The sequence below is a fragment of the Amblyraja radiata genome, chromosome 24 (assembly GCF_010909765.2).
Source record: "Amblyraja radiata isolate CabotCenter1 chromosome 24, sAmbRad1.1.pri, whole genome shotgun sequence".
Taxonomy (NCBI): Eukaryota; Metazoa; Chordata; class Chondrichthyes; order Rajiformes; family Rajidae; genus Amblyraja; species Amblyraja radiata.
Genome location: NC_045979.1, coordinates 20,322,645 through 20,466,823, shown reverse-complemented (window position 1 = coordinate 20,466,823; position 144,179 = coordinate 20,322,645). Strand labels below are relative to the sequence as shown.

The 144,179-nt window shown below is 43.4% G+C and overlaps 2 protein-coding genes across 4 annotated transcripts in view; both read right to left on the bottom strand.

The window, feature by feature from the left end:
- LOC116986828 (copine-8-like) overlaps positions 1-7,073 on the bottom strand; it is a 300,796-nt gene extending 293,723 nt beyond the window's left edge. Inside the window, exon 1 of the mRNA XM_033042550.1 lies at positions 6,796-7,073. Coding sequence (XP_032898441.1) covers positions 6,796-6,938 — 143 coding nt within the window. The 5' untranslated portion in view covers positions 6,939-7,073. The remainder of the gene's footprint in view (positions 1-6,795) is intronic.
- Positions 7,074-26,509: 19,436 nt separating this feature from the next.
- Positions 26,510-139,562, bottom strand: LOC116986827 (kinesin-like protein KIF21B). 3 transcript variants are annotated; one of them, XR_004415581.1, is made up of 36 exons: positions 139,311-139,562; positions 103,635-103,857; positions 102,170-102,352; positions 99,463-99,612; positions 93,499-93,633; positions 91,245-91,412; positions 83,639-83,754; positions 81,843-82,038; positions 80,590-80,779; positions 76,738-76,801; positions 75,914-76,126; positions 74,328-74,403; positions 73,361-73,460; positions 70,572-70,760; positions 67,030-67,229; positions 66,494-66,601; positions 65,583-65,651; positions 64,626-64,852; positions 62,522-62,672; positions 59,512-59,703; positions 58,557-58,658; positions 57,468-57,630; positions 56,234-56,294; positions 55,380-55,437; positions 54,587-54,768; positions 53,967-54,059; positions 50,110-50,238; positions 44,944-44,982; positions 42,476-42,612; positions 39,795-39,975; positions 37,577-37,741; positions 35,710-35,827; positions 34,272-34,442; positions 32,081-32,280; positions 29,145-29,295; positions 26,527-26,641 (listed from the first exon to the last, which is right to left on the bottom strand). XR_004415581.1 is itself a non-coding variant. In XM_033042549.1 (35 exons), exons 1-35 carry the CDS (start codon positions 139,352-139,354, stop codon positions 26,554-26,556), a joined length of 4,881 nt encoding a protein of 1,626 aa, XP_032898440.1. In that variant the 5' UTR covers positions 139,355-139,562; the 3' UTR covers positions 26,510-26,553. The 3 variants fall into 3 exon arrangements, 1 of the variants encoding a protein (XP_032898440.1); XM_033042549.1 differs by lacking the exon at positions 29,145-29,295 and having other exon boundaries at positions 26,510-26,641; XR_004415582.1 differs by lacking the exon at positions 44,944-44,982.
- Between the last annotated feature and the right edge of the window lie 4,617 nt (positions 139,563-144,179).

The window sequence follows — 144,179 nt, the reverse complement described above, 5'->3', positions numbered from 1 at the left end:
GGATTTCAGTGAAACCTATTGAATAATAAAAGGCCTAGATAGACTGATGCGAAGAGGATGTTTCCAGTAGTGGGAGAATCTAGGACCAGAGGGCACAGTCGCAGAATAAATGGATGTATATTTAGAATGGAGGCAGAGGAGGAATTTCTTTAGTCAGAGGATGGTGAATATGTGGAATTCGTTGTCACAGACAGCAGTGGGGGCCAGCCTAGATCTTTTTAAAGCAGGCGTTGAAAGCAGGAGAATGGGATTGAGAGGGAAATATAGATCAGCCATGATTGAATGGCAGTGGGCCAAATGGCCTACTTCTGCTCATGTACCTTACGGTCTTATAGTCTAACACTATGATGGACAGGCGCAACCTGACACAAACTAAATCTGGCAATTTTATCTTCCAGTGATCAGCCAGCTCAGTGAGTGAGCAACGCTTGGCTAAACATGAATCATCTCCAACAAGAAAGGATGAACTATTCTCCATCGCCACTGCATCACACGTCCCTAACACCCAGCTGGAATCTATTGGCCTGACGTTTGACTGGACCAGATATGATCACATCAGCCAGGAGCTTGCAGACTGCTACAGGAAGATGGTGGTGGTGGATGGAAGAGAGGATCGCTGTCGGTGAGCGGGCCGGTGTCTCACCTCCCACACCTTCAAAATCCCTCTGGAGGTTCAGAGGTCGGCTGTGCGAGGCACCCTGGGGCACGGAGGCCGAGCGGTGGCCATGTGGGGCGAGGGGATGGCTGGTTCAAGTTGTCGCTGGAGTGGAGTGGGCCGCTGGAGGCCCTGCAGCAGCCTGGGGCTCAAGTAGATTAGCCACCACTCCAAGAGGCCGGACGCATGGATCGGGCGCGTCCTGCAGCGGCGCAGGACATCAGCCAACATCGCCAGGCCAGGCTGACCCCTGCAACTCCGACCCAGTGCCATCGCCAGGACAACGGGCCTCTAAGGGCAAATTAAGACTCTACATTTTTAACAACTTTAGTCTGGAAGGGTGCAAGACGGTTCCAGAAACGTGGCCATTCTGTGTGCTGACTTGGTGAAATCTACTGTTCTTAGACTACACTTTGCTGCTAATTTATGATTCTGCATGTGATTTTGCAGAACTGCATGCAAAATAAAGAATTTCATTGCATCCAGGTACATGCAAGGATAAAGTACATGGAACCTTTGAACACCTCCAACTGCATATCAAAACTCACCTGGAGAAACTCAAAAACCTCAGAATAAAGTAGCATATAGACTTTCAGAAACAGGCCCTTTGGCCCACCGAGTCAGTGCTGACCAGTGATCACCCTTACACTAGCACGATCCTATACACTAGGGGGAGGGGTCATTTTACAATTTTACGGAAGCCACTTAGCCTACAAACCTGTACATCTTTGGAGTGTGGGAGAAAACCGGAGCTTAATGATTTTATACACGATCAGGTTTCCTCTCAGCCACCAATGCACCAGAGAAAACAATCCATGTCTATCCATCCTCTCCTTATAACTAATATATTCTAATCCAGACATCAGTACAATCATAAGAAAAATTAGTTATACAGTATATTAATTCCACCCAGGGAAAAGGCTTTGACAGTTGCCCATAATTTGGAATATCTCGATTTTACTGCTCCACTCCAAAGGAACGGGGCACAGATAACAAATGCTGCCTCGCCAACAGTATCCATGGCACATATTATCACATTTTTATGTGATCGTTATGTCTTCGCAGTTCAGTACTCATCATTCCATCATAAACCTCGCTGCTAAATTACTTGCCGATTTATACATTACTCTTTTTACTCAATTTACACACAAAAGCACTACAGAGTCATGTTAATTTTCCTGCAGCCACGAATCTAAGCTCTCAATTCAGCAGTATTTTCAGGAAGATTTAATTTACAATTTAAAGGGCAGTACAGTGGTGCAGCAGGTAGGGTTGCAGCCTCACAGTGCCAGAGACCCGGGTTTAATCCTGACCTCCGGTGCTGTCTGTGTGGAGTTTGCTCGTTCGCCCTGTAACTGGACGAGTTTCCTCCAGGTGGTCCAGTTTCCTCCCAGATTCCAAAGACACGTAATCCGCAAATTGCCCCTCGTTGGAAGGGAGTGGATGAGAAAGTGGGATGCATATAATTAGTGTGAATGGGTGAATGATGGCCGGCGTGGACTCAGTGGGCTGAAGGGCCTGTTTCCGTGCTGTATCAAAACTATCTCAAAATGCTCCACTTAAAAAGCCCTCTAGTGTTTAATATTTCTATCCTGGAAATATCAAACCCAATCTAATAATTTTACGTACTTCTATCAGGTCTCCTCTCAACATCTGACATACCAGAGAAAATCTTATTTTGCTGCACATCATTCATCCGTTAACTAATTGCAACTTGACCAAGTCAGGAGGTTGGACTTTGTAAAGACCTTATTTGGCATTTGTCGAACATGGGGTAAATCCAGTTAAGTCATAGACATTTCCAGTAAGGTGTAATTAGATTTACAGTATTCTTTGCGATCTTATGTAGCACAGTGGTGGAATTACTTTGACCATCATTGGATTGGCAAATTCAGCATCCTTCTGTGCACCTTGATTGATGTGTGTACACCAGGACACACGGTGACCTCGGCGCACAGAAGGTCGGTTTCAAGATGGCTTTACTTAAAATAAGAGAATTCAACGATCATACCACTGGGTTTCAAGCTGCCCAAGCGAAATACGAGGGCTGCTCCTGCAATTTGGATGTGGCCTTGACAGTGGAGGCAGCCCAGGATAGAACTACGTATGAAAATGGGAAGGAGAGTTAAAATGGTTGGCAACCAGGAGATCCTGTAGGCTAATAATCACCGAGTTAATGGTGAGCAAAGATCCTACAGCGGATCTTTGATGGTGAGTAACTAATCACTTCCAGAGATGCTGCCTGATCTGCTAAGTTACTCCTACACTTTATGTTCTATTGTGCTCCTTGTACAGTTCCATTTGTCCAGATAGCATGCAGAACAAGCACTTCACTGTCTCAGTGTATAAACTAATCTTCTATATCTTGGTGCAATGCCAATACAGTTTAAGATGCTATTAAAATGAAATAGCAAATTCAAAATCAAATAACATTAACTGCACCTCCACCTAATGGGGGAAACATGTGGAGTGCATTTTGTAGAGGAAGGGACTGCAGATACTGGTTTAAACCAAAGATAGACACAAAAAGCTGGAGTAACTCAGAGGGACAGGCAGCATCTCTGGAGAGAAGCTAATCTCCTCAGAAGGGTCTCGACTCGAAACGTCTCCCATTCCTTCTCTCCAGAGATGCAGCCTGTCCCGCTGAGTTACTCCAGCTTTTTGTGTCTACCTTAAGTGCATTTTGCACATTGATTACAGAGAGAGCAGGGAAAATCATTTCCTCAAGAACGAAGCATAAGCCTTTACACTGATTGAATGAATGTCAGAATGCCAAGTTGATCTGACTTCCTAAGTTGCAGAGAAAACATCTTTAAATTTTCCATACAGCATCCAGCCAGAAGCTTAAACATTACAGTGAAATTTAATACACAACCCCATTCACAGAAAAATCTTCCACCCCAAATAAAAACGCTGCACATGCTGGAAAACTGCAGTAAAGACAGAAGATGCTGAATGATTGTAAAAGTTAAGAGATAAATAGCCCAGAAGGTCAGGCAGCATCTTGGAACGAGAAACGCTTCATTTATTATCCAGTGTACCAAGGTACAGTGAAAAGCTTTTTGGTTGCGTGCCATCCAGTCATCAGAAAGACTATACATGGTTACAATCGAATCATCCAGTGTACTGATACAGGATAAAGGGATTAATGAGAATAAAGGGAATAAAGGGAATAACGCGAATAGTAGTTTTTTTCATTCCAGTGGATGTGTATGCAGTTAAGTATTTTAGGTCGATGCGCTGAGTCGAATGTACAATTGTTAAAGTGCACTTTAACAATGCTAATATTTTTGAAGAATGACGGTGACAAGTGGCAGAATAGAATGTGACTCAATTTGTAAACTATCAGGCAAACCTCTGACTACATCTCCATTCACTGCTCCAAGGCAGTGAAGAAAGCGAATGGCATGTTGGCCTTCATAACAAGAGGAGTTGAGTATAGGAGCAAAGAGGTCCTCCTGCAGTTGTACAGGGCCCTAGCGAGATCACGCCTGGAGTATTGTGTGCAGTTTTGGTGTCCAAACTTGAGGAAGGGCATTCTTGCTATTGAGGGAGTGCAGCGTAGGTTCACTAGGTTAATTCCCGGGATGGCGGGACTGTCATATGTTGATAGATTGGAGCAGCTGGGCTTATGTTGAAAAAACGTCACGAGTTTACCGGATTTCCCGAATACCTACCGTTACTCGTACGAGCCGCTACGAGACATCCACGAACTCCTACCGACCCGCTACAGACATTCTCCGAGTTCGAATCAGAGGAAAACTCGGAGAACTCTTGAATTACCTCGTACAGTGGGACTGGCCCTGTAGATAGAGCTCTTAGGGATAGCGGAGTTAAGGGATATGGGGAGAAGGCAGGAACGGGGTACTGATTGTGGATGGTTAGCCATGATCACATTGAATGGCGGTGCTGGATCGAAGGGCAGAATAGCCTACTCCTACACATATTGTCCAAAACAAGAGCACCAATGTCACCATTTGCACTTTTATATCCCTTCCCGTCAGATCGAGCAAACCTTCATCAACGCGCATTCATTCCCACTGCACAGCCGGCGTTGCAATGAAACAGAGTTCCAATTGTGTCTGGTACTTCTGATGGTCAAAACACAAAGTGCTGGAGGAACTCAGTAGGTCAGTCAGCATCTGGGAAGGGAATGGAGAGATGATGTTTCGGGTCGGGACCCTCCGAATAGTGCATTCCTTTCACGCAGTCCGAGCTGAAACGTCGCCTACCCCTGTTCCTGCAGAGACGCTGCCTGGTCCGCCGAGTTCCTCAGCCACTTCGTCTCCCTTTGTGTAAACCCGCTCCTGTAGTTCCTTGTTTCTACTCTCCACAGATACTGTCTGACCCGCTGAGTACCTCCAGTACTTTGTGTTTTGCTCAAAATTGTAGCGCCTACAATGTCTCCAATCAGACAAAGGAGGTGGTTGATGCAACGTGGAGTGCCAAAGAGGACGAACGGTCCATTGAAACCCCTCCATCCCTGTCCGAACGGCGGTGAGTGGCCACACATCCGCGAGTGGCGAGATGCAAGGCCAGGAAATTAATGGAAACTTACAAAGGAAGGGAATACAACGCTGATGGTTTCTCGTTGGAGGAACAATGATAGAAAAAAAAAACACATGAAGATGGGGTGATATTGTTCATTAACAAGGACAAGTTAATTACTGACCGAGTGGGTACAGATGTTTTCAATCAACGTCTTAAAGAGGCGTTACAAGGAACTGCAGGTGCTGGTTTACAACAAAAAGTGCTGGAGGAACCAGGCAGGTCAGGCAGCATCTGTGGAGAATATGAATGCGTTGGATGAATAGATAAGATCTGAAACGTCGCTTGACCCCGCTGAGTTACTCCAGCATTCTGTGTCTTTTTTTAAATATATGAAGAAGCACCTGCTGTTCCTTGCAACGCCTCTTTAGGACGATTGAAAAAATAAATCTGCTCCGATTCAGTCACCAATTAACTTCTTGTTAATTAACCATCTTATTTCGACATCTTAAGGTTTTGTTTCTATAACTGAATACATTGTTAATCTAATAAGGAACTCCGGTTAGTTTTGGTTACGTTTAGGTTGTCCACTACTGGACATTGAGGGGCACAGTCCGGCGGGGGGCACCCCTCAAACAAGGGAAGGGATATCACCCCAGGGGGCCACAAGAGTAGCAAGGGTGTCTGCAATATTCAAAGACAGGAGGGAACAGTGAGTGTGACACTATTGAATGTACAGAGAATATACGAAGAATTTTACACTTTTTTATTTGCACATTGTTTTATTTTGAATTAAGTTATTATTATTTTTTAATAATTAGAAGGGTTCATGCTCTTGTTGGTCGGGCAGCATCTCAGGAGAACATGCATAGGTGGCGATTCATGCCATATCTGGACATCCAACGCCACCCAGCAAATGTCTCCTATCTCCAGAGATGCTGCCTGACCCGCGAGTTACTCCAGCACTTTGTGTCTTTGGAGAATGGTCCCGACCCAAAACGTCACCTATGTTTGTTCTCCAGAGATGCTGCCCGACCCGCTTAGTTACTCCAGTGTCGGTGTAAACCGGCACCTGCGTTTTTCTTTTTATTCCAATCGCTTGTGTATGGTGTATTTCGATGCGAGGACACGAGTTGAAAGTTGGGAGAGCCGAGAGGCTTTGCAAACAGATTAAATACTGATTGAAGCCGCCCAAATAGCCGAATGGTGCAGAGTAAACACCGCTATACAAGAGCCACTTGGACTCCCAGCTTCACAACGCTGCCTGACATGCTAATGTTTCCTGATTCGAGATATCACCACCGCTGGCTGCAACTCAAGTTAACATCGAATTTCCAGCTTGGGTTATTACACAATTAGACATTAACCAAAGGTTCAGCTAGGAACATAATGAAAGGCACTGTGTTACAGTAATTTTTAAACTATCCCCACGATATATAACGTGGATTTGCATTGTTAAAACTGTACATCTTGTTTTTAAAGTCTGAAGAAGGGTCTCGACCAGAAACGTCACCCATTCCTTCTAACCGGAGATGCTGCCTGCCCCGCTGAGTGACTCCAGCATTTTGAGTCTATCTTTTTTTTTTGAAAGAAAAACAAATGAACTTGGAAGCAGTTGCTTCGCCGGGTCTGCCGCCGATCTGTCCGCTCACCTGCAAGACACGGTGATCTCCACTTTGGTGGCCGGGATGTTTCCTTGGATGGGGTCAAAATCGCTCACAGAAGCCATATCATCGAATTTGTCCATCGCGTCTTCCATCGGCATCCGATAATCCCAGGCTGGTTCTTCTAGCATGAAAGCTACGGGGATGGGCGACTCTAGGAGTCGGGGGAGGGAGAGAGAGTTAAGGGCTACAAACCCTGCGACTGCCGCTGCGGCTGAACGCTAGTGCATTCGAATTATTGCAACGCAACCCTTCCCTCAGTCTAATTGCACGGCTCCGAAGAAGCCTTAATTACAGGTTACGGGATGAACCCATACGCCCCGCCCTCGCTTCTAAAGATAACTTGCATTGCTTGGAGCAGTCGGCGCTCAGGAAGGCATGCGAAACCGACTAGTGAAGCATGATTAAACCCGAGGCGCACACACACACGTTATTCCACTCCCCAAACCATTTTTACACTAACAGGGTCTCGCATGCCCGATGTCTCAGATCGGGAATTTCATTCATTCATCAGCAAGTGTAGGGCGACGAGGCGACAGCCGCTTTATCTAAATAAGCTGGGAATGGATGCACTATTTATCATCACCTCTCGCCACAAGCTAGACAGCCCCACAGATTCCAGAACTAGTGTTGACATGGCAGTCATGGACACGTACAGCAGGGAAACAGACCGTTCGGCCCAACTTATCCATGCCGACCAACATGCCCCATCTACACTAGTCCCACTTGCCCGCGTTTGCCCCATATCCCTCTAAACATATCCAATCGGTGTACCTGTCCAAATGTCTCTTAAAAGTCGTAATAATGCTTGTCTCAACTATCCCCGCTGCCAGCGCGTTCCATCTACCCACCCAGTGTGAAAAAGTTGCCCCTCAGATTCCTACTAAATGTTCCCCTCTCTCACCTTAAACCTATGCGCTCTGGTTCATGATTCCCCTACCCTGGGTAAAAGACTATGTACATTCATCCTATCCATGATTTTATACACCCATCTTTTAGATCAGCCTCCAGCCTCAAAAGAATAAAGTCCTAGCCAGCCCAACGGCCAACAATGTTCTTCAATGTAATCCAATGTTATTTACTCCCGGTTCATAATTTTAAACCCTAAAGACAGGATGATTGTGGTGGCAAATACGAATGTTGCAATGTAACCAGGTCATATACCTGGATTAAGTGCATCGGATAGCCCCATTATGGCCTTGGCAGCATGTTCAGCGTAGACGGTGTGGGCCGACGAGCTTGTTCCTGTACTGCACTGTTCTGCAGATAGACACAAAAAGCTGGAGTGACTCAGCGGGACAAGCAGCATCCCCGGAGAGAATGTTTTGGGTCGAGACCCTTCTTCAGAGTGTTCTACATTCAAATACTGTGATACCAAACCACCATTTAAGATGAACCTGATTTATCTCAACTTAATCACCACTGTTTCTTAAACTGTTTTGGATGCTGCATGTAATTTCCAGCGACCCTCGTTCTTCACCAGCCCCTTCGGCCTTAAACATGGGCGGTGGGAGCATCAACTTTCAAAATATGGGAGCGCTACGAAATGCAAAGATTCCTTCGCTCCATAGATGCTGCTGCACCCGCTGAGTTTCCCCAGCAATTTTGTGTACCTGCAAAGATGACTTGTTGTTCTACAGTGCCCCCAGCAGGACAGAGTTTGAAGAGCACGTGTTTATCAAACAACCCACTGCTTCTGGACATCTTTGCACTCATTATTCCGAATGCATTGCAAGCAATTGAAGTTTGATGACATTGGATTATAACGGTGTGACTTAACAAACAGCGTGTAAACAGTCCTGCAAAAAAAGTCTGTACGAATGATACTAACCTCAATGTAAAGCAACCACCGATTTAGCCAGAGATTAGAAACAAAATGCTGGAGTAACTCAGCGGGTCAGGCAGCATCTGTGGGGATAACCAGCGTGAAATAATACAAACCAGTATCCGCAGTAGTGTATATAATGGTAACTGTAACTTTAAGTACTGGGATGGTACGATTTGTGGCATGTGATATATTCAATATTCTAGTACTCAGTATTAAAGTTACATACCTGTACACTACATTACCTAAGTTACATTACATACACTACATCTGCAGTAACCTTTTATTTCAGATTTAGCCATGCTTTGTCCTGCCCCCACCATTCTTCCAGTTCCCTGCCCTACTACAATCAGTCTAAAGAAGGGTCCCGACCCGAAATATTATCCATCCCTTCCCTCCACAGATGCTGCCTGACCCATTGAGATCCCCCAGCATGTTGTATTTTGCTCCAGATTCCAGCACCTGCAGTTCCTTGTCCCTCTAATTGTTTGAGACGTTATTTAAGGGATAAGCATCGGGTATGACGCCACTGAGAAGATAATTTTGCTTCCAGCTTAAGGGGAGAAGTTGGAATCCCCGGCCACTCCTCACTGCACCGACAGCCTAGATTTTGTGCACAAGACCCTCCTGTGCAATCTAAACCCACAGCTTTCAGGCGAAAGCCACTGGATCATGTGATAGGAGCAGAATTAGGCCATTCGGACCATCTAATCTACTCCGCCATTCAATCAGAGCTGATCTATCTCTCCGTCATAACCCCATTCTCCTGCCTTCTCTCCATAACCCCTGACACCCGTACCAATCAACAACAGGTGCCTGGTACCCAAGAATAATTGGAATGGAGCTAATCCTACTAAATAGCAATTAAGACACAAGGAACTGCTGTTGCTGGAATCTTGAGCAAAATGCAATGCTGGAAGAACTCAGCAGGTCAGGCAGCATCTGTGGAGGGAAAGAACTGAAGTAAGGTGGTGACCCCGAACGTCGCCCGTCCATTCCCCCCTCAGATGCTGCCTGACCCGCTGAGTTCCTCCAGCACTTTGTGTTCTGCTCAGGGTGACTGGGGCATTGTTCTTGTGGGAGCTGATGTAAACTCCACGACTAATCTCAGCGATGTGAAGGTGCACCTATCTCCTCCAAAAGCGTGGAGAAACCATGTTCCTCCGGAGGTTGCTTTGATGTATTCCTACTTTTGCATTTAGGAATCCAAACTTGTTGCACATCTGGTGAAGTGAAGATGGAGGTGACACGATGAAACGTTCGGTTGCACTGCCCTCTAGTGGTCCATGACAAAATATCTTCTCCACAAAACTTGTCTGAATTTCACCTTAAATCGCCAAATACATATCCAATTATAATAATACATACATATTGATTATAAAAGCAACTTGCTATTTGAAGCTTTTCAATGTATAGAGTCATTATCCCATCAGGCAGTAGGTTGGAAACAGGCTCATCAGCCCAACATGCCCACACGACCAACATGCCTCATTTAAACTAATCCCACCTGCCTGCATTTGGCCCAGATCCCTCTAAATCTATCCTATCCATGTACCTGTCTAAATGTATCTTAAACATCGTAATAGTACCTGCCTCAACTTCCTCCTCGAGCAGTTCGTTCCATACACCCACCACCCTTTATGTAAAATAAGTCACCCCGCAGGTTTCTGTTAAATCTGTTAAGTCCAAGTCTGCCCTACCTCTCCCTACAGCTCAGGCCCTCGAGTCCTGGCAACATCCTCGTAAATCTCCCCTGCACCCTGTATCTCAGCACACACAACAGCAATAAACCAGGACCACGTATCAAGAACCATCTGCATCGTAAGGGATCTTGGAAAACACTCCTTGCAGTTTGGTCACAGTATTCTCTAAAATATATATTTATTGCGTTCGTGCAATGTATGTCGGTGCACATGACAATAATGAACCAATACCAAAGACCAAGATCAATAAAACACAAGACACAGCTGGGTTAATATTAACCTGTGGGGATAAAGGTCGAGGTTGATTTCGAGAGATCTCGGGGAAGAGCGAGGTGGAAAATAACTCTTGCTGTTTCAGATTGCTCAAAGAAACACAGACTGCAATGTTGGATCAAGTGCTATGTGCAGCAGCCAATTTGATTTACTTTTACAAGGTTGCCATCAGCTGTAGGAAGAATGAGTTAATACTGGAATATTCAGCCTCCGTGAACGTGGCCTGCCTGTTTGTGTGTGTCCAACCTCTCTGTCTGTTGCTTGGAGGATATGCTGGAGTACTAGCTTACTTCATCTCCGCTACCTTATCCTACAACATTCTGCCAAGGAACACCACGATCTCTGGTGAAGGAGAAAGGCCAATACAGGAGCCAGACCGCCAAGACATGAAGAAAGTCAGCTAACATTCCTTAGATAAACCTTGGACCCAGGAGCTGAGATTATCTGTGGAACTCTGCGCTCTAACCTGCCTGGCTTTGCCCTGTCCCCACCTCTCTTCCAGCATTCTCCTCCCTACTACAATCAGTCTGAGGAAGGGTCCCGACCCTAAACATCACCAATCCATGTTCTCCAGGGATGCTGACTGACCCGCTGAGTTACTCCAGCACTTCGTGCCTTTTTGGTAAACCAACATCTGCAGTTCCTTGTGTCTACGAAGGTTCAATGATTGGATTCACTACTTGTTACATGAAACACTTGGATTGGATTCATTTTCATGGAATTTCAGGAAAAAAAGTTATATTTTAGATTTGAAGGCTAATTCATGATTATTTTTTGTATTTTGTGTTTTATAATTCTTAACTCACTAATTTACTGGATTATGTAGAATGATGACTGGAGCTATAAGTAGTAAAATATAATAGTCATACATAGAAACAGGCCCTTCGGCCCAACTCGTCCATGCTGACCTAGATGCCCCATCTCAGCGAGTCCCAACTGCCTGTCTGTGTTTGACCCCTTTCCCTCTAAACCTTTTCCATCCATGTGCTTGTCCAACTGCCTTTTAAATGTTGTTATAGTACCTGCCTCAACTACTTCCTCTGGCAGCTCGTTCCACATACACGGTGTCGTTTGTGTGGAAAAGTTGCCTCGGGTTCCGTTTAAATCTTTCCCCTCAATAATATTTCTCCATTTTGTTTTAAGTGAACCGGCCAGGGGAACTCTTTAAACCATAACTCTTACAAATTACTCCTGTGGGTTTTGCTTGTATTACCTATTTAGATACTTCACGAATTCAACAGCAAAATACTAAAGGCACAGGATACCTAAAATGAAACAGAGATGCTGGAAATATTCTGCAAGTCAGAAAGTGCTTGTGGCGAGGGAAACTGGGTAAAAAATCAAGGCCATTATTTACAAGTCTTAAATGTTAACTCTTTTTCTCTTACTGTCTAAGACATTTTAGACGGGTTATAACCACTGACCACTGTTACGTTCTTGGGAAACCAACTGTGGAATTTGGGAAAGTAATAATAATATTTAGGCTTACTGAAATGGAGGAATACGGAGGAACATGCATTTATGGTGTCGTAAGACCAGTCATCAGACTCCACAATGGCTGACACTGACACCTGTAAATAACTACCCTCTAATGGAAATTTTCTTTGTACAAAAATATAGCACCACTGGATCGAGCACAGCAGCAATCTGTCTCCAACTATTGGGTTGTGGAGTCAGATTGACAGGACGGAAGAATCTTTCCTGCCTCAGTGATTTATGTGTGTCAGAGCGAGGAGCTGAGACAAAGCTGCTCTCTGACTGAGATATCAATAAGTGTACTTCCTCCTCCTCCTCCTCCTCTAACTTTGGCTGCTCAGTGCACATCCATCTGCTCCATTGAAAACAAATAAAGTCTTGTTAAAAAATCAAACCGTGTTAATGATTTGTATTTGGTAAAGGAATGACCATAGAAAGCCATGAATAGGCACATCAACTCACCATTATTCTACCATCAGTCTGAAGAAGGGTCTCGACACGAAACGTCGCCTATTTCCTTCGCTCCATCGATGCTGCCTCACCCGTTGAGTTTCCCCAGCATTTTTGTCTATCTATTATTCTACCAAATACAAGTTAGTTTTGAATAACCCCTCACTCGGATATAGCGGGCAATGACAATAATGGGCACCATCCCCCACCTCCTTCCCCCTCCCTATGGCCCCTTTTCTCTCTTATTTTACTTTTGGAGCCCAAGTATTTCTAAATCCACAAAATACCTGTTCCAAATGTAAGACTGTAGTTCTCTCATAGTGAGTGGCACCCAGAACTGCCACCAGAAATCCAAGTGTCATCTAATTAGGTCTTTGCAGAGCAATACATGGCTTCAGTCTCTTATATTCAACTTCACTGGATACTGCAACGAGTACTGTAACAGCATTTAACAGGCATTGAGACAGGTACATGGATAGGAACGTTTTAGACGGTTCTGGGCCAAATGCAGGCAGGGAGGACAAGTGTACATGGGGCATCTTGGTTGGTGAGGGCAAGTTGGGCCAAATAGGCCGTTTCTGTGCTGTTTGACACTGTGACTTTATGATTCTGTAAAGACCAGGTTAAAAATATATTTTTGTTTTCCATATTTATCTATAATTCTGAAGAAGGGTCCCGACCTGAAAAGTTATAGGAGCAGAATTAGGCCATTCGGCCCATCACGTGTACTCCACCATTTAATTTTGTCTGTTCCAACTTTCCCTGTCAACTCCATTCACCTGCCTTCTCCGCATAACCCCCGACACCACAAGAATCTATCAACTCCACCTTAAAAATATCCCATCGCCTATCCACGTTCTCCAGAGATGCTGCCTGACCCGCCGAGTTACTCCAGCACTTTGTGTTTTTTTTTTTTTTGTAAAGCAGCACCTGCAGTTCCCCGTGTCTTGGTTTCTCGGACTGCGTAAAATCCGTATTTGAGTCATCAAGCTACATACGTTTTAGATATTCGTCACTCCCGCTCGCGACCACATGAGACCGGTGGCTGTCACCGACTCTCTCAGTCATCCCGTGAATGTGCTGTCCTCAACACTGTGGTATTTAGCGCACTTTCAGGATGAAGAACCAAGTAATAATCGTAATTACTGCACATTATGTCACGGCTTGCTGGATCCCGTCACAAGGAGGAAGACGAGAAATCAACATTGTTGGCCTTTTGACAGCACCTAATTGTGGAGAAGCAGGCTACAGTAATTGAAAGAATGGTGTTAACTTTCGCTTGGCCTCCACACATTGGGCTGGTGTTCAAATTGTCAGGCCCATCACAGTCACATTAGCTAATGAAACCCTACAAGACAGTTAAAAGTCAAGAGTTTAATTGTCATATGTACGGTAAACAGAACAATGAAATTCTTACTTGCAGCGGCACAAGATGTAAAACACCGTCCTCACAGAAAACATATTAAATAAAAAAAGTTCAATAAATTAAACAAAAAAAGTATCAGTGCAAACCTAAAGCCCAAAGTACCCAGTGAAACCAGAACAGTTCGTAGTTCAGAGTCCAGTTGGTGTTGGTGGTATTCAAGGGTCTGATGGTTCATAGAGTGATACAGTATGGAAACAGGCCCTTCGGCCCAACTTGCCCACACCAATCAACATATCCCAACTACACTTGTCCCACCTGCCCCCATTTGGTCCATATCCCACCAAACCTGTCTTGTCCATGTACCTGTCTAACTGTTTCTTAAATGTTGGGATAGTCTCTGCCTCAACTACCTCTTCTGGCAGATTGTTCCATACATCCACCAACCTTTGTGAGAAAAAGTTACCCCTCAGATTCCTATTAAATCCTTTCCCTTTCACCTAAATCCTATATCCTGGTTCTCGATTCACCTACTCTGGGCAAGAGACTCTTCGCATCTACCTGATCTATTCCTCTCATGATCTTATACACCTCCATAAGATCACCCCTCATCCTCCTGCGCACTAAGGAATAGAGTCCCAGCCTACTCAACCTTTGCCTTTCGCCCACACCCCCTAGTCCTTGACATCATCTTTCCTATAACACAGTGCTCACAACTGAACACAATACTCTAAATGCAGCCTCACCAACGTCTTCTACAACTGCACCATGACCTCCTAACTTCCATACTCAATACTCTGGCTGATGAAGGTCAAAGTGCCGAAAGCCTTTTTGACCACCCGATCTACCTGCGACTCAACCTTTAAGGAACCATGCACCTGCACTCCTAGATCCCTCTGCTCGACAACATTCCCCAGAACCCCACTGTTCACTGTGTAGGTCTGGCCCATGTTGGACTTCCCAAAATGCAACACCTCACGTTTCTCTGCATTAAATTCCATCAACCATTCCTCAGCCCACCTGGCCAATCGATCAAGATCCTGCTGCAATTTTTGACAACCATCTTCACTATCTGCAAAACCACCCACTTTTGTATCATCTGCAAACTTGCTAATCTTGGCGTGTACGTTCTCATCCAAATCATTGATTTCAATGACAAACAGTAATGGGCCCGGCACCGAACCCTGAGGCACACCACTCGCCACAGGCCTCCACTCGCCACAGGCCACCATCACCCTCTGCTTCCTTCCATAAAACCAAATTCCTACCCATTCAGCTACCTCCTTGGATCCAGTTGCTTGGTTCTTTTGCTGGGACGAAGCTGTTCCTGAACGTGGAGGTCACGGTTTTCAGACTCCTGTACCTTCTTCTCGATGGCAGGCGTGAAATGACATCGTGGCCAGGGTGGTGTGGGTCCCCGATGAAGCTGGCTACCTTTTTGAGGCATTGCATCCTGCAGATCCCTTCGCTGGTGGGGAGGTCAGTACTTGTGGTGGACCAGGCAGTGTTCACTACTTTGTGTTATCTCCTGAAACTGGCAAGTAGGTGGTTTATGGTCTGTAGTCAAAAGTCAATAGGCTAAAGGATCTGTTTCCGTGCTCTCTATCTCTCAGTAAGTGTATTTTGGCATTGAACTTATTTAACTACTCATTCAATTTTAAACTAAGGAGCAATCTTTAAATTTTCCAAATCAATTTCTCAGCTACTATTAAATATTGACAGAACCTCCTTTTCTTAATAGGAAAGCTGACAGCGGCCCATCTGGTAGAGCTGCTGCCTCACAGTGCCAGAGACGTGGATTTGATCCTGAAATCCTCGGGTGCTGCCTGTGTGGAGTTTGCACGTTCACCCTGTGACCACGTGGGTTTCCTCCAGGTGATCCGGTTTCCTCCCACATCCCAAAGATGTGCTGGTTCGTAGGCTAACTGGCCTCTGTAAATTTTCCTAGTATGTAGGGAGTGGATGAGAAAGTGGGATAACAAAGAACATGGTAAATGATAGGGAATTGAAGAATGCAGGTGAACAGAGGGATCTGGGAATAACTGTGCACAGTTCTCTGAAAGTGGAATCTCATGTAGATAGGGTGGTAAAGAAAGCTTTTGGTGTGCTGGCCTTTATAAATCAGAGCATTGAGTATAGAAGTTGGGATGTAATGTTAAAATTGTACAAGGCATTGGTGAGGCCAATTCTGGAGTATGGTGTACAATTTTGGTCGCCTAATTATAGGAAGGATGTCAACAAAATAGAGAGAGTACAGAGGAGATTTACTAGAATGTTGCCTGGGTTTCAGCAACTAAGTTACAGAGAAAGGTTGAACAAGTTAGGGCTTTATTCTTTGGAGCGCAGAAGGTTAAGGGGGGACTTGATAGAGGTCTTTAAAATGATGAGAGGGATAGACAGAGTTGACGTGGATAAGCTTTTCCCACTGAGGGTAGGGAAGATTCAAACAAGGGGACATGACTTGAGAATTAAGGGACAGAAGTTTAGGGGTAACATGAGGGGGAACTTCTTTACTCAGAGAGTGGTGGCTGTGTGGAATGAGCTTCCAGTGAAGGTGGTGGAGGCAGGTTCGTTTTTATCATTTAAAAATAAATTGGATAGTTATATGGACGGGAAAGGAATGGAGGGTTATGGTCTGAGCGCAGGTATATGGGACTAGGGGAAAATACGTGTTCGGCACGGACTAGAAGGGTCGAGATGGCCTGTTTCCGTGCTGTAATTGTTATTATATGGTTAACTAGTGTGAATGGGTGATCAATAGTCAACAGGGATGGTGGGCCGAAGAGCCTGTTGCCATGTTTCAATCTGAAGAGGTGTTCCAACCCGAACCGTTGCCTTTCAAAGTTCCCCAGAGATGCTGCCTGACCCATTGAGTTACTCCAGCACTTTGTGTCTTTTTTTGTAAACCAGCATCTGCAGTTCCTTGTGTCCCCTCTGGACTTGGAAAACTTAGTCAGAGTCATGCAGCACAGAATCAGGCCCTTTGGCCCAACTTGCCCATGCCGACCAAGATGTCCCATCTACACTAGTCCCACCTACCTGCGTTTGGCCCACATCCCTCTAAACCTTTCCTATCCATGTACCTGTCCAACTGTCTTTTAATTATTGTGATAGTACCTGCTTCAATTACCTCCTCTGGCAGCTTGTTCCATAGACCCATCACCCTGCGTGTGAAAAAGTTGCCGCTCAGGTTCCTACTAAATGTTTCCCCTCTCACCTTAAACCTCTGTCCTCTGATTATTGATTCACCTACTCTGGGTAAAAGACTCTGCGCATTCACCCTATCTATTCCCTTCATGGTTTTCTACACTTCTATAGGATCACCACTCATCCTCCAGCGCTCAAAGGAATACAGTCCAAACCTGCCCAACCTCTCCCCAAAGCCGAAGCCCTCGTGTACTGGCAATATCCTCATAAAATTTATCTGTCCCCTTTCCAGCTTGACAACATCTTTCCTCCAACCGGGTGAACCAAAAGTGAACACAATACTCCAAATGTGTCCTCACCAATGTTTTGTACAACTGCAACGTAACATCCCATTTCAACTTCCATACTCAATGCTCTGACTGATGAAGGCTTGTAAAAATAACAACTATATTTTGATACCACACACCAAATTTCGGCAGGGCATTTTGACTGCCAGCTTGAACATACTGTGGCACAAAAGTCAATCTATAAATTATTTCCAAATTTCACACTACTCTGACTTACAATTATAATATTGTCACTCAGTCAAAATCCTCCTACAATTTGTCTGTCTGAAGAAGGGTCCCGACCCGAAATGTCACCCATCCACGTACTCTGCTACCTGACCTGCTAAGGAGCTCTTCTAGTCTGTGCCGAACACTTATTCTCCCCTAGTCCCATCTACCTGCACTCAGACCATAACCAGGCCAGTGACTAGTGGGGTGCCACAGGGATCTGTGTTGGGTCCACTGTTGTTTGTCATGTACATCAATGATCTGGATGATGGTGTGGTAAATTTGATTAGTAAGTATGCAGATGATACTAAGATAGGTGGGGTTGTGGATAATGAAGTAGATTTTCAAAGTCTAAAGAGAGATTTATGCCAGTTGGAAGAGTGGGCTGAAAGATGGCAGATGGAGTTTAATGCTGATAAGTGTGAGGTGCTACATCTTGGCAGGACAAATCAAAATAGGACGTACATGGTAAATGGTAGGGAATTGAAGAATGCAGGTGAACAGAGGGATCTGGGAATAACTGTGCACAGTTCCCTGAAAGTGGAATCTCATGTAGATAGGGTGGTAAAGAAAGCTTTTGGTGTGCTGGCCTTTATAAATCAGAGTATTGAGTATAGAAGTTGGGATGTAATGTTAAAATTGTACAAGGCATTGGTGAGGCCAATTTTGGAGTATGGTGTACAATTTTGGTCGCCTAATTATAGGAAGGATGTCAACAAAATAGAGAGTACAGAGGAGATTTACTAGAATGTTGCCTGGGTTTCAGCAACTAAGTTACAGAGAAAGGTTGAACAAGTTAGGGCTTTATTCTTTGGAGCGCAGAAGGTTAAGGGGGGACTTGATAGAGGTCTTTAAATTGATGAGAGAGATAGACAGAGTTGACGTGGATAAGCTTTTCCCACTGAGAGTAGGGAAGATTCAAACAAGGGGACATGACTTGAGAATTAAGGGACAGAAGTTTAGGGGTAACATGAGGGGGAACTTCTTTACTCAGAGAGTGGTGGCCGTGTGGAATGAGCTTCCAGTGAAGGTGGTGGAGGCAGGTTCGTTTTTATCATTTAAAAATAAATTGGATAGTTATATGGACGGGAAAGGAATGGAGGGTTATGGTCTGAACGCAGGTGTATGGGACTAGGGGAGAATACGTGTTCGGCACGGACTAGAAGGGTCGAAATGGCCTGTTTCCGTGCTGTAATTGTTATATGGTTATATGGTTATAACCCTCCATTCCTTTCCCGTCCATATACCTATCCAATTTATTTTTAAATGATAAAGTCGAACCTGCCTCCACCACTTCCACTGGAAGCTCATTGCACACAGCCACCACTCTCTGGATAAAGAAGTTCCCCCTCATGTTACCCCTAAACTTCTGTCCCTTAATTCTCAAATCAGTATCTTTTTATAAACCACTACCTGTCACTCTTTGTGCCTAGTCTATCAACCCTATAAAAAAACCTTCAGAGAAAGTCTAGGTTTAGTTTAGATACAGCGCGGAAACAGGCCCTTCGGCCCACCGAGTACACACAACCATCGATCACCCGTTCACACTAGTTCTACGTTATCTCACCTTCTCAACCACTGCCTACGCACAAGGAGCAATTTACAGAAGCCAATCAACCAACAAACCGGCACGTATTTGAGATGTGGGAGGAAACCGGAGCAAACCCACGCGGTCATAGGGAGAACGTGCGAACTCCACACACAGGCAGCACCCGAGGTCAGGGTGGAACCCGAATCTCTGGTGCTGTCAGTCAGTAGGTCTGCCGCTGCGCCACCGTGCTGCCCTATCAGAAAGGAATGCATTGGTTTAAGAATCACGTTCTTGAGGTCAATTAGGGATGATTGTTCACATATATGGTGAACGCGCGAAAACAATCTGTTCATGAACGTTTGCTGTTAAGATTTTACCGTAGCTTTACAAACGAACAGCTGGTGTTGAAACAGATCGTTCATGCCACCGGCAGGAGTTAGTTAGTTAGTATTACAAGACTTGGGCATTCTTGAGGCAAGTTAGTGCAGATGCTCTGGACATTAAGATAGAGAAAAGCATAATTGGGGAGATGAGCCATTTGTGAAGCAGCTCAGTAACATACAGTTAAGATGATAGAATTATTGAAGCATTGCTGCTTAATGACTAGTGGCCCAGTGTTCATTTTGTTCACACTGGGGGTTCAGTAAATCTTCCCCCCATTTTTCCCGCACGCAGACTCAGATGGAGTAAATATAACAAATTTAAAGAGAATTGGTTATTTTTTAGAAGTTTGATATTTTGTGAATGACGTTTCCTGCCTTAAGGATATAACATTCAACGTGACTCACACTTCCATTTGTGTATCCATGTGGTGTCTGTGAACTTTACAATTTGTTTTTATCCACAAGACAATTAAATTTCACACATTAAGTCTGGTTTAAAATAAAAACCGCCAGCTGCACATTATTATCTGAATCATTTATTCAAAAAAGTTAATTATTTCTCCTGAGCGTTGTACAATGGGTGACGCATGTAGTGACGCGCGGTGTCTCCGTCGCCCCTGGATTTTGGAATGTTCAAAATCATCAGGCGACATCTGGGTGTCTTTAAATGTCGTGTGCCCTGTCACATGCTGACGTACGCTGTCCTGCGGGTGACGGCCGGTGACGCCCCACACCTGCACCTTTGCTGTTTTATTTCTTATGATATACACACACGAAACTCGGCACAAGGTGAGAATGACTCGCGAGGGTAGTCCTCATTGCCGTTGTAATCACAAAGATCGACACACTTGCAATGTATCACAATTTAAAGAGACCCCCCCACCCAATAACTAGCGAGGGGGTCTGAGCAGTCCACTAGGACGAACACAAGCTAGCTTGCTTGTTTAGATTGAAGTCGGAGGAGAATGCTTAGAAGCGGAGATCTCGGGGCTGGGACTGGGCGCCGATTGCTTAAAGATTATTGGCCTTGGTATGCCCAAGGGAAATGTTACTGAATGTAGAGGGAGAGGGACGGAATTTACGAACGGCGGGAATTGAAAGCAGAACGATATCTGCAGCAGAGATCCAAGTTGGCTGGGAGAACGGGAGCGGAGCGTGGCGAGCTAGAAACAGGAGACTGCTGGGTCGAAACAGAGACCTCGCAGAGAGCGACTCGTATTTAAACACCCCAGAGCGCTATCTGTTCTAGCAGCGGGCAAACTGACAAGGAAGCAGGTGTTCATTTCCAATGTGATTATTATACTTGTGTGGTGTGAAGGTGGGTGACGCAGTGTGTCGTACAACTTGACGGTTTTTAGGGCGTCAATCACTGACGTTCGCAGTCACTGAAGAAAATCGCAAAGTGGGTGTTGTCTGCACGTTCTCCCTGTGACCGCATGGGTTTTCCCCCTGGCTGTAAACACTCAGCAGGTCAGGCAGCGTAGGTGATGACTGACGCCCACATATCTCGCGCCTCTGAGCTAATGGGTTCAGGAGATATATCCAGTGCCTAGATAGTGCACTGCAGACATTAGACAAACATTCCCCTCAAGATAGATGTTGTTTGTTTAGATTTTAATAATTTGTGTATGTTTCTTTAACATTTATGGTTTCTGACAGCAGCCAAGACTAAAAAGCCATATATTCCCCACCCCCAAGATCATGCTAGCTTCTCCCATGGGTGGAGACAGAGATACTGGTAGAGAACATAGACCAGTAAACACAGGAACAGGCCTTTCAGCCCACAAAGTCCATGGCAAGTTAAATTACTCTGCCTGTTCGTGATCCATATCCTTCCATTCCCTGCATATCAATGTGTCTATCCAAAAACCTCTTAAACACCACCCTCATATCTGCCTCCACCACCACCCCTGGCAATGTGTTCCAGGCACCCACCACTCTCAGTGTAAAAAAAGTTGCCCCGCACATCTCCTTTAAACCTTGCCCCTCACACCTTAAAACTATGCCCTCTCGTCTTTGACATTTCCACCCTGGGAAAAAGGTTCTGACTGTCTACCTATCGATGCCTCTCGTAACTAAAGGTTCCCGGGATGCGCAGCAGAGCCGAACAAAGATGCGAATGAAGCTGGACCTGGCGGGCCGCTGTCTGCAGGGGAAGCTCGGTAGCCGCTGAGATCAACCCCAAAGATCGGAGAGTGGAGGAGGAGGGAGCCGTTGGTGACAACAGACACGAGGAGTGGGCCGGTAGGGGAGGGACAGTGGTATTGCCCACAGCGCCTTCAAGGTTGGCTGCAGGAGGTACCCCCGGGACACAAAGGCGTTTGGGTGAAGAGGGGTGGCGGTACGCGGGCCAAGCCAGTTAAGGGCGATGGAGGAAGGGCTTGCGGGGGCCTTGGGCTTACCTGGATCGGGAGCCGCTCCAGAACATCCAGCACTTTGGACTTTTTCTTTGTGTAAATGGTGGCAAATTATGGCGACTTGTGCATGTGTAAACCTATGCAAAAATAATTTCACTGTGCAGTGCATACGTGACAAAAAAGACCCAGAACCATTGAATTCTCCATATTTCTATCGGGTCACCCCTTAGCCTTTGATGCTCCAGAGAAACCAAACCAGTTGCCCCGCACATCTCCTTTAAACCTTGCCCCTCACACCTTAAAACTATGCCCGCTCGTCTTTGACATTTCCACCCTTATTGCAAATACCCTCTAATTCAGACACCAGTGCAATGATAATAAGAATTTGTTATATATTAATAAGCATTACCATTTAACACTTTTATTTGAATGGAACAATATTTACATCTAACATTTATGCAACATCTTAAATAAATCTTTTTACATTAGATACAGTTTTTACATATCGTATTTCTAAAAAGGTCTCACAGCTTAGTTTTTCTTTTACAGAAATATACAGGCGAAACAGTACACCTACAAAGGCACTTGGTATCTTCGCTGTGACCTTATGATTAACACTGCTTCCAATATGGGTTGAATATCCGTCAGTATTTCTGAAAATGCAATTAATCTTGTCAAAGCTGACAAGCCCTCTGCCTCTCAATCTGTTCCATGGGAATTTTTCTCAATTTTAAAGTAGACATTTCCAACGGTTTACTTGGAAATTTCAGAAAATAACTTAGCAAAATGCGAGGGGTGTTGCCCAATATTAAGGCTTGATGCACGTTAAAAAGGCAAGCTGCATTTCCCACAGAAATTAGATGTTTGAGGGCTGTAAAATGTGTTGATAAAGCAATTATTTCACCAACACATTCACATGCATGCTATTCTAAGTAACAAGTATCATATCCTGTACAATTCCTATACATTAAAACAATTATTTTCCTCACAACTTGAGAACAAAGGATTCTCAATGTCTTTGTTTTTACTGAATCCACTCATAGGATTTCTTTACGAGATAGTTTAAACTAGACACCAAATAATTTTCCCAGTATCCCAAACAAAAATAAGTTTGCAAAATTGCCAAACAAATTTCAATGAGTTTTAACAATAACAGCTGAAGTCAATTAAAGCCTAAAAAATACTGTCAAGACAAACATACAACATATATCCAAAATACAGCAGTTACATTCACAACATTAGTTTGCCTACTACTGATGTCTAAATCTAATTATTTAACCACCCTTTCCTTTCAAAATAGCATTGTTATCATTGGCTTGATGTCGTCAAGTAGTGTGATGGAACACTATTACAGCTTCATTCTTTAAAGACCACTGCAAGAATTGAAAGAGGAATTGTACTGATTCTAACCAATGTATCAAGGCTGCATGATACTTAACTGTGGGTATTATCAGTTTCAGTATTCCTTTATTCAGTATTATTCAGTATTCCTGCGGAGTCAGGTGATATGGGGAGAAGGCAGGAACGGGGTACCGATTGGGGATGATCAGCCATGATCACATTGAATGGCGGTGCTGGCTCGAAGGGCCGAATGGCCTACTCCTGCACCTATTGTCTATTGTCTTTCAGTTTCTTGAACATCAACTCTGTTGTATTACAGTAAGTTTTGCCAACTACCACAATGCAATAAAAAACTACATTTCTATTTATCAGCAATTCTGAATTCTAGGCTGCAATAAGCAACGGACAACAAATATTCAAGTCACAATTTAAATAGTCAACTCCTTTGAATGGCTCACTATTTTGCTTATGGCACAGTACAGCAGTCAAATTATATTGAAGATAGACACAAAATGCTGGAGTAACTTAGCGTGACAGACCGCATCTCAGGAGAGAAGGAATGGGTGACGTTTCGGGTCGAGACCCTTCTTCAGACTGATGTCAGGGGAGTGGGAGGTACATGGATAAGGAAGTGTATAGATAAGGAAGTGTAAGATGTGAAAACAGGAGAAAGGGAATGGCGATCAAGGAAAATGTAGAATAGATCATTGTTAGTTGGGAGAAGGTAACAACAAAGCAAACAGAGATAAAATGTAGTCGTGACAGTAAGACTGGTCGGAGAACTGGGAAGGGGGAGGGGAGAGAGAGGGAAAGCAAGGATTATTTGAAGTTAGAAAAGTCAATGTTCATACTACTGGGGTGTAAGCTGCCCAGTGTAAGTTAAATCAAAGGTGTAAGTCAAATTATATTACTATGTGTTCTAGAACAATAGGAACTGCAGATGCAGGTTTACCAAAAAGGACAAAAAGTGCCAGAGTACCCCAGCGTGTCAGGCAGCATCTCTGGAGAACATAGATAGGCAACGATTTGGGTCAATAACCTTCTTCAGGAAAAAGCTCACAACCCAAAATGTTCATGTTCTCCAGAGATGCTGCCTGACCCACTGGGGTACTCTGGCACTTTGTGTCCTTTTTGGTAAAGCAGCATCTGTAGTTCTTTGTTTAAGTCTGAAGAAGGGTCTCAGCCTGAAATGTCACCTATTCCTTCACTCCATAGATGCTGCCTCACCCGCTGAGTTTCTCCAGCACTTTTGTCTACCTTTTGTAGTTCATTGTATCTCTAAGGTTTCAACAAGGATTCTATTCACTGAAGGACATTACCTTGGTCTGTAGGGCAAAAAATGAGATACAGCTCTGAAAATACATAAATAAGCCTCAATGACACAGGTAACTTAATTTTGTGTAAAAGAGAAAAAAAAACATGGACCTTTCTGTTGTGTGGGGAAATAAATTACATCCATCTACTTACAAAACACTTTGTTTTGGAGAAGTTAGAGGTGGCCAAGCCAAGGAACCTGTCACACTGTGGAATTGGATTTCTAAATCACAACTAGTCTAGATTTATTTGTTGTAAGACCCTGAAGTTATCTAATAGATCTAATGTATCTAAATAACTGACCTATAACTTCCTGCTTTTAATCATTGTCTGCAAAATTTTGGATTGCAAAATGCCACAGGAAAAGATCCCTGAAAAGAATGGCCATTCTTTAAGTATGTATCATCATTAATTTTAGAACAGAATTACCTGGTTTTGGAGATTAGATTCAGGAAGCGATAAAGTCCAGAGACGTTTAAAATCTTTGGATGATTCACCAAACCGTTGACAATGGAATCCATCAAGAGCATTATAAGCAAATGAGTTTCGTTTGGATACCCGGTTCTATTTAGTTAGAAGTGAACGTGCATATTGTAGGGGAAGAAATATAGAATTAAAGGTAGAGATTGAAGATATGATATGGATGATTGGAATATCTTATAGTCACTGCATCTGCAATAACTGCTGAGATTACAATTTACATTATCCAAATCAATAAAATTGGATAATGTAAGTCACACCAAGCACAAGGTTTTAAGATTGTAGTTTTTTTTGCCTTAGAGATATGAATACATCTGTCAAATTCTTTGCCTTTAATGGTATTTCAAGACATCCCTCAAAATAAATATATATTTGAATACTCAGAACCACAATGTTTTTCACTGAAGATGAAGATAATTGTTGTCAAGTGTGCTGACATACCTTTATGAAAGTTAATTCCATCAGTTTAGCTCAGAGTGATCAGAGACAGTGATCGGAGACATCGAACTAGTCTAGATTTATTTGTAGTAAGACCCTGAAGTTGTGCATGTATCTAATAGTTTTAGCAGTGCTTGCAATAGCAAACACTAGTTTACTACTTATGATGATAGACGTCATATCCTGAAGGACAATGATTTTCATCCAAGCAACTGTCCTGTGAACCTGTCTCTGAAATGCTACAATGGGATGCATGGTACAGTAAAGCCAAATTAAGAACTCACACTTGCACACTTCATTGCAGAGAAGAAATGTTACTTAGTGAAGTATGGTCGATTATCCATCATTTGGATAAGAACAGCCAATCTGAGGTTCTGATTTTCCAGGAAGGATTCGTGTAATAATGGCAGTGGCAGAACACTGGCCCTATGAATATTTAGACATAATAGTTCTGCCCGCATGGGCTCACAGTACGAATGACAATATCTGATCCAAAGCAGCACTGTAAGACCATATCATTGTGCAGCCCCTGTTTTGTTTTCCTTTGGAAGAGTCATCAAACCATTGACAATGGAAGCCATCTAGAGCAACATTGTCCTTGTCCAGCTTTGGTGGTCCAGTTGACTAGAACTTGTTGGGTTTCCACATCCAAAGCCTGGTTCAACATCTCCGTTCTTCTTTGGTGGAAGTCATCACCTTCCAATTACACTGCTGTGGCAAAATTAAGATTAGTGAATGTGAATCTGGAGGACAAGATCACAGAAGGAATCTGCGGAATTATTAATAGTACATAGATTAATGTAGGAAATGAAACATAATTTTGTTCTTACATGTGCAAAAAAGGCACCAAGCTTTTGTCAGATTTACAAAGCTGCAGTGCGATTCAAAATGTTTGTTGCTATGACGATTTCACTGTTTGTGCTGTTGAGAATTATATTTGTGGCCCGATCCTTGCAAAGATTACTGCTCGCAGTCCCCATCTTGCTGCACAATAATTCCCAATGTTTTTCTTCTTCAGCTGAGAAATCCTTGGCTGGCTGGTTTCCAGTTCATTCTCTCACTGTTCTCCTCAAAGAATAGTTTATGGCATGAAGTGCACCCTTGGATGGTGTCAAGAGAGTTCCTGACCGCTGTCTCTAATGTCCATAACGTACCCATTTTTTAATCCTTTAGCAGTCCAAGTTTTTATTCTACAGTCACTGAAAGAAATGGTAAAGACACTTTAAGAAATCAAATAACAGCAGTCAGCTATCTCAGCTTCTTATCACACAAATAAACATAACAAACAATGCCATGCATAACAATTTCAGATCACTTGAAGACACTTTAAGTGTCTTTACTTTGATAGACACTTTGTGGGCAGTTAGCTTTTTGTTACAAAACTAAATCAGATCACTTCACATCAAAAAGTCTCATAAAATCAAAGCACCACAGGCATGAGCACCAACCATACCCAATTTCTAGATTCCACCTTGACATTTGTCAGCCGCTGAGCATTTTCAGCAGACTCGGCAGAACTTTGAAGAGACTTTGGCTTCTTCTGAATAGCTCTCAAGAGCATATACAGGGAAATGTCTTTCTCTTCACTCTTTCTTTTGTACTTGTGCTTGTCTTGATTCTATTCATGCAAAATACTATCCAATTTATTGGAATAAATGCAAACCAAAGCTTTTCACTCTTTTGTGGTACACGTGACAATAATAAACCTAAACCTAAACACAGACAGCCAACTCATCTCATTATTTTCCAGTCAATTTGGATTGGTGCTCTTTAAACTTCAGAGATTACGGCACGGAAAGAGGCCTTTCGGCCCACCGAGTTCGTGCCGATCAGCGATCACCCTGTACCTACACGATGTAGCACGATCCTACGCACTAGGGACAATTTTACAAAACCCAATCAACTTTTAAAACCTGCAAGTTTTTGGAGTGTAGGAGGAAACTGGAGCACCCGGAGAAAACTCACGCGGCCACAGGGACAATGTGCAAACTCCGTACAGACAGCACCTGTGGTCAGGACCGAATCCGGGTCTCTGGCGTTGTCAGGCAGCAACTCTCCCGCTGCACCACTGTGCCGCCCTACTCATTCCTATTTAAGGATAGGAAACTCTTAGAGGGAGTTGGACCAAATGCGGGCAAATGGCTTAGATGGGGCTTCTTGGAGGAATTAGACCAAAACGATGTTTCCGTGCTGGATGACTCCTGAACTCTAAAACACAACCAGATACGTGCCCAAGTTCTTGATGGCATATTCTACTCATCCTTCCAAACTTCTAGCATTAAGTTGGTGTAACATTATATAAATTTACCTCAAAACGTGCATAAAATCAGGCACAGTTGTAAGAGGAATACCATTCTTTTCTTATGAGTAAGAAAATAATCAAATATATATTTGATTATATTCTTACTACTTTCATATGATATTCTGGAAATTCAAGCTATAAATATAATCAAGAGGAAGTTTACAATGATAAACTTTAGTTTACAGAGGAATTTGAAATTATAACATTTTCCCCATTTATAAAGTAACGTGGATATAGATATGTGACTTTTACACAGTTTTAGTGTAAACAGGCTAAAAGCATAGGATACAAAATCATACAGATTTAGATATTTTTTAACAATTTTATCCTCTTCCAAGTCTTTCCATTATAATCTCCTCCTGCACTCGTGTTGCATCCGTCAGATTGATGGCTGGAGTTATCTGATGTTATACACACAATAAGGTGGAAATTAAAGGTGTGAAATTAGGTGGCCAGCATGTGTCCTTCTGCAGATTGAAGAACCCTCACCAGTGTTCCTCTCACTCACTCGGGATACCTCGGTTGTCAAGACACCCCACTTCACACAATTTAAGATGGTGCTGAACACCTTCGTCTTAGCATGCGCGATCTCCTGGTTGCCGAGCATTTTAACTCCCCTTCCCATTCCCATACTGATCTGGGTCTTCTTCACTGTCAGAGTGGGGCCACACGCAAATTGGAGGTCAGCACCTCATATTTCGTTAGGGCAGCTTAAAACTCAGCAGTGTGAATAGTGAATTGTCTAATTTCAAGAAACACTTGCATTCCCTCTCTCCATCCCTCCCCCACTCTAGTCGTTCTGCTAGTTTCACTGTTTGTATCACTTTATCACCTCGTCCACAGCCAACAATGGACTATTGTGGGGTCTACCTTTCTCGAGTCATCGGTGCTGGCTTTGATTTGTCCTGAACATTTACGTACATCTAGTTTCCCTCTCCCCTCTCAGTCTGAAGAAGGGACTCGACCCAAAATGTCACCTATTCCTTTTCTCCAGGGATGCTGCCCTGACCCGCTGAGTTACTCCAGCATTAAGTGTCTATCGTAAGATGATGCAGTGTCATTGCGGTAACATCTATGTCAATGCACTTTGCTTGCCTCTGTGTTTGAAGACTCTGAGAGGGCGTTCACTGTCCTAATGCCACAACTAGACCACCACCATCTGGTTGATTTCTTTACATGATCACCAATTCACATTGTTGACCATCAATGAAAGCACCGAAGAACGTAAGTGTCTGGAGAAGAGTTGACCAAGAGGTATTGGGTTTTCAGATTAAATTAAATCCCGTTGGTAAAACGTAATACCGATTTTGAAAACCCGCTGGGCTTAATGTTCAACATGGCGCACATGGTTTCACGACTTTTGCTTGAATTAGAAAGTTTTAGTAGACAAACCACTGTACCGATGAGCAGCGAAGATGAACTAAGTGCAGAGAAGAGCAGAAATCAGGGGTTTAAGGTATGCTACTGGCACGGCTCTTAATGGCAAGGACACGTCGAGGTAAACAAGGAGTAAGACCCGCCACATAATTCCATAGCTTTACCCGGCAATCACTGCAGCAGAAAGGAAAGAGAAAAAAGAGAGACAGAGATATAATGCAAGTCTGAAAGATGCAAGAGAGAAAAAGACGCAACCAGTAGATGTCTGACTCCCGTCCCCTTTCATCTATATCCCTTCTCTCCTCCCCTTCTCCTTTATTCCATGTTCATAAGTTATAGGACCAGAATTAGGCCATTCGGCCGATCAAGTCTACTTCACCATTCAAACATCTATCTTTCCCTCTCAACCCCATTCTCCTGTCTTCTCCCTATTACCCCTGACACCCTTACTAATCAAGAATATTCCAATCTGCGCCATTGGCATGGCCTCCACAGCCATCGGAGGCTGTTCCGTCCTCTGGCTTCCCATTTCACACTTCTTATCTCACAGGCTTTTGTCTCCTTTACATCTCTGGCCTTCAACCTTCAAATTGTTCTGTTTTAGGACATATGACAATAAAATACAATTGACCTATCTGCCAAACACCCCCCGCACCTGTATCCACCTATCACTTAGAAACAAGGAACTGCAGATGCTGGTTTCCATAAAAAGACAGAGAGTGCTGGAGTAACTCAGTGGGTCAGGTAGTTTCTCTGGAGAACATGGATGGCAACGATAGGACCCTTTTTCCTGAAACGTTACCTATCCATATTCTCCTGGGATGTTGCCTGACCTGCTGAGATACTCCAGCACAGTGATTTTTTTTCCACATCACTTGCCTGGCTTTGTCCTGCCCCCTCCTCTCTATCAGCTTCCCTCCCACTCTATTACAATCAGTCATAAGAACGGTCCCAACCCTTCCATGTCCTCCAGAGATGCTGCCTGACCCACTGAGTTACTCCAGCAGTTCCTTGTGTCTACCAGAATGATCTTCTTTTTAATTATCCAATTATTAAATGAATACCTATGCTCTTCAAGAAAACATTATTGTGATCAGAAATAAGCATGTCATTTTTTCCCATCCTGTCATCAAAAGCAGCTGATTGTGTTAAGCTGGGTAAGACACAAGTAAAGCAACAGAAGACACTTTGGATGTATTATGGATGGAGTCAACAGATGGATGATGCAAGGAAAATACTAAGATTTGTCAATTAATGCTAAACATTCACGAAAGAACCTAATGGGAGATACTTAAGTTTGTTCTTGTTTCGAATGATTATTGGAGAACGTGGTTTCACAAAGAATCCCCAATTTTGATGCTGGAGTAACTCAGTGTGTCAGGCAGCTGCTCTGGAAAACATGGAAAGGCGATTTTTCGGGTCGGGATTCTTCTTCAGACTCAGTCTGAAGTTCATAAGATACGAGCAGAATTTGGCCATTTGGGCCATCAGATCTACAACGGCCATTCAATCATGACTGATCTATCTTTCTATATGACAATAAATTGTATTGTATTGTATTGTATTTTCCTCTCAACCCCATTCTCCTGCTTTCCCCCCATAACACCTGTGCAAATGAAGAATCTGTCAATGTCTGTCTTAAAAATATCCATTGACTTGGCCTCCACATTCCACAGATTCACCAAAATCTGGCTAAAGAAATTCCTCCTCATAGATCTCAGAGCACATTTGAAGAAAGTTCTAAAGAAAGTCAGAAAAGTTCTTCAGTCTGAAAGGTCCCAACCAGAAACGTCATCTATCCATGTTCTCCAGAGATGCTGCCTGACCCGTAGAGTTACTTCAGCACTTTGTGTCTTTTGCTGACAATTCCGGCATCTGCAGCTCTTGGTGTCTACTCTGGTGACAAATGTATGTTGTGAGCAACATCTGGCCAATAAACATAAGGATGGTTGGGAAGTCTAACTGTCCCCGTGACACTGCCAGCTTTTACCCCATGTAACTGTACAGATGCTTATGACTCCCCATCGAAAGTGGAAGCCTCAAGCATCTGCAAAGTTGATGGTCTCATTCAGGGCAGCTGCACTTCACCGAAACCAGTATCTGGGTGGGAGATATCCCTGGTACAACTGTATTGTGACATTTAGCTGCTAATCCAGTGGACCAGTGCATGTGGAATCGAAGGAACGCCTGTAGCTGAAGGATACAAGCAAACATGATTATTCAAAATGTAATCCACTGGATAAAATGAATGGAGCCGATGCAGCATAACACCTCAAAGTTAAAATGAAACTTAAAAAATCAAAGATTTATTGCTCCAATCTCTTTAATTCAGGAATCCAAAAGCAATCTTGTTCATAAATGCATAAGTTCTAGGAGCACAATTAGGCCATTCGGCCCATCAAGTCTACTCCACCATTCAATCATGGCTGATCTATCTTTCCCTCCCAACCCCATTCTCCTGCCTTTGTCCCATCACCCCTGTCACCCATACTAATCAAGAATTTGTCAATCTCCGCCTTAAAAATATCCATTAATTTAGCCTCTACAGCCTTCTGTGACAATGTTTTCATTAAATCCAAGAGATTAAATTCATCGTAACAGTTTAAAAGTGTTAATTTCTAATAGCAGTTTTTAAAATGCATCACAAATTATAGGGAAAGAAACCAAGACTGTCCATATTCTGAAACTTCTCCTCTACTTTCCCCAGCATAAAACAAGTGTTCCCTTTCTTAGCAAAGATGCTTGTAAATAATTGAAGCATTAATGACACTCAACGTTATATTTTTGCACTAAAATGTTGTTCAACATTATATCTTTGCACTGAAATGTCCCCTTTATCCTTTTGTGCACACTGTAGGTGGCTTGATTGTACAGGCTTGTCTTGACTGGTTAGCTTGCAAACAGAAACATTTCACTGTACCTCAGCACATGTGACAATCATAAACTAAACTAAACCTACCTGGATGCAGTGAAAATCCTGCTGGAGTTTGTGCAGATGGCATTAATAGGACTGTCATGCCCTCTGATCTCTCCCAGCAGGGTGAAGTTGTCGATGTTCCAAACTTTAAGTATTCCCCCTCGGCAACCACTTAGCAACATGTCACGACCTGGGACAAATGCCAGCGCGCACACCCAATCTTTGTGAGCGTTTGGGATTTGCTAAATAAAATTAAAGTAACATGAATACTTACTTTTACATGGAAATATAACAATTCTCATCACAGTCTTTGAAGAAATACTCATCTAAGGAGATTTTTGCCATTTTATAATTTGCAATTTATTATAACAGATATGGAACTGTTAGAGGGATGTGGGCTTGACGGGCAAGTGGGACGAGCTTAGATGAAGCCACTTGGTCGGCATGGACAAGTTGGGCTGAAGGGCCTGTTTCCGTGTTGTATAAGTCTAATGCTACTGAAGATTAATATATTTTAATAGAAATCGAGCATTTAGTTTAGAGATACTGTGTGGAAACAGGGTCTTCGGCCCACCCAGTCCTTGCTGACCATTGATCCCCCGTACACTAGTTCTATCCTACACGCTCGAGGCAGTTTACAGAAGCCAATTAACCTACAAACCTGCACGTCTTTGGATTCTGGGTGGAAACCAGAGCACCAGGGGAAAACCCTTGCGGTTACGGGGAGAATGTACAAACTCCGTACAGACAGTACCTAAAGTTAGGATCGAACGCGGGTATCTGTTGCTGTAAGACAGCAAAGCTGCCGCTACATATAAATACTCATCTTTAAAGTGATTTTTGTTTGGTCATCTTATAATTCACAATATTTTACATAGATAGGAAAGGTTTGGAGGGATGTGGGCCAAACAAATAGCATAAATGGGACATCTTGGTCGGCATTGACGAATTGGGCTGAAAGGCCTGTTTCCACACAGTATTAAACTAAATTAAACTAAAAGCACGATTTCTATTAACAGATAGATCCATCTTCAGTAGCATTAGACATACAACACGGAAACAGGCCCTTCAACCCAACCTATCCATGCCGATCAAATTCTCCATCTAAGCTAGTCCCATTTGCCTGTGTCAAGCCCACATCCCTCTAATCGTTTCCAGTCCGTGTAATAAATTGCGAAATATAAAATGATAAAAATCTCCTTAGATGAATATTTCTTCTTAGAGTTGTATGACTCTAATGCCACCCAAGAAGGCCCATATCCCTCTAAACACCCCTATCCATGTACCTGTCTAAATGACTTTCCATCATTCGATTCAATGGATTTAGGGGGGGGGGGGGGCAAGTGGTGCAGCGGTAGAGTTGTTGCCTTACGGCGCCAGAGACCTGGGTTCGATCCTGAGTATGGGTGCTGTCTGTATGGAGTTTGTACGTTCTCATGACCATGTGGGTTTCTTCCGGGTGTTCCGGTTTCCTCCCACACTCCAAATACGTACAGGTTTATAGGTTAATTGGCTTTGGGTAAAACATTGCAAATTGTCCCTAGTGTGTGTAGGATAGTGTTAGTGTATGTTTGCTGTTTAACGCAGACTCAGAGGTCCGAAGGGCCTGTTTCCGTGCTGTGTCGTCAAAATCCAAAATCAAGATGGGAACACTATGTGAAATATCCAAATTTGCAAATGGCATGGTGCTGGCTAAAAGCCCACACGAGACGCAGATACTATTAGTGACAAGAATCACGATGAGTGGGTTCAATAGTTGTGGATAAAGAAAGGTCATCTTATAATTCACAATATTTTACATAGATAGGAAAGGTTTGGAGGGATGTGGGCCAAACAAATAGCATAAATGGGACATCTTGCAACATGATTCCTCCTTGAACATAAATATTTGACTTTAGACTTTAGAGATACAGTGCGGGAACAGGCCCTTTGGCCCGAGTCCACGTCGAGCAGTGATCACCCCAGTGACCAGTGTACACTAACATTATTCTACACACTCGGGAAAATTTACAATTTACAGAGCCTATTAACCTCCAAACCTGCACCCGGAGAAAACCCATGTGGTCACAGGGAGAATGTACAAACTCCGTACAGACAGCACCCGTAGTCAGGATCGAACCCGGGTCTCTGGTGTGGTAAGGCAACAATTCTACCGATGTACCGCTTGCTTTTAGAAAAAAACTTATCTGAAGTCTCCTGTTTTAAAGGCAGAGTCAGGGATCCATTTGCGCACCTGTATTAGTTCTTGTCTTTCCAAGTCCCATTTTTTGATTCCATTGTCTCTCGATCCACTGAACAGGATGTCTCCATGGATTCCCAGAGATTCAATCCCGTCGTAGTGTGGAGGCTCAAAATTATGTGTGGGACCAACATTTCCCAGAGTACTCTCAGCTATTTCAAACTTCTGCAGAGCAAATACATATTTGTTAGTACTTGAATATCTAAACATATTCCAAGATAATTTAAAAGGAATATAGAGTTCTGCAGATTAAACTCTGAAGAGATATCAGGCTAGAAATTTCAGATGCTGGAGTAACTCAGCATCTCTGGAGGGCATGAATAGGTGATGTTTTGGGTTGGTTTTAGATTGTTTTTTTGGTAAATCAGCATCTGCAGTTCCTTTAATCCACATTTTCCTGCTCTGCAGCAAAGTCTCAAAGTATGCTTTCTTTGAAGAGGTTCTCCTCCGCCCTGGATCAGTCTGAAGGGTCCCGACCCAAAACATCACCTATCCAATGTTTTCCAGAGACGTTGCCTGACCTGCTGAGTTACTCCAGCACATTGTGCCTTTTATGTAAACCAGCATCTGCATTTCCTTGTTTCTACAGGTTTTTGATGACTGAATGCCAGGAGCCTTGGAGTTCATCAGCGGGGAATGGATTCTGGAGGGATTGTCCAGGTGACATTTCAATCTTGATAGAAGTATATAAAATTATGGGAGGCATAGATAGGGTGTCTTGTCTGTGTAGACCAGAACCATTTTACCCAGGTTGGAAAGGTCAAAGCCTAGAGGACACAGCTTTAAGGTGAGAGGGGAGATGTGTTTTTTACACAGCGAATGGTGGGTTCCTGGAACACACTGCCGGGGTAGTGGTGGAGGCAGATATGATGGTGACTTTTAAGAGGCTTTTAGATAGGCACATGGATGTGCAGGGAATGGGGGAGATGTGGATCACATGCAGGCAGAGGGGATTAGTCTAACCATCGTGTTCAGTATGGGCATTGTGGGCCGAAGGGCCTGTTCCTGTGCTATGCTATTTTATGAATCTAAAAAGGGGGATATGGGGAGTCTCCTCCTAGTTCCTATGTTCATGTAATCTCACTTGTTAATCTTTTCCGTAAGCAGAGCAGTGCATGATACCGATCATGTGAAGGCTGAGTGTAAAGAAGAGTCCCGACCTGAAACGTTGTCTCTCTATTCCCTGCACAGATGCTGCTTGACCCTCTGAGTTCCTCCAGCAGATAGACACAAAATGTTAGAGTAACTCAGCGGGTCAGGCAGCATCTCTGGAGAAAAGGAACAGATGACATTTCGGCTCGGAACCCTTCTTCAGACTGAATGATAAAGGTCTTCCAGCACTTTGTGTTTTAGATATCATGAAGGTTTGCGTCAGGGAGCAGGGAGAGAGTGTGGTTCTGGGAGTGGAGCTTTGGGTCATGAAAAACCTTACCTTCACATAATGGTCTTTAGAGCCAGTGATGACCAAATCATGTTTAGCCGCTGCTCTCTCCACTGTGAGGCACATCACAGGACCAATGTGACCCATGAGTTTTCCTACAGGTTGAATTCTATAACAACGAATGAGAGATAAATTAGTACCAGCTGTAGGAAGAACCGTGGATGAAAGGGTCCCGATCCAAAATGTCACTCTTCCATCCCCTCCACTGATGCTACCTGACCAGCCAAGGGCTTTCTCCGGGAGGTCAGATTCCTCCCACATTTCAAAGACGTGCATGTTTGTCGGCTTATAGTTGGCTTCTGTAACTGCCGGTTCCTCCAGCACTTTGTGTTTTGTTCAAGATTCCAGAGTCTGCAGTTCCTTGTGTCTTCCAGGTCTCTGATATACTGCATGTAAACCCTGTGTGTCCTTTAATAGGTTTTCAAAGAACCAAATACCTCCTTCTACCCTGAGGAGGCATCATTCTGAAAGAACGCCAATATCTAAATCGCCACTTCAAGGGCAAAGTGCAATATCCTTTCGTAGAAATAAATCAAATGCATTGAAAGCGTTACATTATATAATTTAATTCTTAGAATCCATCCTAACTTGGCTGTGAGATTGTGCTGGGCAGATTTCTTTACTGGTCAGCAGGCACTGTGAGGCTGTCATATTACGGCAGGAATCGGTTTGACCAAGAAACACAGAAAGAATAGTGCCCTTGTCAAGACTTGGACAAGAATTTGGTTGTAATTGTATTTCAATGCACATGTTGCCTCTGTCTTCCTAAATGGTAGTAACCGCAGAGTTCTGAAGTACTGTCAAAGAAGATTTGCAAATTGCTGCATTTTTATTTTAGTTTAGTTTATTGTCACATGTACTGAGGTACAGTGCAAATCTTTTGTTGTTGTCTGCTATCCACTCAGTGGAAAGACTGTACATGGTTACAATCAAGCCGTCCAGAGTACACAGATACAGGATAAAGGGAATAACGTTTAGTGTAACATAAAGTCCAGTAAAGTCCAAGGGTCTCCAATGAGGTAGAAGGGATGTCAGGACCACTCCCTAGTTGGCGAGAGGACGGATCAGTTGCCTGATAACAGCTGGGAAGAAACTGTCCCTGAATCTGGGAATATTTTGGAGTTTCAAAAACTCTTTGTTGTTGCCACCCCATCTAACAAGTGGGGTGATGCCGTGACACTACTCATGTGCCGGGGAGATAGTGCAACAACTTCTGAAGTCAAAAGTTGGAGTCCAGCATAAACTATCGTAAAACATAGCCCAGTACAGATACGCAGCGGTAGAGTTGCTGCCTTACAACGCCAGGGACCCCGGTTCAATCTTGACAACGGGTGCTCTCTGTACGGAGTTTGTACGGAGTTCTCCTTGTGACCGTGTGGGTTTTCTCCGGGAGCTCCGGTTTCCTCCCACATTTCATAGACGTGCAGGTATGTACCTCTAAACTAAACTAAATTGATAACATATTGCAAAATATTAAAAAACTATGAACTAATATTTATTAGGCAACTGAACCATCCTATCAACAATTGGAGAGCGGTCCTGATCTACCATCTACGTCATTGGAGTCCCTTTGGACTATCTTTAATTGGACTTTATCTAGCACTAAATGTCATTCCTGTTATCCTGTATCTGTACACTGTGGACAGCTCAATTGTAATCATGTGTAGTCTTTTCACTGACTGCAATACATCAAAAGCTTTTCACTGTGCCTCTGTAAACGTGACAATAAACAAAACAAAACTAACACAGTTACTTGTTTTTTAGATTTGTTAAAATAATTACATTCGCTGACAGACAATTAAACTCTGTCCCCTTACTATGGAAAAATAATGAGGTATGTTCCGGGAAAGTTCCTTACTTCTTAAGGTCCCAGATGCGAACACAGTTACCAGTTGCAGCGTAGAGGAGAGTGCCTGTGGGGTTCAGCGCAATCTGGTTGATCTGGTGTTCACCTTGTGCAATGCTCACCGTGCGACTGACTGTTCCTGTACATGCATCACCTGAAGTTACTTGACCAGAGGATCTGATCACAGGAAAAAACTGACAGTTAGTAGTCTTCAAATGTTAATGCAGAATGCCCCGCACATCTCCTTTAAACTTTCCCCCTCTCATCTTATAGCCCTCTAGTGTTAGTCATTTCCATCCTGGGAAAAAGCTTCTGGCTGTCTACCAGGCACTCACTACTCTTGGTGTTAAAAAATACAACTGGTCCTATGCAAGTTGAACTTTAAACGTTGCCATTGTCACCTTAAAGCTATGCCTTCTAGTCTTTGACATTTCCATCCTGGGGAAAAAAGGTTCTTATTATCCACGCTAACTCTGCCTCTCATAACTTTATAAACTCCTATCAAGTCTCCCCTCAACCTCTGGCGTTCCAGAGAAAACAATCCAAGTCTATCCAACCCCTCCCTGTTGCCGAAACGCCCAATTATAATCACACCAATGCAAGCGGCAAAACCCAACCCCTGACCTCCGGAATTCCTTCTGTAAACAGCTTCAGCTCACTACCTTTCCCTCTACCTTCAAGATTCTCCTTAAAAGTGCCCACATTTGGAGTATTGTGTTCAGTTTTGGTCATCTTGATATAGGAAAGATGACGAATAGAATTCAGGACCTGACTAGTTCAGAGAAGATTTGCAAACACATTACCTGGACATGAGGGCATGAGCTACAGGGAGAGGTTGGGCAGGCTTGGGCTTTATTTCTTGGAGCACAAGAGGCTGAGGGGTGATCTTATAGAGGTGTATAAACTCACGAGGGGAATAGATAGGGTGAATGCACAGAGTCTTTTTCACAGGGAAGGTAAATCCAGAACCAGAGGATACAGGTTTAAGGTGACGAGGGGAATATTTACTGGGAACCTGAGGGGCACCTTTTTCTCTCAAAGAATGGTGGGTATATGGAACGAGCTGCCAGAGGAGGTAGTTGAGGCAGGTATTATACAGCATTTAAAGAACACTTGGACTGGTACACTGATAGGAAAGGTTTAGAGTGATATGGGCCAAACGGGGGGAAATTGGACTAGCATAGATGGGGCGGCTTGATCAGCATGGGCGAATTGGGATGTTGGGCCTGTTTCTGAGCCGGTTGACTACATGACATTACCTGGATTTCATTCTATTCAGCCTCAGGGATTTCAAGAGGTTACTTGCTACCTGCAGAATATCACACCTGCACAAGTTCCAGATGTTGTGAAATAATTCCATGAGCTTCTGATCTTAGAGCCATACAGATGCACAGCATTGGAAACAAACCCCTCGACCCACCCTGTCCAAGTTGACAGATTAGTCTAGTCCCACCTGCCTGCATTGGCCCATAGCCCTCTAAACCCTTCCAATCCATATATCAGTCTGAATGTCTCAATTTTATCTGCTTCTACATCATTGAAAGTCATCGAGCAAGGTCTTCACACTAAAAGTTACTTTTCTGCAGAAATGTTCATTAAGCTGCTTGGATCTAGAAATATTACTTGCAAAATTAAGCTGTTTTATATCGAATATTCCTCAGCACAGGTACACAGGTTTAGCGTATGGTAATATCCACAGCAGGAAATGTAACCACAAATGAAACATTCCCTTCTCCAAACAAGACATCGTCAAAGCCGCACCATCATCTCTCACAGGTGGACAGATACCAACATAGTACAGGTAATTGAACTTTGGAATACGAAAACAATCACTCAGAAGACAGCCCATCATTTTGTGGAATGTAAAAAGACTGGTTGATCTGAATAAATTAACCTTGTATCATCTTTCTTATAATTTTACTGATGAACCTAAAGCTTTAGCAACATCCAAGAGCATACGACCATACCAGCAGAATTGGGCCATTTAGCTCATCGAGTCTACTCCACCATTCAATCATGCAGGTCCCATCTTTCCCTCCCAACTTCATTCTTCTGCCTTCTCTCCGTAACCTTGGACGCCCATACTAATCAAGAACTATCAATCTCCGCATTAAAAATACCCAATGCCTTGGCCTCTTACGGCCAGCACATCCTCAGATAGGGCCCAAAATTGCTCAGACACTGCAGCAAATGGTGTCCTTTAAGACGTTAAGATGGAGAAAACTCTTACGTTAGTGTCTTGATGCATTTAGGAGTGTCTCGGATATCCCAGACTTTGATGTACGATGTAGACACAGTGAACACAAGGCTGGAGTAACCGCAGTATTTGACCGAGACCACATTGTTCGGATGTCCTTTCAGGGTACTGATTTCCTGTCCCGTGGCCAGATTCCACACTTTGCAGGTCCGATCTAAGGCAGGTACAGAGCACAAAACCACAGGAAACTCAGAAATCAAGAAGCAGGATATCTTTCATTATTCAACAAGATTCAAAGCAAATTTAAACAATATGAAGGGCATAGTGGTGAAACTGATTGAGCCACTGCCTTACAGCGCCAGAGACCTGGGTTTGATCCTGACCTCGAGTACTGTTTGCTTGCGTTCTCACTGTGACAGCCTGGGATTCCTCCACATGCTCTGGTTTCCTCCCACATTCCAAAGATGTGTGGGTCTGTAGGTTATTTGGCCTCTGCATATTGCCTCTAGTGCGTAGGGAGTGGATGAGAAAGTTGGACACCATACAACTAGTGTGAACGGGTGATGGATAGTTAGCATGGACCCGGTGGGCCAAAGGGCCTGTTTCCACTCAGCATCTCTAAACTAAATTTGATCTCTATTATAAAGTCTGAAAACATAACCGGAAAACAGCACGGAAACAGGTCCTTTGGCCTGATGAATCCTCGCTGACCAGCGATCTCCCCGTACCCTAGCACTATCCTACACACTAGGGACAATTTACAATTTACAGATGCCTATGAACCTACAAACCTGTACATCTTTGGAGTATGGAAGGAAACTGCTGGAGCTCCCGGAGAAACCCCGCTTGGCCAAAAGGAGAACATACAAACTTCGTAGACAGCAACCATAGTCTCTGGCGCTGTAAGGCAACAACTCTGCCACTGTGCCACCCAGAATTTGAACACAGATATTTTGTTGATCGCATCCTCCATTTCACTCTCATAAACAGACTGTGCCATTGATCGTATAACAGGCCACTGAACATCACAATGGGGATGATTTATACAAAATGCCTGTTTTTCACTGATTACAGCAATTATTTTAAAATCATGCTGTTCTTTGATTTAATCATTACTTATGTTTAATAGCACATTGCAAATGGTGCGAAGAATTATTTTTTTTCAATGTCATAATTGGAAGCTACAAAAACCCCAGAAATATATTATCTAAACCTTCACAGTTATTACTCTGATGCACTGTTGGTGTGACGTGACTAGCAGCATGGTAACACAGAATAGTATTGCACAGGAAAGGCCCTTCGGCCCACCATGTCTGTGCTGAACATGATGCCAAGTGAGTCTCCTCTGTTTGCCCATCCTTCCACTCCCTGCATATCCAAGTACCTATTTAAACACCACTATTTTATCTGCCTCCACCACCACCCCTGGCAGCGAGTTCCAGGCACCCACCACTCTCTGTAAAAATTACTTGCCCTGCACATCTGCTTTAAACTTTGCCCCTTTCATTTTAAAGCTGTGTCCTCTAATTTAGTTTGGAGATACAGCGTGGAAACGGGCCCTTCGGCCCACGCCAGCCATCGATCACCTGTACACTAGTTCTATAGTATCCCACTTTCGCATCCTATATACTAGGGACAATTTACTGAAGCCAATTAACCTACAAGCCCCCACGTGTTTGGGATGTGGGAGGAAACCGGAGCACTGGGTGGAAACCCAGTGCTCCGGTTTCCTCCCACAGGGAGAACGTGTAAACTCCGTACAGACAGCAACCGAGGTCAGGATCAAACCTGGGTCTTTGGCGCTGTGAGGCAGCTGCACCACCGTCTCTGTTTATCACTTTCTACACTTTCATAGCAGATGTCATGTGTCAAGAAGTGTGTTAAAATCACACTGTTAACCAACTGTGAGGCAAGCGCATTATCTTTTTTGTTTAATGTTACTTTGCTGTTTCATGGACAGCTAGGCTGAGATTGACAAAACGGTGTGTACATGGAATTATGAAGATTTGTTTGTTTGTTTGTTGTATAAGGGGGGCACTTTGTATCTGCTTTAGAAACATAGAAAATAGGTGCAGGAGTAGGCCATTTGGTCCTTCGATCCATTCAATATGATCATGGCTGATCATCCAAACTCAGTACCCCTTTCCTGCATTTTCCCCACGGCCCTTTAATCTCAGTGGCTGCCTTCTCCTCCCTCCATGAGGAGGAATTTCTTTAGCTGGGGGGTGGTGGATCTGTGGAATTCATTGCTGTGGAGGCCAAGTCAATGGGTATTTTTATAGCGATGTTTGACAGGTTCTCGATTAGTAAGGGCGTCAAAGGTTACGGGGAGAAGGCAGGAGAATGGGGTTGAGAGGGAAAGAAAGATCAGCCATGATTGAATGGCGGAGTTGGAAAAGCATGGTGGCGCAGCGGTAGAGATGCTGCCTCACACCACCAGAAACTCGGGTTCGATCTATGGATGCTGTGATTGTGGAGTTTGTACGTCTTCCCCGTGACCGCATGGCTTTTCACCGGGTGCTCCGGTTTCCTCCCACACTCCAAAGAAGTACAGGGTTGTAGGCTACTGAGCTTCGGTAAAGATTGTAAGTTATCCCTAGTGTGTAGGATAGTGCTAGTGTATGGCGGCGACTCGGTGAGCCGAAGGGCCTATTTCCGCGCTGTATCTCTAAACTAAACGAACGGCCTAATTTCGCACCTTATGAACTTATTACCTTTTGAACCGGTGAACAGCAGGTCATTGGTTGCATCAAGACACAGCACAGGTTTAGAATGTCCTTCAGCAACTGAAATGCACTGGAGCGGCGCAGTCCTGCCACCCTTGGTTCCACCGACCGGATTAATAACGCCCCTGAAGAAAAAACAGACCACAAGTAAATACTTTCAACTTGTGTCTTCTTCTCATGGCCGTGACTGATGTATTTAGAAATGGATTGTACTGAATATCAGAGTGCCTTTTAATGTTAAAAATAAAGAACTGCAGATGCTGGTTTACACAAAAGGGCACAAATTGCTGATTCTGCAGGTCAGGTAGCATCTCCGGAGAACATGGAATGGTGAAATTTCAGATTGAGATCCTTCTGACTCCACCAATGGAGATCACACAGTATAAAGAAGTATCCCGACCCAAAATGTCACCTACCCAAGTTCTCCACTGATGCTGCCTGAACCGTTGAGTTACTCCAACACTTTATTTCCTTTTGCCTTTGACGCTACTTCCATTTTCCCACATGAAGGCTGATCACTTATGCAAACACCTCAATATTCTTCCAAATGTCCTGTTTAGCCACTTACAACGTTCAGTGAAAATCAGCACAAAATGCAGATAATTTATCGAGAGTAAATGATTATCCATTTCCATACACTAGTTACGAGACAATTGAATGAGCTTGTATTAATACATTATTGTAAAATAAAATATTACATTTTCTACAAAGCAAACATTTTTGCCAAATGATAAAATTCATGCAACACCTAACAACTTGCATGCAATATAATTGATACGTATTGATGTTACAGTATGATAGCCAAACGAATGACACACTGGCACAGCGGTAGAGTCGCTGCCTTACAGATCCAGAGATCTGGGTTCCATTCTGACTACGGGTGCTGGCTGTACAGAATTTGTTTGTATGTCCTTCCGTTGACTGCGTGGGTTTTTTCCGGGTGCTCCGGTTTCCTCCCACACTTCAAAGACGTCCAGGTTTGTAAGTTAATTGGCTTCTGCAAATTGTCCCTAATGTGTAATATAGAACTATACGAGTAATCGCTGGTCAGCAAGGACTCGGTGGCCATAGGGCATGTTTCCACGCTGTGTCTCTAAAACTAAAAACACTAAAACCAGTCTTGTGCCACTAATAGCATTCACTGAGATTCAATGGCAGGATGTCACTGAGGAAGATCAACTTTTGTTGGATGCATATATGACACTAATGCAGACACCCCGCATTTTACACGGAGAGTTATGTGTTTGAAAAGCACCATAAGGACTCTTGAAGGTTTACACCACTCTCTACAATCTCCACACCTGAAATCCCAATGCCTGCACCACAATAACAGACAAAAATGTCAGTGTAATCAGAGCGCTGCATTATCGGTGCAACAAAACCTGGAGGACATCGGGGTTAGGTTGGTTTCTAGGCCTCTGAATGGTCCTTCTCTAGACTATGGGTCCTGTCCCGATTCACCAACCTACTTCAATGTGGACATTGGACTTTTTCTCCTGAATTGATTTGCTACAAGGCTGATAATCTACATTCTATACTCTGGTATTTTTCTCTTCGCTCCACCAGTTGCATGTGTTTGGGTTGATTGTATTTGTGTATATTGTTATCCAATTCAATTGGATAGCATTGTGAATAAACCTTTTGTTTGCATATTTAAATGCAAGTGACACTAATAATCTAAACTGTAATAAGTTATACAGGCACCTTGCCCTTCACATGTGCATGATTTACATGTTTTTAGTGTAACACGCATGTCTAATTACGACCGGAGTTTAATTTACGCACATCTAATTTTGGAATACTCGCTCAAATTTATGCCTGGCACCGTATAGCAGCGTGGTCATATGCTATTGTTTTCCTCTCTTATCCTGCAGTCTTCATCAGTTGTAGGTATGTAACATTTATTAAGAACTGCAACGCCATCGATTAAATCCTTACCTCCAATCTGAGTTCGAAATTGTCGCCAGTCACCTGATGCATGAACCGAAAGCTTTGTTCATTATATAGTCATTCAACCCTTTTCCCGGAAATCCAACACTTATTCACACAAATCACCCCAAAGAGAATTTACCAACACCAGGTGATTTGGCATAAAATATAACTATTAGTTTGACTATCTGTACATGTAAATGATATGCAGATTTCCACCGAAGGTAAATTAAAGGTGCATGCAAATCAGCCCAATCCAAAGAAAAACAGACTTAGAAATGAAACTGTCCTTACATTAAAGTGCTCCGTTAAAAATAAAAACTAGCCAACAACCAACCAACTAACACAAGGAACTGTGCTTGCTTTTGGTACAAGATGCAGTGCTGGGGCGGACATAAGAGATACACACACACACACATATACACGCGCACAGTAACATGCAAACAGCAAAGCGGTCAGCTGCACCACCCAGTCAGACCAGAAGCAGAGACTTGCACAGTGCAAGAAGTGACAAAAGAAACCGGTACCTGGGAACCTCCGAGAGAGAGGAGTCACTGTCATCAGACCTACAAACAAAACAGCAGCAGGGTTATGGGGACAAAAGGCGAGAGAGATTTAGCATGTCGGACTGTTGAATAGAATAACAAGCAAGAACAAGAGGAGGCAGGCCAAGTTATACAGTACTGAGCGCCTCAAAAATAGAGTGCTTAACAGTTCTCGTCTGTGATCTTTTCCTTCAGATTTATCAATTATATCACCTCCTGGACAGGACTGATGATACCAAAAGATGATTACAACTGGAAAATTAAATTAGAGGTTTAATCATGTTTGCAGTATTCAGGGTGGCACAATGGATCAGCGGTAGAGTAGCTGCTTTCCAGCGCCAGAGACCCGGGTTCAGTCCTGATTACAGGTGCTGTCTGGATGGAGTTTGTATGTTGTATCCCTGTGACTGTGTGAGTTTTCTCCAGGTGTTTGTAGGTTAAATGGGCTCTGTAAATTGTCCCTAGTGTGTCGGATAAAACCAATGCATGGGTGATCGTTGGTCGGTGCGGGCTTGGTGGGTCCAAGGGTCTGTTGCCACGCTGTTTCTCTAAACTAAGCACAGAAAAAGACCCTTCCGCCCATCTTGTTCATGCCAAATAATGAGCACAGTATCTAGAATAGAGCAAGTGTACGGCGTGATCTCAGCGGGCCGAAGGGCCTGTTTCCACTCTGCACCTCTAAACTAAACTAAAAGATTAATGAAAAATCTTTATTGGTTACAAAAATGTGCAATGAGTTTAATTCAAATCAATCAGTTATTGCTTTACTCTAGAAATAGAATGGATTTCTAAAAGTGACATTAATTTACCAATGACAATGTATTCTTAATTTTAACGATTGATATTTAGAAAGTGTTCATGTGGAATATGTTGGTCAGGAAGGCAGCTCTGATAATGAGACGGCATTGTCATTAATCAGCCTGCAAACACCTTCAAATTATATCTAATTCATCTTTCCTCTGAATTGTAATCAGAATTGTAATCAGAATCGCCGGAAGTTGCGCGGAGATCTGATGGAAGTACATACAATTATGAGAGGCGTAGATAGGGAAGACAGTCAGATCCATTTCCCCAGTTTTGAAAAACTTAATTTTTTCCTGAAAAATGTAATTCTGAATAAGTGTCACTTATTCATTTTCTCCAGAGATGCTGTCTGACCTGCTGAGTTACTCCTGCATTTTGTGTTGATCTTTGGAAAAACAAATACTAGAGGGCATAGCTTTAAGGTGAGAGGGGCAAAGTTTAAAGGAGAATGTTTTATTTTTTCACTGGGGGCCTGGAGATAGCGGTAGAGGCAGATTCAATAGTGGTGTTTGAGACTTTTGGATAGGCGCATGGATATGCAGGGAATAGAGGAATGTGGATCATGTGCAGGCAGAGGACTGTAGTTTATCTTGCCATCATGTTCAGCTTGGACATTATGGGCTGTAGGGCCTGTTTCTGTGCTGTACTGTTTTATGTTCTATCGCAGTATCCCTTTGGGGTGGGAGATTGCAACCTTCATGTGGTCCGCCCTGTTTCGACGAATGCAATCAACCCGGTGTGCACAATCAAGTAAGAACAAATAGAACAAGTTGTCCTACAACGTTAGGCTATGCACGCCATACGCAAGAAGAAGCAGTATCCCTTTGATTCTGTGTTCTTACACAACTTTGGATGGAGGGGTTATGTTCAGGCAGACAAGATGTGGTTTTGATATCATGCTCAGCACATACATTATGGACTGAAGGGCCTGTTCTTATGCTGCACTGTTCTATGTTCTAACTACCTGTTCTCCAAATGAGCCGTGCACAACTAGATTAACAAGTTGTGATGTTGTAGATCAAGTTAAAATAGTTTTAAAGAAAAACAGATTGATAGCTGAGTAATGAGCTAAAATCATTAGCATATTAAATTCTGCTGAGTTGGCTGGCATGAGAAAGCTTATTGTGTATCTTGTGCCTGTGAGTGGTTCTTGCCCAACCATAAATCCATCTCGTCCTGACAAACCTCAACAAAGTACCCGTCAGAACAATTCACTCTGCATCTGCTCAATTCAGGAATCGAAGGCAGGTGCTGGCCTGCTGGCAGGTGGGACAAGTGTAGCTGAAGCATGTTGACTGGTGTGGGCAAATTGGGCCGAAGGGCCTGTTTCTACACCGTATCACTCTATGATTCCAGTTTATTTCCTAACTTCATTGAGAATCAGTCAGCACTAATGGAGACACAAGGAACTGCAGATGCTTGTTTACTAAAAAGGACACAAAGTGCAGGAGTAACTCAGCGGGTCAGGCAGCATCTCTGGAGGACATGGACAGGTGACCTTTTGGGCCGGGACCTTTCTTCGGCCTGAGCAGGGATCCTGATCCAAAACATTGTCTATCTGTGGAGTTTGTATGTTCTTCCTGTGACTGCATTAGTCTGCAACTTTATTACTCAGAATGTACCAAAACAAAATCTCTAGATATTTTTACTTAATTGTTTGTCCTACTCTTAATACGTGTTCAGGAGGCAAATAATTTGTACTGTACAGATAACTCTTACATAAAAGAGTCACATTTATGCAAAGAAAAAGGTACCAAATGGATGACATATTGGAATATTTAAATACAATGTTACTTGGCATACCTACTGAAAGCACGGTGACCGAGACAAGTACACACAAAGCCAAGATAGTGGGAACAAAAAAAGAACGAAGAGTGACAAAATTAATGTTATTGGAACAGAACGTAAACAAGGAACACAAATGGTATGCATCTACTCCATAATTAGATTGCAACATTGTCAGAAAACTTGGTTTTGGAGAGACAAACACAAGGCAGTGCCAGCCTTCCTTCCATTATACTCCCTGGAAGGATCTACTGAAATAAGACCTGGGTGAAGCACGATGGCGCAGCGGTAGAGTTGATGTCTCACAGCGTCAGAGACCTGGGTTCGATCCTGACTATGGGTGCTCTCTGTATGGAGTTTGTACTTTTTCCTGTGGGTTTTCTCCAGGTACTCCGGTTTCCTTCCACATTCCAAACAGATATGGGTTTGTACGTTGTGTATGAAGGAACTGCAGATGCTGGTTTACACTGAAGATAGACACAAAAAGCTGGAGTAACTTAGCAGGTCAGGCAGCATCTCTGGAGAAAAGGAATAGGTAACGTTTTGGGTCGAGACCCTTCCTCTGAAGAAGGGTCTCGACCCAAAACATTACACATACCTTTTCTCGAGATACCCCAGCTTTTTGTGTCTATCTCAGGTTTGTAGGTTAATTGACTTTGGTAAAATTGACCCTAATGTGTAGGATAGTGCTAGTATACGGGATGATCACTGGTCGGTGTGGCCTGAAGGGCCTCTTTCCACGCTGTATCTAAATTAAACCAAACTAAATTAAAGTACAAGCATTGACAGCTGTGGTCACAAAAAATTTAATCGGGATTTCATTTTTGGTTAAATTATTTTCTAAAGACAATTAAAATAAAACGGGTTTGAATGAGGAAACATGAGCATGATTTTAGGTTCATTTGTTCTTGATCTGATTTAGTTATGGAACATTTCAATAAACAGCTGAAGTTTCAGTTGGCATGGATATAAAACTAAGGTCAGCACACAGGACGAAACCCTTATGTGCGGGTGGCGGGAATATATACTCCTGGTTCACTTTAATTAGAGCCCGCTACCAAAAATGTACTTATTTAAAATTGGCAATCTATTATCTTGATCAAAATATCCTCTGATATGGAAAGATGTGTTTTTATTTTTACCATATTGAAATTATATAATTTAAGTCCAGAAGGCTAGGGATATAAATCACGACTGAGAACAGAAAACACTGTAAATGATCAACGGATCTGGGTGCACAGTGGCACAGCAGGAAGAGTCGCTGCCTTACTGCGCCAGAGACCCGGGTTCGATCCTGACCTCGGGGGCTGTTGGTGTGAAGTTTGTACGTTCTCCCTATGACCATGTGGGTTTTCTCCGGGTGCTCCGGTTTCCTCCCACACTGCAAAGTTCATGTTTATAGGTTGATTGACTTCTGTAAATTGTCCTTAGTGTGTATTATAGTGCTAGTATACGGGGTAATTGCTGATCAGCCTGGACTCTGTGGGCTGATGGGTCTGTTTCCACGCTGGATCTCTAAAAAAATTCTAAATGTCTAATGAATCTTCATTAGTATTAATTATAGTAATCCCGAGACTGCAACATAATATGTTGGAAAAGAAGGTGTTTGATGTCGTTTGTTTAAAGTTAGTAACATGCAGTCGAGTGTTTTAACAACTCACACTAAGGTAACAATAATCATGAGTAGGATTTAAATGGAGCTATGGTCAAAATTTTAAATGTAATAAGATTTTGGATTTTATCCAAAAAAAATTTGAAACTCCATCTCACCATACGGTTGAAGTAATTAATGCTGCAATTAAATCAAATCAGACAATATTCTAACAACAATAAAACTCCAGGAATAAAATTGTTCTCAGCAATAAGTTTTCAGCAATAATTTGTTTTACCTTTACAAACCAAATGCATTGTCTGTTGAGAACAATATGCATTTTAGTATTATTATTGAAACATCGTATAGATATTTATATGATTAAAATGCATTATTTATTTCTCAATTAAAATGCCTGGATTCATAATTCACCCTCATGTTGTGACACTGAAATGTTACAACATTTTTCCTCTACAACTAAATCAATCCATGAATAATAAAACAGGCAAGGTCACTTTCGGGATTAGGTTATTAAATTTAAAAATAATGACATTTTCAAATAATTTGGACAGATAAATGGATGGGAATTTGGCGGCACAGTGGTAGAGTTGTGCCTGACAACTCCAGAGATCTAGGTTCAATCCTGACTACGGGTGCTGTGTGTATGGAGTTTGTATGTTCTCCCTGTGACCACGTGGGTTTTCTCCGGGTGCTCCGGTTTCCTCCCTCACTCCAATGATATACAGGTTTGTAGGTTCATTGGGTTCAGTATAAATTGTAAATTGTCCCTAGTGTGCAGGATAATGTTAGTGCACGAGGGCTGAACGTGAGCAGGTGGGACTAGCGTAGAGGGGGCATCTCGGTCAGTTTAGAAAAGTTGGGCCGAAGGACCTGTTTCCCTGCTTGATGACTATTACTTTAATTCAACAAATTGCGACCAGCATAAACTCATTGTGCAACGCACTTACTTGTCGTGTGCAGGGAATGTTTGAAGCTGGGTATTGCTGAGTCGTGAGAACACGTTCCTGTCGTTACGAGCTCGGGTGGGTGGGGAGGACGGAGGCGTTAGATTCATTTCAGAAACTCTCCATTCAGATCTGCAGAAACAACAGAGTATAACCCAAATTACTTAACATACAGTCTAGTTTAGTTTAGAGATACAGTGCAGAAACGGGCCCTTTGGCCCACCGAGTCTACACCCACCAGTGATCCTTGCACATTAACACTATCCTACATGCACTAGGGACAATTTACAAATGTTACCAAGCCAATTAACCTACAAATCTCTACGCCTTTGGAGTGTGGGAGGAAACCGGAGCTCCCAGGGAAAACCCAAGCAGGTCACAGAGAGAACGTACAAACTCCGTACAGATAGTACCGTGGACTCTGGCACCGTAAGGCAGCTCTACCGCTGCGCCACCGTGCCGCCCATATGCATGTGGACTATTAGGTACACTTTTCCAATCGGGAATTGTGCTTAGGTACGGCAATACTTTACTGAACTGTATGTGAGAAAAGAATTTCACTGTGTGTTTGCACATGTGAGAATAAAGCACCGTTGAACCATTGAATTATGTGTTATGATTTCCCATGACAACAGACAGACCAGTGTAAAGGCATAACACCTAACGGCTCAGATAATTGCTGAACATGAACTCCTACACCAGACTATTATTCAGAACGATCCCTGGCGCGTGTTTTTACGATGCATTTACACAGCAGATGGTGCTTAGTCTGTGAACATCACAACTGGAGTGAAGACACGGGCTTGAACCTGCTAAACATCATCACCTGGCATCAAGGTACAATGAAAATCCCCAATGTCTCATTTTTTTTGTAGCAAATTATTGCTTTGGTGATTAAGAGATACAGCGCGGAAACAGGCCCTTTTGCCCACCGAGTCTGCGCTGACCAGGGATCACCCGTGCACTAACATTATCCTACATACTAGGCACAATTTAGTTTAGAGGGCCAATTAACCTACAAATCGGTATGTCTTTGGAGTGTGGGAGGAAACGGGAGCACCCGGAGAAAACCCACTTTATCACAGGTAGAACGTACAAACTCTGTACAGCACCCATAGACAGGATTGAACCCGGGTCTCTAGCGCGACGAGGCAGCAACTCTACTGCTGCGCCATCGTGCCTTCACTGTGCTTGTCAAACAACTTACAAAAGATCTCCAATGGCGTGAATGACCAATTCATGACCATGAATTCTGTGGGTTTATTACTGCAGTTATGATGGGTCAATGGGCAAATTGAATCTTCATTGTGACTGCACCATAATGCAATAATTAATTTTTAACACATTTACGTTTAATAATCGCACAAGATAACAAAAAAAAAATTACTCGATCTGTCAACCAATCTCAAACAGTGGACGGCAAAGCACCAAGAGATGCATATCGAATAAGAATGATGGTTACTAATGTAATATACACATCATGACTTATAGACATAATTTAAATGTTTAAAAAAGTATACAACTATTCATACGCTTTAAGCTGTTTTCTTCCATAAAACTAACATGCCAATTGACTTTTGCAAATGACTACAATTAATATGAGGGGCACCACAGTAGCGTAGCAGGTGAAGCTGCTGCCTCACAGCATCAGAGACCCGGGTTTGATCCTGACCATGGGCGTTGTCTCTGTGGAGTTTGCATGTTCTCCCTTTGATCTTAAACAAGTTTTCTCCAGGTACTCTGGTTTCCTCCCACATTCCAAAGACTTGCAGATTTGTAGGTTAATTGTAAAGGTGAATCATAGTGTGCAGGGAGTGGATGAGAAAGTGGGATAGAAACATAGAAAAAAGGGGAGTAGACCATTTGGCCCTTCAAGCCAGCACCGCCATTCAATATGATCATGGTCGATCATCTAAAATCAGAACCCCGTTCCTGCTTTTTCCCATTATCCCTTGATTCCTTTAGCCCTAAGAGCTAAATCTAACTCTTTCTTGAAAACATCAAGACCTCAATTTTACAACAATTTAATTAATTGCTGACTATAATAAATAAGCTGAATTTCCAATGTACAAATATATGGTTACTGTAGATAGCTACCAGACACAAGATCAAATAGAATTAGTGTGAACGGGTGATCGATGATTGGTGCGGACTCGGTGGACCGAAGGAAATGTTCCCATGTTGTATCATTCATCAATTTATTAATCAAAATAGTCATTGTTTAGTACAATTTTGGCATCCTCTCTGCATTGCTGACACCATTTTTTTTAGTTCACCCTGCAAGCTACATGATTCCAATGCAGCATGTGAAATGGTGAGTTAATGTCATGAAGATTTACTGAAGTAAAACAAAGGTTAGTATTTTTATTAGTGACATAAGATCTCAGGGTCTACTAAAAATGATTAAAGTGTTTTTGACACAATAATATATTGTGAGACAGGGTAATTGGTGTGAAACGGGCTGTAGTTAATTCAACCCCTGGGAGTCATAATGTGATCCGATTCTCCAACCATCTGACTTCCAAAGTTTTGAGAGGCTGTCTAAAACCAGAAATAAAGCTCAAATCCTTTCACAACATTAGTCTAAACTTGGGAATGTATAGTTTCCCAATGTTTTCCAATCCCCCAAAGGGGTTTGTTCTGTACCTTTTCATGCCTCTCGATTTTCCCTCTCCTGACTCTCAGTCTGAAGATGGGTCTCAACCCGAAACCTCAGCTATTTCTTTTCTCCAGAGATGCCGCCTGACCCCACTGAGTTACTCCAGCATTTTGTGCCTATCTTCGGTGTAAACCAGCATCTGCAGTTCCTTCCTACACAATGTTTAGTTTACTTTTAAACTGAACTAAGTTTAGAGTACTGTTGTGAAAGGATTTGATCTTTATTGCTGGTTTTAGTGTAACTGCTAATGTGAAAACTCAAAACATAACTGTTTAATTCTGTGCGGCAACTATTTTAAATCATAAAGTAATTTAACATAAAGTAAACAACACAGCACAGGAACTGGACCATTGGCCCACACTAACTGTGTCTAACATAATGCCAATTTAAACTAATCTCATCTGCATGTACATGATTCACACCTTCCTTTTCCTTGCATATCTGTTGCAGCCCATATTTCTCCAATAAATATACTCTTAAAAACATGTAAATGATGCCGTTATGTTACGTCGGTAGAGTATTTTACCTCAGTCACCATCATTTTTATTTGGGTTTCATCCTATGGTGCATTGCATACCTATTGACTTCTGCAGATTACTACAATTGATATACAGTAGTAATTGTTTTCTACAAATTTGTCAATATTCACTGCAATGTTTTAAGTTTTAGTTTTAGAGGCTCATTGAGTCCGCACCGACTAGCAATCCCCCATTCACACTAGTTCTATCCTATACACTAGGGACAATTTACAGAGGTCAATTATCCAACAAACCTGCACGTCTTTGGTGTGCGAGAGGAAACCAGAACACCTGGAGAAAACCCACGCAGTCTCAGGGAGAATGTGCAAACTCCGTACACAAAACCCCCCTAGTCAGGATTGAACTTGGGTCTCTGGCGCTGTTAAATTACTTAATGATTTTAAATAAGGCTGCAACTTTACTGCTACACCACTGTGCTGCCCTACTATGTAGCAGTAGATGTTAGTTACACAATGTGGCACAAATATGCAATTTTATTTTAAGCTCATCTTGCACGTTACATGGCGCCCTTAGCATCAGTAATTGAAGTGCTTCTCCTCTACCTATACTTGCATAAGAAGTGCGATCTTTTATTGCACATTTTTAGTGAAACCAATGGTCCCTTTACCTCAAATAAAACCACTCTTATCATTAATTTATATTTTGGTTTCCTAAATATTAACCTGGATTTGTCAGTTAAGATCTGTACTTTATCGTAGGATTTTCTCCTTGAGAGTGGTGACGTATCCTGCAGTTTCTTAGTAGACTGCCTGGGACTGTGGAAGGAAGCAAGATGATTAGAAGGTGATCAATGGACATTTGATATACAACTTTATAGATGGAAGTTCATAACAAGTGAAATGCCATGAAATAGGAAATAGGATTGATAATAATTGAAACAGGTATGTCTATTTCAGAGAGTCATAGAGTGGTACAGTGTGGAACCAGGCCCTTTGGCCCAACTTACCCATACCGACCAACATGCCCCGTCTACACTAGTGGCATAAGGAACTGCAGATGCAGATTCAGCAAAAAAGATACAAGGTGCTGGAGTAACTAAGAGGGTCGGGCAGCATTTCTGGAGAACATGGATTGGTGACGTTTTGGGTCGAGACCCTTCTTCAGACTGATTGTAGGAGAGTGAAGAAATGAAAGCTGGAAAAGGGAAGAGGCAGGATAAAGTGTGTCCAGAGATGCTGCCTGACCTGCTGAGTTGCTCCAGCACTTTGTGTTCTTTTGTGCATTAACCAGTATCTGCAGTTCCTTATTTCCACTGCAAGGTTAGATTAGTACGTTGACTCACAAAGTGTTTCCGGACCTGGGTTGAAAAACGATGGACTCTTTATCCTTTGGGCTCCGTGTGAGGATGTCAACAGTCTTGATGCCATTTTCTTTCCCGTCAGCTGCTCTAAATAGCCCTGGGGTAGACATGTCCAGAGCTGAGCCATAACCTTCCTGATAATGTAGCTCCGTTCTTTGCTCAGTCTGCAGGTCAAAGATAAAAATACTTAAAACACAATAGGGTGGCACAGTGGCAGAGTTGCCGCCTTGTAGCGGCATAGACCAGGGTTCGATCCTGATTACGGGCGCTGTCTACAGTTAGTACGTTCTTGTGACCGCGTGGCTTTTCTCCGGGTGCTCAACAAAAAAAGCCTGTCACTGTACCTCAGTACATGTGACATTAAACTAAACTAAACTGTTTATATGAACCTCTTTCCAAACACAATGCAATCCATGATGCAATGTGTGAAGTGCTGCAAGGTCGGCTTTATTATCATGCTTTCAGTATCTATTTTATCTTTCATATACCGCTATAGATATAAATGATATGAGCTAACATCCATTACTTGGTTGTAATGGACAAGCAGCAATAATTTCCCCCCTCCACCCACCTCCCCTCCATGCTGTTATAATGAGGATTATCTGTAAATCATCTCTATATTTACAATGAGAAACCTCTATTAACATTAATTCCATCATAACTTCTGTTCTTGCTAAAAGAGTAACAGAGTGTTATATAAAATGTCATCGTGATTCCCTCTCAGAAAACTCAGTGCACAGGCGTAGCCATTTCTAGAATAAAATAATAGTTTTACCTGTATCCTGAAATCTCCTTGACTCAGTGAATGCTTCGGGTGAGAACTTGAAATTGAACTGGAAAGAGAAAACATAAATGTTCTTGAAATAAATTTCTCAATGTATAGACTTAACTTAATTCACAAAGAAAGGCTAATTTTATACAATTAATCTAATTTTACTTTTTTTTAATTGTTTACTTGAAGGCAATCTTTTAAATCTTGCCCTGCACATCTCCTAAAGCATGCTATGATCAAAGACAAAGGGAGGCAGTGGTGCAGCAGGTGGAGCTGTTGCCTCACAGCACCAGAGACAAGGGTTTGATTCTGACCTCGGGTGCTGTCATTGTGGAGTTTGCATGTTCTCTCTATGACCACGTGGGTCTCCTCCGGGTGCTCCAGTTTCCTCCCACATCCCAAAGACGTGCGGGTTTCTATTTAATTGGCCTTTGTAAATTGTTGCTAGTTTGTAAGGAGTGGATTGGAAAGTGTGATAACATAGAATTAATACGATCGATGGTCGGCGTGGACTCGGTGAGCCGAAGGGCCTGTTTCCATGTTGTAATTCAAAACTAAACTCCATTTACACTTCACACTGCCAGAATAGTGTGAAGTCTGAAGAAGGGTTCTCAACCCGAAACACCACCTATTCTTTTTTCTCCAGAGATGCTGCCGGACCCGCTGAGTTACCCCAGCATTTTGTGTCCTTTCTTAATCAATTCATTTGGGAGAGCTAAATATATATTTTTTACTGAACAATTCTATTGGGTCTGGTGATACAATATTATTGCATTACCCCTATGATCACGTTGATTATCTATATCTGCACCAATACAGAAATCAGTGTACGTCCAACATATTTACCACCTACTCACCTACTGTCCAGCCCGATGCTACACTCAGAGGTTTCCTCATCGCTGCTTATTTCTCCATTTTCTGAAAATCATAAGTGTTTAAAAGACATCAAATTATTCAACTAGTCAAAGCTCAGTGTTAATGCAACATGAGCAATGTGCACTGGGCGGCACAGTGGGGCAGCGTTAGAGCTGCTGCCTTGCAGCGCTTGAGACTCGGCTTCGATCCTGACCTCGGGTGCTGTCTGTGCGGAGTTTGCACGCTCTCATTGTGACTGCGTGAGTTTTCTCCGGTTTCTTCCCACATTCCAAAGACGTGCAGGTTTGTGTAGGTTAATTGGCTTCTGTAAATTGTAAATTGTCCCAAGTGTGTAGTGTACGGGGTGATGTTGGTCGGCGCGGACTGGATGGGCCAAAGATCCGCGCTGTATCTCTAATTGGTTGATGTTACACAAACATACACAACAGTTTGTATGCGATTCGATATTCTTTATAAACTGAACATTTAATTATTGGCATAATATGAATACATTCATCATTGAAATTAAAGTATTTTTCAATTAATTGTGGTCGAAAGATGATTTATCCTTAAATCTTTGTTGTATTGATAACACCTTAAACTCAAGCGCATACGTCCAAATTTAGGGACAGTTTCATCCTATCTGTTATCAGGCAACTTATCACCAACTAGAGAGCAGAACTGAGCTACCACCTACCTCACCGGAGCCCCTCGGACTATCTTTAATTGGACTTTATCTTGCACTCAACGTTATTCCCTTTATCTTGTATCTATACATTGTGAATGGCTTGATTGTAATCATGTATTTTCGCTGACTGGATAACTTGCAACAAAAAGCTTTTCAATGTACCTCGATACACATGACAATAATAAACCAAACCCTGTATGTTAAGAATTATATGTTCAATTATACTGGAATTCTGTGGGAACATCTAATACATTGATCATTTCTATGAAGCTCATTGCAGAAAACTACTATGTCCTCCCTATTCTGCCCATTTGACGGCTTACATTAAAAAAAACTTTAATTTAATGAGTACCTTTCTGTTGCCTTTGAAACTTTGTAATGCGAACAGTTGCGGCAAAAAAGTTAAATAAAGTTTACGTGGAAGAATGGAATAACAGATGAAGAACTACACATCTTACGAACTTTAGAGTTTTAAGAAATATTTTATGATTGGATATATTCACATTATGCGATCCCGAGAAGGGGAAGATGATCAGGGAGCAGGCTACCTTGTGAGACACTTTGAAGCAACGTCTGCAGTTCAGGAATAGATTCAGCCTTCTCCCGCAGCATGCTAATCAGCTGATTTGGAATCGAATCAGTCACATCCACTTGCTTCAATCGACCTTCCAGCAGCTTAATCTGAGCCTCTTTCTGGGCCACCTGCATACCCTGGAGATGAAAATCATTAAATTACTCAAATTCCCAGTCAGATGGTCTGCACATCCCACACAAAATGTTAACCGTTTGTGTGCCAGCGAGGTGCTTCATTTTAGCTAGAGAGTGATGAATCTGTAAGATTCATGGCCACAGACATCAATGTAAGCCATTGGGTGTGTTTAACATTGTAAGGGTGTCAATGGTTATGGGGGGAAGGCAGGAGAATGGGGTTGAGAGGGAAAGATGGATCAGCCATGTTTGAATGGCGAATAAGACTCGATGGGCTGAACAGCCTAATGCTCTTATACGTTATGAACTTATTCTCACAAGTTGATAGACCAGATAGACCGGAGAGGGAGCATGAGGGGGGCTCCTGGGTTCAGGCTGCAGTCAGGGCCCAAGAACAGGTGGTCGCGGGGGCAGGGGGTGGTTTTTTTCAAAGGTCTTGCAAGCGGCACGGCCGGGCGACGTGACTCGCGACGCGTGAACACAACGTGCAGCCATTGTGACGTCATCAGCCAAAGCTGTTTTATTTTCTACGTTATTTGAAATTTTTGAACATTTTGATTAATAACTCAATAAATAAAGCTCGAAATTTTCAGATAAGCCGATTTTTGACTTCACCGGATAAATCTCTACAGGAATATGTAAAAATGTTATCGTCAGGGCGTCGCTTTTTCGAGCAGTATGATTATATACACACACACATCCAAGATCAGAGTTTTATAAGTATATAGATACACACACACACAAATATATATACACCCACACATATATACACACACACACTCATATATGTGTACACTGAACTTTTTTGTTGTTTATTAGGAGTACTCCATTTACATAATTGTTGTGCTGCTGCACGGAAGAATTTCATTGTTCTGTTTCGGGACATATAACAATAAAACACTCTTGTCTTGAAGGAGAGATCCCCTCACCTTGTCGATTGACATTTTCAGAAAGTGATCCAGCAGATGGCGTGCTTCAGCTAGGGAACACGAACTTATCACAACAGACGTGTCGGTTGAATTAATCTCATCCTGTTAAAACGGAGCAAGAGAAGGGAATTAAAATCAGAATACCAATGGTCAACGTACATCAGAACACCAAAACTCTCAAGGCATGACGGGACTAAGAGGCCCAGGAGAGGTCGGACAAACTTGGATTGTTTTCAATGGAGCATCGGAGGCTGAGGGAAGACCTGATAGAAGTTTATAGCATTACGAGAGGCATGGATAGGTTAGAGTCCAAACCTTTTTCCCCAGGGTGGAAATGTCAAGATTAGAGGGCGTAGCCTTAAGGTGAGAGGGATAATGGATAAAGGAGATGTGCGGGGCAAGTTTTCTTTTTACACAGAGGGTGGTGGGTACCTGGAACGCACAGCCCAGTGTGGTGGTGGAACCAGATACGATAGTGGCGTTTATAAGTTTTCTGGATGGGTGCACGGATATGCAGGGGGTGGAAGGATGCAGGTTATGTGCAGGCTGATAAGTGATGCAAAATGCAGCGCTAGAGGCCCGGGTTCGATCCCGACTACGGGTGCTGTCTGTATGGAGTTTGTACGTTCTCCCCGTGGGTTTTCTCCGAGAAATTCGGTTTCCTCCCACACTCCAAAGACGTACAGGTTTGTAGGTTAATTGGCTTGATAAAAATGTAAAATTGTCCAAGTTGGCGGTATGCAGAGTACTGCCCTGCCGACTACAAAAAATTCAGAAGGTTCGGAAGGATGGTCTTGGCAACATGTCTGGCAAGACCATTAATTGGCTTGGGTAAATTGTCCCTAGCGTGTAGGATAGAACTAGTGTATAGGCTGACCATTGGTCGGTGCGGATTCGGTAGGATGAAGGGCCTGTTTCCACGCTGTATCTCTAACCGAAACTAAAGTCTATACACCTTGGTTTCTTCGATCTGCATGATGGTGGCCTGGCATTCAGAAATGTTATCATTGATGTAGTCAATGTTGGCATTCAAGGTCTCAAGCTCCTCGTTTATTTCCTGGATAGATCTATCGTCCGGATTTTCATTGCAAATCCGTTCCCTTTTCCCGTGTAGAATTTCCTGGAGGCCAATTAGTTCCTCCCGTTTCTGGAAGTAAATGGCAGAGACATTATTGGTTTCAAAAAGGTAGAATATACAGTAGGGTCGGCTCCTGAGCACAACTGTTCTATGTTTCATTAAAGAAGCGTGGGAAACCTCTTCTCACTATGTAAGAATTAACTTCCCCACCTTTCTAATTAAGCAATCCTTTATCATTATCTCAGGTAAAATATCTTCAGAACTGCTAACAGGACACATTTTAAGATAGACAAAAGTGCTGGAGAAACTCAGCGGATGCAGCAGCATCTATGGAGCGAAGGAAATAGGCAACGTTTCGGGCCAAAATCCTTCCTTGTCCTTTGACCCAACTTGCCCACACCGACCACATGTTCCATCTACACTAGTCCCACTTGCCTGCGTTTGGCTCATATCCCCCGAAACCTGTCTAATTGCTTCTTAAACGTTGCGATAGTCCCTGCCTCAACTACCTCCTTTGGCAGTTCACTTCTTACACCCTTTGCGTGAAAAAGTTACCCCTAAGATTCCTATAAAATCTTTCCCCCTTCACAATGGCCTTCATCAGTCAGGGAAATTAGTATGGGAATTGGGACATTATGTTACAGCTGTCCTAGACATTAGTGAGGATGTATTTGGAGTAATGTGCTCAGTTTTAGTCACCCTGTTATAGGATGGATATCATTAAGGTGGAAAGAGTCCAGAGAGGATTTCCAAGGATGTTGTCAGGACTCGAGGGCCTGAACTATAGGGAGAGGTTGGGCAGGCTTGGACTTTATTCCTTGAAGGGTAATAGATAGGGTGAATCCACAAAGTATTTTACCCTGGGGACGGAATCAAGAACTACAGGGCAAGAGTTTAAGGTGAGAGGGGATTTTATGGGAACTTAAGGAGCAACTTTTTCCCACATAGGGTGGTGGGTATATATGGAATGAGGTGCCAAAGGAGGTAGTTGATGCCGATACAATGAAAACATTTAAAATACATTAGGACAGGTACATGGATAGGAAAGGTTTAGAGGGATATGGACTTACTTAGATGGGGCATATTAGTTGGCATGGACGGGTTGGGATGAACGCCCTGTTTCCTTGTGTATGACTCCAATCAATTCAGTGCACAGATTCTCTTCTGGTTAATTTGACTGAATAAAGGGCTCCTTTGTATGTTTTGAGCGGAGAGCACTCTATTCCATCTAATGCACTTTATTGATGTGCCAGACAGTGTGACGCTGTATTCACTGAGTTAATTACATGAGTTCAAAACCAGGAAACCCACTTATGGATTTCCTTGTGTAATCCAGGGTCTGTCCTCACCCTTGTGTGTAATAATGAGTTTAATGTGGCCTTTATTTTGGTAAACACTTTAGATCTTAAGTTGAGCACTCAATTCTGGAGCAAATCTTGCAAAGGTTCATAAGACATAGGAGCAGAATTAGGCTGTTCAGCACATCGAGTCTGCTTCTCCATTTGATCATGGCTGATCATCTTTCCCCCTCAACCCATTTTCCTCTGTAACCTCTGTATTGGGAAGGGTGATTATAGGGTGATGGGTTGTATATATGACTAAGAGATACTGTATAGTATATGAGGGTGTTTTCTTTTCTTTTTTTTCTCTCTTTTTTTGTATGGCTTTGTAAATATTTGATTAGTGTAACATGTAAATAATTTGGTGTGGATATGGTGTACATATAGCTGCTAAATTTGTATAAGATTATAAGCAGTTGAATAAGGGGTGGGAATTAATAAGCTTTGGCTTCTTCCTGCTCCTTTTCGGACACATACGATTTCATTTATTTATAGGTATTGTTTATGACACTTTATAAATATTCTTGTTTTGTTTTTTGTATGCTGTTTCACACTTGCTTTTTATTCATTTATTCTGTTCGAAATAAATAATTAAATAAATAAATAGACCTTTGATGCCCTTAAGGATCAAGAACCTGTCAATCTCCACTTTAAAAATACCCAATGACTTGGCCTCAACCGCCATCCGTGACAATGAATTCCACAGATTCACCTGCCTCTGGCTACAGTAATTCCTCCTAATCTCCATAACTTACAAAATTCTTAAGGGGTTGGACAGGCTAGATGCAGGAAGATTGCTCCCGATGTTGGGGAAGTCCAGGACAAGGGGTCACAGCTTAAGGATAAGGGGGAAATCCTTTAAAACCGAGATGAGAAGAACTTTTTTCACACAGAGAGTGGTGAATCTCTGGAACTCTCTGCCACAGAGGGTAGTCGAGGCCAGTTCATTGGCTATATTTAAGAGGGAGTTAGATGTGGCCCTTGTGGCTAAGGGGATCAGAGGGTATGGAGAGAAGGCAGGTACAGGATACTGAGTTGGATGATCAGCCATGATCATATTGAATGGCGGTGCAGGCTCGAAGGGCCGAATGGCCTACTCCTGCACCTAATTTCTATGTCTATGTTTCTAAAGGTACATCCTTTTATTCTGCGGCTGCGCCCTCTGATCCTAGACTCTCCGACTACAGGGCGCCAGAGACCCGGGTTCGATCCTGACTATGGGTGGTGTCTGTACAAAGTTTGTACGTCCTTCCTGTAACCATATAGGTTACCCCCAGGTGCTTCGGTTTCCTTCCACATTCCAAGGTTTGTAGGTTAATTGGCTTCGGTAAGCTGTATAAAATATTGCCCAAGTGTGTAGGATAGTGCGAGTGTACGGGATGATCGCTGGTCGGCGCGGACTCGGTGGGCTTAAGGTCCTGTTTCCACACTGTATCTCTAAAAGTCTAAAGTCTCAAAAAAAGTCTAAATAAGTCTACTGGAGCCATCCTCTCCACAGGTCTATTAACTGTATCTGCCAACGTTAGTTAGTAAATCAATGTGCCAACCGCCAGAAGACGATTCATGTCCGCTTCCAGGTTGGAGATTGTCATCCTCTGCATCACAATGTCACTGATCCTGGACTCCAGCGCCTGCCACTTCAGCCGAGCTGCTTTGGAAAAGATTTCACCAACTCCCTTCTTCTGGTACTTGTTCTTTCTGCAGAATAAAACAAAACAACCAGCATGCTTTAACAAAAAAAAAAACACTGTAAAGGGGGCACAGTGAATTCACATCATTTTTTATTATCGAAAATAATTTGAATCAATTATTTCCAAGAATAATATTTACAATACAAAATGCCAGCAAACTCACCACCACAGCACAAAGCAAAACAAATATTCTTAAATATACTGAAAATGAAACAACTATTTTACAATCCTTGTCAAGGATGCAATCCATCCCCCACAAAGTCATCTGATTCATGGGTAGAGTAGATTGTGGTAGGGACAACACAGAGAAGAATCATTTGAATCATAGAAACATAGAAAATAGATGCAGGATGAGGCCATCGGCCCTTCGAGCCAGCACCGCCATTCATTGTGATCATGGCTGATCGTCCCAAATCAATAACCCATGCCTGCCTTCTACCCATATCCCTTGATTCCACCAGCCCCTAGAGCTCTATCTAACTCTCTCTTAAATCAATCCAGTGATTTGGCCTCCACTGCCCTCTGTGGCAGGGAATTCCACAAATTAACAACTCTCTGGGTGAAAACGTTTTTTTTCACTTCAATCTTAAATGGCCTCCCCTTTATTCTAAGACTGTGGCCCCTGGTTCTGGACTTGCCCAACATTGGGAACATTTTTCCTGCATCCAGCTTGTGTCCAGCTGCATCCATACATTTGGAATAGACAGGGTAAACACACAGAGTATTTTACCCAGAGTAAAAGGGGAAAGTGATTTAATTGGAGCCTGAGGGGTAACTTTATTTTACACAAAGGGTTGTGGCTGTATGGAATGAGCTGCCAGAGGCAGGTACTACACAACGTTTAAGAGACATTTGGATATCCTATATTCACCATCAAATGGATGTGGATGGATTCTTAAACATGGACAATATTTGCTCACATCTTCTCTTCAATCTATTTTTTTTTACAACTACACAGGTTATCAACAGCCTCTGCCAAATCGAGTAACGGTCTCTTCATCAGAGATGAGAGATCATTATTAGAAAATTTCCTCAACCAAGATTTAAACCATTTTAAGTTCCAATACTGGGTTTATAACATGATACTGATTAAGTTTATGTATTTAGCTCCCCGATGCAAAGCAAAAGCCAAAGGAATTTGTCAGAAGTTCTCATCATAATTGCTAGATTTAATTTGGGAAAAACTACATCATGTTTCTCTATTAAGATGATGTTGTTGAAAGCGACAGCTGCCAGTAAGTCAACTTTAGAATACTAAGAGGAGATCATCCCAGCCTCTTGTAGTGCACGTTTTGTACATCCTACTGTTGTGGCTTACAGAGTTCATCACCTCCATTTCTTTAATTAACAGGACTTTGTGGATGATAAGTGATTAAAGTCAGAGTTATACAGCACAGAAACAAACCTTTCTGCCCAACCCGTCCATGCCGACAAAGATTCCCCATCTAAGTTAGTTCTATTTGCCATCTTTGGCCTATATTGACCTATCCAAGTATCTGTCTATTAAATGTTGTTATCATACCAACCTCAACCTATGGCTGCTTATTCTAAAGAACCACCACCCTCTGAGTGAAAAGGTTGCCTCTCTGATACCTATTAAATGATTCTCCTCTCACCTTAAACCTGTACCCTCTGATCCTTTATTCTCCTACCCTGGATAAAATACTCTCTATAAGATCACCCCACAGCCTCCAGTACTCCAAGGCACAAAGTCCCTGCCTGACCAGCCTCTCCTTGTAGCTCAGGCCCTCAATTCCTGGCAACATCCTGGTAAATTGTTTCTGCACCCTTTCCAACTTGACAACAGCTTTCCTATAACATGGTGCCCAAAACTGACCACAATACACTAAATGTGGCCTCACCAATGTCTTATATAACTGCATGCTCTCCAGCATAATGGATCCAAGGAACAAAATCCAATTGTTCATCTTTTACGATCTGTTGTTGCTTCTGTGCTTACCTCACAGTTCTGGTTCCATTTACCGCAGAAACGGTTTCATTCCAAGCGGCATTTAACTTTCTGTTCCACTGTTTAACGATATTGGACACGGACTTGGAGGCTGACTCTGCCTCTGAAGAAGTACTGGCTGACAGTTCCATGCCCGAATCCAAGATAGTCTGTTTACGGCTTACACGACCAGCAACTCGGTTGGACATGGGCTTGGCTAATCTTCGTAGAGCGCTGACCTAAACATGAAACAAAAGCACTGAATAGCAGAAACGTCAAAAGATGAAAGGTTTAGGAAGGAACTGCAGATGCTGGTTTACACCGAAGATAGACACAAAATGCTGGTAGACAAAAATGCTGGAGTAACTCGGCGGGTGAGGCAGCATCTAGGGAGCAAACCTGAAATTGGAGGTCAATGTTCATACCGCTGGGGTGTAAACTACCCAAGCAAAATATGAGTTGCTGCTCCTCTAATTTGCGGTGGGACTCATTCTGGCCATGGAGGAGGCCCAGGACAGAAAGGTCAAAATGCTGGAGTAACTCAGCGGGATGGGCAGCATCTCTGGATGGAAGGAATGGGTGAAAGTTCGGGGCAAGACCCTTCTGCAGACTGGAGGTTAATTTGGTTAGAGACACAGCGTGGAAGAAGGCCCTTTAGCCCACTGTATCATTACAGAAAAAGAACTGCATACACAGATCTGACTTCGAATGCAATTTCTATTCTCACTTGCCGCTGCAGCCAACAAGCATGTCTTCATGTATTCCAATACTCACTGTCGCATGTTCCAACCCTTTTCCATGTAAATAAATTGCAAATCTAAAACCCTATTGCATAATGCCAGGAACAGACTATGAAAAATTATTCTGTATGCCTGTAAAAAGCCCAACCCCCCCTCCCCCTAAAGCATGTTACGCTGATGTTGACAATCCCTCAATACCAATTTGGGTCATTAAAGGTAAGTTGCTGACCTCTTGTGTTTTCCTGCGTAGCACAAGTTCCTGTTGCCTCTTCTGGGACTCCAAAGTTCGAATTTGGTACTGAAATTTAAAAAAAAATCTTTAGACTAGGTGGCTGGAGAGGCATATTATGCCAGAGATCTTTGTGGGTGGTGGTGGTGCAGGGCAACTATGTGCAGACCTTGCGGTAAGAGGTCCAAGATGTCATAGACAACAGAGGGTGGACGGGTGATGACTGGCACGACCGGCATGGAGCGTGGGCGGTAGGGGAGGGAACCGGGGTCTGGTCCACCGCACCCTGAAGATCAGCTGTGGGATGCTGCCCCGGGGCATGAAGATGGACGGGCGAGGAAAGGGACGTCTCCTCCAAGGAAGGCGATGGCTGGAGGCCCACTGCAGCCTGGGACTCGCTTGTATTGGGCGCTGGTCATAAGAACTGGAGCGCGGAAAGAACTTAGAAAATGGCAGCAAAACTTGGCACCTCTTGCATGTGGGGGGGATAGATTTAATCGGGATATGGTAAATGCACAGAATGTTTTCACCAGAGTAGGGGAATCGAGATCCAGGGGACATAGATTTATGGTGAGGGTGAAATGATTTAATAGGAATATGCACCTGAGGGGCAAGTTTATTTTCAACAGAGGGTGGCTGTATGGAACGAGCTGCCAGAGTAGTTGAGGCAGGGACTATCGCAACGTTTAAGAAACATTTAGACAGGTACATGGATAGGAAAGGTATAGAGGGATAAAGGCCAAACGCAGGCAGGTGAGACTGGTGTAGATGTGGCATGTTGGTCGGTGTGGGCAAGTTGGGCTGAAGGGCCTGTTTCCACACTGAATCACTCTATGATGCTGGAGGACATGTTTTGGGTGGGGATCTTTCTTCAGACCGCGTTCACGTTCTCTCCGTCCTTTGTTCCTCACTTCTTGTCGTCGCTGTTCCTTTTTCAGCTGTGCTATTTCACGGTTCCTCTTGCTTTCGATCATCCTCATTCGCTGCTGGTCATCCCTCATCTGTTTCATCAGAGTCACCTAACGAAACAAAATTGCAGGAGGAAAAGAAACCCAAGTCTTTAGTAACGAGGTGATGGGAATAGGTTTTCACAACTGTGACAGGCGGTAGAGTTGCTGTCTCACAGCGCCAGAGACCCGGGTTCGATCCTGACTACAGGTGCTGTCTGTACAGAGTTTGAACGTTCACCCTGTAACCGTGTGGATTTTCTCCGGGTGCTCCAGTTTCCTCCCACATCCCAAAGACATGCAGGTTTGTAGGTTAAATGGCCCTTGCACATTGCCTCTAGTGTGGATGTTAAAGTGGGATAACGTAGAACTAGTGTGAACAGGTGCTCGATGGTCGGGGTGGACTTGGTGGGCCGAAGGGCTTGTTTCCATTCTGTATCTTTTAATCAATAAATTCCAGCACCTGCAGTCTCTGTGGCTGCAAGCAAAGAAAGTTTTACCTTCGTCTTCCTCATCTCAGCCACTTCATTCTGCAGTTTCCTCAACTCCCGTTCGTAACGAGTTTGATTTTTGAGGAGGCGTGCATGTTCTTTCTGTGCCGTCTGCAGTTTCAGGAGCTCTCGGTTCATCTCCTTTAGTTTTTTCTCGTAGTCTGCTTTAATCTTGCAGGCTCTCTCTTCCGTGTTGCACTCCATAGAACCTGAAACGAAACCAGAACAACTATTCAACTATTTACCAACTTAAAATGCACGCTAAATAAAGAGTGGTGGCATGGCACCGTGGTGCATCATTGTGGTGTGCTGATATGGTGGATGTAATGTAACCTATGTGAGTCTTGACTTTGGAGGTTCCTTATTGTTGAGAAGTTACAAGAACAGAGGGATGGATGGAGAGGAAACTAGATCTCATGTTGAGTTTCAGATCACTTGTCCAAGACCATCTATTTTTATCTCCGATTCAGTCTGAAAATGCGTCCCGACCCAAAACCTCACCTATCCATGTTCTCCAGAGATGCTGCCTGACCCGCTCAGTTACTCCAACACTTTGTATGTTTTTTGTTGTTGTAAACCAGCATCTGCAGTTCCTTGTTTCTACTCTGTACCATATGCTTTCGGTATCCAATTGCTTGTTCTCCTGGTGAATCTGGTAGAGTAGACTTGATGGGCCGAATGGCCTAATTCTGCTCCTATCACTTATGACCTATCAGTCTGTGACCCTACATTGGACTTCTTTAGAAATTATGAACCCACCGGCGATACATAAATAAAGTATGTAAATAAAGACCCTACTCGCATCTGGAAACAGGAAGGTTTATACACAGCTGGAAGCCAGAGATTGTAACAGTGGTTCTTTAGACTGTGGTGGTCCTTGTAATTATTCTCCGTAGAGCAGAGGAACAAAGAAACTATTGGTTTTTCGAAGCTGAGATTATTACCAGAAGTAAAACAAGTCAGATAGCCTCTAATAATGCTTCAAAACAATTTTCTATATTGTAATTATATCTGCTATATATATATATTTTAAACAAAACTTAAGAGATCAACAAAAAGAACTTTGAAAACAGCTTTATCATGAGCATGGATGCTAAACCTACATATTTTTCTTTGAAAAATAATTCCTGAAATTACACTGCTATGAATCACCAAATTGAAGATGTTTTAAAATATTCCTTTTCTTGCTCTCTGTTTCCCACTGTGGTGGCACAGCTGGTAGAGCTGCTGCCTCACAGCGCCAGAGACCTGGGTTCCATCCCGACCTCTGGTGCTGTCTGTGAGAAGTTTGCACGCTCTTCCTGTGACCGCGTGGGTTTCCCCCGGGTGTTCTAGTTTCCTCCCATGTCCCAAATTTGTGCAGGTTTGCAAGTTAATTGGATTGTGTAAATTGCCCCTAGTGTGTAGATGAGAAAGTGAGATAAGATAGTACCAGTGAGAACGGATGATCGATGGTCGGCATGGAATCAGTGGGCCGAAGGGTTTGTTTCCATGCTGTATCTCTAAAAAAACTAAACTGCCTTGTGTGTAGTTGAGGGGTAGAATGTGGGGGAGTTGATGGGCATTTTGAGAGAATAAAATGGGTTTAGTGCAGGATTAGTTGTGGGATTGTACAGACAAGATGGGCCCGTTTCCATGCTACATGTAGGCAATGCGCAGCAACTTTGCTTCCTTCCCCTCTCTTTTCTTTCTCGTTGCCACCCTCCCACAGCTCAGAGAAACATGGGATTGTAAGAAACAACCTGGCCAACGTATAGGCTAACAAAACTGAAGCTGCAGATGCTACCAGTCTCCAAGGGAAAGTGTGCCCAGGTATTTCTGAGAGATCTTTAGTCTTTACAGATGCAGAGGAGAAATAGGCCCATCGGCCCACCAAATCCACGCCGACTAGCAATCACCCCGTACACTAACTATCCTACGCACTAGGGACAATTTACAATCTTACCAAAGCCAATTAACCAACAGACATGCTGGTCTTTGGAAAGTGGGAGGAGACCAGAGCACCCGGAGGAAACTCACATGGTCACAGGGATAACACACAAACTCTGTACGGGCAGCATTCGTAGTCAGGATTGAACCCTGGTCTCTGACGCTGTCAGGCAGCAACATTACCGCTGCACCACTGTGTCACCCCACGTGATGGTAGATTTGTGCAATACTGTACAATAGATGCATGGGAAACAGGAGTCTCCTCTTTATACAAAACACAAAGTGGTGGAGGAACTCGGCGGGTCAGCCAGCATCTGTAGTAGGAATGGACAGACGATGGCATGAGGAGGAGGAAACGTTTAGGAAAGAGAGGTGGATGGACAAAACTACAGCATTTCCATTGTCTTGTGAGCCAAGCTTATAGCTCATTGATACGAAAAATGTGATAATCAGTTGACTGTATACGTATAAGCTGGAAAGAGTGCCAAGAGGATTTATGAGAATATTGACCGGACTCAAGGGCCTGAGCTGTAGGGAGAGGTTGGGCACGCTAGGACTTTATTCATTGGAGCACAGGAGACTGAGGGATGTTCACATAGAGGTATATAAAATCATGAGGGGGATAGATAGGTTGAATGCACAGAGTATTTTGCCCAGAGTAAGGGAATCAAGATCCAGAGGACATAGGTTTAAGGTGAGGGTGGAAAGATTTAAAATGTACCCAAGGGGCCACTTTCTCACATATATGGAAGGGGCTGCCAGAGGAGGTAGTTGAGGCAGATACTATCACAATGATGAAAAAACATTTGGATAGGTACGTGGATAGGATAGGTTTAGAGTGACATGGGCCAAATGCAGGCAGTTGGGGCTAGCGCAGATGTGGAAATGTGGGTTGATAAAGGGTATAACATTTAGTGCAAGATAAATGCCCAGTAAAGTCTGATTAAAGATAGTCATAGTCTCCAATGAGGTAGATGGTCAGGACTGCTCCCTGGTTGGTGATAGGATGTTTCAGTTGCCTGATTACAGCTAGCAAGAAACTATCCCTGAATCTGGAGATATGTGCTTTCTCACTTCTGTAACTCTGGTCTGATGTGACCGGGGTGAGACATGCAATGTGGGCAAAGAAATGATGCAAACATTCACTGTTCTTTCTCATTGTCAACATGGTACTTTGTTAACGGTAAAATTATGGACAATTGATTGTGATCAATTGATTGAATGATACTGCGTGGAAACAGGTCCTTCGGCCCACCAAGTCCACACCGAGCATCGATCACCCATTCACACATTATCCCACTTTTTGTATCCACTCCCTATACACTAGGGGCAATTTACAGAAGTCAATTAATCTACAAAACCGCACGTCTTTGGGATTTGAGAGCGCCCGGACGAAACTCACGCGGTCAAAGGGAGAATGTGCAAACTCCACAGTCAGCATCCGAAGTCAGGATCCGAAGCCAGCACAGCTCTTCCAGCTGTGTCATTGTGAATATATAGCTTTAATTGAATACATTTTGAGAACATGCAACGTGGGAGAAGAAATGAAGCAAAAATTCAGGGCTCTTTCTCACTGTCAATGGTACTTTGTTGATGGTAAATTTGTGAATAAGTAACTTTACCGAGGTTCTTCAGAACACGGTCTCTTTCCAGCTGTGTGTCCCGGATTTTGTTCTGCAGGAGGATAAGCTTTTCCTCGTATTGTTGCCTCAATATTTGCAATCGTCGTTGGCTGTTCTCAAGCTCATCGATCAGTTTCTGCTTGATTTCAATCTCACAGGTTATGTCAGCAAGGTCAGCCTGATAATTGACTGCGAACAAAACAAAGAAACAAGAGAGAGATTATTCCACACAAGTCATCAAAAAATTTCGAGGCACTGCGACAGGTTTAAAAATATTAATACTTTTGACAGATGAAACAAATGAGTCCGAAGAAGGGTTTCGACCCGAAACGTCACCCATTCCTTCTCTCCAGAGATGCTGCCTGTCCCGCAGAGTTACTCCCGCATTTTGTGTCTACTTTAGAAACATAGAAAAATAGATGCAGGTGTAGGCCATTCGGCCCTTCGAGCCAGCACCGCCATTCAATATGATCATGGCTGATCATCTAATATTAGTACCCCATTCCTGCTTTTTCCCTATACCCCTTGATTCCTTTAGCCCTGAGAGCTAAATCTAACTCTCTTGAAAACGTCCAGTGAATTGACCTCCACTGCCTTCTATGGCAGAGAATTCCATATTCACAACTCTCTGGGTGAAGAAATGTTTCCTCATTTCAGTTCTAAATGGCCTACCCCATATTCTTAAACTATGACCCCTGGTTCTGGACTCCCCCAACATCGGGAACATTTTTCTTGGATCTAGCCTGTCCAATCCTTTAAGAATTTTACATGTTTCTATAAGATATCCTCTCATCCTTCTAAATTCCATACAAGCCCAGTCGACCCATTCTTTCATCATATGTCAGTCCCGCCATCCCGGGAATTCACCTAGTGAAATTGCACACAATACTCCAGGTGCGGTCTCACCAGGACCCTGTCCAACTGCAGTAGGACCTCCTTGCTCCTAAACTCAAATCCTCTCGCAATGAAGGCCAAAATGCCATTAGCTTTCTTCACTGCTTGTTGTACCTGCAATCGTTAATATATATTGTAAATAACTGGGGTTCCAGCACCGAGCCTTGCAGCACCCTACTAGTCACTGCCTGCCATTCTGAAAAGGATTTGTTAATTCCTACTCTTTGCTTCCTGTCTGCCAACCAGTTCTCTATCCATGTTAATACGTTACCCCCAATAACATTCTGAAAGTCTGAAGAAGGGTTTCGGCCCGAAACGTTGCCTTTTTCCTTCGCTCCATAGATGCTGCTGCACCCGCTGAGTTTCTCCAGCTTTTTTGTGTACCCCCAATACCATGTGTTCTAATTTTGCACACTGATCTCTTGTGTGGGACCTTGTCAAAGGCTTTTTGAAAGTCCAGATACACCATATCCACTGTCTCTCCCTTATCCATTCTACCTCAAAAAATCCCAGAAGATCAGTCAAGCATGATTCACCCTTCATAAATCCATGCTGACTTTGACCTATCCTGTCACTGCTTTAATATTCGACTCCAGCATCTTCCCCACTACCGATGTAAGGCTAACTGGTCTATAATTCCTTGTTTTCTTAAAAAGAAAACTCTCTCCTTTCTTAAAAAGTGGAGTTACATTGGCTACCCTCCAGTCCACATGAACTGATCCTGAGTCGAAAGAACATTGGAAAATTATCACCAATGCATCCACGATTTCTAGGGCCACCTCCTTGAGTACGCTGAGATGCAGACCATCAGGCGCTGGGGATTTATCTGCCTTCAGTCCCAACAGTTTACCTAACACCATTTCCTGACTAAACACATTAAGGGCTGCCTTACACACCGGGTTAAATCCTGATCAAGGGTGCGGTCTATACAGTTTAACCATCTCCCTGTGACCGTGTGAGATTTCTCCGGTATCCTCCCACATTCCAAAAACATGCAGATTTGTCGTTGAATTGGCTTCGGTAAAATTGTCCCTAGTATGTAGTATAGAACTAGTGTACAGGGTGATCATTGGTCGGCGTGGACACGGTGGGCTGAAGGGCTCGTATCTCCAAACTAATCTAAATATTAAAAGTGTTAGGCTATTGAAATAATGTGAGAATGTAGAAACAAGGAACGACATTTGCTGCTTTACAAAAAAAGGACACATACTGGAGTAACTCATCGGATCAGGCAGCATCTCTGAACAACATGGGTAAGTGATATCACAAAGTGCTGAAGAAGGGTCCGACCCGATCGATGTTCACCTATCCATGTTCTCCAGAGATGCTGCCTGACTCGTTGCGTTACTCCAGCACTTTGTTCCCCTTTTTGAAATAATGTTTTTCCATCAGCATACCATGTACAATTAAAACAAACTATAAGCATATAAGTATAAGCATACATATCAGGTATTTGAGAAACCTTTTATAGCTTATCTACATTCAGTTTCCAGCATTGACTGCACATAAAAGTAATGCAAGTAGGAATTTCATTGTTCCATTGCTGATACATATGACAACTAAACACACTTACCCTTGCCTTCCTGCTAGTTTTACTGTTCGTATCTCCTCCTCTTCCACAGCCAACAATGGACCATTGTGGTCTCTTTGGTCATCAGTGCCGGCACTGATCTGTTCTGCACCTTTCCATATCTCTAGTTCCCCTGACTCTCAGAGTGAAGAATGGTCTTAACCCAAAACATCACCTATTCCTTTTCTCCAGAGATGCTGCCCGACCCGCTGAGTTACTTCAGCATTTTGTGTCGATCTTCGGTGTAAATCAGCATCTACAGTTCCTTCCTACACTCTTAACGAAGGGCCTGTTTCAGTTTTATGCAGCTCTATGATGCCATTACCTTTCTCCTCCGATTCAGTATCCGTTTCATCCAGACTTCCATCGCTGTCAAACTCATCTTCATCTCCACCTTCTTCTTCTTCTTCACAGCAACTTTCTTCCTGAAATTACAAAAGGATGAGAAATAACAGGGTGGAAATGTCCCTCACTAGAGGGCACAGCCACAGTATAAGGTGAGAGGGACAAAGTTTAATGGAGATGGGCTTTTTTTACACATAGAATGGTAGGTGCACGGAACACATTGCCAGGGGTAGTGTTGGAGGCAGATACAACAGTGGTGTTTAAAATACTTTTAGATAGACACAGTGATATGCAGGGAATAGAGGGATATGAATCACATACAGGCAGATGAGATCAGTTTAACGTCGCATCACGTCCGGCACAAACATTAAGGGCCGAAGGGCCCGTTCCTATGTAGTGCTATGTAGAAACAAATAACTGCAGATGCTGGTTTATACCAAAAATAGACACAAAGTGCTGGAGGAACTAAGCGGGTCTGAAGAAAGGTCTCGACTCAAAACGTCATCCATCCATGTTCTCCTGAGATGCTGCCTGACCTGCTGAGTTACTTCACAACTTGGGGTCTTTTTTTATAAACCAGCATCTGCAGTTCCTTGTATCTATAGTAGAACATCAGCGGGGGCACAGTGGCTCAGCGGCAGAGTTGCTGCCTTACAGTGCCAAAGACCCGGGTACAATCATGACCACGGGAGCTGCCTGTGCGAGTTTGTATGTTCTCGCCGTGACCGCATGGATTCTCTCTGAGTGCTCCGGTTTCCTCCCACATTACAAAGACGTGCAGGTTTCTAGGTTAATTGGCCTCCGTAAATTGTCCCTAGCGTGTAGGATAGAACTATTGTACAGGGTGATCGCTGGTCGATGCAGACCTGCTGGGCTGAAGGGCCTGGTCCACACTATATCTCTAAACTAAACATTAATTTATTTTCAGGTTCTTTGCTTTTCTGTACCTCTTCTGCTTCATTGTCATCTGTCTCTTCCCAATTCTCCGTCGTTACATTTCTTCTTCTTTTCTCTTTCTCTGGACTGTGAAGGAATAAGGGAAGAGTAAATACATTCCAGGAAAATATTTTTAAAAATCAGTTTACCTGTCCAATTCATGGGCCATGTTTGTTATTTAAAGTTCAATCGTTTTTGTCTTGTAAATGTGCGATATTGAAAATGCTTTTATAACTTAATGACCTGTCCCACTTACGCGATTTTTTTCGGCGACTTGCTGGCACCTGTCGCAGGGTGACGACTGTATGGTCGTGAGTAGTCGCCCAATGAGTCGTACCTTTTTCTGGTCACCGCTGGATTTTCAACATTTTGAACATTTTCGGCGACCTGCTGCGACTATGACGGGTGCCGGCAAGTCGCTGAAAAAAATCGGGTTAGTGGGACAGGCCCTTGATCAAGATCACCATATTTTTCTTTTCAAGTACCAGTAATCAGTGATGTATCTTCATTGGTGAAGGTTAAAATCGTAGCTTTTTGGTCACTTAAGGAAAGTTCATGAACGCTTTTACTTCCTCAGAAGATTGAGGAGATTAGGTAGGTTGACGAATACTCTATCGACCTCCTACAGGTGTACGGTCCAGAGCTTACTAATTGGTTGAATACTCGAAATCACAAATCAAGCCAAAGCAGTGCCTGGAAGTCAACACATGCAAATCAGGGATCTGAGGGATAATAGGCAATGATCTAGGGGCAGCACAGTGTCACAGTGGTACAGCTGCTGCCTCACAGCACCAGAGACCCGGGTTTGATCCAGACCTCAGTGTTGTCTGTGCCGAATATGTACGTTCTCCCTGTGACCGCGTGGAATTTCTCCGGGTGCTCATTTCCTCCCACACTCCAAAGACGTACAGGTCTGCAGGTTAATTGGCTTCAGTAAAGATTGTGAATTGTCCCTAGCACGTAGCATAGGGGTGATCGCTGGTCCGTGTGGACTCGGTGGGCTGAAGGTCCTGTTTTCGTGCTGCATCACGAAAGTCTAAATCTAGTCTATCAGAAATAACTTATTTTAATTACCTGTGCACCGCTTCAGCTCATACTTCAGAGAAACCTATTACTAAATAAAATTATTATTTAATAACCAGTGCATTTTTATTCATAAGATGCCGGTACGCAAGATCAATAAACATACGTGTCACATACATGGGCAGAAATCAAAATACTGACGTTTAACATTTTAGAGATGACAGGATGTGCCTGTATAGCACACCATCTCTGCTGAAAAGTTAGATGTCATTATTTGATTTGCCGGCCACACAACACGCATGGTTATTAATCCCTGTGACCACGCGGGTTTTCTCCGGCTGCTCTGGTTTCCTCCTACACATGTGGGTTTGTTGGTTAATTGGATTTGGTAAAAATTGTAAAGTGTCCCGAGTTTGTAGGATAGTGCTGGTGTACGGGGCGATTGCTGGTCGGTGGGGACCCGGGGGTGGAAGGGCCTGTTTCCACGCTGTATCTCTAAACTCTAAAATGCATATCGGCAACTTTTAGTTCTACAATAAAAGCACTGCCAATAATAATATATGCACGCAATCACCTATTTTTCCTTTGTATCCTTTCTTTCTTCAGCAGCTCCAAGTCCTTTTTTGCCAGTTCAACAACCTCAGAGGTATCGGATTCCAGAGAGACGGCGAAATTTGCAGAGCAAGGCATGGGAGACAATCCCGCTGAATACGGAGACCTGGACGTCAGTCGAGAGACGTTGCGGCGAAGAGACTCATTCATGGCTTCACTCTCCAACAGCTTGGTCCTGAAAGAGAGAGACCTTTACATCACGGGGGACTTTGAGCAAAGAAAATCCAAAACAAAGCTCCAGAAGTCAAACAAACATTCAGGGCAAGGGAAAGTTCAGGTCCACCACCGACTTTCTAGCACCCTCGGTTTTGGATTATCCGTTCTGCCGACCCAACACAGATCATGGCCTCCGAGATGAGTTAAATGGTACCAGAACGTTTCACATAGTCCACCGAAGTACCAAGATACCGGTCCACAAAGTCGGCCTCGGAATTCCGCAATGGGAACGGATCTGCCGGCTCTGGCCGGGCCGGGCCGGAATTCCAGAGCCACACGGGGCAAATTCAACCCTGCTGATCGGCCGTGGAAGTCCCAATGAGGTCGAGATCGGCGCCTCACCCGGCCTAGACGACACTTTTACAGCGGGACTTCTGGGGGGAGGATTTTATGTGCATCTCGTAATTTTGTTCGGATCATCCATGATCGAATGGATGGCAGAGTAGACTTGAAGGGTCGAATGGTCTAATTCTGCTACTACGTCTTATGGGTTTATATTTTTGAGATGGTCAGGCAAGGGAATCTGCCATGACATGTACAAAATACGGAGATTAAAATTCAGGGACCAACCTTAACTCCTGTATTTCCCGAATATAATTTTGAATCAGCGCACTGATTTCTTCGTTGCCATCTCCTGCAGAGTACATAGAAGAGTGCAAAATGACAGAAACAAAGTTTAGTTTAGTTTATTATCATTGTCATGTGTTCCGAGGTACCGTGAAAAGCTTTTTTATTGAGTCCTATCCAGTCAGCGGAAAGACTATACATGACTAGAAGCAAGCCGTCCACAGTGTACAGACACAGGATAAAAGGAATTATGTTCAGTGCAAGATAAAATCCAATGAAATACGATCAAAAATTGGTACGTGGAGGTATTTCTTTCTTTGAAAAACAGTTAAATGGTAGCTATGTGTAAATTGAAAGGTGCAATAAACACAAAACTTGGTTTCAGTTCCTTAAATCAGCATTCTGTAATGTTTTCTATATGTACAAATGCACGGAATGTATTCTTGGTCACAAGGAACTGCAAAAGCTGGTTTACAAATAAAGATAAAATATGCTGGAGTAACATAGCGGGTCAGGACTTTCTCCAGAGATGCCGCCTGATCCATTGAGTTGCTCTAGCTTTTTGTGTCCATCTTCGGTTTAAACCAGCCTGCAGTTCCTCACCACACATTCAATGAATATATTTAATTGCTGCTCACTGATCAGAATGCCATATGGTCAAAGATCATGAACACGAAAGGCTAAGTTTTCCTCTCCACGGATGGAGCCCAGCCAACTAGGTATTTCGGCATTTTCTGCTTTCATTAAGCTTTGCGATGAACATAGAACAGGACAGTGCAGGAATAGGCCCTTCGGCCCACAACGTCTGTGCTGAACATGATGCTAAGTTAAACTAATCTCTTCTGTCTGTGCATGGTCCATTCCCCTCCATATCCGTGTGCCTATCCAAGAGCCTCCGACTGTAAATGCCACCATCGTATCTGTCTCCACCACCACCCCTGGCAACGCGTTCCAGGCACCCACCACTCTCTGTGTAAAAGATCTTTCCCTGCAGGTCTCCTTTAACCTTCCCTCTTTTCACCTTAAAGCCATGCCCTCTGGTCTTTGACATTTCCACCCTGGGAAAAGAGTTCTCGCCTATCTATGCCTCACATCATTTTATATACTTCTATCAGGTCTTCCCTCAATCTTTGACTTTCCAGAGAAAAAAATCTACATCTGTCCAACAATCACTTTGTAGCTAATCACCCGCTAATCCAGGCAGTGTTCTGGTAAACCTTCTCTGCATACTCTCCAAAGCCACCACATCCTTCTTGGAATGGGGCGTCCACAGTAGATGGAGTAAATGCATTCATATACATCAGAAACATCCCGTGACTACTGCTTTACTGGGAAATGCTCATTGTAGTCAGCAACAACTGCAATCAGTCAGTTCTCTGCATTGATCAGTAATCTGGACTAACCGTTCAATACATTCAGTAAAAGCAAATAGCATAATTAGCAAACCAGCTTCATAGATACATAGATAATAGGTGCAGGAGTAGGTCATTCGGCCCTTCGAGCCAGCACCGCCATTCAATGTGATCATGGCTGATCATCCACTATCAGTACCCCGTTCCTGCTTTCTCCCCATATCCCTTGATTCCGCTAGCCCAAAAAGCTCTATCCAACTCTCTTTTGAAAGCATCCAGTGAATCGGCCTCCACTGCCTTCTGAGGCAGAGAATTCCACAAATTCACAACTGGGTGAAAAGGTTTTTCCTCATCTCAGTTCTAAATGGCCAACCCCTTATTCTTAAACTGTGGCCCCTGGTTCTGGACACCCCCAACATCGGGAACATGTTTCCTGCATCTAACGTGTCCAATCCCTTAATAATTTTATATGTTTCTATGAGACCCCCTCTTATCCTTCTAAACTCCAGTGAATATAAACCCAGTCATTCCATTCTTTCATCATGTGACAGTCCCGCCATCCTGGGAATTAACCTTGTGAACCTACGCTGTACTCCCTCAATAGCAAGAATGTCCTTCCTCAAATTAGGAGACCAAAACTGCACACAATACTCCAGGCGTGGTCTCACCGGGGGCCTGTACAACTGCAGAAGGACCTCTTTGCTTCTATACTGAAATCCTCTCGTTATGAAGGCCAAAATGTCATTAGCTTTTCTCACTGCCTGCTGTACCTGCATGCTTACTTTCAGTGACTGATGTACAAGGATATCCAGGTCTCGTTGCACCTCCCCTTTTCCTAATCTGACACCATTCAGATAATAACCTCACATTTATCCACATCTGCATCGTCCCACTCACCCAACCTAACCAAGTCACCCTGCATCCTCATAGCATCCTCTTCACAGGTCACACTGCCTCCCAGCTTTGTGTCATCTGCAAATTAGCTAATGTTACTTTTAATTCCTTCATCAAAATCATTTATATTGTAAATAGCTGCGGTCCCATTACCGAGCCTTGCGACACCCCACTAGTCACTACCTGCCATTCTGAAAGGGACCCATTAATTCCTACTCTTTGTTTCCTGTCTGCCAACCAATTTTCTGTCCATGTCGATATCCTACCCCCAATACCATGTGCTCTAATTTTGCCCACTAATCTCCTGTGTGGGACCTTATCAAAGGCTTTCTGGAAGTCCAGGTACACCACATCCACTGACTCTTCTTTCTCCATTTTACTTGTTACATCCTCCAAAAATTCCAGAAAATTAGTCAAGCAGGATTTCCCCTTTGTAAATCTATGCTGACTTGGATCGATCCTGTTACTGCTATCCAAATGCATCTTAAAAATTGTCTCCAGCATCTTCCCCATCACCGATGTCAGGCAAACTAGTAAATAATTCCCTGCTTCATTTTAGAAAACCACTCAAACATTCTGAAAGTAACTGAAGAGAAGTTGGATAGTCAGAAAATACAAATGACTTGTACATCACAATGAATGTGCAGTGACGTTGAACAATGATTTAAATTATCACCTGCAATTCCAAATCATTCCAAAAATTACAGCAATGAAATTACTGAAATTATTTTCTTTGAATTGACTGAATGCCACTGGCTACCTCTTAATAAAACAAGACTTTTAACGACTGAAGCTTTGTGATGAACATGGAACAGAACAGCACAGGAACAGGCCCTTCAGCCTGCAATGTCTATGCTGAACATAATACTAAAATAAGCTAATCTCATCTGCCTAACATAGAAACATAGAAATTAGGTGCAGGAGTAGGCCATTCAGCTCTTCGAGCCTGCACCGCCATTCAATATGATCATGGCTGATCATCCAACTCAGTATCCCGTACCTGCCTTCTCTCCATACCCCCTGATACCTTTAGCCACAAGGGCCACATCTAACTCCCTCTTAAATATAGCCAATGAACTGGCCTCAACTACCTTCTGTGGCAGAGAATTCCAGAGATTCACCACTCTCTGTGTAAAAAATGTTTTTCTCATCTCGATCCTAAAATATTCCCCCCTTATCCTTAAACTGCGACCCCTTGTTCTGGACTTCCCCAACATCGGGAACAATCTTCCTGCATCCAGCCTGTCCAACTCCCTAAGAATTTTGTAAGTTTCTATAAGATCCCCCCTCAATCTTCTAAATTCTAACGAGTACAAGCCGAGTCTATCCAGTCTTTCTTCATATGAAAGTCCTGACATCCCAGGAATCAGTCTGGTGAACTCTGGTAAACATAGAGTCATTGTGATACACCATGGAAACGGGCCCTTCGGACCAATTTGCTCCTGCTGACCAAGATGCCCCATCTACGCTAGTCACACCAGCCTGCCTTTGGCCCATATCCCTCCATTCCCTGCAAAACAATGAGTAAATCAGACGTGCTTCACTAGGCATGGTCAAGAATTACCTACTGAAAGTAAAATGACATTCTGGTGTTCATTAATAATCTTACCTGCACTGGCGATTATCTGAGCGGCTTCGTTACTCAAGAGTTGTGTCACTCTGTCATTCAGTGCGTCGATGGTTTCTTGCATGGCTTTTAATCTCATTCTCAACGTGTCATTTTCTTTCTGTAGCATGCTGTTTTCATGGCATAAGTCGTTGTAGCCTTCAGAACCATCAGCATTAATGACTCGTTTACCCTGAAAAAAAAAACAACCAGAAATAGCTCAAAACAATCAATTACCCAACTCATTAAGGACTCGAGGGCCTGAGCTGAAGGGAGTGGTTGCACAAGCTAGGATTTTATTTCTTGGAGTGCAGGAGACTGAAGGGTAATTTTACAGAGGTGTATAAAATCATGAGGGGAAGAGATAGGGTGAATGTCACAGTAACATGGCGGCTCAGAGGCACAGCTTGCAGAGTTGCTGCCTCACAACGCTAGAGACCCGTGCTCGATCCTGTCCTCAGGTGCTATCTGCTTGGAGTTTGCACGTTCTCCCTGTGACCACGGAGTTTCCTCTAGGTGCTTTGGTCGCCCACATCCACAAAATGTGCAGGTTTGTAGGTTTATTGGCCTTTGTATATTGCCCCTCATGTGTCGGGAGTGGATGTGAAAGTGGGATAACATACAACCAGTGTGAACAGGTCGGTGTGGACTCTGTTTCCAAGCTGTATTTCTCAATCAATTGAATCAACATCTCTCTGTAATTTCCCTATCCTTTCCCAATTTTGTATGGAGGTGCATAAACATTTACGCTGTTAGGCGAACATACATGTGTTTTATTTATTAGAGATTTTTTTGCAAGTAAAGTTACAGTGAATCACAGCTAATTTTGCAAATTGCTGCATACTTATATGAATGCGACTAATTAGGTTCTATTTCTTTAGTGTATGAAAAACAGCTAAATAAATATTTATGTGTATGAAGGATATTGGTTTTATGCCAAGGGTAAACAAAAATGCAGCAGTAACTCAGAAGGTCAGGCAGCATCTCTGGAGAAAAGGAATAGGTGACGTTTCAGGTCGGAACCTTTCTTCAGACAATAATCAGACAGTAATATTTATTCAATGTGATTGCAATTTATGGTTAAAATATTATTACATGCAAGTGAATATCTAAAGTATAACTCACTTTTGGACTTTGAGTGGAAACTAATCCCCATTTCTAGTTGAATTAATTTAGAGAAAGGCTTATAACCACTGAACCTTACACCCACAGAAGAACAGGTAACTGGTCAATGGTTCAGGGGCCACAGTTCTTACCGTCTTGTATTCCATCAGCTCCATCTGGAGCCGAACAATCTCAGCTCGCAGAGTGCTGATTTGCTGACTGGTTTTGTCCTGGTTAACCGTAACTTTGTTCTTGATATTTCGGGCTCGATTGGCATATTTCAGGGAGTTGAGAGTCTCCATGAAGTCACGGTCAGATGGGCTTATGCAAGCGATCATAATGGTGCGACTGTAAGGGAAGTATTGTCATTCTGATTATGTAGAGTCAAGTCAAGGTTATTCGTCAAGTTTATTCGTCACATACACATACGAGATGTGCAGTGAAATGAAAAGTGGCAATGCTCGCGGACGTTGTGCAAAAAGACAAACAAACAAACAACCAAACAACCAAACAAACTACAAACAGAATGGAACAGAATCACATATTCTTTTTCATATTAAATATTGTGGGCGGAAGGAAAAAGGGAAAAAAACAGCAATTTTAAGAAAAAGCAGTAGAGTGGTACAGTAAATTTAGTCCCTGGTGAGATAGGCCTCTGGGAAGAAGCTTCTTCTCAACCTCTCCGTTCTCACAGCATGGCAGCGGAGGCGTTTGCCTGACCGTAGCAGCTGGAACAGTCCGTTGCAGGGGTGGAAGGGGTCTCCCATGATTTTATTGGCTCTGGAGTTGCACCTCCTGACGTATAGTTCCTGCAGGGGGGTGAGTGAAGTTCCCATAGTGCGTTCGGCCGAACGCACTACTCTCTGCAGAGCCTTCTTGTCCTGGGCAGAGCAATTCCCAAACCAGATTGTAATATTTCCGGACAAGATGCTTTCCACAGCCGCTGAGTAGAAGCACTGGAGGATCCTCGTTATGTCTTTATGCTGCATACACTATATATCATTGAGGAACAAAAAGTCTCTCCATTACTTCTACTGTTGCAAGTCTAAAAACTCAACCACCACAAACCTGAAGTCTAATATCACCAATGTCTCACACACACACACACACACACACACACACATATATATGCTTATATAAAATATACACACACATATATATATATATATATTATATGCATACACATACACACATATTACACACACATATAAATTATATATATATAATTTATATGTATGATATGTATCTATATGTGTATATATACACATCCCAATGATTCAACGGTTCAATACTTTATTGTCACATGTACCTAGGTACAGTAACATTTTTGTTTTTTAATACAATCCGGTAAAATCATACAGCAGACTTCGCCGAGGCGGTGCACAAAGAATCGCCACGTGTCTGGCGCGACAAAGTTTTTAAAGTTCTTAGTACAGTCTTATCTTCTCGCAGCGGTGAACCAGGCCTGCCGTCGCATGTGGCTGCAGCCCCACAAACCTAGACTTGAGAGGTTTTACTAGGAAGTCAAAAAAGTAGATAGAGATGAACATTTTAGAAAATTGGACGTTCAATATTTGTTTTAGTCATGAGAAGTCAAAATCTATGTATTGTATTGAGAAAGAAAGCCTACTTCGCCAATATTAACAATTTTCTGATGTAACAAAAAAATTCGAAGAGAAATTGGCCAAGCATGGGATGGGATCCCATGGGAAAATGGGATCTAGCTTGGATGGGGCATCTTAGTCAGCATGGATGAGTTCGACCAAAGGGCCTGTTTCCGTGCTGTGTGACTTCATGTAACATTATCCTCTTACACTTCCTCTACAAATTTTCTGAACTTCTTCATGTGCCTTTTTACTTGGAGTGAAGGGCTTGTTCCAAAGGTCTCTACCCTAAATAAAGCAGATCTTTTGCGATCTTTATGTGCAGATCTATTGCACTTTGGTACCTGTTTCCTCCCAGTGAATCCTGAAGAAGCCTTGTCAATTTGGAGTCTCGGTACGGCACGTGATGGCTCTTCTTGCTCTGGTCTCCCAGTGCACTGATAACGTTTCCCAGTGATAGCTTCACTCAACGACCAAAGACAAGAGACAGAATGATTGTGTTGGGGTGGGGTTAATTTAAATATACATTTTATCAGCGTCACAAAACAATGCAATACAGAGAGGCATTCCCTCTCCCTCTCTCTCTCTCTATCCCTCCCCCACCCAAGTTGCACCAGCTTCTCGTTTTCACCCAACAAATAGCGAACAATGGCCTGTTTCCTTTATCGTTGTTACTTTTTTGCACATTTCATTAATTGTTCATTATCTCTCTATATGATTGTCTATATCTCGCGTTTCCCTTTTCCCTAACTAGTCTGACGGAGGGTCTCGGACTGAAACATCACCCATTCCTTCACCCCAGAGATGCTGCCTGTCCCGCTGAGTTACTCCAGCTTTTTGCATCTATCTACAGTATCCCCCTTAAACATTTCCACCTCTAGAGTTCCATGAACGAGACACAAGGAAGTCCGGATGCCCTTGTCTCCTTTTGATCTCTAGCCTTTGTCTGAAGAGCAATTTAAAGTTTTCAGTCTGAAGAAGTGTCCTGACCCAAAACGGCACGTAACCATGTTCTCCAGAGATGCTGCCTGATCCACTGATTTACTCCAGCTTGTGTCATTTTGTTTGTAAACCAGCATCTGCAGTTCCTTGTGTTTCTAGTCTTTGTCACTTACTCCACCCATCTGCCAATATACGCCCATCACCTGTACCCACTTATCACATGCCAGGCTTTGTCCCACCTCTACCTCTTTTCCAGTATTCTCCCCCTACATCGCTTGGTTACCCAGGATCGAATGATGTAGCAGACTCAAAGGTCAAAATGGCCTAATTCTGCTCCTATGTCTTATGAACCCAAAAATTGTTGGATATACGTGGACAGTGAAGAAGGCTGTCAAAGGATACAGCGGGATATAGATCAGTTGCAGATATGGGCAGAGAAATGGCAGAGATAAGGCGCGTGTAAACAGAATAGACAAGCAGAACCTGTTTCCCAGGGTAGAAATGTCAAGTACTAAAGGGTACAGCTATAAGGTCAAAGGTGAATTGTTTAAAGAAGATGTGCAAGCCAATGTCTTTTTACACAATAGATGGTGAGTCCCTGGAACATGTTACCAGAAATGGTGGTGGAGGCAGATATGGTAGTAATGTTTAAGAGACTTTGAGATGCCATGATCATAGTGAATGGCAGTGCTGGCCCAAAGGGCCGAATGGCCTACTCGTGCACCTATTGTCTATTGTGTATTGAGATAGGTACATGGATATACAGAGAATGGAGGGAGATTATTCACATGTAGGCAGAGTAAATTAGTTTAACTTGCATCATGTTCGGCGTGCACATTGTGGACTAAAGGGCCCTTTCCTGTGCTGTACTGTTCTATGTTTTAAGAGTTTAAGACCCAAATCCAAAACTCATTAAGGTGTGATAGAATATTAACACCTGTGCACAACACTGCAATAATACAATGCTCAAAATACATTTACAATGTAATTGGTTAAAAAGCGAAAGTAACGTTAAAGCATTTTCATTAAATCACAAGCATTTACCATAAAATGAACAATGCATTGTTACTAATGCTCTGTGGAGTTTAGCAATGTTCCTATTTTTTTCCACAGCCAAGCATATTTCTGTTGGTTAATACAATGGAGACAGCTGAGCCTGGATAACCCCAAGAGTCTGTATCAGTAATGCCTGAACTCCTACAATGAAGAGCAATTTTATTGTTATACTAGACTAAGTGGGACCCGTTGGGTCCCATGTTCACACGGGAGGGCTGGTCCCCCGACGCAATATTCCACCTCTCCACCAATTCCAATATTGGTGGCCAGTGGGGGGGCTTTCTGGAGCGCTGGTATGGGTTCTTGGGGTGGCAGCTCAGTCCCTCAAGCCTGATCTGCTGATACCTCACTCACAGCTGGTGGGCTGGCAGTTGACTCATGGCTATTCCTTCAAATTTCATTTCAAGCTGGGTGCAAGGCTACCAAATTCAAATCCATTTACCTACCATTTCAGCAAGGGTGTAAGGCCACAAAATTCAAGTGCAGTTTCTTACCACTTTGAGCAGGGTGCAAGGCCACCAAATTCAAGTGCAGTTTCCTACCACTTCAAGCAGGGTGCAAGGCCACCGAATTCAAGTGCAGTTTCCTACCATTTCAAGCTGGGTGCAAGGCCACCAAATTCAAGTGCAGTTCCATGGGCGGCGCGACCGATGTTGCAGCGGCCTCTGCAGTCTGTCTGTGTATTTTTTATTTTTTTGTCCTGTTGAGGGTTTAGTTTGTAATGGGTTTTTAAATGTGTATGTGTGGGGGGTGGGGGGTGGGGGGTGGGTGGGGGAAACTTTTAAATCTCTTCCCTGCATGGAGACCCGACCGTTTCCCTGTCGGGTCTCCGTTGCCGTTGGGGCCTAGCGCCGTGGAGCGGCCTCCAACCGGAGCGACCTGGGGGCTCAAGTCACGGAGCCTGTGGAGCTGTGGAGCTGCGTACCTACCGCTGTGGAGCTGTGGAGCTGTGGAGCTGTGGAGCTGTGGACCTACCTCCATGGAGCTAGCCAGCGTGGAGCTGTGGAGCTGTGGAGCTGTGGAGCCTGTGGAGCTGTGGAGCTGTGGACCTACCTCCGTGGAGCTAGCCAGCTTCGGAGCGTGGAGAGCTGCGGGGGCGAGCTGCTGCGACCCGAATCCGGTGGATGGTGACACCGGGAGCTCGCGGGTCCCCGGTGGGAGACTGCTTTGCGGGGCACCGGCAACGGCGACTTCTCCCGCCCGAATTGCGGGGTTGAGAGTGACCTGGAGGGGGGCCTTACAACGCCCGGCGCGGCTGTAAATTGCCGCGGACTTGCTAGCGCCCGCCGGGGGCTCCAACATCAAGACCTGGGGCAGGGCCCTACATCGCCCGGCGTGGCTTTGAGTGGCCGCGGACTTGCTAGCGCCCGCCGGGGGCTTTGACCTCGACTTCGGGAGAGGAATGGAGAGCAGGGGAGAGACAAGTCTTTGCCTTCCATCACAGTGAGGAGGAGACTCACTGTGATGGATGTTTATGTGAATTGAATTGTGTTGGTGTGTGTCTTGGTTCTTTTTTTGTATGGCTGCAGAAACCAAATTTCGTTTGAACCTCATGTGAGGTTCAAATGACAAATAAAAGGTATTGTATTGTATTGTATACCACTTCAAGCTGGATCCAAGGCCACCAAATTCAAATGCAGTTTCATACCATTTCATGCAGGGTGAAACCACCATAAAACCACACAAAACAGCAAACTCACAGTTCAGTAGACATTCAGTGTGTTCAGTTGATTCACAGCTCAGACAGTCGTGACCTCTCCCTCCCCCATCATGCAGAGACTAAGCCACACCCACACTACCGGGTTTTATAACCCCTCCCCCTCCCACCAGAAAAGGTGTGGTCTTCTTGGCGTGATTGACAGGAGAGAGATTCTCAACATTTTTTAAACACTAATAACACTTTTATTTTTCATTGATGGGAAGAATTCTCTGCACCTGCTCAGCGGAGGGGAACTGAGTAAGATGGCCAAGAATCACAGCTGTAAGTGGTAGCGTTTTATCTAAAATCAATATACAGTGCAAACAGGAAGTAAGTGCATTTGCAGTAGTGCCTTTTAACTTCAAGCCAAAGCACCCAAGCCGCCATTTGCAGTAAGTAGTGCCTTTCAACTTCAAGCCAAAGCACCCAAGCCGCCATTTGCAGTACAGTGCCTTTCAACTTCAAGCCAAAGCACCCACGCCACCATTTGCAGTAAGTAGTGCCTTTCAACTTCAAGCCAAAGCACCCAAGCCACCATTTGGAGTAAGTAGTGCCTTTCAACTTCAAGCCAAAGCATCCAAGCCACCATTTGCAGTAAGTAGTGCCTTTCAACTTCAAGCCAATGCACCCAAGCCACCATTTGCAGTAAGTAGTGCCTTTCAACTTCAAGCCAAAGCACCCAAGCCACCATTTGCAGTAAGTAGTGCCTTTCAACTTCAAGCCAAAGCATTCAAGTAAGTAATGCCTTTCAACTTCAAGCCAAAGCATCCAAGCCACCATTTGCAGTAAGTAGTGCCTTTCAACCAAGCCAAAGCACTCAAGCCACCATTTGCAGTAAGTAGTGCCTTTTAACTTCAAGCCAAAGCACCCAAGCCACCATTTGCAGTAAGTAGTGCCTTTCAACTTCAAGCCAAAGCACCCAAGCCACCATTTGCAGTAAGTAGTGCCTTTCAACCAAGCCAAAGCACTCAAGCCACCATTTGCAGTAAGTAGTGCCTTTTAACTTCAAGCCAGAGCACCCAAGCCACCATTTGCAGTAAGTAGTGCCTTTCAACTTCAAGCCAAAGCACCCGCCACCATTTGCAGTAAGTAGTGCCTTTCAACTTCAAGCCAAAGCACCCAAGCCACCATCTGCAGTAAGTAGTGCCTTTCAACTTCAAGCCAAAGCACCCGCCACCATTTGCAGTAAGTAGTGCCTTTCAACTTCAAGCCAAAGCACCCAAACAACCATTTGCAGGCAGTGCCTTTTTACTTCAAACAAACCATATTTTCACTTTCAAACCACATTAAGAGGACTCACAGTTGAGTAGACATGTGTTCAGTGTTATTCAGAGCTCGGAGAGACATGACCCTTTGGCTTCATCCATCTTGCAGAGACTGAGTGAGGCACACCACTTCCTGGTTTTATAGTCCCTCCCCCTCCCTCCAGCAGGGGCAGCAGAGAGAATGGTGAATTTTTAAAAAACATTAATATCTCTCTGATTTGTCATCGATGGGAAAAATCCTCCGGTCCCGGAAGGGGGAGGAGGGGGGCTCTGAGCGAGGTGGCCAAAAATGACGGCCGTAGGTGGCGGCGTTCTCTCGGAAATCGCAGCACAGCGATCAAGATCAGACTTTTAGTAATATAGATAGATATAGACCGAGCATCCAGGCACTCACTACCACCATTGTTAAAAAAAAATTTCCCCGCACATCTCCTTGAAACTTTTCCCCTCGCACCCTAAAGCTGCACCTTCTATTCATTGGCATTTGCACCCTGGGGAAAAGGTTTCATAAGTTATAGGAGGAAAATTAGTTAATTTGGCCCATCAAATCTACTCCACCATTCAATCATGGCTGATCTATCTGTCCTCTCTATCCCATTCTCCTGGCTTCCATCCATTACCTTTGACTCCCTTACTAATCAATAACATGTCAATCTCCACTTTAAAAATATCCAATGACTTGGCCTCCAGAACGATCTGTGGCAATGAATTCCACAGATTCACTACTCTTAGACTAAAATTTATCCTTATTTCCTTTCTAATGGTATATCTCTTTATTCTGAAGCTGTGCCCTCTGGTCCTAGACTCTTCCACAATAAGCTTCTAATGGTCTATCCTTTCTATGATTCTCATAATTTTATTTTGATATGACAAAACACCGATCCCTTTGCATAAACATACATTACAAAGAAGTGCAAGATCAGATGATGCACTTCATGAACCTTAAAACAGCAGAAGTCATGCTGCATAAATGACGCAGAGTATAATTTTGCCTCATTATCTCATCGCATTAAAACGTGCAGTGTCGTTTTCAACAAACCGCCCACTCTCTGCAGGTGTAAACATATACTAGGCTCTATAACTGGTCATTAGCAACATGAATTCACAAATATTTCTCGCCACTTTTTCCTTGTTAAATCCACAAATAAATTAATTGAAAATAAGTATTTGGAAACAATACAATAACTTCCATACAAACACTTTTTAGACTCTTAGACTTTTGGAGATGCAGCGCGGAAACAGGCCCTTCGGCCCACCAAGTCCATGCCGACGAGCGATCTCCCCGTACAGTAGCACTATCCTACACACTAGGGACAATTTACAATTTATACCACGGCCAATTAACCTACAAATCTGCACGTCTTTGGAGCATTGGAGGAAAGCGGAGCACCAGAGAAAACCCACACGGTCACGGGGAGAATGTACAAACTCCGTACAGCCAGCATCCGTAGTCAGATAGAATCCAGGTCTCAGGCGCTGTGAGGCAGCAGCTCTACCGCTGCCCCACTGTGCCGCCCCTATATTGCTGGCTTTTTCTGGAACCAGGTCGTCTTTCTACTTCAATAACCATGATTTGTCAAAGTTTCTCTGACACCTGCTCTTCTAACTCCAGCTTCAGTACTGGAAATTGAAATCTGCAAGCATTGCCCAGGCACTATTCCTCATGGCTAACAGCACCAGAGCGTGGCATCTCTTTGGGTGCTCCACCCGGGGAAGCATCTGCTACTTAAACCTAACCCTAAGCCGAGACGATTTTCTATCGTTTTGTTTCCTCCTCTTTTATTCCATAGGCTTCAGACTTAATGACAAACAGGTTAAGTGGCACTATATTCCACTCAGTCAACAGATCATTCGTAAATGCAGAGTTCAATTGCGTTAGTGCACTGACATGCTTTCATTAGAAGCTTTACTTATCTCTAAAGAGTGCTGTTCATTCAAGTTGCAATAGTTTGAGAATTTACTTGAGTGTCTGGTTAATTTTCTTGGAATGTTACACATGGGCCGAAGGGCCTCTTTCTGCATTGTAAGTGTAAGCTTGCAATGATCCCGACACTAACTTTGATAAGTAGAAACAATGAACTGTAGATGTGTAGGATGGAACGGCAGATGCTGGTTTATACCGAAGACACAAAAAGCTGGAGTAACTCAGCGGGACAGGCAGCATCACTGGAGAGAAGAAATGGGTGACGTTTCGGGTTGAGACTCTTCTTCAGACTAGTTAGGAACAAGGGAAATGAGAGATATAGACGAGGAGAGAGATACAAAACAATGAATGAAAGATATGCAAAAAGGTAACGATGATAAAGAAAACAGGACATCGTTAGCTGTTTGTTGGGTGAAAACGAGAAGCGAGTGGTGGGGGAGAGATAGAGAGAGAGGGAATGTCGGGCCACCTGAAGTGACAGAAATCAATATTCATACCACTGAACTGTAGGCTGCCCAAACAACATATGAGATGCTGTTCCTCCAATTTGCATTTATCCTCACTCTGAGAATGGAGGAGACCTAGGACAGAACTTTTCGTGTGGTAATGGGAGGGAGAATCAAAGTGTTTAGCAACCGGGAGATCAGGTAGGTTCAGGCGGAATGAGCGAAGGTGTTCAGCGAAACGATCGCCCAGTCTGTGTTTGGTCTCGCCGATGTATAAGAGTCCACATCTTGAACAACGGATACAGTAGATAGGATTGGAGGAGGTGCAAGTGAACCTCTGCCTAACCTGAAAGGACAGTCGGGGTCCCTGGACAGAGTCAAGGGAGGAGGTATAGGGACAGTTGTTGCATCTTCTGCGGTTGCAGGGGAAGGTACTTGGGGAGGGGGTTGTGATCCAACCAAATAAGTCACCCATCATTTTTCTCCAGAGATATTGCCTGACCCGCTAAGTTACTCCAGTACTTAGTAACTAACTTTGATAAAATTGGATATCAAATGTATGGAGAAGTAGCATAAATTTCAGTAGATGAAAAGTTGATATTTCTGTGTATTCCTTACCAGACCACAGTTGATGGAGATGCCTTCTTTGGCCCTCTCTCCTGTGGCTCCTGTCCGCTTCAGCCTTTCTGAACCGGCAAGGTCAACAAAGTGGAATTTGGCTGTAAGTGTTTCGTACTCATTGACGGGCTGTGATTCATGTACCACTCCGTTTATCTCTCCGTTCACCTGAAGGACAAACATAGCACAGCAATACAAATGTAAGTTATTCATACGGATTAGTACGAAATGTAGAAACAAGGTACTGCAGATACCGCCTTACACAAAAGGACACCGGGGTGGCACAGTGGTGCAGCAGTAGGTTTGCTGCCTCACGGTGCCACAGATCCTGTGTTCGATCCTGACCTCGGGTGCTGTCTGTACGGAGTTTGTACGTTCTCACTGTGACTGTGCGGGTTTTCTCCGGATGCTCCGGTTTCCTCCCACATCCCAAAGACGTGCGTGTTTGTAGGTTAATTGGCTTCTATGAATTGCCCCTAGTATGTAGGGTGCGAAACTGGGAAGGCATAGAACTAGTGTGTGGTTGATTGTTGGTTGGAGCAGACTCGGTGGGACGAAGTGTATCTCTAAACTAAACAGGCAGAAAGTGCTGGTATAACTCAGGGATCAGGCAGCATCAGAACATGGAATGGCAGTTTTGGGTTAGGAACTAATTAGTCTGAAGAAGGGCCCCAACATATCACCTGTCCATATTCTCCGGAGATTCTGTCTAACCCACTGAGTTGCAGGCATAGAGAGCTGAAGGGCCCTTTCCTGTGATGTGCTGTTCTATGTTCTTAGTTTTTGTACAGATACAGCATAGAAGCAGGTTCTTCGGCCCACCGTCCATGCCGACCCATTCACACTAGTTCTGTTATCCCACAAACTTCTATAGAGGTTGACTCCAATGAAAATAAATAGAACTAACTCACGATATATATAAATAGAATCTGCTTTTGAATAAATAAGTAACTGCCCTGGCAATATCTGGGTCACAGAGTAAAAAATCATCAGTATTTTCCAGCTATATGGGGTGGGAATATAATGCAAGCGGAAACAACGAGAGGCCCAAGATCAGATCCCTGGATTAGGCCTAAACAAAACGTCTATCACCATTCAGGAGTGAAAAGTTGTCGGCTGTGTGAGTTACCAAATAATAATACCAGATGGCTACAAGCAAAAATCTACTACAGAGATATAAGGAACTGCAGAAGCTGGTTTACAAAAAAGACACAAAGTGCTGGGGTAACTCAGCGGGTTAAACAGCATCTCTGGAGAACATGGATAGGTGACGTTTCAGGTAGGGACTCTTCTTCAGAATCAGTGAAGTAAATGCTTTGGAACATAGAACATAGATCAATACAGCACAGGAACAGGCCCTTCAGCCCACAAAGTCCGTGTCGAATATGATGCCAAGATAAACTAATCTCCTCTACCTGCACTTTTCCACATCATAAGTTCATAAGTTCTCAGAACAAAATTAAGCCATTCGGCCCATCAAGTCTATTCTGCCATTCAATCATGGCTGATCTATCTTTCCCTCTCAATCCTATTCTCCTGCCTTCACCCGATATCCCCTGACACCCTTACTAATCAAGAATCCCTCCATTCCCTGGTTAAAACTGAAAAAAGGGTAGAACTTTAACAAAGGAATACTTAGGAATTCATTGCAATAGCATGAAAATAAAACTAAGTGGATTATCTGTTCAGCAATTTTTCAGTGTCAAATGCACCTAAATGGGGCTAGCTTAGATGGGACTAGCTTAGGCATGTTGGTCGGCATGGGTGAGTTGGGCCTGTTTTCATGCCGTATAACTCCGACTCTATGCCTGCATATCTTTCAACTCTTGTCCAAAATAAAAATAAGGGTACTCAAAATATTTCATTGTACTGCAAAAAGTATTGCTGTGTAGAGGATGTTTTCACTTGTGTGACAGTCTCTAGGAACAGAAGCCATAGCCTCAGAATAAAAGGACATACTAGTAGAAAAATGAGGAGGAATTCTAGCGTCAGAGGATGGTGAATCTGTGCAATTCATTGCCACAGACAGCCGTGCAGGCCAAGTCATTGGGTATTTTTAAGGCGGAGATTAAAAGATTCTTGATTCGTAAGGGTGTCAGGGGCGAAGGTGAGTGGGGTTGAGAGGGAAAGATAGATTGAACAGCAGAGTAGACTTAATGTGATGAATGGCCTAATTCTGCTTCGATAACTTATGATTCCTTTCCACTAGAACTTGGAAATACTTTTCAGCACTAATGTTGTGTGAGGAACATACCATGTCTTGTCTTGGGCAGACCCTCATTTGGCAGATGTGGATTGTAAAAATAGCATGGGAGCGCGAGCTCTCAGCATTCATCTGTGTGCTCGCCGTGGTTCGAGCAAGAGCCCCCAGCTTCAGGCACTGGATCATCTGAAAGACAAAGTCAAGAGGGGTAACTACCTGCTCCCCACGGACTCGAATTGTTCATAAACCATTGGACGTTCCCAAAAAACAGACAACTTTCTCCAACAATAAAAATGGGAGTTTAAAATTATTTCTGCATATCACATCCCAAAGGGTAACAGTTGAAATATAATACAACGTCCTAATGCAATCAAGGCTGTTTAAAACTCAATTTTAGGTTGACGACAGTCATATACACGACAGCGATACATCCCCTGCCGCCCATCTATTTGTCCTATCATCCCTTCCAAAGCATGGTACACAACCTACGACACAAAGTGCTGGAGTAACTCAGCGGGTCAGGATAGGTGTTGTTTTGGGTCCGGACCCTTCCTCAAAGGGGTTTGGGGAAGAAACCTGGAAGAGAGGAGGGGTAGGACTAAGCCTGGAAGGTAAAAGGTTGATACAGGTGAGGGGGGACGTGTTTGATAAAGAGATATTTGGACAAAGACCAGAGATGAAAAGACAGAAGGTGTGAGACGAAAGGATTGAAGAGTTTTGAATTGTGAAGCTAGAAGAAGGAATGTAGGTGGAAGGGGAAGGGGAGAGGCGAAATAGTTGCAAGTCCAGGTAAACCAACATTTGCAGTTTCTACGTGGTACATAACTTGCTGCTTAGAACCACCACTAAAATAGTTACAATGGTGTGAAAAGCAAGTCTGAAGCAAAGGAGCCAGCCTCTGCTAGTTTGGATCTTGTAACACGTTGGCCATGGGTCTTGTAACACAAGTTGGCTGTGGATCTTGTAACACAAGTTGGCTATGACAGCAGAGGTTGGGGAGGTAGTTGAGACAGGTACTATAACAACATCTGAAAGCCATTGGGCAGAAACATAGATAGGAAAGATGTAGAGGGATATGGGCCAAACACGGGCTGGTGTTGATGGGACATCTTGATATGCATGGGCAAGTTGGGACGAAGGGCCTGTTTCAATGCTGTATGACTTCATGACATATATGTACTCATGTTTCAGGTTTCAAACAGCAACTTGGACCAAGTTACCAAATGTAATTGATTTTACTTCGGAGTCACGTGAGTGACTACGTGTAGAAGCCCGCCACGACGCATGCGTGTCATATCGCTTTCACGCTTGCGAAACGACAGGCGGGGTGGAGCGTTCCCCCGCAGCGGTAAGTTTGAAACCGCGACCTGCAGGTAAGTGATTTACTCTGCGGTAGTTTTTGTCCCCGCGCTGTTTTTACACGGGGGGGGGAAGCTGGACAAAATAGTGTCCACAAGTGCTGCGAGTGAAGCTGGCTGGGGAGGACCGCAAAGTTGCGGAAGCCAGCAGCAGCTGAAGGCACAAGCCCCGTAAGGGATCAGCTGTGCCGATTTTTGGTCCCGCGCCGGCCAGAACACCACGGCCAGGCGGGAGACTATTCAAATGGGGCCGTCGACTTTTGACAAGTCGAAAACGGCAGGAGGCGGGGTGGAACGACGTTCCCCTGTAGCGACAATTTAAACCTGGACCTGCAGGTAAGAGCTGCGGTCTTTTTGTGTTTTCCCATGCTGATTACAGGTGGAGAAACCAACGGGCTGCGACAAAGCTGGTGGGCTAGCAGCGGCCAGTGGCACTTGAATCACCTATAATGGGATCAGCTGTGCCCCATGTCGCCTCCGCACCGGCCAGATCCACTCCGCGGCAGGGCAGTAAGGATAAAGCTGGTCAGGGAGGACCGCGGAGCAGCGGGCAGCCAGCAGCACTCGGATCACCGATAGTGGGATCAGCTGTGCACGATGTCGCCTCCGCACCGGCCAGATCCACGCGGCCGGGCGGAAAGGCTAGACACAAAAACAAACAAGGTCGTGGACTCAGAGGAGTCCGACTTTGAACAACCGCGGGCGGCCAGCGACCGAGAGCGCTGGAGCCGGATGGAGCGGTGTGTGGAGCATTTGCTCCAACGTGACAGACTCCGGGAGATGGAGTCGGGTCACTGTGGGCCCTATGATAAACCCACAGCAGTACCTCTTGAAGGGCTGCACAGTGCTTCTACCTCATCAGAGGGGAGCACTGCGGGTCAGTTCTGGGTTGACCTGGAAGAGGGGTCCGCAGAAGGAAAGACAAGTGTGCAGGGGGTGCAGGAACGAGAGAACCTACTGGACTAATCAAAGGGACTCCAACAAAAACCCACTACAGCCAAAGACAGCACCCCTACGCACCCACCAGCAGAACTGGTGAAAGCTCGAAGGCCCGGTACTCAAAACATGAGTCTTTTTTAGGCCATGGCCCAGGCCGGCCTTCTTGGAAGATGCGGGGACCTCCAACGCCAACCAAACCGAAAATCTAGACACCAGCGCAACAACAGCAGCGAAGAACCTACAAAAAGAAGTAAACCTGCCACTGGTAACTATGGAGGTAGGTGGATCTGGTTCCCTACAAAATACAGGGAGCATGGAGGTTGGGGGGAGATTACACTCTTTTCTGAATGCATGGAGCATGTTAACAACCGATACTTACATCTTAAGCAGTATCCAGGGATATACAATAGAGTTTATACACAAGTACAGCCCTCCAGTTCAACATATACCGAACCGAATGTTCGTGCTTTCTGATAAAGAAAAATCAAAAGCGCAAGCTGAACTGGAGCGGCTTTACATAAAAGGTGTAATTGAGAAAACTCAACACGAACCATTAGAATTCGTGTCCAATATATTTACCAAAAACAAAAAAGATGGTGGTTGTCGCATCATCATAGATCTGACAAAATGGAAACCTTTGTTACTGCTAAACAATTAATTTCCAAAGGTTACTTCATGGCCAGCATCGATTTAAAAGATGCTTACTATTCAGTGCCTATACGAGGTGACCACAGATGTTACTTAAAATTCAACTGGATGGGACAACTCTGGCAGTATAAAGCACTGCCAAATGGTTTATCATCAGCCCCAGGCTGTTCACAAAAATTTTTGAAACCAGCCCTAGCGTTTCTACGGAAACGTAAACACATGGTCATGGCATATTTAGATGACATACTCATTGTGGGCAAAACTTTGGAATTGGCCAAACAAACTGTAAGAGCCACAAAATAGTTATTTGAAAAACTGGGATTTATTATCCATCCAGTTAAATCTAAACTAACGCCTTCCACTACTATAGACTATTTGGGGTTCACCATTGACTCAGTTCACATGTCGGTGACTCTGCCTAAGGGAAAGGCTAGAGATTTAATAGAGGCTTGCAATAACCTCATTGACATCAGCAAACCATCCATCAGATTGGTAGCAAAAGTAATTGGCAAAATGGTGGCTGCCTTTCCAGCCACACAATTTGGACCTCTACATTACCAAAACTTACAGAGAGCAAAAATACAAGCACTCTAAATTAATGCAGGTCACTGACAGACCTATGAAACTATCAATCAAGCTAAAATGGAACTAAAATGGTGGATAGATAACATCTGGCTTTGTTCCAATCCAATCATTGTCAGTAACCCTTCCATGGTACTACAAACTGAATGCCAGTGCACTTGGGTGGGGAGCCACCAATACCATCACCAGCTGTGGAGGTAGATGGACTGCTCAGGAGGCATCATTATTACTCACACTGGGCATAAACTACCTGGAAATGTTGGGTGCATTCCATGGCCTAAAGTCATATTGTACTGGGTCATATCACCAGCATGTTAGACTACAGATAGACAATACCACCGTGGTAGCATACATTAACCACATGGGTGGAAACAAATCGACATCATGTGACAATCTGGCTAATACAATTTGGCAATGGTGTATTCCAGAGAGATATTTGGATATCAGCCACTTACCTACCAGGAAGACTAAATTTAGTGGCAGACACCAGGTCACGCAAATTTAATGAAAACACCGAATGGATGTTGAATAAAAAAGTATTTGCTGATATTACAGCAAAATATGGAACACCAGATATCGATCTATTCGCATCCAGACTTAACCACCAGTTATCAAATTATGTTTCATGGGAACCAGACCCTGGGGCAGCGGTGACAGATGCATTTTCGCTGCATTGGGGGGGGGGGGGGGGGGGGTGGAATTGTTTATTTACGCATTCCCTCCTTTCTGCCTCATCAGTCGGGTATTAAGGAAAATACAACAAGACTCTGCGTCTGGTATTTTGGTAGTACCCGATTGGCCTACTCAACCATGGTTCCCAGTGGTATTAAACATGGTATTAGAACCATGTATCACCATCCCACATAGACCAGATTTATTGCTACATCCCGTAACAAGGGATAGCCACCCATGTCATAAACATTTGAACTTATTAATTTGTAGAGTTTTAAAAACACCTCTACTACAACTGGGACTGACGGACCGAACAGTGAACATGATCTCGGCGGCCCAAAGACAGTCAACCAAAAAACAGTATCTGGTCTATATCAGGAAGTGGGAGATGTACTGCCATAAAAACAACATCACCTACAGAGACATGAACATCCCGTCTGTTCTGGAATATCTGGCAGGCCTCCACTATGATGAGGGGCTCAGTTACAGTGCCATCAACTGCGTCAGAAGTGCCCTATCGACTTACCTATGGCAGGGGACAGAGCGTTACTCTGTTGGGACTCACCCACTGGTAACAAAACTTATGAGGGGAAATTTTAATACTAATCCCCCAAGAACCAGGTACTCCCAAATATGGGATGTAAGTATTGTCCTGAAGATGCTCAGGAATTGGTCTCCAGCAACAGCTCTGTCCCTACACAGACTGACATTAAAAACAGTCATGCTAATGGCATTGGTCACGGCACAGAGGGTACAGTCACTGCATAAACTAAGACTGGACAACATGACTTCCTCAACAGAAAATATTACGTTTCATATCTATGAGTTAGTAAAGCAGACAGGGATCAGCAGGCCTCAATATACTATTTAGATCATATCCAACAGATGACCGTCTGTGTATAGTAAGACATCTGTCGTTATACATGGAGAAAACGAAAATCCTAAGAGGCAATGAGAAGGCACTTTTTGGTCAGCCACTAGCAACCACACAAAAGAGTGACGGTCCAGACCATCTCAAGATGGCTGAAACAGGTGCTAACACAGGCTGGGGTGGATACTAATATTTTTAAATCTCATTCCACCAGGGCTGCAGCTACATCGGCAGCGATACAGTTGGATGTACCAATGGACCAAATCCTCAAGGCAGCAGGATGGTCTGGGGAAAAAACATTCCAATTATTTTACAATAAACCAGTAATAAAACCTGGAACGTTTGCAGAAACAATTTTAAGTTCTGTAAATTAATTTAACCCCATAAAAAGGGGTTATAATTTTGTGTTAATAAATTTTATGAGTTCAATGTCGAATTCATGTCCAAATTATGTTAACACAATTCCTCCTACAGTCATCAAGGCAGACGTGATGCATGGACTCGTTTCCACGGCATGAAATCACAGAGCTTTAAAATCTTCACGTAGTCACTCACGTGACTCCGAAGTAAAATAGTAAGATTAAACGAGAACTTACCAGTTTGAAGTTTGATCTGTATTTTATGAGGAGTTACGATGAGGGATTACGTGCCCTCCGCTCCCACCCTTGATCATATACTTAACTGGTATCTCTTCTCTAATCTTACTATGTTTAGACATTACAGTTATCTGTGATTTCACACCGCTGCTTTGAAGAATGACACGCATGCGTCGTGGCGGGCTTCTTCACGTAATCCCTCATCGTAACTCCTCATAAAATACAGATCAAACTTCAAACTGGTAAGTTCTCGTTTAATCTTACTATTCATTGCCAGAATCCATTTGAAGAAGTTTCAAACGATTTATCAGAAATGTTACATTAGGCTCAATTTGTTTTACTCACTGACCTCTTGTTCGGTGTTAACAACACGTGAAACTGCCCCACTGGTGTAAATGTTTCCGTTGGCACCTTCATGGATTTTAATATTGGACTTCCTATGGCGTGAATCCAATTCTCGTGTACTGTCAAACAGATCCAAGACCTCTTCATTGTAGAGCTGCAAAGGAACAGAACAAAACATTACGTATGAGCACAAATAGTATGGGTGGCACAGTGGCGCAGCGCTGGAGTTGCTGCCGTACAGCGCCAGGGACCAGGGTTTGATCCTGCTACCTGCACGGAGTTTGTACAACGTTCTCCCTGTGACCTGTGTGGGTTTTCTCTGGGTGCCCCGGTTTCCTCCCACACTGCAAAGACGTACGGGTTTGTAGCTTAATTGGCTTTTGTAAAGATTGGAAATTGTCCCTGGTGTGTAGCAGGATAGTGCTAGTATGAGGCGATCGTTGGTCGGCGTGGACTCGGTCCTATTTCTGTGCTGCACCTCTAAACTAGACTCTAATCTAAACTAAAGGCAAAAGTCACAGAAGTTTGGCAATTTCCTCAATTTGATTGCTCAATTTTACTTGCAATGTTTCAAACTTTTCAGTTTCAGATCCTATCGAGCCACTAAACTATCAATTGACAGAGCTAACACCATTCTGCAAGACTGACCTCACTGAGGTAGTCAACTGTGGAATGGGTTAGGTAGTTTTAGAAGCAGGTGCCCCCATCGGGCAAGATTGTACATCAGGAGCTGGAGGGGGAGGTGGCCAGAAACACTGACAACGTGCATGGACAGAACATGCATATGGCTTGTACTTAACTTAGTTTAGTTTATTATTGTCACGTGCACCGAGGTACAGTGAAAAGCCTTTTTGTTGTGTGCTATCCAGTCTGCGGAAAGATTGTACAGACTAAGTTGAATCAATTGTCTGTAGTTTATTTTACTTAGTAGATATTTACATAGTTAACTGCTTAGTACTGCACACTGGAAGCGTAGGTGGTGAGAGCAGATATTAAGCAGGTGATGAGCCTTCACGAGCTGTCTTGACAGTGAAGGGAGGTGCCCACTTGATATACTGACATCTTCACACCTATTTTTTGTTGCCCCATAGTTTAACTGTGTAAAGGCATTTTAGATTCTCATGTTGCATTGGGATTGGGTTTCTTGGTTAAACATTTAGCTTGTGTGTTTGTTGAGAGCTTATTACTGAATATGAAGTTAGTTAGTGTCCTGTAACATAAGTGTAGTATAGTAGTTTAGATACAACTTTGGCTTTGGGCCTGGTTTCCTTGGTTGTCCTGGTGTTATAGCACAAGTACTTTGTGTTTTAACAGTAGTGATTACAATCAAGCCTGTATTGATTGCAAACAATCCTGTATAGATACAGGATAAACGGAATACAGTCTCGTGCAAGATAATGCCCAGTAAAAACTGATTAAAGATAAGGTAGATGGTCGGTCAGGACCACACTCTGGTTGGTACCGGGAAGGAACTGCAGATGCTGGTTTAAACAAGACAGACACAAAAAGCTGGAATAACTCAGCGGGTCAGACAGCATCTCTTTTCTCCAGAGATGCTGCCTGACCCGCTGTTATTCCAGCCTTTTGTGTCTGTCTACACTCTAGTTGGTGGCTGGTTCAATTGCCTGATAAAAGCTGGGGGGGAAACTGACAAATAGGAGTATTTCACCATTCCTCTTGATCTCTACTTCTTTAAGAGATTCTCTGAGCAAATTTGGCATGTCTCCGTGGACTATTATTAACTTCTACAGATGCAACATAGAATGTACACTGTCGGGTTACATCACAGCTTGGGTTGGGAGCAGCTCTGCCCAAGATTGCAAGAAATTACAGAGAGTTGTGAATGTAGCTCAGTCCATCACATAAACCACACACCTCACTTCATCTACACTTCACGCTGCTACAGAAAAGCAGCCAACATAATCAAAGAGGTACACAAAAAAGCTGGAGAAACTCAGCGGGTGCAGCAGCATCTATGGAGCGAAGGAAATAGGCAACGTTTTGGGCCGAAACCCTTCTTCAGATCATCAAAGAGGTTTTGGGTCCAGAATCTTCTTCAGCCAAACACTGGTACAACAGATAGTGCAACGAGAAATATACCAGCGTGCAGAGTATAGTTTGCAGCATTAGATTGTTACCGTTACTGAGGAAAAAGTCCAATGTCCACAATGAGGTAGTTTGGAAAATCAGGACTGCACCCTAGCTTATGGGAGGACCGTTCAGTAGTCTTTTCATTGCACCAGACAATAAGCTAAATCAAACAAAACATAATAGAGGGGAAGAAATTTCAGAAACAAGGAACTAACTGTAGATGCGGTTTGTATAAAAGGGCACAAAGTGCTTCAGGAACTCAGCAGGTCAGGCAGCATCTGCGGAGGGAATGGTCATGTAACAATTCGGATCGGGAACCTTCTTCAGACTCTATTCCAGATTTCACCCAACACTCCTACTACAATCAGTCTGAAGAAGGGTCCTGATCCCGAAACATCACCTATCCATGTTCTCCAGAGATGCTGCCTGCCCCGCTGAGTTACTCCAGCCCATTTTTGTCCTTTTGTGTAAAGCAGCATCTGTGGTTCCTTGTTTCTGTAACTCTGCACTCTTGTCCCTATCGACTTGGTATAAGAATGCAGGTCCAAAAAGATGCAGTCCGGTGAAATCTGGCACACTTGGGTTCAGTTATCTAAGATATAATGAATGTGCCTCCGTACCTCCAGAAATTGAGCGGTGACTTTAAACTCCGGCGCTTGGCTTCCGTTGTCCTGGTCAGCTTGCTTTCGCTCTGCAATCCCCTCGAAAAGATGCTTGACCGCACGAGGAATTATTCCTTGCTCCTCCACCATTATGTTCACATTGAACCCAGTGCCCATAGTGTACGTCTTGCCAGAACCCGTCTGAAATCAGAAGGTACACGAGACAGAAATCTTCAGAAACAACTTAGAAATTGACACCTGACAAGAAATTACTCCAGAGATACTGGGAACAATCAGTCTGAAGGAGGGTTTTCACCCGAAACGTCGTCTATCCAATCCCTCCACAGATGCTGCCTGTTCACACCTATTTCTCCACTCCCTCTACATTCCTTCCTCTAGCTTCACAATTTGCAACGCTTCAATCCTTTTGTCTCACACCTTCTGTATTTTCATCTGTGGTTTTTGTCCAAACAGTACATATAAAATTCTTAAAGGATTGGACAGGCTAGATGCAGGAAAAATGTTCCCGATGTTGGGGGAGTACAGTTGTAAGCCATTTAGGACTGAGATGAGGAAAAACTTCTTCACCCAGAAAGTTGTGAATCTGTGGAATTCTCTGCCACAGAAGGCAGTGGAGGCCAATTCACTGGATGTTTTCAAGAGTTAGATTTAGCTCTCAGGGCTAAACGAATCAATAGATATTGGGAAAAATCAGGAATGGGGTACTGATTTTAGAATGATCAGCGATGATCATATTGAATGGTGGTGCTTGCTCGAAGGGCCGAATGGCCTACTCCTGCGCCTATTTTTCCATTTTCTATGTAATTAGCTTATCAAACAACCCTCCTCACCTGTGTCACCTATTACCTGCCAGGCTTTGTCCCTCCTCCCTCACGTTCACCCCCCCCCCCCCATCGCCAGTCTGAAGAAGGGTCTCAATCCGAAACGCCACCTATCCATGTTCTTCTGACCCGCTGAGTTACTCCACCAATTTGCAGTTCCTTGTTTCTACATTTTGCTGTCTGACTCGTAAGTTTCTCCAGTGCTCTGTTTTCCTTACATACCTGCATCTTATGATTTCAAAACCATTGCTGCTACTTGCAAGTATCAATGCATTCATTGGCAATAGCTTGGCGACTGGTTCTTCTTATATCAATGGTATGATTATATCTACATTTAAATTTGTAGTTAACTGGCTCTTATTATCAGGTTACATTGATAAACTATTTGCTTAAAGTGGTTCCCCTGAAAAGAAAATGAAAAAAAGCTGAATGAGCTAAAACATTTTAAAACAAAATTCATTCAACTCCACAAAGCTTATTACACAAAAGGACACAAAGTACTGGAGTAACTCAACGGGTCAGGCAGCATCTCTGGAGAACATGATAGGTGACGTTTGTGGTTGAGACCCTTCTAATTAGCTACGCCACATTTTTAACCACCTACAGTATTATCTTTCTGGAGCATTGGTGTTTGCTCTTACCTGTCCATAAGCAAACACGGTTGCATTGTATCCTTCGAAGCACCCTTCCACCAGTTTACCAACACAGGATTTATAGACTTCATTTTGTCTGGCATCCATATCAAACGTAAAGTCAAATGTGAAAGCCTTGTCTTTGCCCATAATAACTTGTGGCTCCCCTGGTGTCACTAATGTACAGATATGGCATCCCTCAATCTTCTCTTTGGCTGACTGTGGACGAATTCTGTGGCAAGTATATACAACACAAGACTGTCAACATCACAAATTTATTTGTTAATTTCATTTTCAGTAGCGATCGAATATCATAAAAGAAACTCTTTCAAAAGGAATGCAGCACCAAATATTTAAAAGTATTTATTTTGTCATTCACATTCATTAAATAATGCTTTCATTAACATTATATTTAAACATATTACAATTTCAAAAAATGGCACAAAGTGCTGGAGTCATAGCCCTGTCCCGAGTTCATTCCAAGAGCTCTCCCGAGGTTAAAAAAAAAAATCAAACTCGCGGTAAGCACGGAGAATGAACGTAGCGGGTACGTCGGAGCACTGGGACGTCTCTTAGCACTAACGGCAGGTACTCGAGAAGACTCGCTAACGGCAGGTAAGCATGGGAAGACTCGTGAAGATTTTTCAACATGATGAAAAATGTCCACGAGAGCCCCGAGTACCGACGAGTGGCCATTACCGTAAATCTCCGAGTTCGAATCAGGGCAAACTCGGGAGAACTCTTGGAATGAACTCGTAGTGTGGGACAGGGGTTTAACTCAGCAGGTCGGGCAGCACCTTTGGAAAACATGGATTGATGACGTTTTGGGTCAAGCCCTTTCTGTGGGGTGCTCGCGTATAATCGACTAATCCTACCACCACAGGTCAAATTTTCTTCCTGTGGCCAGGGCTTTGGAACTTCGCACCCGGCCTAAGCCGGCAGATCCATTCCCATAGCCGACTTCCGCAGCAGACCTTGTGGGTCGGTATCTCAGCCTCTCACCAAGGCCGTGACCTCTGTCGGTCCGGCAAGGCTCTATAACCAAGGGTGCTGGAAAACCCTGGTGGCCTTGTAGTAAATTGCTCTGAACTCTCCACTCCCTCCACTAGTTGCTGTAAACCCATCAACCTAAGCCCCATCAAACTATAAACATTATGACATATTTTCTATCATGTGCAGTTTAAGCCAATTCATTTCCCAGTGGCTTTCCGTACTGCAAATCCCTTTAAGGTCAAAGTTCTGTTATTGTTTGAAAATGTGCATTGAAAAAAAAAACATGATTCTTTTATTAAATCAATCACAGCTGCAAAACTCTCTCATCTTATTTATTTCTGCAAAAATCCCATTCCAGGAAGGATGGGAATGAAGACTGATGATTCGTTTCCCCCTGTAATAATTAATAGTCTTGGTTGAATGCAGTTCCAGGAACGAAGGAGTAAATCCATTAAAACGGAAAATAAACTAACGTTGATCTTTATTATGAAGCATAGAACAATGCCAAGAAACACAGCAGTACACATTAGGCAGTTAAATTTAGCCAGCATTAAAATAGCAATGAAAATCAATAGTCACATATTTAGATTCCTTTTAAAATAAGTTGCATATGGCAAAAACTCATTAAGCATGTAGGCACGCACCACCACATTCAGGAACAGCTTCTTCCCCTTTCAGACAAACCTTCTAAAAGCTAACAGATTAGTTGTGATCTTCCAACCTACTTCATTGAGGCCCTTGCACTTTTTCTCTAACTATAATGCTATAATGCTGTAACATTATATATCTTTCCACTACCTATATATGCTTTGATTGAACTTTGATTGAAAGTTTGATTTGATTTGACTGGGCAGCACACAAACAGAACCTTTTCACTGTATGATAGCACACAGTGGCGACAGCAGTAAAGTTGCTGCCTTAAGAGCCGGTCGCACTTAGGCAATTTTTCAGCGGACTGCCGGTGACTGTCAAGTTCGCGGCACTCGCCTGAAAAACCGGGAACTGGATCGGCGACTGTCAGAGTGAAATGGGTGAAATCGAGACCCTTCTTCAGACTGAAGAAGAGTCTCGACCCAAAACATCATCCATTCCTCCTCTCCAGAGATGCTGCCGGTCCCGCTGAGTTACTCCAGCATTTTGTATCTATCTTCAAATGACATCACGCGCTCTAGACGGCTGTGCGGACACATGATGACGCGCGCGACCGTCGTGCGTCAGTCACTACCGGCCTGTCGCGTAAATGACGGCCCAAGTGGGACAGGCCCTTAAGGCTACATTTATCCATCAGTCTCATATACTTACAATAACATTTAGAAAGCTTACTGAATACTTTGGGGTTTTAAATAGACCGATGTTTATAATATTTTTGCAATCCAACATTGTTGTGGCCTAATTGACTGTTCAAACACTTTCTGCTTTCATTTTAAGTTCCTATTGAAGCTGCAATCGAGCCATCAGGAAAGGTTTGGTCAATTGCTTCCTCTTCCTTTCATGTGGAGGCGGATATCCTTTTAACTGGAGATGTCTTCCTTCCAGAGCCAATCTTTTAACTGCTTTTTATTTGAAGAATGTATGGAATGGGAGAATACATTTGTATGCATTATTAAACAACGTAATACCAACATGAACAAATAACACAAAGTGCAGGAGTAATTTATGGATAGGAGACATTTCAGGTCAGGTCAGAAGAAAGGTCCCAACCTGAAACATCACCTACCCAGAGATGCAATGTTGTGTCTCCCCTTTATAACTAATTATCTATAGAACAGAACAGCACAGGAACAGACCCTTCTGCCCACGATATCTGTGTCAAACATGATGCCAGTTTAAATAAATCTCAGAGATACATTGAACTACAATCCCTGCATTCCTTTTCTGTTTACAAGAAAACACAAAGTGCTGGAGTAAATTTCTGGAGAACGTGGATAGGTGTCGTTGCAGGTTGGGACCCTTCTTCAGACTGATTGTGATGGGGGAGATTAATAATAATAATAATAAATACTTAGATTAGCACACAACAAAAGCTTTTCACTGTACCTTGGTACACGTGACAACAAACTCAAAACTCAAACTTGTCCAGCAGGTCTTGGTATCAACCAATTACAATCTCAATTGGTTGATACTGTGAAATTCTTGCAATTACAATAGAAAGCAGTAACCTCTGGGTGAATGTCAATTTGGCAATAATCCCAGCTATCATTAAAATTCTTTAATAAAGAACTGCAGATGCTGGAAAATTGAAGGTAGACAAAAATGCTGGAGGAACTCAGCGGGTGAGGCAGCATCTATGGAGCGAAGGAAATAGGTGATGTTTTGGGTTTAGACACCTTCTTCAGACTAGAATTCTTTGTAGTGTTCTCTCCTCATTGAAGCAGCCACACCTCACGTTAGTCTATTCACTTAAAAATCATGCAAAGCCTGATCACCATGCACGTGACATCTGCTAAGCAAACAATTACAGCAACCTCATTAGAGAATCCAGTTAAAATCATGCCCACTGCTAGATTTCTGCACATTCCGATATATATTGCTCTGAAGCCTGCTTGGGCGGCACGATGGCGCAGCGGTAGAGTTGCTGCCTTACAGCACTAGAGTCCTGCGTTCAATCTTGATTACGGGTGCTGTCTGTACAGAGTTTGTACGTTCTCCCTGTGACCATGTGGGTTCTCTCTGGGTGCTCCAGTTTTCGCCCACATCCCAAAGACGTGTAGGTTTTGTCGGTTAATTAGTCTTTTGTGTCACATGTGTACTGATATACAGTAAAAAGCTTTTTTTATTGCGTGCTATCCTGTCAGCGGAAAGACTATACATGATTACAATCAAGCCGTCTACAGTGTACAGATACAGGATAAAGGGAATAATGTTTAGTGCAAGATAAAGTCCAGAAAGGCCGATTAAAGATAGTCCGAATCTCCAATGAGAACGATGGTAGGTCAGGACATATTCATGCACATTGGTGCAGGTGTTAGAGTTGGTGATAGGATGGTTCAGTTGTCTGATAACAGCTGGGCTGAAACCGTCCCTGAATCTGGAGGCATGTGTTTTCACAATTCTGTACCTCTTGCTTGATGGGAGAGGGGAGGAGAGAGTGTCCAGGGTGAAACATCCTTGATTATGCAGGTGGACTTGCCGAGGCAGCGTGATGTGCAGATGGAGACAATGGAAGGGAGGTTGGTTTGCGTTATGGTCTTGGCTATGTCTACGACTCGCTGGAATTTTTTGTGGCCTTGGATGGAGCTATCCTCAAACCATGGTGTGAGGATTCCCGATAAAATGCTTTCCATGGCACATCTGTAGAAGGTGGTGAGAGTTGTTGAGGATATGCTGAACTTTCTAAGTCGGGTCCTGCCCTTGCCTTTTTGCCACACAAAAGTTGAGCAAAATCAGTGCGCAGAAATGCACTACACTGAGGGACATCAGAGTGCCCTTGTACTGCACATTATTGTCAAAGTGTATCAACTGGGACTGGTTTTAACGACTGTAGGTTAGAACCTTTAGTCCTGAGAAGTGTCCTTGCTTGCTTAATGCAACATCTTTCCCACTTTAAAGAATAACATGTATTTTTCATCAGGACGAAGGCAAAGCATTAAGTTGATTGCATTCTGCAAAAGCATTTATGCATTTTTAAAACATTGATAATCAATAAATTGGCTTTAATGTTGCAGTGCAGTGGATTTCTAAAAGCACGCCATTAACAACAGTGTACATTAATGCCACTAAATGAGCTGGATGTGGTTACGTTTCTGGACAAGTGCTTTCACATTTAAAAAGACTGCAAAGTGCCAAATGAGCAAGAGTAACTTGGAAACTGACGGACTGCTGACTGGACAAAGAGCAACACCAGCCCAGTGTTTCATTATCCTCAAGGGACCATGGTCATTGACTTGCCAGGAATGTCCTCATAACATTACAAACTGCAACTAAAGTACTACAATAAAACTCAATACAGGAAACCATGGCAGTGTTCGGGGAAAGTGCATCAACGATTATTTTAATTGAAATAAATGAATAATACTTCACATATTCATGCACATTGGTGCAGGTGTTAGAGTTGGTGCCTAACAGCGCCAGACCTCGCGTGCTGTCTGTGTGGAGTTTGCACGGCTTCGGTTTCTTCCTACATCCCAAAGACGTGCGGGTTTGTAAGTTAATTAGCCCTCTTTAAATTGCCCCTAGTGTGCAGGGAGTGGATGAAAAACTAGGATAACATAGAGCTAGTGTGGACGGGTGACAGATGGTCAGCTTAGACTCGATGGGCCGATGGGCCTGTTTTCATGCTGTATCTATAAACTAAACTACGTAGTCAAGCTGGGAACTCACTTCATCTCTAAGCACTGGCCACAAATTTTCAAATTAAAATTCCAAACCTTTGTATTTTGTGAATGACTTGACAATGAGTTCTTCGTCTCAGTTCTTCAATACATGCAAATTACGTAGTTCAATTCCAAATTATTTGTTGCCCGTCTCCATTGAAGGGTCATTCAGTAAAGATCTGGCCTTTGTTATTTTAATTGTTTTAGTTTTTTAGAGATACAGCATGAAAACAGACCCTTTGACCCACCGAGTCCAAGTGGACCATCGATCGATCACCTGTACGCTAGTTCTATGTTATCCCAGTTTCGCATCCTACACACCAGGGGAAATTTATCTGCCAATTAATCTGCAAACCTGCACGTCTTTGGAATGTGGAACTTCAGCCTTATCAATGAGTCCCTGTTCAATCAAGATCCGGCCCATCTCTTCCTCCAAAATCCAGTCCTTCATCTCGTGACCCTGCCCTCAATGAACAACCTCTCTGCCTGACCAACCCTCCTCCACCCTAGGATTCTCTCAACCACATACCCACACTCACAACCCAAGGTCTGTCTATTGGGCTTCAACACTGACAAAGCTAAAACAATAAAGGCCTTTGTGCATGCCGCTGAGTTTCTCCAGCATTTTTGTGTACCTTCGATTTTCCAGTATCTGCAGTTCCTTCTTGAAGGCCTTTGTGCATGTTTGTCCGTTTGTGTTGAACCTTGTGCTTTGCAATAAGGACGTACACAAAGTGCCACAGATACCCCCTTCAGGCACAGTGGTATCAATCACTCCCTTAAACAGTCTCAGTCAGTATGTATTAAAGATTAAAAAATACCTTTATATACTCAACAGTACGATAGCTAAACCAGGCCTTGAACACTGCAACTCCTTAGAAATATGGACTTGTTTTCACCGATCTTTGTACAGAGGTAAATAGATCAACTGAAATCTGTGTTTGATCTCATTGGTTTTTGAAGTAGGCTGCCATTGAAGATTCGTTTTATTTGTTTGATAAATGCTGACAGCCTGTTGCTCTGTACTCACTCTCTCTCACGCTCTCCCTCTCTCACTTCCCCTCCTTCTCACGCTCTCTTCCCTCTCACTCTGTCCACTCTCCCCTCTCACTTTCCCCCTCTCCCTCTCTTCCTGTACCCTCTCATCCACTCTCCCCCTCTTCCACTCCCTTCCATTTACCTCCCTCTCCTCCTCTTCCTCCCTCCACCTGTCCCCCCTCCCTCTTCCCTCTCTTCTCACCCCTCCTCCCATCTTCCTCTCTCCCCTCTCCCCCTTGCCCCCTCTCCCTTCCTATGACCCCATCTCTCCATCTTCCTCCCCTCATCCCTGCACACTCTTCCCTCTCCGTCTCTCCCCATGTTCTCCTTCGCTCTCCTTCTCTCTCCCTCTCTCATCCACCCCTCTCTTCGCTCTCCTCCCCCTCCCTCTCGTTCCCCTCTACCACCACTCTCTCCCTCCCACCTCCAACCCATCACTCAGGGTTACACTGCACAATCTAATAATCATAATCATAATAGTACTTTATTAACCAAGTATGTTTTGCAACAAATGAGGAATTTGATTTGTCATACAGCCATACCAATAAAGAGCAACAAGACACCCAAATATTTTTTTAACATGATCATCCACCACAGGGACTCCCCCACATTCCTCACTGTGATGTAAGGCAAAAAAAGCTCAATCTTCTTCCCTTCTTTGTTCTCCCGCGGTCAGGGCACTTGAACCTTCCGTTGTCGGGGCGATCTTGGCTTCCGCATCGGGGGGGGATCTCAGCTACCCCCCCCCCCCCCCCCCCCCCCCCCCCCCCCCCCCCCCCGCCGGGCGTTCGGACCCCGGATCGGGGCGATCAAGCTCCCGCATCGGGGGATCTCAGCTCCCCCCGCACCAGGCGATCGGACCCAGGATCGGAGATAGATAGATAGATATAATTTAATTGCCACACAACCAAGGTCGGTGGAATTTGGGTTGCCAGCAGCGGTACCGTAATAAAGAACACAACCACAATAAAAAATGTACACAAACATCCACCACAGCATTCATCACTGTGGTGGAAGGCACAGAGCTTGGCCAAACCTCCTCCATTTTCCCCCGTGGTCAGGACCACCACCCTCCACAGCCGTTGCTGCGGGCGTCCAGATGGTAAGGGACAAAGTCAAAGTCAAGGTGAGTCCAGGATCGGCTCTTCCCAACCAGAGACCGCGGCTTCAGCTGGTGTAGGCCGCAGGCCGGCGGTCAAAGTTTTAAAGTACCTGCCGTGCCGCAGCCGGAAGCACCGCAGTCTGCAGGGCCGGCGGTCGAAGCTCCCCTCCAGGGGAGATGGTAAGTCCATGCCGCACCCGCGGTAGAAGTTGGCCGCGGGCCGGCGGTGGAAGCTTCTTCTTCCACCCGGGTCCTCCACGAGGGATCCCGGGCTGTAGACGCCGCACCAGCTGGAGTTCTGCAGGCTGCGGCTTCAGGCTGCCGGCTGCCGCGGGCCAGCGTAACGGAGCGCTCCCCTCCAGCGAGGGCTCACCCGCTCCGCGCCGAGAGTCCACGCTGCGCCCGCCGCTGAAGCTCCGGGCGCGTCTCCGGGAAAGTCCGCGCCGATCCTTGCTGTTAGGCCACGGGGGAGGCGACCTGAAAAAATCGCCTCTCCATGGAAGAGGCGGCCGAAACGGTTTCCCCCTTACCCCCCCACACCACCCCCCACACATAACACACAAAGAAACATTAAAAACAGACTTTTAAACATACTAAAAAAATTAAAAAAGTTGAGAAAAAAAACGGACACGCTGCCGACAGGCTGCTGCCAGTGCAGCGCCCCCTCTCCAGGAGCTAGTCAAACTTCCTGCGGCTTGGAGCTTCCCGACATCAGACTCTACTCGAGACTGTGAGCTCCTCGATGTTGAAATCATCGTTCCCGGGCAAGGGATCGCAGGCTCCGATGGTAAGACCACGGCCCCGCGGTGGAGCTCAAAGTCAGTCTCGAGCAAGGCCGCCAGCTCCATGATGTTAGGCCGCAGAGCGACCGGTGATACAATCCGGAAAACAATCACATCTCCAGCAAGGTAAGAGATTGAAAAAAGTTTCTCCCCACCCCCTCCCCCCACATAAAACCACCCAGAGAATATTAACACGTACTTTTAAAACACACTACAAATAACAAAAAAGACGAAGAGACAGACAGACTGTTGGCGAGGCTGCCATGGCCAACCTTCAACATGCTTTCATGGTGCTACATAGATGAACAATCAATGACTGTAAAGTAATTAGACAAGCGATATGACAGTTCATGACAATGGTGTACGAAGCGGTTAATGCTGCCAGGTGATTTTGCAGTGACACTGAAGACTAAAATCTGATCTCTATTACTCACACAGATTGCTGGTTACAATCAGACATGGGCGATTAGGTTTATTTTGCAAATCCCTATTTTCGTAAACACCGTACTTCCTGTCGCCAAACTTAATAATTTCCTTTAAATGGAGGGGATTTCCTGTGAATACTTTGGACATTTTATATCGTCTGTAAGTGAAACTGCACATGTAAATGTTTCTACATCAAATGGGGTGGTAGCTGCAGAAAACATTTTTGTGAGTTTAACTAAGCTTGCGGTTTCTAGTTTCCTTCAAACCTCATAACGGTGCAGCTGTCATGTGGCACACACTTAATGTCTTTGTGTACGATGCCCATTTAATGACACGCATCTTATATCTTACAGGTTTTATATCTGGATACATATTTTAGAATTGTTGGCATGAAAAAAATAAGTCATTTATTGCATTTGTCTTTAAACGATAAAAAAAGAATCTTCGATGTCAGCCTTCTTCCTGTTTGATCAAACCCAAGTGACCAAACCATGACTAAAGGAGGAAACGTTTTTGCTGTGCTTTAATTGTTGGCCTGTTTCAACACTACTGATGTGACACTAGAGTGGTGGAGAAAAGATGGATTGGAGCACCTCAGGGTAGCACAGTGGCGCAGCGGTAGAGTTGCTGCCTCACAGCGTCAGAGGCTCGGCTTCGATCCTGGCGATTGGTGCTGTCTGCACGGAGTTTGCACATTCTCCCTGTGACCATGTGGGTTTTCTCCCGGTGCTCCGGTTCCCCCCCCCACAAGGCACGTAGGTTTGTCGGCTTCAGTAAAAATTGTAAATTGTCCCTTGTGTGTAGGTAGTGTTCCTGTAACGTGGATCGCTGGTTGGCGTGGACTCGGTGGACCCAAGGGCCTGTTTCCACTCCGTATCGTTGGAATCAGTCTGAAGAAGGGTTCTGACCCGAAACGTCACCCATCCTTTCTCTCCAGAGATGCTCTCTGACCCACTGAGTTACTCCAGCACTCGGTATAAACCAGCATCTGTGGTTCCTCCCTACAAACCTGAGCATCATTTATGACTTAGTTTAGGATCATTCTGGTGCTGTGGGAAAGGTGAAAATCGCGTGAGAGATGTTGAAACAATGAGTGATGGGAGAGAGAGTACGGATCTAGGAAACAGATGCACGTTAATAGAAGAGACAATGAGGTGAATTGTTTTTTGCAAGGATGCCTCCAACCAAGTCACTAATGCAATTTGGCTTCATGTACACCAGAGAATTAATCTCCAACGGTTACAGAGTTAATGAATGTGTCAGAGTTGCCATGATGGATGCTTTGGGACTGGACACGCTGACAGCTTTTAATTATTCATTTGGCCACTCAATCTTGTTGCCATGGGAACGGAATAATGGTATCAGAATTAGATATTATTTCACAACATAAACATCAACTGAGAGATTCTATTAGATCGCAAAATGACGTTTAGTTTAGGAAAGAACTGCAGATGTTGGTTAAATCAAAGGTAGACACAAACTGCTGACGTAACGAACGACCCGAAACGTCACCCATTTCTTCTCTCCAGAGATGCTGCCTGTCCTGCTGAGTTACTGCAGCGTTTTGTGTTTACCGACGTTTAGTTTAGAGATACGACGTGGAAACTGGCAAATTCGGCCCATTGAGTCCGCGCCGACCAGCGATCTCCAAACACTAAAGGGCCTGTCCCACCACTATGCGACTGCATGCGGCTAGCGCGACCTAACGTGGTTGCTTGAGCCGTACGGCCTCGCGGGGCCGGTCCCACTTCGATCGCCCGAGTCGTATGGAGTTGTGCGGGGCTGGTCCCGACACCGCGCGGGGCTCCGTAAAACTGACACTGTCCAAAAATTCCGTGCGGAACGGCCTGTCGGCCCGCAGCCGCTTTGAGGCCGTACGCAGCGTCTCGAAGCCGTACGCAGCGTCTTGACAGCATACGCCTAGCGCGCGTGGCGTTGCTCGATTACGTCACCGCCCGGCGTGCCGTTGCGTGATGGCGCAACCGCCCGACGCCGTGCGACGTCCAAATTCAGTCGGCCCGCCTCCTGCCCAGCTGATTGGTGAGTCTGATGTCGGGACCAGCCCCGCACAACTCCAGACGTCTCCGCGGTTGGAAGTGGGACCGGCCCCGCGAGGCTGTACGCCTCAAGCCACCACGTTTGGTCGCGCTAGACGCATGCAATCGCATGCTGGTGGGACAGGCCCTTAACACTATCCTACACACACTAGGGATAATTTACAATTTTTTACAGAAGCCATTTAACCTACAAACCTGCACGGGAAACCGGAGCACCCAGAGAAAATCGACACGTTCACAGGAAGAACATAATGACAGCACCGATAGTCAGGATCAAACCCGGATCTCTGGCGCTGTAAGGCAGCAACTCTGCCGCTGCGCCACTGTGCCGCACACATTGTGATGATTTTGTTTGATCATTAACCAAATATAATTAATCCACAATAACCTTCCTTAACATGATGTACTTCTATACAGACTTGAACAGTGATGTCAAACAATATTGAGCACATGCTTTTGCAACCCTTCCACAATGTTCATGTGTGCATACATGGTCTGCAAACAGTTCAAACCACTCGTATAGAAGTTTAGTTTAATTTAGAGACACAGCCCCTGGGGACAGTGCTCTCTTCGGGCCTCCACCGCCGACAGAATGCACCCCCCTCTTTCACCCGCTGCTGCTTCTTGCTGTGGCGATGGCTTTGTCCGCTCCTCGCTCCGTCTTCGCCGCCTGCTTCTCCCATCACTCTGTCCACTTGGCCTCTCCCCCCGCCCCCCACGCCCCGTCCTCCCTCTACCGCCGCCTCCTCCACCTTCTCCCCCAGAGTCGCGACATCCTCCACCTTGGACTCAACAGCAGGTGAGAGATGAGGGAGCCCCATGGTGACCAAGAGCGTTCTGTCACTGGTGCTGTCTCCGGGGGTCTACAACCTGAGCCGCAACAACAGCCGTGTCAGTAGGACTCTCTGTTGCACCTTGTGAGTTGGGAGTGGGGTCAGAAGACAGGGGTCTAAACTGCCGGGTAGACGGTGCAATCTGGTCCTGGACACTCCCACTAGTGAAAACATCCTCTCCACATACACTCTATCCAGGCCTTTCATTATTCAGTAAGGTTCAATGAGATACCCCTTCATCCTTATAAACTCCAGGTAATCCAGAAAGGTTCTGGAACCGAGGGTGCCGGAAAATCAGTATTCAACCTGAACTTCAAACTGGCCGATAAAATATTACTCTTCCCTATTACCCCATGAGCCATTATTATTGATTCTTAACAACTGTTCTGTGTGCTCTGGCTTGTATTCCATTTCAGCTCACGCTTAAAAATAGTGTGCCTGCCTCAGAAATAACTCAGGAAGTCAGCCCAGCCTAGCCCACATTTATCTCGAAGTAGTCATTCCAATCTGCAATGGACATGTCACACCCAGCTGTTCACACACCACAAAAGGTCAAGGCTCAGAAATATATTTTCTTAAACCTGCAAAAACTAATGGAAAACCCATTTCCTGATATCCTTAACCATCCTTTTGTAAATCAAGAATCAAGTGGTTAATTGTCATATATGTACCGATCGATAGTCGTCAAGGACTCGAAAATAAACAAACAAAAAAATTTGGAGGAACGAACTGCAGATGCTGGTTTAAACCGAAGATAGACACAAAAATCTGGAGTAACTCAGCTGGTCAGACAGCATTTCTGGAGAAAAGGAATATGTGACATAATACAAAAACTGTATTATTCTACCATACAACCTTTTTGTGCACTACGCTATAAAATTCTATCAAAAAACTTTTCATTGAACCTAGTAGATAACAGCATTTTTCTGACACTAATATGAAGGCAGTACAGCACGTACAATGACAAAAGTCATGATGTGACTAATTGACAATATCTGCATGTATTTATTTGTCCCCCAACTTTTACTAAGAGCACCAGCCTCAACTGCACAAAGCATCTGATGAGAAAGGATAATGCCAGGTAATTCACCCAAACGTATCTTCCCCTTGACCCTGTATTAGGTACGATCCAATGCAGCAACAGTTTTGTTTTGTTTTAGAGATACAGCATAAAAACAGGGCTGAAGATAGACACAACATACTGGAGATACTCGGCTGGTCAGGCAACATCTCCGGAGAAAAGGAATCGACGGCGTTTCTGTTTGAGACCCTTCATCAAATAGAAACAGGCCCTTTGGCCCACCGAATCTGTGCTGGCCAGCGATCAAACGTTTACTTGCTCTATCCAACACACTAGGGACAATTTGCAGAAGTCAATTAATCTACAAACCTACACGGCTTTGGAATGCGAGAGCAAACCGGAGAATCCAGAGTAAACCCACGTGGTCACAGGGAGAACTTACAAACTCAATACAGACAGCATCATAGTCAGGATCGAATCCAGGTCTGGCTGATTGGAATGGCTGGTTGAGACACCCACAAAGAATGTTTAATTTACATTGTTTTTTAATTAAATGAGTTTATTACGTTTCGTTCAAATCTTCAATAAGTTTTTGTTCAATTGTTTCATTAAATTGTAATAGTTTTTGAATATTGCTTGTTCACTATGGGTTGTCATATTTTTAAATGTAGTCACTGTTGTAGTGGTGAAACTGCAGAAGGCAATTTATGCAAAGAAGCTCCCCGAACAACAATGTGATAACAATCAATTTATTTTGGTAAATATTGCCATAAATATTGGTGAGAAGTCAAGAAATTCCTTCCGCAATCTTCTTTGAAATAATAAAGGCCGGAGTATACGCTTTTAGAAACATAGACATAGAAACATGGAAATTAGGTGCAGGAGTAGGCCATTCGGCCCTTCGAGCCTGCACCGCCATTCAATATGATCATGGCTGATCATCCAACTCAGTATCCCTTACCTGCCTTCTCTCCATACCCTCTGATCCCCTTAGCCACAAGGGCCACATCTAACTCCCTCTTAAATATAGCCAATGAACTGGCCTCGACTACCCTCTGTGGCAGGGAGTTCCAGAGATTCACCACTCTCTGTGTGAAAAAAGTTCTTCTCATCTCGGTTTTAAAGGATTTCCCCCTTATCCTTAAGCTGTGACCCCTTGTCCTGGACTTCCCCAACATCGGGAGCAATCTTCCTGCATCTAGCCTGTCCAACCCCTTAAGAATTTTGTAAGTTTCTATAAGATCCCCTCTCAATCTCCTAAATTCTAGAGAGTATAAACCAAGTCTATCCAGTCTTTCTTCATAAGACAGTCCTGACATCCCAGGAATCAGTCTGGTGAACCTTCTCTGCACTCCCTCTATGGCAATAATGTCCTTCCTCAGATTTGGAGACCAAAACTGTACGCAATACTCCAGGTGTGGTCTCACCAAGACCCTGTACAACTGCAGTAGAACCTCCCTGCTCCTATACTCAAATCCTTTTGCTATGAAAGCTAACATACCATTCGCTTTCTTCACTGCCTGCTGCACCTGCATGCCTACTTTCAATGACTGGTGTACCATGACACCCAGGTCTCGCTGCATCTCCCCTTTTCCTAGTCGGCCACCATTTAGATAATAGTCTGCTTTCCTGTTTTTGCCACCAAAATGGATAACCTCACATTTATCCACATTATACTGCATTTTCCCATTATTTAAAGCTTGGCAGGACAAGGTTATATCACAGTGGGTGACACAGTGGCCCAGTGGTAGAGTTGCAGTTTTACAGCTTCAGAGATCTAGGTTTGATCCTTACTTTGGGTGCTGTCGGTACAGAATTTGCATATTTTCCCTGTGAGTGAGTGGGCTTTTCTCCGGGGGCTCCAGTTTCATCCGACATCCCCAAAACATGCAGGTTTGTAGGTTAATTGGCTTCTGTAAATTGCCCCTAGTGGGTAGGATGTGAAACTGGGACAACACAGAAGTAGGGTATGGGTGACCGTTGGTCATCGCGAACTTGGTGGGCCAAAGGGCCTGTTTCTATGCCGTATCTTTAAACTACACTAAACTAATTTAAACTAAACCAAACACAGCTTGGTTTGGGAATAGCTCTGCCCAAAACTGCCCAAAATTGTAATTGCGGATGTAGCCCAGTTAATTACACGGACCAGACTCCACACCATTAACTTCAACTACATTTCACATTGCCCTGATAAAGCAGCCAATGTAATCAAAAACTTGTTCTATCCCGGTCATTCCTTCTTCTTCTTCCTGCTCCTGTCGGGCAGAAGGTACAGAAGCTTGAAAGCGCGTACCACCAGACTCAGGAACAGCTTCTTCCCCATTGTTATCTGGCTTCTGAACAGTCCTTCCCGAAGCTAGGGTAGTGTCTGACTCACCTAAACCCCACTGCGGAGTTTGCCTAGGGAACTGATGCGCTACACTGCTGAGATCCATATTCTGCACTCTGTATCTTCTCCTTTGCTCTAGTCTAGTCTAGTACTTGAGTTTGGCTTGATTGTATATTTATGTATAGTACTATCTGATCTATTTGGATGGCATGCAAAACAAAGCGTTTCAGTGTACCTTGGCATAAGCGACAATAATAAACCTAAACAAGTGAGGATGAAATAAAGACTGCAGTCTGTCTGTTTCATATCCAGTGGCTAAGCTGCAAAAAATAACATATATAGCACATGCAATTTATGTATTTACAGTTAAAACAAAAAAAAAACATTACATCAGGAAATCCAACCACGGAAACCATCAAGCATGCCTGACATCATCCCGATTCAGTCATACAGCATGGAAACAGGAACTTCTGCCTAACTCGTCTATGCCGACCAAGATGTGCCATCTAAGCTAGTCCATGTGTCGGTCCTGGTCCAAGTCATGGCAACATTTTTATAAATCTTCTCTGGTTTACGAGAATGATCCCAGTGATGATTGGGTTAACATATGATGAGCATATGACAGGACCGGGCCCTGTACTCGCTAGTTTGGTAGGATGAGGGGTGGGACCTTATTGACACTTACCAAATAGTGAAAGCCCTGGATAGAATGGATATGGAGAGGATGTTTTCACCAGTGAGAGAGTCTAGGACCAGAGGGTACAGCCTCAGAATAAAAGGACGTACCTTTAGGAAGGAGATGAGGAGGAATTTCTTCAGTCAGAGGGTGGTGAATCTGTGGAATTCCTTGCCACAGAAGGCTGCAGAGGCCGTCAGTGGATATTTCTAAGGCAGATTCTTGATTATTACAGGCGTCAGAGGTTATGGGGAGAAGGCAGGAGAATGGGGTTAGGAGGGAGAGATAGATCACCCATGATTGAATGGCAGATGGTCCAAATGGCCTATTTCTGCTATTCCTTTTGACCTTATGATTAGTCAATAATTTCACATGGTTCTGTATTTTATGAATATCTTGAGGAAAGTTATTTGGAGCAAATCAAATGCTACGTCCTTTCTTCTTCAACTCAATTGCCCCCCCCGTCAGAAGAATATTTTTACTCAATTGTTGTGAGATAAAGCCATCTATTGGAGGGGTAATTCCCAACAGTTTCGCCAGTTGAATTAAACGGTGGCTTAAATACATTTTTAGATGTCCATTCATATCTGGGAGACACAAAATGCTGTAGTAACTCAGCAGGTCAGGCAGCATCTCTAGAGAAAAAGGATGGGTGGTGTTTTGGGTTGTGAATCTTTCTTCAGACCGATTGTAGTCGAGATAGAGAGGGAAAAGAAAACTGGAAGCGAGAAATGGCAGGATAACTCAGGGCTGGCAACAGATGCTCAGGCAAGGAAGTTCCCTGATAGGCAGATTGTTAGATAGTGACAGAAGTGAGCCCAAGAGGGATACATCATCGTGAACGGTGAAGCTAATTAAAATACTTTTAGTGGAAGAAGGGTCATGCTCTCCAGAGATGCTGCCAAGCCCCGAGTTACTCCAGTATTTTGTGTCTATCTTTGGTATAAACCAGAATCTACAGTTCCTTTTTTAATCAGATAATCATCGAACTCTGTTCATCTTCTTCCCTCCAGATTTAGCCAGGATTAGGAAGTAACTATATGGCCAAATCCAGGACCAATCAGAGAATTTCATAAGCTTTTCTCCAATTTTCTATATAAAATAACTGCTAAAAAATGTAATCTCCAAACAGTGATACTGGATGCACAATGCGACAGCAGCACAAGTTAACCTGCTCTGCATTTTAATTCTGAAATATATGTGGAAAACATTAACATTGACCTTTTAAATGCATTTCATTTTTTTTTCCAATTTTACACACCAGTAAAAGTGCACGTCTTCATAGCGTATTTAAAAAAAATTCTGAATGTCATTTAAACCATTGGCCTTTTTTCCTGCACGAGAACAAATATAATTTTGCTGTTTAAAGAAACATTGAAGTAGCAGTTTAGTTTAGTTTTTGAGATACAGCACAGAAATAGACCCTTAGGCCCACCGAGTCCGCGCTGATCAGCGATCCCCGCACATTAACACTATCCTACACACTAGGGACAATTTACAATTTTACCAAGCCACTTAACCTACTTTGGAGTAAGTTAACCTCCTTAACTTGCTACATCTTTGGAGTGTGGGAGTGTGGGAGGAAGCCAGAGCACCCAGAGAAAACCCACGCAGGTCACGGGGAGAACGTACAAACTCTGTACAGACAACACCTGTAGTCAGGATCGAACCCGGGACTCTGGTGCGGTGAAGCAGCAGTTCTACTGCTGCACCATCGTGCCACCCAAAATTTCATATTGAAACAGACAAAATTGTGGAAAACATATGTGGAAATTATATATCAACCGGAGAAACAGTGGGAATGTTATCCTTCAATAGATTACTTCATTTTACAAAATTTGAGAAATTAGTTGAATGCAATACAGAGTTTATAGTTTCTGGTTTCCTCGTATATTGTTTTCTGGGTAAAATTGAATTTCCAGCTGAACATCTTTTTTAAAAAGCAGTTTTGCTCTGATGTACAAGAGCAAAGACAGATAGTATAAGGTGGTACTCAAACATTTTTTTTAAAGTGCAATAGGAAGAAAAGACACTCTAAAGTCAAAATGTTATACATTATTAAACAACATACCAACATAAAAGACACAAAGTGCTGGAGTAACTCAGTGGGTCAGGCAGCATCCATAGAGCACATGGATAAGTGACGTTCAGGTCGGGTCCTTTCTTCAGACTCCAACATGACCCTCTGCACAATCTATGCATTCACTCAGATATCCTGTATAAACCAGCAGATTATAATCTGGTTTACAAAAAGCAATACAAAGTGCTGGAATAACTCAGCGGGTCAGGCAGCATCTCTGGAGAACATAGATAGGTGACGTTTCACAGAGTGCTGGAATAACTCAGCGGGTCAGGCAGCATCTCTGGAGAACATAGATAGGTGACGTTTCGGGTCATGGCCTTCTTTAGATGCTGTGGAAAAGAAGTCTGAAGAAGGGTCTCAACCCGAAACGTTACCTATCCCTGTTCTCCAGAGATGCTGCCTGAGCGGCTGAGTTACTCCAGCACTTTGTGTCTTTCCCTGGTAAACCAACATCTGCAGTTCCTTGTATCTGCAATAAGGAGACTAACACCAGAGAAGAGGCTTACCCAGAACATGGGTGGCACAGTGGTGCAGTGGGTAGAACCATGTGGGTTTCCTCCGGGTGCTCCGGTTTCCACCCACATCCCAAAGACGTGCAGGTTTATAGGTAAATTGGCCTCTGAACATTGTCATAGGAAGTGGATGATGTAGTGGGATAACATAGAACTTGTGTGAATGGGTGATCAATGGCCGGCATGGACTCCGTAGGCCTAAGGGCCTGTTTCCATCCTGTACCTTTAAACTACACTTAACAGAAGTTGCTGTCATGAAAGAAAGACGGCAGCCACTGCTGTAGACAAAAGCACCTTTAAGAGCAAAGAATAGAATAGTTATTTCATTAAATTTGTTGAGTGAAAATTGTTGTCCAGGGTGCTGGAGCAATTCCTTGGTTGATAACAAAGACTGGACTTTGCGTATCCAGCTTCAAAGGCAAACCAACTTCAAACATTTCAACCAAAGAATGCAATTAGGCTATCATCTTTGGTTATGTATTTGATTGCCCGATTGAGGATCGGCATTGAGTTAACGTTCAAAGCATTCACTCTGACTACTCAATCAACCATAACAGCAAACCTGCTCCTATTCCTTCACATCCCTTTCCATCAGCATATCTTCCACCTAGGCTCTGAAGAATATGATACTGATGACAAGGCCTGGCCACTATTGTTTGTTACAGTTGCCCAGACAACAGATGCATCAGGAGTTTCAACATTTTCATTTACATTCTGGGGAGAATTAACTTGCACTTTCAGGCAGAGAGAAATTTCAAAGGATACCTCACAACTTTAACAAAACAGAACAATTAAGGTTTTGGCCAGTCACTAAACAGTAACAAGAGAGAAGTAACCTTCTGAAATGATCTCTTCATAAATAATCTATCTTTTCATAAGCAATTTAACAATAAAACTATTTTTGTGTAGAACATAGAACAATATAGCACAGGAACAGGCCCTTTGCCCCACAATGCCTGTGCTGAACACGATGTCAAGACCAACTCTTATCTCCTGCAAGCATTCCATGTCACGCCATTACCTAACTACCCATGTGCCTATCCAAAATTCTCTTAATACCACTATTGTATCTGCCTCAACCACTGCCCCAGCAGCATGTTCCAGGCACCAACCGATGTCTTTTAAATCCAAATGTTTGAAGATTCATGTTCCTATGTCATAAATGCAGAAGAAGGCTATTCGGCCTATTGAGTCTGCTCCACCATTCAATCATGGCTGATCTATCTTTCCCTCTCAACCCTATTTTCCTGCCTTCATCCCATAACCCCTGACCCCCTTACTAATCAAAAAACCGCCAATCTCCTCTTTAAAAATACCCGATGACTTGGCCTCCACAACCTCTGTGGCAATTAATTCTACAGATTCACCACCCTGGCTACCTATCCTATCTATGCCTCTCATAATTTTATATACTTCTATTGGTTCTCCCTTCAATGCTCCAGAGAAAACCACCCTTCCGTCCAACCTCTCAATATTACTTGAAATTGGCGAATTCAATGTTCACACCGTTGTGTCGTGCAAAATGGGTTTACTGATCAACACACAGAGGGGAGGCCCAGTTGGGCAGCAGTAGAGTTGCAGCCTTGCAGCGTCAGAGACCCGGGTTCGATCCTGACTATGGTGGTGCTATCTGTACAGAGTTTGTACGTTTCCCTTGTGACAGTGCAGGGTTTTTCCGGGTGCTCTGGTTTCCTCCCGCACTCCAAAGACGTTCAGGTTTGCAGGTTAATTGGCTTTTATAAATTGTAAATTGTTCCTAGTGTGTAGGGTAATGTTAGTGTATGGGGTGATCGCAGGTCAATGCGGACTCGGTGGGCCGAACGGCCTGTTTCCGCATTGTACCTCTAAACTAAACTAAATAATATTCATAGAGTCTGAAGAAGGGTCTCGAACTGAAATGCAACCCATTCCTACTCTCCAGAGATGCTGCCTGTCCCGCTGAATTACTCCAGCATTTAGTCTTGATATTCGGTGTAAACTAGCATTTGCAGTTCCTTCCTAAACAATGTTCATATCGTTGGGTCTTTCAAGAGGCGTTTACTGATCAATGCACTGAGGAATAAAACAGCAGTGAAGATTGTTAATTGGAAACAGCTTGATGTTATTGTAGGAGTATTTGTTGGCCATCAGTGGGACTGTACACTTACACTTGTCCAGCTCCTGAATCTATCATACAGCCTCATGGGACAGAGCACCACTCACGTCTGACATCTGGTTGAATCAGAGTCGGGACTGTTTTAAGCCTTAATTTACCAGGGTTAAATTCAAACTCTGGGGATGGACACCTGATCCCAAAGACACAAAGCAAGATGTTGCAGAACATTCAACAAATTAATGATCTTTAAACAAACTGTTCTTTGGGGAGAAGCAAAAATCTATAATTTGTACAGTGACATTTTTTTTCAGAACTCATGCTTGGTTAGCATGATTGACTGGTTGCATCATGGTCTGGTTCGGCAACTCGAACGCCCAGGAGCGAAGAAGGTTGCAAAAAGTGGTGAACACTACCCAGTTCATCACAGGTACTGACCTCCTCACCATTGAAGGGATTTGCAGGGGACGCTGCCTCAAAAAGTCAGCCAGCAGCATCAGAGACCCACACCACACTAGCCACACTCTCATTTCATTCCTGCCATCGGGAAGAAGATACAGGAGCCTGAAAACTGTAACGTCCAGATTCGGGAACAGCTTTTTCCCAACAACTATCGGGCTATTAAACTACAACCTCCAAATAAGCTTTGAACTAGGAGGGGATTTGATTTTGTCTTTTTGCACTGTAATTGTTTGTTTGTTTTTGTGTATGTGTGTGTGTATAAATATATATATAATACATACACTTATAAATAATATATATACATTTTATTTTTACATATATATATAAATATAACATATGTATAAAAACAATGTTCAGTGTGCATATATATATATATATATATATATATACATTTCATTTATTATATTATTTACAGTGCTATGTTTACATATTCTATTGTGCTGCTGCAAGTAAGAATTTCATTCTTCTGTTTGGGATATATGGTATTGACTTGACTCTAGATCTGATTCAACTCAATTTGATGGTCCAATGGTCCAATGGTGTTGTATTGTTAGATCTACCTAAGTAGAGTGAAATTCTTTTTTACAGTGACAATCCTACCATACATTAGGCACAGCCATAATAAATACAAGTGTAAGGCAGTAGATCACAAGTGTAAGACAGTAGACAGTCTACACACAAGAGTGGGCAGCATGGTGGTACAGTGGTAGAGTTGCTGCTTTACAGTGCCAGAGACCCAGGTTCAATCCTGACCGTGAGTACTGTCTGTACGGAATTTGTACATCCTCCCTGTGACCGTGTGGGTTTTCGCTGGGTGCTCTGGTTTCCTCCCACACTCCACAGACGTACAGGATTGTAGGTTAATTTGCTTCAGTAAAAAATGTAAATAGTTCCTAGTGTATAGGATTATGCTAGTGTGTGGGGTGAACTCAGTGGGCCGAAGGGCCTGTTTCCACGCTGTTTCACAAGTGCCACTTTTCAGGCACCATCTTGTACCCTTCAAGTCTGAAATTTATCTTTAAATATTGGAGTCTTAATTAAGCCATAAAAGCCTGCTCTTCTGGCAACGGCAATGGGTCAGAGTTGCAGGGTCGGCCTGGTCAGGTGATGTCTTTAAATATTAGACTCAAAGGGTGCATCAGAGGAAGAAGCATGATGTCATGGCTTTTAATGGCCATGTAGTGCTGAATGCTGTCTTCTGTGAAGGTTTTAATACATCTTTAATAACCCAGAACAGGTTTCAAATAGTGGAATCCATTGCGCTAAATTATCCTTTGGGTGATGTTATGAGTGTAAAATCATGAGGGGAATTGATTGGATGAATAAACAGAGTATGTTTCCCCAGTCAAAAACTGTCAGTTTAAGGTGAAGGGGGAAATATTTAATAGGAACCCAAAGGGCAACTTTTTTCACTTAAAGAGTGGCAGGTATATGGAACGAGCTGCCAGAGGAGGTTATAGAGTCAAATAGCATGGGAACAAGCCCTTCCAGGCAAAACTTGCCCATGACGACCAACATGCCCCATCAACACTAATCCCACCTACCTGCATTTGGCCCATATCCCTCTAAGCGTACCCTATCCATGTACCTGTCTCAACGTTTCTTAAACATCATGATGGTACGTGCCTCAAATACCCCCTTCGGCAGCTCTCTCCATGTACCACCCTTTGCGTAAAAAAGCCGCCTCCCAGGTTCATATTAAGACTTTCCCCCTCTACCTTAAATCCATGGCCTCTGGTTCTGGATTCCCCTACCCTGGGTAAAAGCCTCGTGCATCTACCCGATCTATTCCTCTCATGATCTTATAAACCTCTCACCATCACCCCTCACCCTCCTCCTGGAGGCAGTTGAGTTTCCCCAATTTCTAGTTTATGCTGAAAACAGAATTGTTTGGTTCGTGCTCCAAGCTTCACTGGAATAGGAATGAGTCACACTGTAGGTGGCGCAGCGATAGAGTTGCTGCCTTACAGCGCCAGAGACTCGGGTTCGGTCCTGACTACGGGTTCTGCCTGTACTGAGTTTCTAAATTCTCCCTATGACCATGTGGGTTTTCCCCGGGTTCTCCGGTTTCCTCCCACACTCCAAAGATGTACAGGTTTGTAGGTTCAAAGGTCTGTTTATTGTTATTAAAGGTTAATTTGCTTCTGCAAATTGTCCCTAGTGTGTAGGATAGTGCTAGTGTACCGGGTATTCACAGGTCGGCGGGAACTAGTTGGGCCAAAAGACCTGTTTCCACGTTGTATCTCAGGTCAGCATCCTTCTTCAGGCTGCCACTGTGAAATCCCCTCAAGGTATAACTACTTTGAAGAATTTTTCCTCCTCATTTACGGCACCTTATCCATGTTCTCCTGGGATGCTGCCTGACCTGCTAAGTTACTCCAGCACTCTGTGTTACTCTTTGTAAACCAGCATCTGCAGTTCCTAGTGTCTGCCTTGGGCTGATTGATCTGTGACCCACTTCTGTTAACCCATTTGATCACCATTCCTGGATCTTTTCACTGACAGAAGGCAGTCTTAAGATTTCAGCTGACACTCGTTCAAAATACATTTGGACAGATGTATGGATACGAAGAGTTTAGAATGCTATAGGCCAAATGCAGGCACATGGGACTAGCCCAGTATGCCAACTTGGTTGGCATGGACAAGCTGGGTCAAAGCGCCCGTTTCCTGTACAGCTCTATGGGTCTTGATTGATCGTTTTATGTATAGCATTATCAGATTTGATTGGCTAACATGCAAAACAAAGCTGTTCACTGCACTTCAGTACAGATGACAATAATAAACATAGATATAAAACTAAACTAAATTACTTGCTAGAAATGTGCAACTTTTAAACCCAAAACCTAACATTATAGCGCAGGCATATTGAGAACTGATGACCATTGATCCCAAAATCATTGGAGAGACAGAAATGTCTGCTGTCTCCAAAAATATGTGTGTGTTGCACTCCTGAACTTCATAATGCAAACGCTTCCAAATTTTAATTATACATTTGGCATCTATTTTTCAGAGAGTAAATTATCAGGTTCAATTAAAGAGTTAATTATGTCTGATAACATTTTTTTAAACCTTGATAAATCCACTGGGTCCTTCATCTTGTAGACATCAATTAGGGCTTTGGGATTATTAAACCTTCGATATTTCAAAATCCGTGCCTGCAAATGTACCCATTTGCCTCTTTAACATAACTTAATCTGCTACGGATGGACATCCATAATGTACAAAATGTTCTTTAATATCTCAGCTCCCTCCTCCACACACATTATCTTCTCTACTTTTGTAATGTCAGCAAATTTGCCAATTTACATTTAGATTGATTTTGTGCCATCCGTACATGACGAAATACATTGGATTCATGTTTCCTCGACCCAAACCACTTGTCCAATGTACAGGCCCCCCCACCGGATTTCCTGCAACTGGTGGTCCGGCATCTCCTTTAATCTGGGCAAAAATTACGAGGGTGCAGTTGAATTATCCCACCCCCCCCCCCCCCCCCCCCCCCCCCCCCCCCCGGAAGCCCCCAGAAAATGTGGCGCCTGGGCAGGGTTAGGCAGCTGATCTCGACCTCATGAGGACTTTTGCGCCAATCGGCGGGTGAATTTGCCCCCTGTGGCCAGGGCTATGGAACTACGGCCCGGCCGGAGCCGGCAGATCCGCTCCCATAGACGACTACCGAGGCCGACTTTGTGGGTCGGTATCTCGGCTCCTCGACTGTCTAGGATACGTTGAACTCCTCTCGGAGGCCGTGACCTCTGTTGGTCTGGCAAAACGGATAATCCAGAAAAGCTCTGGGACCAAGGGTGGATAAGTAGTGCAAAAATAAGGGCATCATTGGAAAGCACCTTTATCTTCATCTGATCCTTCCAGCTGGGATTTAATCAGCTTCATTTTAATCTCTGCATTGGCAAGTAAAGCAAATCTAATTTGATTTTTGTTTGTTTTTTTTACTTCAATGTTAATGTCTTTTACTATGAATGTAATAGCCTTCTACCATGAAGACTAATCCAAAATAATTATTTAGCTTTTCTCCCAATTCATTTGCAGACAAACATGGATTTTTTTATCTAGAACGTCAGAGGCTGACGGAAGACCAAATAGTGAAAGACCTAGTAGAGTGGCTGTGAACGGAGGAATTTAGAAATGGAGAAGAGGAGGAATTTCTTCAGCCAGAGGGTGGTGAATCTGTGGAATTCATTGCCACAGACGGCAGTGGAGGCCAAGTCATTGGGTTTTATTAATGTGGAGATTGATAGATTTGTGATTAATAAATTATTTTCAAACACAAGCAGACGTAACTTTAAGGTGGGGGGAGGGGGTAAAGTTTACAGGAGATGTGCAGAGCAAGTCTTTTTTAAACAGAGATGGTGGTGAATGCCTGGAGCACATTGCCAGGGGTGGTGGTGAAGGCAGATATGATAGTGGTGTTTAAAAACCTTGTAGATAGGGAATGGATCACATGCAGGCAAAGATTTACTTGGCATCACAGACATTCAACACAGACATTGTGGGCCAAAGGGCCTGTTCTAGTGCTCTGTATTCTGTTACTGTGCTGCAAATGTTGCACTAAGTGTTTGCTTAAATTAGCATCAATATATATTGAATTACAATCTTCCTTACTTTGAGCAATCTAGCAACAAGAAACTTAATCTGATGTTAGCCCATAAGCAGATTTTCTGAACATGGGTTGACATGGAAACAAGTTCCGTTTTGCCTTTCATCGGCAGTCAGTTACCAGAAATAAATTCACTCCCTCTTATATTTGGACATCATAATGTTTTAGTTCTGCTTATAAATGGCTCTGTCGGAAACAAATGGAGTTATTTAACACTACAGCAAAGAATTTCAAAATGTGTTGCTGGCAAAAGGATACATTTTCAAATAATTACTTGGAAGAACAAAACAAATATCTACCAAATGCAAATGTATCATTCTGCACATCAGACCCGTGCTTGGGATCATACATGTAATGTTAGTGCTTTATACACTTTACGCTTTAGAAGTTAGAGATACAGCACCAGAGACCTAGATTTAATCTTGACTATGGGTGCTGTTGAGTGTGTACATTCATCCCGTGACCCCGTGGGTTTTCTCCGGGTGCTCTAGTTTCCTCCCACACTCCAAAGACGTACAGGTTTGTAGGTTAATTGGTTTCTGTCCCTAGTATGTAGGATAGTGTTAAGATAGAGGGTGATCTCTGGTTGGCGTGGTCACGGTGGGCCGAAGGTCCTGTTTCCACGCTGTATCTATAATTAATCAGCCCCATAATTGTTCCAGAATAGTGAACTTGCCATTTAACCACCCCCACCATCATAAGCACAGTCATAGAGTGATACAGTGTGGGAACAGGCCCTTCGGCCCAACTCGTCCACAACGGCCAGCAATGTCCCAGCTACACTGGTCCCACTTACCTGCGCTTGGTCCATATCCCTCCAAACCTGTCCTATCCATGGTACACAAAAATGCTGGAGAAACTCAGCGGGTGCAGCAGCATTTATGGAGCGAAGGAAATAGGCGACGTTTCGGGCCGAAACCCTTCTTCAGACCTATCCATGTTCCTGTCTAACTGTTTCTTAAACGATGGGATAGTCTCGGCCTCAACTACCTCTTCTGGCAGCTTGTTCCATACACCCATCATCCTTTGGTGGGTGTATGGAATGATAGGATGATTTGGTAGGATGATCCCCCTCATCTTCTTGCACTCCAAGGAATAGAGACCCAGCCTACTCAACCTCTCCCTACAGCTCACACCCTCTAGTGCTAGCAATATCCTCGTAAATCTTTTCTGAACCCTTTCAAGTTTGAAATATCTTTCCTGTAACATGGTGCCCAGAACTGAACACAATATTCTAAATGCGGTCTCACCAACGTCTTAAACAACTGCAACATGACCTCCCACCTTATCTACCTGCGACTCGACCTTCAAGGAGCCATGCATTTGTATTCCTAGATCCCTCTGCTCTACAACACTACCCAGAGGCCGACCATTTACTGTATAGGTCTTGCCCTTGTTAGACATCCCAAAATGCAACACCTCACACTATAAGAAGTGCTTACAGGTGAAGCAAAAAACAAGAGCTTGCTGAATATAAAGACAAAGTAAATGTTATAGATAAACCCAAGACGATATAAAATTATGCTATGTTTCGCTGGATTAATCTCAGTTGGTGAAAAGTGGATTCCAAATCTCTGTAAACTGGTTCGAAAGTTTAAATGGTGGTGTTGGAGAGAATTGCAAATTTAAATTCCAGTTTAAAAATTATTTTAATTAAAGATTTTATATGATAATAATGCATAAATACAACAGATTGTAGACACAAGGAAATGCAGATGCTGGAATCTTACGTAGAACACAAAGTGCTGGAGTAACTCAGTGGGTTGGGCAGCATCTCTGGAGAACATGGATAAGTGACGTTTCAGGTCGGGACCCTTCTTCATACTGGTCAGATGTTCTCCAAATCAGTAAACTTCAACACACAGAACGTTGGGAAAAAGTGGTAGCAGGACAAAGCCTGATAAGTGATAGGTTGGTATAGGTGAGGGGGGTATTGATTGCCAAATGGGTGGACAAAGGCTAGAAATTAAAAGGAAACAAAAAGAGAAGTATTCCAGTTTTTCTCCCCCACTACAATCAGAAGAAGGGTCCCAAACTGAAACGTGACCTATCCATATCCTCCGGTGATGCTGTCTGACCCGCTGAGTTACTCCAGTATTTTGTGTTCTACATAAGCACAATGAGACATGCAATTTAATTTATTAATTGCACACCGGTGATTTAAAATTCTGTAATCCACATCAGCTCAACATGACTGCAATCAAACACCATCTGGCATTGGGTATTGTAATAGGAATGAAACCAAATGGTGCTCTGTTGGAGAATTAGAGAATCACATGCACGCCAAATAATTATTGTTGAAGCCCGTGACTCAATTCACCTTCTAGAAACAGTTACCCAGTGCAGTACCTACAGTGCACTTTTTGTACAGGGACTATTGTTCCCCATGTTTACATGCATCACTGAACCACAACTCACTGTCTGTCTGTCTCTCTCTCTCACTCTCTCCCTCGTTGTCTCTTTCTCTCCCTCTCTCCCTCTTCCTGTCCATCACTCTCCTTGTCACCCCCACTCCTCTGTCTCCCCTTCTCTCCCATGTCGCTCTCTCTGAATTATTTGATGTACAAATAAAAAGTAACATTAGGCACAGCTAGTAGGTCAGACATTCAGACAGTTTTTATTTCTAGAGAGTTTTATCAACAAATTCAAATAGTACTAAATAACATGGATAGTACCAAATAACCTGCAAGTTGTTTTCCTGAATACATTCAAATTTTATTTCTGAGCTTAAAGAACTGCATTATTTACACAGAATGGTAAGAAAAATATGTTAATAAACCAAATAAACCAGAAAAGATAATATCACGCTATGATGTGTGCTGACACTTAGGAAAAATAAAATATCATAAACACCAGTGGTGCAGCTGGTAGAGCTGCTGCCTCACTGCGCCAGGGACCCGGGTTCCATCCTGTGCTGTCTGTGTGCAGTTTGCACGTTCTCCCTATGACCGTGTGGGTTTCCTCCTGGTGCACCGGTTTCCTTCCATATCCCAAAGACATATGGGTTTGTAAATTAATTAGCCGCTGCAAATTGCCCCTAGTGTGTAGGGAGTGGGTGTGAAAGTGGGATAACAGAACCAGAGTGAACAGGTTATCAATGATCAGCAAGTATATAGTGAATTAAAAAAAGGCAGTGATGATGTTTTCACAGAAACATCACCAGCACCTTAGATAAATAGCAAGGGTGGAGAACAGGACATTGGAAACGTTTCAGAATACAGATGAACTCATTATTAAAAATAGCATGTCAGCAAAGCTATTTAAAATGTTAATGAAACACAAAGGTATTAATTTATATTTCTGCACCTTAAAAATAATTAACTTACACGGGAGCCTGGTCAGGTCACACCAGTTCTGATCTCCAATTAAAGAGATACTGAATCAAGTGAGACAGGAAGATAAAGAAAATTTCAAGGACAGAATTTATATGCGTGGAAAAGATGGTATAATTTTTCAAGCTCTTATTTTTTCAACACCTATCAAAACACTCAGTAAAGTAATCCCTTTCTCTTAGTCCTTTTCCTTAATTTAGGATAATGCAAGTGTCTTGACACAGATTTATAAAATCAGTGGACAGTCAGAGAGAAATTCCATGTGGCCGAGTTAATAATAAATGTTGAGAATATATTAACCAACAGAATGTAGATGTTGCCACTACATAAGATGTTTATGTTTTTTATGTTTTCAAAAAAGGAATTTGGGATTTTGAACTAGCATGTGAGGAAACTAATGAACCAATTCCATATTTTCTGATGGAATGAGGAAATACCCATGTCTGAAGAAGGGAAATACTCATGTCTGAAGAAGGGTCCCAACACGAAATGGCATCCATGTTCTCCAGAGATGGGTCCCGATCCGAAACGGTTTCCATGTTCTCCAGAGATGCTGTCAGTCCTACTGAGTTACTCCAGCAACTTGTCCTTTTTTGTAATCCGGCATCTCCAGTTCTTTGTTTCTAAAACTGCTTGACTTCTATTATCAGACGGGTCCTCCCATAAGCTAGGATGTAGTTTTCATTTTGCAAACTCCTTCATTGCAGATATTGGCCTTTTCCCCAGTAACTGTAACAGTATTATGCTGTAAACCATATTCTGCATGCTGGTATAATTCTCATTAGTACAATAATTGTACTAACATAAAATACGATCTGATGTAAATGGAGAAGCAAAGGTTTTTCACTGGATCTCGGTACACACGACAATTATAAACCAATGTCAATACTTTTATATATTTGGAATGTTTTAGTTATTTTCTAAGTTCAGTTTAGTTTAGTTTAGAGATACAGCGTGGAAACAAGCCCTTTGGCTCATCGAGTCCGCGCCGACCAACAATCACCTGTATACCAATTCTATACTACACACTAGGAACAATTTACAGAAAATAATTTGCCTACAAATCTGTACGTCTTTGGAATGTGGGAGGAAACCGGAGCACCCAGAGAAAACCCACGTAGTCACAGACAGAACGTACAGACTACGTACAGTCACCACCTGTAGTCAGGATTGAACCGGGTCTCTGGCGCTCTGACTCATTGCACATCCCTAATTGTCCCCGAACTCTGTACCTTGCTAAATTATTTCAAAAGTTGAAGTTAAAATGCAACCACTGAGGTTATGAAATTACACGGGTCACATCAGGAAAAGATAGCCAATCATCCTTCCTGACAGACACATTAACCAGAATGTTTTAACATAACAGTTTCATGACCACCATTACTAAACCAGATAACGTATCTCACATGTGAAAAAAATTATAATCTGAGCCCTTGTTTAACATATAACAAACTGGAGAAGGCTAAAGTGACTGGCGTCTGTCCATTTGAAATGTGATGACATGCTTCAAATCTCGCCTGTTCTCCTGGACTAACAGATGTAGTAAAGTCCATCACACCGACCAGACTCCCCACCACCAACTCCATCTACACTTCACGTTGCCTTGGAATAGCAGCCAACATAATCAAAACATAACATAACCGGGACTTGTGCCACCCCGGTCATTCGCAGCTTCCGTTGGGCAGAAGATACAGATGTTTGAAAGCCCTTACCACAAGACTCAGGAACAGCATCTTCCCCTCTGTTCTCAGGCTTCTGAACGGTCCTTCCATAAGCTATGGTACTGTTCAATTCACCTCTACCCCCATTGTAGACACACTGGACTTTGTCTCTGGAATGGATTCGCTCCAATGCTGAGAACTATATTCTACGCTCTGTATCTTTCCCTTTGCTCTACCCAATGAACAAATTTAGGTTGATTATATTTACGGTATGTATAGTATTATCGGATCTGATTGGGTAGCATGCTAAACAAAGCTTTTCACTGTAGCTTGGTGCTTGTGGCAATAATAAACCTAAATTAATCGTTCACATTCTCACAATCAAGATTAAAATCTATTGTTGTGACAGGGGTTGGCACTTGAGAATTTTTATGAAAGGATATTTTTACAGGAGAAAAAGGCTGAAATGAATACATCCTCAACCAATTTTCCGGCAACTGCTGGTCCGGCACTTCCTTTAATCCAGACAAAATTACAAGAGTGCACTTGAAATCTCGCCGGGAAGCCCCCTTGGAAATGTGGCGCCTTGGCCGCGTGGGGTGGCCGTTCTCGACTTCCGCGGCCAATCGGCTGGTCAAATTTGCCCCCTGCGGCTGAGGCTTTGGAACTCCGGCCAGGCGGGAGCCGACAGGTCCGTTCTCATAGTCGACTTCCGAGGCCGACTTCACAGGCTGGTATCTCTGCCACCCCCCCCCACACACCCCCAAGGCCATGACCTCTGTTGGTCCAGTAAAATGGATAATCCAGAAAGGCTCTGGAACTAAGGGTGCTGGAAAATCAGTTTTGGACCTGAACATAAATTGCCGAAAGCATAGAAATCTGCACTGCCTGTACCACATCCCAGAACAACCATTGGTTCCTTTAACTTGATCTTAAAATATGTAACCACTGAAAATGACAATTAGGTTTTCTATAATTAGTTCAATTCATGTTCAATTCAAACACACTAAACAACAAAACGTTCCTTTTCAAGCCAATTGCGCTACATTGAACAATGCAGATCTTCAACAATCTTTTTTTCCTGCCAATTAGTTGGATACACACACACAATGGGAGCTCAAAATTAGGTTCAAAGTCAACAGTGGGCGTACATCCTTACTGAAACCACATGTCACTGACACTTCCTGATTCTTTACCGAGCAGCTCTGAAAATGACGATCGGAAGTCCATGTTTGCACATGGAACTTATTAGTAGCTGCTCCAGTCAAAATGAATTACTGACAGGTAATTCTCTTGACTGAAGCTGCTAACAGGAACTGGGTTTCATTTTAACTAAAATAAGAACAATGTATACTATAAGGCTGATGAACTTTCTACGTCTTTTTTTGGTTCACAAACTTCCCTGGACCTCATCAATCTAAACCACATTTCAATGCCATTCGATTTTTGTTACTAACAAACAAATAATTGCAAGAGTGACAATATGCTTGTCAGATCGCATCAGAGAACTTTTACAATTACTTCCAGCTGCTAATCATAATTTTAGGTCTGTTTATTTAAAATAGCACTTTCTGTCAATATCTTTAATTTGCACAATCTATTAGGGGGGGGGGGTCACATTTTCCCTGTGACCGCGTGGGCTTTCTCTGGGTGCTCCAGTTTCCTCCCACACTCCAAAGACGTACAGGTTTGTACGTTAAATGGCTTCGGTAAAGATTGCAAATTGTCACTAGTGTGTGGGATAGTGCTAGTGATCGCTGGTTAGCACGGACTCAGTGGGCCGATGGGCCTGTTTTCACACTGTATCTCGAAAGTCTAAAGTCTACTGCAAATAATTAATGAAAGTTTTTTTTTTAATACATAATTTAACAATTTCTTTGACATATAGTCTGCTGTTACTGGAAATATTTGCAGAACTGAATATTTTATGAGTCAGTTACAACCTGTAGCCAACGTTGCCTCAGCAAAATCCCCCAATGACATCGGTAAGACAAACAAATCAATGTCAGCATCTTTTTCCATGCCAAGGATTCTCTCCAAACATGGAGAGCATGTTTCCACTAGTGGGAGAGACTAGGACCAGAGGCCATATCCATTGACTTGGCCTCCTCCGCCGTCTGTGGCAAGGAATTCCACAGATTCACCACCCTCTGACTAAAGAAATAACCTTCACTTTGTACTGTTTCTCCAGCACTTGTTCACATGCCTTCCCAAACACTCTATTCCAAGATCTTCAATGGTAGGCATAAAAAATAAACAAAAGACTCAAGGACGTTCTAAAAACCACCTTGAAAGCATCCCATCAACTCTTAGAATCCCCCACAACTGATCCAAGTTGAGCAGAATGGTATCGAGAGCTTCAAGTCCTTGCATTAGAAGTACAATGTAGACCAGAGTGAACGGCAAAGAAATGCACTGCTTTACAATTCCCCCTAACCTCCAATCCCGTTCAACATCCCATGCACCATCTGCGAGAGAGTCCCACATCAGCCGCCTCTGCCGAACTGGAATGGAAGTAATAAAGAAACTAATGGAGCCAGAGATGCTGATTTATAAAGAAAGACACATGGTGCTGGAGTAATTCAGCGTGTCAGCAGCACCTCTGGAGGACATGGACAGGTGATGTTTCGGGTCGTGACTCTTCTTCAGATTGATTGTGTTGATGGCATGGAGAGGGCAGAAAGCTGGAAGAGAGGTGGGGGTCAGGACAAAGCCTGGCAAGTGATGGGTGGATAGAGGGTACAACTGAGAGAGGGGGGGGGGGTTGATTGGCAGATGGTTGGACAAAGGTTAGAGATAAAAAGTCATAAAGTGTGAGATAAGGATACAAGAGGTACAAATTATTAAACCAGAGGAAAGAATATAGGTGGAAGGGAGCAGGGGGGGGGGACAAAATGAGTCATCTTCAGTCTCATGGGATTTCCTCAGAAGACAATGCAGAGTTAAATTTAATCCCAGATTTTTAAAGCAGAGACGACCCATGGCGTAAGGCATGATATTAAAATCATGACTTTGTTTTACAGACCCCTCTTATGAAGATAAATTGTATGGGTTGTATGGGTCTGAGAAGCGTTTGTCTCCACCCAAAAAGTTGTTTTTAATTAGGTTTTGTAGATCAGGAATTTACTCAATAAGAGGAATTCATTCGCTAATTAAGTTGAACATAAGGTAATTAAGCTGCTGGTAGATTAAATCCTAATGTTAATTCAGTATTAAGAAGGTTTGTTTCTCCAAGAAACTAAAACCACAATAAGCTTTGTCATTGTATTGCATAATGCTGTCATCGATTGAATTCAAAATTTCTCATCCAATTCATTTCAAAATAATTAAATATATCAGAAAATTAGTTTGTCTAATGGTCCAATGGTTCTTTATATGTCACATATACACAGTGAAATTCTTTTGCATATTTACACATGCAGGCACTGCCACATATTGGTGCCATTCTATAGTATGATTTTACTAGATTGTATGCAAAAACAAAGAATGTACCTAGGTACATGTGACAATAAAGCATCGCTGAATCAATTATTTACCTGGATGCAGCACAATTGAGTAGATGTTTTAACCCAAAATGTCATGCTGTTAAAGAGTCTAAATTATAGTATTAAAATCCAGCTGTAATTATTCTCTGCACTTAGTTTATTTTTGTAAGAAGAAATCCTCTTAAATGATGGCTGGGTCCAAGGTCAAACAGCGTGAATGAAGTGTTTGATGAGGCAGGCTGTGGTGTGTCCAAGGATAGACACACAAAGGTAGCTGCCAATGAGTGAGTGTATGCCTGTGTTTTGAAATAACTTGAGTATGATCCAATTATCCAGTATTTTGATGGAAGCCCATTGTCTCCGAATGATACACATACCAGAATAAAAAAGTAGTCAACAGAGATGTTAATAAATCATAATTATTTGCTGAAATACCTCTAAATTAGCCATAATCAGAAGGGTGTGGGGGAAGGGGGGGGGTTAAAACTAGCAACCATAGGGCTAATTAAATATTCTGCCCTCTACTCTCTGACTTTACAGCTTCATTTCTTCCTCCCATCTTTCCGTCAATTATAGCCTCAAGAGTAAATTAACAGTAGTTTGTTTATTCCTTTTGATACTTTTTTTCTGGGCAAAACGTTCCAGCCCATACATACACTCTTTGTTCTCGTTTTTAAAGCAGTCTAATAGAGGCGTGTATTGCTACTTAAAGATGGTCACTGTTGTTAAATGCAACTGCATGCTATTCACTGCAAAATCCCCACCATATATTTCACATTTCACAGTACATCCACTTCCGAACGATCGTTCATTAGTAAACGTGAAAATACCATTGACAACCTTTTATGGGGATGGGATGGTTGGTGGCGGAAACCTATTGACAAGTGTAACAAAAAGACCGGCATCGCACACTGCCGAACCTCTTCACAACTCACCCTTAACTATATCTGATCCAAAGCATTATCTCCCCCCCAATCACACCCGGGAGGTATCCTTTCCCTAACCCTGGAAATAATTCTGTTCCCTCCCCATTTTAACCGCTTCGTCACTTTGATGAACAAAGACCACGCGTTTGCACAGAGGTATAACGGTTTGCACAGAAGTGCATTTAAAAGAAAACGACATTAAACCTACCACGATAGCATTTATTACAGTTCCCCTGGGTTTAAAAGGGCACTTTGGTTCAGTTTAACAAATCCTGAAATTTGGTCCATTTTCACAATCCAGAAATTTGCTTCATTTTTACAATGCAGAAATAGGGTTAATTTACACAATCCAGTATTTTGGTTCATGTTCACAAAGGAACAATTTGGTTCAGTTTCACAATCGAGAAATTTGTTTCATATTTTCAATCCAGAAATTTGGTTCATTTACTCGATGCAGAAATTTGATTCATTTTCTCAATCCAGAAATTTGATTCATCTTCGAAATCCAGAAATTTGGTTCATTTATACAATGCAGAAATTTGATTAATTTTCAGGTCCACAATTTTGGTTTATTTACACAAATGCAATATTTTCATTTACACAATCCAGAAACTTGGTTCGTTCTCACAATGCAGTAAGTCGGCGAATTTTCACAACGCAGTAATTTGGTTCATATTCAGTGCTTTGATGAAAACCCATTGCCTTTGGGACATTAAACGCACAATCGAGAAGCAGTCAATGTCAAGGCAGAGAATCAGTCCATATGCGACCGTTCTTCGAAGTGCCAATGACAAATGACACAATGCACGCAGAATATTGTGCAAAGATGCAACCCAATTAAGAAGCCCTGTCACCTCCTCCTCGGCTTGCACGGTTGCACAATGGCGTCCTGGCTCCTAGAATGGGTACAATTTGGCATTGACTCGACCCAATAATAGATGAGGATTTACCTTAAAGCGACTTTGACACTGCAGCCGTCCTGATGAGTCGCCATTATGGAGGGCAGCGGGCGCTGGGCAAGCTGTATGCAGTGGGCGAGAGCGCCAGGTTGCTCGCTGAGGTGATTTGAGGGTTCAAATGAAGGTGCATTCTCCACGGTGTTTGGGCCGTGTCATGTTGCAGCGGGACAGCGTTACGTTTGCTACATCCTGTGTTACATTGTATCCGCTGCCACTCCGCAATGCAACATCCAGCGCGGCCCCCGGCGCCCGTTACCAGGCAACAGAGCCGCTGCCCGGGCGGGGCCCCCGCCACTGACTGACGGCCGCGCCACCCAACCGCAGCCTCGCATACCCAGCGGGTGGGCGGGCTCTCACGCTGCACTGCCCAACAGCAGCGGAGCAGGTGACAACTCCAGGGCAGAATTTGCATTTTATGTCCAAAAAAAAGCAAAGAAAAATAATTAATTTTCATTTTATGGCAAAAAAGCTATAGCAAAAAATATATAGTTTTATGGCAACATTTCATTTCATGCAATTGTCATTTCATGAAACTTCATTTCATAAAATTGTATGACCCATATATGAAACATCATTTCATAAAATGGTCATTTATAAAACATTCTGAACATTTTCATTTTATGAAATATCATGAAATTTTATGAAACTTCATTCTATGAAAATATCATTCCCTTCAGCCTGACTCACCACTGCCGACCAAGATGCCTTATACATAAAAGGACAAAAAGCTTTTCACTGTACCTCGGTTCACGTGACGATAAACTAAACAAATTGCTGAAGTAACTCCAACACTTTGTGTCCCTTTGTGTGAACCAGCATCTGCAGTTTCTTGTAATAACTGAATTGCAATTTGGAGAAGGGTTCCGACCTGAAACGTCACCTATCCATTTTCTCCAGTGGTATTGCCTGGCCCGCTGAGTTACTCCAGCACTTTTGTGCTTATCTGCAGTTCCTTGTTTCTACATTCCAGATCTGCATTAGTCCGACCTGTCTACATTTGGCACATATCCCTTTCCTATCCATGTACCTGTCCAAGTGCCTTTGAAATGTTGTTCTGGCAGCTTATTCCATACATCCACCACCGTCTGTGTGAAAAAGTTGCCCTTCATGTTCCTATTAAATCTTGCCCATATCACCTTAAATCTATGTCATATACAGCACGGAACCAGACCCTTTGGCCCACCGTGTCAACCAAGATGCCCCATCAAAACTAGTCCCATTTGACCCATATCTCTCTAAACCTTTCCTATCCATGTGACTTTTTAAATGTTATTATAGTACATGTCTCAACTACCTCCTCTGGCAGCTCATTCAACATACCCAGTGTGAAAAAGTCCCAATTAAATCTTGCCCTGCTCATCTTAAACCCATGTTCTCTGGTTCTTGATTCCTCTACACTGATTAAAAAAACTCTGTTTCAAGTTCAAGTTCAAGTGAGTTTATTGTCATGTGTCCCTGTATAGGACAATGAAATTCTTGCTTTGCTTAAGCACACAGAAAATAGTAGGCATTTACTACAAAACAGATAAATGTGTCCATATACCATGATATAAATATATACACACATGAATAAATAAACTGGTAAAGTGCAAATAACAGAAAGTGGTTATTAATAATCAGAGTTTTGTCCGAGCCAGGTTTAATAGCCTGATGGCTGTGGGGAAGTAGCTTTCCTGAACCTGGTTGTTGCAGTCTTCAGGCTCCTGTACCTTCTACCTGAAGGTAGCAGGGAGATGAGTGTGTGGCCAGGATGGTGTGGGTCTTTGGTTATACTGCCAGCCTTTTTGAGGCAGCGACTGCGATAAATCCCCTCGATAGAAGGAAGGTCAGAGCCGATGATGGACTGGGCAGTGTTTACTACTTTTTGTAGTCTTTTCCTCTCCAGGGCGCTCAAATTGCCGAACCAAGCCACGATGCAACCGGTCAGTATGCTCTCGACTGTGCACCTGTAGAAGTTAGAGAGAGTCTTCCTTGACAAACCGACTCTCCGTAATCTTCTCAGGAAGTAGAGGCGCTGATGAGCTTTTTTGATAATTGCGTTAGTGTTCTCAGACCAGGAAAGATCTTCAGAGATGTGCACGCCCAGGAATTTGAAGTTCTTGACCCTTTCAACCATCGACCCGTTGATATAAATGGGGCTGTGGGTCCCCCTCCTACTCCTTCCAAAGTCCACAATCAGTTCCTTGGTTTTGCTGGTGTTGAGGGCCAGGTTATTGCGCTGGCACCATATGGACAGTTGCTCGATCTCTCTTCTGTATTCTGACTCATCCCCATCAGTGATACGCCCCACAATAGTGGTGTCGTCAGCGAACTTGATGATGGAGTTCGCACTGTGGTTCGCTACGCAGTCATGGGTAAAGAGTGAGTACAGCAGGGGGCTGAGCACGCAGCCTTGAGGTGCTCCCGTGCTGATTGTTATCGAGGCTGACACAGTTCCACCAATACGAACAGTCTGTGGTCTGTGGAAGTCGAGAAGTCGAGGATCCAGTTGCAGAGGGACATGCATACTATTTCATGAGACATGCATACTATTTTTACGTTAGAATTTCCTAACAAATGCATGCATTGCATTAATGCAAACAATGTTTTGTTTATAAAAGAGTGATTTCACCAATCCATGGGTGTTGTAGTAGCAGGCTGATAATGCAAGCAACCAGTGCCAAGAACAGCTCATTCATTCTTTTGTGGGCAGATGATTAGGAATGTCTTGAAAGAACACAGACATTTTGATTTATTCAACCATGGATTTTACCCAAAATATGTACACTCCCGTTACAAAATGCACCTTACATCAAATAGGGACCTCACTGAATCAATCTTTCTTAAAGGTGAAATGAGGTACCATCATTCATCATTTTCTATATCCAATAAAACTATACTTACTGTTGACGCCAAATGCTCAGAGAAGCCAGTTCTATGTTGGCAGTTTTGCGGCGTCACAGTGGCACAGTGGCTGTAGAGCCACCGCCTCACTGCACCAGAGACCCAGGTTCGCTCCTGATACTGTCTGTACAGAGTTTGTATGTTCTCCCATGAGTTTTCTCTGGGTGCTCCGGTTTCCTCCCACATTCCAAAGACATGTGGATTTGTCGGTTAATTGGCTTCTGTAAATTGTTCCTCGTGTGTAGGATAGAACTAGTGTACGGTGCGATTGTAGATCGGTGCGGACTCAGAGCCGAAGGGCCTGTTTCCACGCTGTATCTCTAAACTAAACTAAAAGAAGATAAGAGTGCATTGCATGGCTATTTAATGGGCCATCGCAATGTAAAGTGCTGTCTACGTATTTATTGGAAGAACTTCAGGAGACAAAAGATGGCGAAGAGAAACACCTTTGTCATGTGTTATAAGATTTATTTTTATTTACATTTCTGCACTATGGTTTATTGCATAATCAGAGTTTGCTTTATCTAAATCACATCAAAATATTTCAGTCAATTTTCTTTATCTTTTTCAGACTGGAAATCACTTTTCTCAGAATACTAGTTCCTCCCTTTTATACATGGAATGACATTTTTTGTTCTGTGCTTTAACTGTTTATGCAAAGATAACTTACAACATCCACAGACCTCCCAGAGTTGAATTCCTCTCAACATTAGTAATTTGTCCTCAAACATACCGTTGCATGTTATTCATTGTTTATTAGCTGAGTTTGACAGCAGCTGGTTCCATGCAAGAAACTTCAATCGTGAAACAATGTCTTTTATTTGCAGGCTGTATTTAAATGACATTCAACATAGAACAAAGCGCATAGAACATGGACAAGTACAGCAAAGGAAGAGGCCTTTCATACCACAGTGTCCATGCTGAACATGATGCCAAATTAATCTAATCTCATCTGCCTGCACGTGATCCATATACCATTCCTTGCATATCCGTGTCCCTATCTAAAAGCCTCCTAAATGCCCCTAGCGTATTGCCTCCACCAACAACCCTGGCAGGCCGTTCCAGGCACCCTCCCTCTGTGTAAATAAGAGCTTGACCCGCACATCTCCTTCAAACTTTGCCCCACTCAACTTAAAGCTATGCCCGCTCGACTTTGACATTAACATCCTGATAAAATAAGTTTCTATTAGCTTATTCAAGATTAATATTATTAAATATACAATGACTACATTTTACATAACTATTTATTTTAATTCATTGCTGAGAGTATTGAGATGAGGTTTTCCATCAGTTAAATTTATTGCTTCTTCCATTATAATTATTGCCAAAGATAATCTGTTCATTGTTCATTAAATCACCGGAATTTACTTAGCAAAGTAAATCACCACAATTTACTTACAAATATATGCTAATCTTTATAAGCTTTAGTAAACTGCTCAGTTGTAAGTATGAAATAGGATTTGTTTGTAGGCTTTATGCAACTTTAAATTAGTATTTTCTCAGAAAACTGCAGGTTTCACTCTGAAAGGTTGCCAAAAACAGCTAACATGCTCACCATTTCCCCTCAAAAATAATTCATTGGAATGCTGACCTGATTTCTTCTGACAGCACTCCGTATCAATTATAAATAATTGTGTTTAGAGATTGACAACTTCTGATTGTGAGGTTATTAACTTTGTGATTGGTTTTAAAGAGTTAAACGTAAAGGTTTGTTTCCTCGCGAATTAAGTGTGTGGCTGCATCACCAGCTCAACCCAACAAGGAGCTTTAAGTGGAACCACAATAGAGGTGGCACAGTGGTACAACTGGTAGAGCCATTGTGTCACAGCACCAGAGACCCAGGTTCAATCCTGACCTCGGGTGCAGTCTGTGTGGAGTTTGTGCCTTCTCCCTGTGACCCCGTGGATTTCTTCCCGGGTGCTCCAGTATTCTCCAACATCCCAAAGTCATGTGGGTTTCTAAGTTAATTGGCCCTCT

Bases quoted from the DNA above. Each gene is read 5' to 3' on its own strand.
- LOC116986827 (XM_033042549.1), bottom strand. From the start codon at position 139,354: ATGGCGACTCATCAGGACGGCTGCAGTGTCAAAGTCGCTTTAAG. The intron at 76,802-80,589 runs GTAAGATTATTA...TGTACTCTGCAG, and splicing joins TCAGATAATCGCCAGTGCAG to GAGATGGCAACGAAGAAATC. The intron at 59,704-62,521 runs GTTGGCACATTG...ATTTACTTCCAG, and splicing joins ACATGAATCGTCTTCTGGCG to AAACGGGAGGAACTAATTGG.